The sequence below is a fragment of the Pseudophryne corroboree genome, unplaced genomic scaffold, assembly GCF_028390025.1.
Source record: "Pseudophryne corroboree isolate aPseCor3 unplaced genomic scaffold, aPseCor3.hap2 scaffold_1317, whole genome shotgun sequence".
Taxonomy (NCBI): domain Eukaryota; kingdom Metazoa; phylum Chordata; class Amphibia; order Anura; family Myobatrachidae; genus Pseudophryne; species Pseudophryne corroboree.
This window is the reverse complement of record NW_026967943.1, coordinates 1-138,411: the sequence shown is the minus strand read 5'-3', so window position 1 is coordinate 138,411 and position 138,411 is coordinate 1. Positions and strand designations below refer to the sequence as shown.

Sequence of the window (138,411 nt, the reverse complement as noted above, 5' to 3'; positions counted from 1 at the left end):
GGAAATCACAGGGGTCAGCATACCCAAAATGCAATGAATGAACCTCACCCTCGGAGAACAATCTTCATGTCCATGGTATCTCCTATGCAAAATAAGTATGATTTGGGATAGGGCTGGGGAGGGCCGCTGCTCAGGCACATCTCTGTCAAGTAAAGGAGATTCAACTGAGGCAGCACAAGGGAACTCCCATCTGGGGACAACAACTGCAGGGAGAACACATATTTTCAGATGAACATGGGAGGGCAGAAGGCTGCCTAATACTGAAGCACCCCCAAACAACAAACCAAATGCAACAACTAGTACAAGCATTCCTGGGGGAAGTTCTGCAGAAGACGGATTTGCATACGGTGATGTCATCCAAGCAGTGGGCCAAAGTTGGCTGGAACCCTTATCTGCATATGAAAAAAGAAAAGGGGTATGCAGGGCATGGCGGCCTTTTGCGGCGCTTGGATGACCCTTAGTTCGCATTAAACACCCCCACCCTCCTTCGGTGTGGGGCTCATGTTTGCTATGCCCCAGCCCCTGAAGCATTCAAGCTGATTTCTTGCAGCAGCTGGGCACTGTAACAGCTCCAGAGCTGCTCTGTACGGCAAGTAAAAGGGTGTGGGCCCTGCAGCACTACCTGTAGTTTGCATTGTGCATTGGAAGGCACTTAAGAAAAGAGAAGTGGAAACAGACAGCAAACTAGGCTGGAGAGAGACCTGAGACAAAGAGATCTGAATTATACGAGAGCCGACCAGGGGAAACACAAATTATGCAGTCAAGTTTCCCACATTTGGGGAAATCGCAGGGGCAGCACATCCAGAGTGCAATGGGTGAGCCTTGCCCTGGGAGAAGCACCTTCATGATTATAGTATCTCACCTGGCAGGTAAGTAGAAGTTGGGCTAGAGCTGGGGAGAGTCGCTGCACGGGCACCCCCCTGTCAAGTGAAGGAGATCCAACTGAGGCAGCACAAGGGAACTCTCGAAAGAAGAACAAGGCTAGAGGAAGATCTGAAACAAAGAAATCTGACTTTTACCAGAGCTGACCAGAGGAAAGCACAAACACAGTCCCCCACTACCACAAATAATGCAGTTGAGTTTCCCACATTTGGGGAAATCACAGGGGTCAGCATACCCAGAATGCAATGAATGAACCTCACCCTGGGAGAACAATCTTCAAGACCATGGTCTCTCCTATGCAAAATAAGTATGATTTGGGATAGGGCTTGGGAGGGCCGCTGCTCAGGCACATCTCTTTCAAGTAAAGGAGATTCAACTGAGGCAGCACAAGGGAACTCTCATCTGGGGACAACAACTGCAGGGAGAACACATATTTTCAGATGAACATGGGAGGGCCTAATACTGAAGCACCCCCAAACAACAAACCAAATGCAACAACTAGTGCAAGCATTCCTGGGGGAAGGCCTGCAGCAGATGGATTTGCATATGGTGATGCCATCCAAGCAGTGGGTCAAAGTTGGCTTCAACCCTCGTCTGCATATGAAAAGAGAAAAGGGGCGTGCAGGGCATGGCGGCCTTTTGCGGCGCTTGGATGACCCCTAGTTCGCATTACACACCTCCACCCTCCTTCGGTGTGGGGCTCATGTTGGCTATGCCCCAGCCCCTGAAGCATTCAAGCTGATTTCTTGCAGCAGCTGGGCACTGTAACTGCTCCAGAGCTGCTCTGTAAGGCAAGTAAAAGGGTGTGGGCCCTGCAGCACTACCTGTAGTTTGCATTGTGCATTGGAAGGCACGAAGTAAGCAGACGGGAGAAGTCAGGATAGTGCGCAAGGGCATAGAAGGGAGCGGCTCAAGAAAAGAGAAGTGGAAACAGACAGCAAACTAGGCTGGAGAGAGACCTGAGACAAAGAGATCTGAATTATACGAGAGATGACCAAGGGAAACACAAATTATGCAGTCAAGTTTCCCACATTTGGGGAAATCGCAGGGGCAGCACAACCAGAGTGCAATGGGTGAGCCTTGCCCTGGGAGAAGCACCTCCATGATCATAGTATCTCACCTGGCAGGTAAGTAGGAGTTGGGCTAGAGCTGGGGAGGGTCGCTGCTCGGGCACCCCCCTCTCAAGTGAAAGAGATCCAACTGAGGCAGCACAAGGGAACTCTCGAAAGAAGAACAAGGCTAGAGGAAGATCTGATATAAAGAAATCTGATTTTTACCAGAGCTGACCAGAGGAAAGCACAAACACAGTCCCCCACTACCACAAATAATGCAGTCGAGTTTCCCACATTTGGGGAAATCACAGGGGTCAGCATACCCAGAATGCAATGAATGAACCTCACCCTGGGAGAACAATCTTCATGACCATGGTATCGCCTATGCAAAATAAGTATGATTTGGGATAGGGCTGGGGAGGGCCGCTGCTCAGGCACATCTCTGTCAAGTAAAGGAGATTCAACTGAGGCAGCACAAGGGAACTCTCATCTGGGGACAACAACTGCAGGGAGATCACATATTTTCAGATGAACATGGGAGGGCAGAAGGCTGCCTAATACTGAAGCACCCCCAAACAACAAACCAAATGCAACAACTAGTGCAAGCATTCCTGGGGGAAGGCCTGCAGCAGATGGATTTGCATATGGTGATGTCATCCAAACAGTGGGTCAAAGTTGGCTTCAACCCTCGTCTGCATATGAAAAGAGACAAGGGGCGTGCAGGGCATGGCGGCCTTTTGCGGCGCTTGGATGACCCCTAGTTCGCATTACACACCTCCACCCTCCTTCGGTGTGGGGCTCATGTTGGCTATGCCCCAGCCCCTGAAGCATTCAAGCTGATTTCTTGCAGCAGCTGGGCACTGTAACTGCTCCAGAGACGCTCTGTAAGGCAAGTAAAAGGGTGTGGGCCCTGCAGCACTACCTGTAGTTTGCATTGTGCGTTGGAAGGCACGAAGTAAGCAGACGGGAGAAGTCAGGATAGTGCGCAAGGGCATAGAAGGGAGCGGCTCAAGAAAAGAGAAGTGGAAACAGACAGCAAACTAGGCTGGAGAGAGACCTGAGACAAAGAGATCTGAATTATACGAGAGCCGACCAGGGGAAACACAAATTATGCAGTCAAGTTTCCCACATTTGGGGAAAACGCAGAAGCAGCACACCCAGAGTGCAATGGGTGAGCCTTGCCCTGGGAGAAGCACCTTCATGATCATAGTATCTCACCTGGCAGGTAAGTAGGAGTTGGGCTAGAGCTGGGGAGGGTCGCTGCTCGAGCATCCCCCTGTCAAGTAAAGGAGATTCAACTGAGGCAGCACAAGGGAACTCTCATCTGGGGACAACAACTGCAGGGAGAACACATATTTTCAGATAAAAATCTTGGTCATGCTCTGGTTTCTCTTCAGAACGAACAAATCTTTCGCCTTTTACTAAAGATTTCCGTGGAGAGGAGCAAAACCGAGTTTTATCTCAATTTTTGCATGCCCCATCTTTTTGGGGTTTCTTTTATCGGTTTAAAGATAGAATGAGTGTGCTTTAATGTAAGCTCATTTGCATAGAAATGACAGTAAATGTTTGTTTCTTTTCAAACAGAACTTTCTTGACCATGCTACTTGCTTGAAAGATCTGGGAGCACATGGAATACAGTACAAACCATGCTTATAGCAAGGAGAAGACAGGTGAGAAATCTGCTTTCTTTCAAATTGGGCGCTCACTTTGATCTGAATGAGGACTGCTGGCACGGCACTCAGGCGACAGGTGGAATCTTGGTCATGCTCTGGTTTCTCTTCAGAACGAACAAATCTTTCGCCTTTTACTAAAGATTTCCGTGGAGAGGAGCAAAACTGAGTTTTATCTCAATTTTTGCATGCCCCATATTATTGGGGTTTCTTTTATCGGATTAAAGACAGAACGAGTGTGCTTTCTTGTTAGCTTTAATGTAAGTTTATTTGCATAACAATGACAATAAATGCCTGTTTCTTTTCAAGCAGAACTTTCTTGACCATACTAATTGCTTGAAAGATCTGGGAGCACATGGAAAAGAGTACAAACCATGCTTATAGCAAGGGGAAGCCTGGTGAGAAATCTGCTTTCTTTCTTTCAAATTGGGTGCTCACTTTGAGCTGAATGAGGACTGCTGGCATGGCACTCAGGCGACAGGTGGAATCTTGGTCATGCTCTGGTTTCTCTTCAGAACGAACAAATCTTTCGCCTTTTACTAAAGATTTCCGTGGAGAGGAGCAAAACTGAGTTTTATCTCAATTTTTGCATGCCCCGTCTTATTGGGGTTTCTTTTATCAGTTTAAAGATAGAACGAGTGTGCTTTAATGTAAGCTCATTTGCATAGAAATGACAGTAAATGTTTGTTTCTTTTCAAACAGAACTTTCTTGACTATACTAATTGCTTGAAAGATCTGGGAGCACATGGAAAAGAGTACAAACCATGTTTATAGCAAGGGGAAGCCTGGTGAGAAATCTGCTTTCTTTCTTTCAAAGTTGGTGCTCACTTTGAGCTGAATGAGGACTGCTGGCATGGCACTCAGGCGACAGGTAGAATCTTGGTCATGCTGTGGTTTCTCTTCAGAACGAACAAATCTTTCGCCTTTTACTAAAGATTTCCGTGGAGAGGAGCAAAACTGAGTTTTATCTCAATTTTTGCATGCCCCATCTTATTGGGGTTTTATTTTATCGGTTTAAAGATAGAACGAGTGTGCTTTAATGTAAGCTCATTTGCATAGAAATGACAGTAAATGTTTGTTTCTTTTCAAACAGAACTTTCTTGACCACACTAATTGTTTGAAAGATCTGGGAGCACATGGAAAAGAGTACAAACCATGTTTATAGCAAGGGGAAGCTGTCACAACTGAGGGCCTGAGCTGACGGGAGGCAGCCTCAGTTGTAGGGGCTGAGATGTACCGGAACCTGGGAGGTTGTATCAGACCCCTGGACATGTAAGTAACATAAATAATAAATGCCCGAAGGCGTGACCACGACAACTTGGATAAAAGTCAATGATGTTTATTATGACAACTCCGCAACACAGCAGCAGTAAAAGAAAACGTAAAAGTCAGCAAAGAATAAATACAGTTCCTGGGTACTACAGGATGGCAGGAGCCACAGGGCACTGGTAGTGTGAGATAGTTCTTATGATCTTCTAGATGGAAAGTCCTTACCAGGCCCGACTGTAGCAATGGAGATAACCCAGGATTGTGCCAGCTGGTGTTCCAGGAAAAGCTGGGTTGCTGAAGATAAAACAGCTGCTGTGGATACTGGCTGGAACCTGACTGTTGTTAGCACGTAGTGGATACTGGCTGGAACCAGTTAAATAATAAATGAACTTGGGAGCGATGAAATATGAACTGAAATGTAGAACTTGAGAGCGGAGAAATAATAATACCGGTGGAGAGTGGTAAAGTGTAGAAAGGACTAGAGATGAGCGGGTTCGGTTTCTCTGAATCCGAACCCGCACGAACTTCATGTTTTTTTCACGGGTCCGAGCAGACTCGGATCCTCCCGCCTTGCTCGGTTAACCCGAGCGCGCCCGAACGTCATCATGACGCTGTCGGATTCTCGCGAGACTCGGATTCTATATAAGGAGCCGCGCGTCGCCGCCATTTTCACACGTGCATTGAGATTGATAGGGAGAGGACGTGGCTGGCGTCCTCTCCATTTAGATTAGGGTTGAGAGAGAGAGAGAGAGATTGACCCGAGGCTGTGATACTGTAGAAGAGAGTGCAGAGTTTAGTGACTGACGACCACAGTGACCACCAGACAGTGCAGTTGTTTGTTTTATTTAATATATCCGTTCTCTGCCTGAAAAAAACGATACACACAGTGACTCAGTCACATACCATATCTGTGTGCACTGCTCAGCCCAGTGTGCTGCATCAATGTATATATATATATCTGACTGTGCTCAGCTCACACAGCTTATAATTGTGGGGGAGACTGGGGAGCACTGCAGTGCCAGTTATAGGTTATAGCAGGAGCCAGGAGTACATAATATTATATTAAAATTAAACAGTGCACACTTTTGCTGCAGGAGTGCCACTGCCAGTGTGACTAGTGACCAGTGACCTGACCACCAGTATATATAATATTAGTAGTATACTATCTCTTTATCAACCAGTCTATATTAGCAGCAGACACAGTACAGTGCGGTAGTTCACGGCTGTGGCTACCTCTGTGTCGGCACTCGGCAGCCCGTCCATAATTGTATATACCACCTAACCGTGGTTTTTTTTTTCTTTCTTTATAGTCATACTAGTTACGAGTATACTATCTCTTTATCAACCAGTCTATATTAGCAGCAGACACAGTACAGTGCGGCAGTTCACGGCTGTGGCTACCTCTGTGTCGGCACTCGGCAGCCCGTCCATAATTGTATATACCACCTAACCGTGGTTTTTTTTCCTTTCTTTATACATACATACTAGTTACGAGTATACTATCTCTTTATCAACCAGTCTATATTAGCAGCAGACACAGTACAGTGCGGTAGTTCACGGCTGTGGCTACCTCTGTGTCGGCACTCGGCAGCCCGTCCATAATTGTATATACCACCTAACCGTGGTTTTTTTTTCTTTCTTTATACATACATACTAGTTACGAGTATACTATCTCTTTATCAACCAGTCTATATATTAGCAGCAGACACAGTACAGTGCGGTAGTTCACGGCTGTGGCTACCTCTGTGTCGGCACTCGGCAGCCCGTCCATAATTGTATATACCACCTAACCGTGGTTTTTTTTTCTTTCTTTATACATACATACTAGTTACGAGTATACTATCTCTTTATCAACCAGTCTATATATTAGCAGCAGACACAGTACAGTGCGGTAGTTCACGGCTGTGGCTACCTCTGTGTCGGCACTCGGCAGCCCGTCCATAATTGTATATACCACCTAACCGTGGTTTTTTTTTCTTTCTTTATACATACATACTAGTTACGAGTATACTATCTCTTTATCAACCAGTCTATATTAGCAGCAGACACAGTACAGTGCGGTAGTTCACGGCTGTGGCTACCTCTGTGTCGGCACTCGGCAGCCCGTCCATAATTGTATATACCACCTAACCGTGGTTTTTTTTTCTTTCTTTATACATACATACTAGTTACGAGTATACTATCTCTTTATCAACCAGTCTATATATTAGCAGCAGACACAGTACAGTGCGGTAGTTCACGGCTGTGGCTACCTCTGTGTCGGCACTCGGCAGCCCGTCCATAATTGTATATACCACCTAACCGTGGTTTTTTTTTCTTTCTTTATACATACATACTAGTTATGAGTATACTATCTCTTTATCAACCAGTCTATATATTAGCAGCAGACACAGTACAGTGCGGTAGTTCACGGCTGTGGCTACCTCTGTGTCGGCACTCGGCAGCCCGTCCATAATTGTATATACCACCTAACCGTGGTTTTTTTTTCTTTCTTTATACATACATACTAGTTACGAGTATACTATCTCTTTATCAACCAGTCTATATATTAGCAGCAGACACAGTACAGTGCGGTAGTTCACGGCTGTGGCTACCTCTGTGTCGGCACTCGGCAGCCCGTCCATAATTGTATATACCACCTAACCGTGGTTTTTTTTTCTTTCTTTATAGTCATACTAGTTACGAGTATACTATCTCTTTATCAACCAGTCTATATTAGCAGCAGACACAGTACAGTGCGGTAGTTCACGGCTGTGGCTACCTCTGTGTCGGCACTCGGCAGCCCGTCCATAATTGTATATACCACCTAACCGTGGTTTTTTTTTCTTTCTTTATACATACATACTAGTTACGAGTATACTATCTCTTTATCAACCAGTCTATATATTAGCAGCAGACACAGTACAGTGCGGTAGTTCACGGCTGTGGCTACCTCTGTGTCGGCACTCGGCAGCCCGTCCATAATTGTATATACCACCTAACCGTGGTTTTTTTTTCTTTCTTTATACATACATACTAGTTACGAGTATACTATCTCTTTATCAACCAGTCTATATATTAGCAGCAGACACAGTACAGTGCGGTAGTTCACGGCTGTGGCTACCTCTGTGTCGGCACTCGGCAGCCCGTCCATAATTGTATATACCACCTAACTGTGGTTTTTTTTTCTTTCTTTATACATACATACTAGTTACGAGTATACTATCTCTTTATCAACCAGTCTATATATTAGCAGCAGACACAGTACAGTGCGGTAGTTCACGGCTGTGGCTACCTCTGTGTCGGCACTCGGCAGCCCGTCCATAATTGTATACTAGTATCCAATCCATCCATCTCCATTGTTTACCTGAGGTGCCTTTTAGTTGTGCCTATTAAAATATGGAGAACAAAAATGTTGAGGTTCCAAAATTAGGGAAAGATCAAGATCCACTTCCACCTCGTGCTGAAGCTGCTGCCACTAGTCATGGCCGAGACGATGAAATGCCAGCAACGTCGTCTGCCAAGGCCGATGCCCAATGTCATAGTACAGAGCATGTCAAATCCAAAACACCAAATATCAGTAAAAAAAGGACTCCAAAACCTAAAATAAAATTGTCGGAGGAGAAGCGTAAACTTGCCAATATGCCATTTACCACACGGAGTGGCAAGGAACGGCTGAGGCCCTGGCCTATGTTCATGGCTAGTGGTTCAGCTTCACATGAGGATGGAAGCACTCAGCCTCTCGCTAGAAAAATGAAAAGACTAAAGCTGGCAAAAGCAGTAGCACCGCAAAGAACTGTGCGTTCTTCGAAATCCCAAATCCACAAGGAGAGTCCGACTCCAATTGTGTCGGTTGCGATGCCTGACCTTCCCAACACTGGACGTGAAGAGCATGCGCCTTCCACCATTTGCACGCCCCCTGCAAGTGATGGAAGGAGCACCCGCAGTCCAGTTCCTGATAGTCAGATTGAAGATGTCAGTGTTGAAGTACACCAGGATGAGGAGGATATGGGTGTTGCTGGCGCTGGGGAGGAAATTGACCAGGAGGATTCTGATGGTGAGGTGGTTTGTTTAAGTCAGGCACCCGGGGAGACACCTGTTGTCCGTGGTAGGAATATGGCCGTTGACATGCCTGGTGAAAATACCAAAAAAATCAGCTCTTCGGTGTGGAAGTATTTCACCAGAAATGCGGACAACAGGTGTCAAGCCGTGTGTTCCCTTTGTCAAGCTGTAATAAGTAGGGGTAAGGACGTTAACCACCTCGGAACATCCTCCCTTATACGTCACCTGCAGCGCATTCATAATAAGTCAGTGACAAGTTCAAAAACTTTGGGTGACAGCGGAAGCAGTCCACTGACCAGTAAATCCCTTCCTCTTGTAACCAAGCTCACGCAAACCACCCCACCAACTCCCTCAGTGTCAATTTCCTCCTTCCCCAGGAATGCCAATAGTCCTGCAGGCAATGTCACTGGCAATTCTGACGAGTCCTCTCCTGCCTGGGATTCCTCCGATGCATCCTTGCGTGTAACGCCTACTGCTGCTGGCGCTGCTGTTGTTGCTGCTGGGAGTCGATGGTCATCCCAGAAGGGAAGTCGTAAGCACACTTTTACTACTTCCACCAAGCAATTGACTGTCCAACAGTCCTTTGCGAGGAAGATGAAATATCACAGCAGTCATCCTGTTGCAAAGCGGATAACTGAGGCCTTGACAACTATGTTGGTGTTAGACGTGCGTCCGGTATCCGCCGTTAGTTCACAGGGAACTAGACAATTTCTTGAGGTAGTGTGCCCCCGTTACCAAATACCATCTAGGTTCCACTTCTCTAGGCAGGCGATACCGAGAATGTACACGGACGTCAGAAAAAGACTCACCAGTGTCCTAAAAAATGCAGTTGTACCCAATGTCCACTTAACCACGGACATGTGGACAAGTGGAGCAGGGCAGGGTCAGGACTATATGACTGTGACAGCCCACTGGGTAGATGTATGGACTCCCGCCGCAAGAACAGCAGCGGCGGCACCAGTAGCAGCATCTCGCAAACGCCAACTCTTTCCTAGGCAGGCTACGCTTTGTATCACCGGTTTCCAGAATACGCACACAGCTGAAAACCTCTTACGGCAACTGAGGAAGATCATCGCGGAATGGCTTACCCCAATTGGACTCTCCTGTGGATTTGTGGCATCGGACAACGCCAGCAATATTGTGTGTGCATTAAATCTGGGCCAATTCCAGCACGTCCCATGTTTTGCACATACCTTGAATTTGGTGGTGCAGAATTTTTTAAAAAACGACAGGGGCGTGCAAGAGATGCTGTCGGTGGCCAGAAGAATTGCGGGACACTTTCGGCGTACAGGCACCACGTACAGAAAACTGGAGCACCACCAAAAACTACTGAACCTGCCCTGCCATCATCTGAAGCAAGAAGTGGTAACGAGGTGGAATTCAACCCTGTATATGCTTCAGAGGTTGGAGGAGCAGCAAAAGGCCATTCAAGCCTATACAATTGAGCACGATATAGGAGGTGGGATGCACCTGTCTCAAGCGCAGTGGAGAATGATTTCAACGTTGTGCAAGGTTCTGATGCCCTTTGAACTTGCCACACGTGAAGTCAGTTCAGACACTGCCAGCCTGAGTCAGGTCATTCCCCTCATCAGGCTTTTGCAGAAGAAGCTGGAGACATTGAAGGAGGAGCTAACACGGAGCGATTCCGCTAGGCATGTGGGACTTGTGGATGTAGCCCTTAATTCGCTTAGCAAGGATTCACGGGTGGTCAATCTGTTGAAATCAGAGCACTACATTTTGGCCACCGTGCTCGATCCTAGATTTAAAGCCTACCTTGGATCTCTCTTTCCGGCAGACACAAGTCTGCTGGGGTTCAAACACCTGCTGGTGAGTAAATTGTCAAGTCAAGCGGAACGCGACCTGTCAACAATATCTCCTCCTTCACATTCTCCCGCAACTGGGGGTGCGAGGAAAAGGCTCAGAATTCCGAGCCCACCCGCTGGCGGTGATGCAGGGCAGTCTGGAGCGACTGCTGATGCTGACATCTGGTCCGGACTGAAGGACCTGACAACGATTACGGACATGTCGTCTACTGTCACTGCATATGATTCTCTCCCCATTGAAAGAATGGTGGAGGATTATATGAGTGACCGCATCCAAGTAGGCACGTCACACAGTCCGTACTTATACTGGCAGGAAAAAGAGGCAATTTGGAGGCCCTTGCACAAACTGGCTTTATTCTACCTAAGTTGCCCTCCCACAAGTGTGTACTCCGAAAGAGTGTTTAGTGCCGCCGCTCACCTTGTCAGCAATCGGCGTACGAGGTTACATCCAGAAAATGTGGAGAAGATGATGTTCATTAAAATGAATTATAATCAATTCCTCCGTGGAGACATTGACCAGCAGCAATTGCCTCCACAAAGTACACAGGGAGCTGAGATGGTGGATTCCAGTGGGGACGAATTGATAATCTGTGAGGAGGGGGATGTACACGGTGATATATCGGAGGATGATGATGAGGTGGACATCTTGCCTCTGTAGAGCCAGTTTGTGCAAGGAGAGATTAATTGCTTCTTTTTTGGTGGGGGTCCAAACCAACCCGTCATATCAGTCACAGTCGTGTGGCAGACCCTGTCACTGAAATGATGGGTTGGTTAAAGTGTGCATGTCCTGTTTATACAACATAAGGGTGGGTGGGAGGGCCCAAGGACAATTCCATCTTGCACCTCTTTTTTCTTTTCTTTTTCTTTGCGTCATGTGCTGTTTGGGGAGGGTTTTTTGGAAGGGACATCCTGCGTGACACTGCAGTGCCACTCCTAGATGGGCCCGGTGTTTGTGTCGGCCACTAGGGTCGCTTATCTTACTCACACAGCTACCTCATTGCGCCTCTTTTTTTCTTTGCGTCATGTGCTGTTTGGGGAGGGTTTTTTGGAAGGGACATCCTGCGTGACACTGCAGTGACACTCCTAGATGGGCCCGGTGTTTGTGTCGGCCACTAGGGTCGCTTATCTTACTCACACAGCTACCTCATTGCGCCTCTTTTTTTCTTTGCGTCATGTGCTGTTTGGGGAGGGTTTTTTGGAAGGGACATCCTGCGTGACACTGCAGTGCCACTCCTAGATGGGCCCGGTGTTTGTGTCGGCCACTAGGGTCGCTAATCTTACTCACACAGCTACCTCATTGCGCCTCTTTTTTTCTTTGCGTCATGTGCTGTTTGGGGAGGGTTTTTTGGAAGGGCCATCCTGCGTGACACTGCAGTGCCACTCCTAGATGGGCCCGGTGTTTGTGTCGGCCACTAGGGTCGCTTATCTTACTCACACAGCGACCTCGGTGCAAATTTTAGGACTAAAAATAATATTGTGAGGTGTGAGGTATTCAGAATAGACTGAAAATGAGTGGAAATTATGGTTTTTGAGGTTAATAATACTTTGGGATCAAAATGACCGCCAAATTCTATGATTTAAGCTGTTTTTTAGGTTTTTTGGAAAAAAACACCCGAATCCAAAACACACCCGAATCCGACAAAAAAAATTCGGTGAGGTTTTGCCAAAACGCGGTCGAACCCAAAACACGGCCGCGGAACCGAACCCAAAACCAAAACACAAAACCCGAAAAATTTCCGGCGCTCATCTCTAGAAAGGACACCGGCCCTTTAAGGGAAGCTGTACTCTGCTGGAAGCTGAGCTGGAAGCAGGTAATGTTGTAGCTGGAAACAGATGAATCCACAATGGATTGGAGAGTCAGGCTACACCGCAGGTGGAATGCTGGTGCGGGTCTCTATGGTGGAAGTCTTGAGACAGGAGCTGGAACCTGGAAGACAATCACAGGAGAGAGACAAACAGGAACTAGGTTTGACAACCAAAGCACTGACGCCTTCCTTACTCAGGCACAGTGTATTTATACCTGCAGCAAGGAAGGGATTGGCTAGGCAATTGTGCAGATTATCAATACTGAGAACAGATTGGTGGAAATGATCAGCTGACAGAATCCAAGATGGCTGCGCCCATGCAGACACTTGGAGGGAAGTTTTGGTTTGTAATCCATGTGGTAATGAAAACAGTAATGGCGGCGCCGGCCACCGGAGACAGGAGGCGCCAGGCTGACAGATGCACATCCAACCACGCGGACACGGCGGAGGCCGCGGGAGACGCCATGCCAGGTGTAATATGGCGTTTACTGTGACAGCGTCCCAGAGTGACAGGAGAGAATACAGGAATGTACACATCAGGATAACAGATGGGATCCGGTCCTGGAGCGCTGAGCCAGCCTTAGGAGGCATCTGATGGGTAAGAAATGGCGTCCAGATACCCGGATCGTGACAGCACCCCCCCCTTTAGGAGTGGCCCCAGGACACTTCTTTGGCTTTTGAGGAAACTTGGAATGGAATCTCCGGACCAAGGCAGGAGCATGGACATCAGAAGCATTGGTCCATGAACGTTCCTCAGGACCATAACCCTTCCAGTCAATAAGATATTGTAGTTGACCGTAACGGTGACGTGAGTCCAGGATCTTGGCCACTTCATACTCAACGCCTCATTGAGTTTGGACTTTCGGAGTTGGAGGAAGTGAGGAATGAAACCGATTCAAGATCAGCGGTTTCAACAGGGAAACATGGAATGTCCTGGGTATTTTTAAGAAGGGAGGCAACTGGAGTCTGTAAGCAACAGGATTGATGACTTGTTCAATCTTGAAAGGACCGATATAGCGAGGTGCAAACTTCATACTGGGAACTCTTAACCTCAAATTCTTCGTGGATAACCATACCCGATCACCCACCTTGAGAGCAGGAACTGCTCGACGCTTCTTATCCGCAAACTTCTTGTACCTGAACGATGCCTTGAGCAGAGCTGATCGTACGCTCTTCCAGATATTGGCAAACTGATGCAAGGTGATATCCACTGCGGGAACAGAAGTTGCTGGAAGCGGTTGGAACTCAGGGACTTTAGGGTGGAATCCAAAGTTAGTGAAGAATGGTGTTGAAGCAGATGAAGAATGATACTGGTTGTTATGACAGAACTCGGCCCAGGGAAGTAATTGAACCCAGTCATCTTGAGAGGAGGACACATAGATGCGGAGGAAGGCCTCCAAGTCCTGATTCACCCTCTCGGTTTGACCATTGGTCTGAGGATGGTAAGCCGTGGAAAACTTTAGCTTGACTTGGAGGACTTGACATAAACTTCGCCAGAATTTGGCTGTGAATTGAACTCCTCGATCTGAGATAATTTCTTCAGGAAGACCGTGGAGTCGGAAGATCTCTTGTATGAATACTTGAGCCAACTTGGAAGCTGACGGAAGACCGGTGAGAGGAATGAAGTGTGCCATCTTGGTGAACCGGTCAACTACCACCCAGATGGTATTGAACTTGTTGCACATGGGTAAGTCTGTAATGAAATCCATCGACAAGTGGGTCCATGGTCGACGGGGAACGGATAGTGGAACCAGTTGCCCCGCAGGCGACTGGCGGGATACTTTATGTTGGGCACACTTTGGGCAAGATGCAATAAACTCCAAGACGTCCTTTTTCAGAGTTGGCCACCAATAGGACCTAGAGATAAACTCCAGGGTTTTTTGGATACCTGTATGTCCGGCAAAACGGGAAGCATGGGCCCAATGCATGAGCTTCTTCCTTAGCATCGGCTTCACAAAACTTTTCCCTGATGGGGGCGTAGAGTCCATCCCTACCGTGGAGAATGCCAACGGACTTATAATAGGATGCTTGTCTGAAGACTCTGACTCATTTTCTTGCTCCCATGAGCGGGAAAGGGCATCGGCCTTGCGATTCTGAGAGCCCGGACAGAACTGGAGTTTAAAGTCGAACCTGGAAAAGAAAAGTGCCCATCTGGCCTGACGAGGGTTGAGACATTGTGCGCCTTTCAAATATAGAACGTTCTTGTGGTCTGTAAGGATGGTGATTGAATGAGAAGCTCCCTCCAACAGATATCTCCACTCCTCTAGAGCGAGCTTGATGGCTAGCAACTCCTGGTCGCCAATGGCATAGTTGCGCTCCGCTGGGGAGAACTTCCGTGAAAAGAAACTGCAAGGATGTAAATGGCCATCTTTAGCCCTCTGAGATAACACCGCTCCTACTCCAACGGAGGAGGCATCCACCTCTAGGATGAAAGGAGAGTCGATGTCAGGCTGTTTCAGGACAGGCGCAGAGATGAACCTCTGTTTTAAAAGATGAAAAGCTTGCATGGCTTCTTCAGACCACTTGGACGGGTTAGCACCCTTCTTGGTGAAAGCAGTAATAGGCGCCACAATGGTGGGAAAGTCTCGTATAAACTTTCGGTAATAATTGGCGAACCCTAAGAACCTCTGGACCCCTTTGAGGGTTAAGGGTACTGGCCAATTCTGAATTGCTTGTAGTTTCTCAGGATCCATCTCTAGTCCGAAACCGGACACAATGTACCCTAGAAACGGAATGGACTTGACTTCAAAGACGCATTTCTCTAATTTGCAATAGAGATGATTGACACGGAGACGGGACAGAACCTCCTTTACCCAAAAACGATGTTCCTCTAAATTGTTGGCAAAAATGAGGATATCATCTAGATAGACCACGACATGACGGTATAGAATGTCTCTGAAGATCTCATTGACGAAATGCTGGAAGACAGCTGGAGCATTGCTCAATCCGAAGGGCATGACGAGGTACTCATAATGTCCGTCACGGGTGTTAAATGCGGTCTTCCACTCGTCACCCTCACGGATCCGGATGAGATTGTATGCACCTCGCAAGTCCAGCTTTGTAAAGATGGTAGCTCCGCTAACTCTGTCAAAGAGCTCAGTAATCAGGGGTAAAGGATAACGGTTCTTGATGGTAATGTCGTTCAAACCTCTGTAGTCGATGCACGGCCGCAGACCACCATCTTTCTTTTTTACAAAAAAGAAGCCTGCGCCGGCTGGAGAAGAAGAAGGTCGAATGAACCCCTTTGCTAGGTTCTCTTTAATATATTCCTCCATAGAATGCGTCTCAGGCAGAGACAACGGATAAGTTCGGCCTCGAGGTGGAACCTTCCCTGGAACGAGATCAATCGGACAGTCCCATTCTCTATGAGGAGGAAGGATATCAGCAGAAGCTTTACTGAACACATCCGTGAAATCTTGATATGGAGGAGGTGGAACATCAGACGACCTGGGGGAGGAAGAACAGACAGGCAATACTTTAAACAAACATGTCTCAGCACAGGAGGAACCCCATGCCAGGATTTGCGTAGTCGTCCAATCAATTGTAGGATTGTGAAGACGGAGCCATGGAAGGCCCAGGACCACAGGATGTGTGGCTCTTGGAATCACTAAAAAAGAAATAAGTTCGGAATGAAGAACTCCCACTCTCAGACGAACTGGTAGAGTCCTTAAAGAAATAACTGCATCAAAAATTTTGCTGCCATCCACGGCAGTTAAAGAAATGGACGAAGGAAGTCTCTCGGTGGGTAGGGACCACCGTTTAACATAGGCTTCGGTAATAAAGTTCCCAGCTGCTCCGGAATCAAGGAGGGCAATGACGTTCCGATAACGTTGAGCAACTTGAAGCGAGACTGGGAGATTACAATCTTGAGAAGATGGAGAGGAGATCATTACTCCTAGCCGGCCCTCTCCTTGGCGAGCTAGGATTTGAAGTTTCCCAGACGTTTGGGACAGGCATTAATGGTGTGAGACGGAGCTGCACAATAGAGACAGAGAAACTCGGAGAGACGTCTTCGGCGCTCAGCAGGGGTTAAACGGGAACGGCCAAGTTGCATGGGCTCATCTTTAGATGGTGACAGTTGACGAGGAGGAGGAGCAGAAGATTTTGGAGCAGATGATCTTCCACGCTCAGTTGCTCTCTCTCTGAAACGTAAATCAACTTTCGTGCAGAGTGAGATTAGCTCATCTAACTTAGAAGGTAAGTCTCTGGTAGCTAACTCATCTTTAATACGCTCAGATAAGCCATGCCAGAATGCAGCATACAGGGCCTCGTCGTTCCATGCCAGTTCGGATGCCAGGATCTGGAACTGTATCAGATATTGTCCTACAGTACGTGACCCCTGGCGTAAACGGAGAATCTCGGATGAAGCTGAGGTTACCCGGCCTGGCTCGTCGAAGATGCGCCTGAATGTTGACACGAAGGCAGTGTAGGAAGATAGAAGGGTGACGGACCTCTCCCATAACGGTGATGCCCAATCAAGGGCTGAGCCACTGAGAAGAGAAATAATGTAGGCAATTTTTGTACGGTCACTGGGAAAATTGCCAGGTTGTAGCTCAAACTGAATCTCACACTAGTTGAGAAATCCCCTGCAGAATCTTGGAGATCCGTCAAATTTTGCTGGCGTTGGAAGATGAAGACGTGGAGCAGAAATGGGTAAGGTGGGTGGGGTTATAGCTGGAGTCACTGTGGTTGACGCACCAGACGCGCCTGATCCACGGAGAGTTGTCTGAATCCCATCCAGCCGAGTAGAGAGATCCTGGAGACAGCGGATGATGTGGCCCTGTGCAGCCTCCTGATGTTCTAGTCGGGCTGCCAGTTCTTGCATCGGCCTGGCCGCTTGATCCTGGTCTCCGGCTGGATTCATTTGGTCAGTGCTTACTGTCACAACTGAGGGCCTGAGCTGACGGGAGGCAGCCTCAGTTGTAGGGGCTGAGATGTACCGGAACCTGGGAGGTTGTATCAGACCCCTGGACATGTAAGTAACATAAATAATAAATGCCCGAAGGCGTGACCACGACAACTTGGATAAAAGTCAATGATGTTTATTATGACAACTCTGCAACACAGCAGCAGTAAAAGAAAACGTAAAAGTCAGCAAAGAATAAATACAGTTCCTGGGTACTACAGGATGGCAGGAGCCACAGGGCACTGGTAGTGTGAGATAGCTCTTATGATCTTCTAGATGGAAAGTCCTTACCAGGCCCGACTGTAGCAATGGAGATAACCCAGGATTGTGCCAGCTGGTGTTCCAGGAAAAGCTGGGTTGCTGAAGATAAAACAGCTGCTGTGGATACTGGCTGGAACCAGACTGTTGTTAGCACGGAGTGGATACTGGCTGGAACCAGTTAAATAATAAATGAACTTGGGAGCGATGAAATATGAACTGAAATGTAGAACTTGAGAGCGGAGAAATAATAATACCGGTGGAGAGTGGTAAAGTGTAGAAAGGACACCGGCCCTTTAAGGGAAGCTGTACTCTGCTGGAAGCTGAGCTGGAAGCAGGTAATGTTGTAGCTGGAAACAGATGAATCCACAATGGATTGGAGAGTCAGGCTACACCGCAGGTGGAATGCTGGTGCGGGTCTCTATGGTGGAAGTCTTGAGACAGGAGCTGGAACCTGGAAGACAATCACAGGAGAGAGACAAACAGGAACTAGGTTTGACAACCAAAGCACTGACGCCTTCCTTACTCAGGCACAGTGTATTTATACCTGCAGCAAGGAAGGGATTGGCTAGGCAATTATGCAGATTATCAATACTGAGAACAGATTGGTGGAAATGATCAGCTGACAGAATCCAAGATGGCTGCGCCCATGCAGACACTTGGAGGGAAGTTTTGGTTTGTAATCCATGTGGTAATGAAAACAGTAATGGCGGCGCCGGCCACCGGAGACAGGAGGCGCCAGGCTGACAGATGCACATCCAACCACGCGGACACGAGCTTTGGTATAACCCCATGGTTCTTAATGTGACCCCAGCATCCTCTAGGTCCTCTAGGTCGTATGAGAAAATAGGATTTTAATACCTACCGGTAAATCCTTTTCTCTTAGTACGTAGAGGATGCTGGGCACCCGTCCCAGTCCATACTGTGTCTGCAGTTATTACTTGTGGTTATACACATGTTGTGTTACGGTTCTGGTCAGCTTTTTGCTGCAATTGTTCATGCCGTTGGCTTGTGTTCTGTTGAATGCCACGTTCTGCGGCATGCTTAAGGTGTGAGCTGGTAAGATGCTCACCTTAGTTTAACAATAAATCCTTTCCTCGAAATGTCAGTCTCCCTGGGCACAGTTCCTATAACTGGAGTCTGGAGGAGGGGCATAGAGGGAGGAGCCAGTCCACACCCTTTGAAAGTCTTAAAGTGCCCATGTCTCTTGCGGATCCCGTCTATACCCCATGGTTCTTAATGTGACCCCAGCATCCTTTACGGACTAAGAGAAAAGGATGCCCTTGTGTACTATCCTGACTTCTCCTCCCGTCTGCTTACTTTGTGCCTTCCAACGCACAATGCGAACTACAGGTGGTGCTGCAGGGCCCACACCCTTTTACTTGCCTTACAGAGCAGCTCTGGAGCTGTTACAGTGCCCAGCTGCTGCAAGAAATCAGCATGAATGCTTCAGGGGATTGGGCATGGCCAACATGAGCCCCACACCAAAGGAGGGTGGGGGTGTTTAATGCGAACTAGGGGTCATCCAAGCACTGCAAAAGGCCGCCATGCCCTGCATGCCCCTTTTCTCTTTTTATATGCAGATGAGGGTTCCAGCCAACTTTGGCCCACTGCTTGGATGACATCACCGTATGCAAATCCGTCTGCTGCAGACCTTCCCCCAGGAATGCTTGTACTAGTTGTTGGATATGGTTTGATATTTGATGGTGCTTCAGTATTAGGCAGCCTTCCGCCCTCCCATGTTCATCTGAAAAGATGTGGTCTCCCTGCAGTTGTTGTCCCCAGACGAGAGTTCCCTTGTGCTTCCTCAGTTGAATCTCCTTAACTTGACGGGGGAGGGGCTGCCCGAGCTGCCACCCTCCCCAGCCCTATCCCAACTCATACTTATTTTACATATTAGATCTCTTGATCATGAAGATTGTTCTCACAGGGTTAGGTTCATCCATTATATTTTAAAATAGGAAGGTACAAATTACATATTTGAATTGCATCTATGTGCTGGATTCAAATGCCCCCCCCCCCCTTCCTTTCTCAATTGTGCCCGTCAGCAGCTATTCTAAGGTTGCTGCCAATGGGTGTGACACATTAATTTCTTCTGTGGGGTACACTGGACTCCACAAGGATTCACATTGGGGTGTAGAGTAGGATCTTGATCTGAGGCACCAACCGGCTCAAAGCTTTTGACTGTTCCCAAGATGCTCAGCGCATCCTCCTCTATAACCCCGCTTCCATGAACAGGGAGCTCAGTTTGTAGTTGGTGCCTTCAGTAGCAGGCCACTTAACAGGGGCCTGCCTCAGGCAGCCTATTCTTAGCTATTAATTTTGACAAGAAAAGAAGAACTTGTTTTATGAGAATCTACAAGGGCTGCAGCAGGCTAGGTCTAATAGACATCTTTACTGCAGCTTCATCACTCCCAGCGGCGCTGTATACTCCCGTGCCCTGGTTGCTGGGTCACTGCAGCGGAGGCTCCGGTTTCTTCCTAAGGTCAGTCACACACACACCGCCCTTCCGGATCACGAGGCCGCTGATTAAGGGGAGCGTGGCCGTAGGGGGTGGGCCGTGTGCGCACTGGGGTGGACACTGATTACTGGGCAGCCGCTCCACTAGCCACCAGGTACAGTTAAGGAGCACAGGTCTGGGGGTTTTTCTCCTATATTAACCCAATTTTGTACTGCCCGCAGCGCATTGTGATAGGTAATAGGGCCTGATTCAGGTTGGATTGCAATCACAATAAGCGATCCAACTGCAAAAATTGCTAAGAGCATACGCATGTGCCTGCATGCGATCGCCTCTGCCTGTCAATCGGGGCAGGGGGGGAGAGTGGGGTCAGCAACACTCCATTTCCAAGTCAGGGATGGAGCAGTGCGGGGGCAAGGCTTCAAAATGGGGTCTGCAATGGAGGAGACACAGGGGGCGTGGTCACAGCGGCTGTATGACATCACATTCAGCCGCTGTAATCACAAAAATGGTGGCGGCTTCCTGCGCGCACATACAGTCTGCACCAGCAGGAGGCTACACCATTGTTTATGATCACGCTGAACTGCAGTGCGACTGCAATTACAGCATGGTCAAGAAGGGAGGTGTCATACTGGGTGGCCATGCCCTGTCACTGTGCAGGAGCCAGCACCGCTTACACACTAGTCCCCGGGTGCAGCCCCCAACCCCCGGGACACCCGGAGCAACAAAATGTAGATTCAGGCCACCAGGCCACGCCCCTACCTATGAAATAATGCCTCCTTTTTACCATTGCGCTGCTTATTTGCACGCACTGCATTACAATCTCCCTCGCCACCTCTCTGGGTGTCACCAGTGATAGTGACACCTCTGAAATGCTTGTAGCAGCTGGTCCAAAGATCTATGCCTCAAGCCCTGAGTGTTTGCCCTTGTGACTTGTTGATCATCATAGCGAAGCAGATGCTTACAGAAAACTGCAGGGGCTTAGATTGAAAATAAAAAAAATTGATGGGTATAAGGTAGAGAGGAGCGGGTTCGGTTCTCCGAGAACCGAATTCCCCACGAACTCCACGTGGTTTACACTGGTCTGAGGCAGGCTCGGTTGTTCCCGCCTGACTCGGAAAACCTGAACAAGGGAAAATGTCATCATCCCGCTGTCGGATTCTCGCGAGATTCGGATATTATATATAGAGCTGCGCGTTGCCGCCATTTTTACTCGTGCATTGAAGAGAGAGCGGAGAGGACGTGGCTATGTTCTCTCAGTGGAAATCTCAATATCAGTGCTCAGTATCAGTGGTTACTTATTGCTGCTCAGTAATACTAGTAGTGTGTCTCTCCTGCTCAGTGTCAGTTCTCAGTAGTATCCTCATCAGTGCTCAGTATCACTGTTCATTGTCTTGTGCTGCATTGTGTTGCTCAGCATACTACAGTACATTACTAATAGTCCAGTGCTGCATCTTGCTGCTCAGTGTCAGTTCTAGTATCCTCATCAGTGCTCACTATCACTGCTCATTGCATTGTGGTGTTCTGTATACTACAGTAATATAGTAACATATAGTAACATAGTTTTTGAGGTTGAATAGAGGCAAATTGCCCATCGTGTTCAACCTGTTTTAAGTTGTGATGATTCTACATACTTGCTGAATAATGTTTTATGACTAGTTAGCTACTATAACTCATGTTACCCCCGGATTAACCATGTTGATATTTTAAGTATTATAACCTTGGATAGCTTTTTCATTCAGAAATGTATCCATTCCTTTTTTAAATCCAATTACAGAGTCCGCCATTACCACCTTCCCTGGCAGGGAATTCCACATCCTGATTGCCCTAACAGTGAAGAACCCTTTCCTCCATTGCATTCTGAACTTTCCTCCAGTCGCAGCGAGTGACCACGTGTTCTTTTAATAAATAATTCCTCTGATAACTCTTTGTTATGTATCTTTACATATTTGAAGATATTAATAATATCTCCTCTTAGGCACCTCTTTTCTAGTGTATACATATTCAGCCTAGTAAGTCTTTCCTTATAGTCCAGTACTTTTAGGCCTTTAATCAATTTAGTCTTCAGGATCTCTCGGACTTCCATGAGCAGCAGAGTAGTGCAATGGAAGGATGCTGGGCCCATAACCCAGAGGTCGATTAATCGAAACTATCCTCTGCTATGTGCATTTTTTTTTATAATTAAAGTAATCAAAAACTGGGATTGATATTTTGGCTCTTTTATTTTTACTTAAAGTACAATAACTTTTATCATTTTAATTTGTTTTAATAGTATATTGACAGCATTGTTTTCTTTAAAAAATCCACTTAATTTTCTTTACCCTATTACTGAAATGGTAATTGACAAAAACAAACTACATTGTCACCAGAAGAGCAATGCAAAATGTACAAGTGATATATTAAAATCATCTTCCATCTTGAATTTCAATGATGCATTGGGACAACAATTTTGTGAGAAACATCTTCACCCATAAAGAAAGATTTTCTTAATTCCTTATCTGTGTGCTGATTAGATATTACCTTGTTTTCACATTAAACAGACTTCCACATGAGAAAGCAGCAAGGATGCAGTAACGTTTATGTGTCCTGGTGTAAACCTGTATTTTTTCAGTAGACATTGAAATGAGGATGCATCTTGCTGCCTTTCCAATGTAGCAAGTTTAATTCAGTAATAGGTGAAAAAACATTCCTACAAAGGTGTTAATCAGAGACTTGGCTTTGTGGACACTTTTCAGAGAGCAAATTTGTTAGCATAAAAATAAAGTCAGAAAATGAAGAGCTGTTTAATCACTCAATTGGACTTTTCTGCCAGCATAGTTTTTTTTTCTCTGCAACCCACTGCTAAATTGTGCTTCCTAGCTGTTTTTTATAAAATCACTTAATCAAATCTAACTCTGATTACATCAGAGAAGGCCAGGTACCCTACACCATAAGAGGGGGTTTGAAATTTTGACTTGTCTACTTAAAGATCACCAAAATCTGATCACAAGGTCAATTACATCCCTGGGTGGGATTGAACCACCAACCTTTTGGTTAATAGCCAAACATGCTAACCGATTGCACCACAGAGACACCTCGTAAAAGTCCATTCTGACAAAGGCTAATAAGCATTCATCTAGAACGTTTCCTAGAAAAACTTTAAAAAGTCAATAATCTGGAGAGTTTTTGTAAGAAACACATTGCTACTTTCCCATGATGAGTGAGTGCTTCAGGATCTCTTGCACTTACATGAGCAGCAGAGTACTGCAACGGAAGCATGCTGGGCCCATAACCCAGATGTAGGCAGATTGAAACTATCTTCTGCTATATGCATTGTTTTTTGTTAATTAAAGTAATCCAAAACTGGGATTGATATTTTGGCTCTTTTATTTTTACTTAAAGTACAATAACTTTTACCATTTTAATTTGTTTTAATAGTAAATTGACAGTATTGTTTTCTTTCAAAAATCCACTTAATTTTCTTTACCCTATTATTAAAATGGTAATTGACAAAAACAAACTACATTGTCACCAGAAGAGCAGTACAAAATGTACAAGTGATATATTAAAATCATCATTCCAGCTTGAATTTCAATGATGCTTTGGTGCAACAATTTTGTGAGAAACATCTTCACCCATAAAGAAAGATTTTCTTAATTCCTTACCTGTGTGCTGATTAGATATCACCTTGTTTTCACATTAAACAGACTTCCCCATGAGGAAGCAGCAAGGATGCAGTGACGTTTATGTTTCCTGGTGTCAACCTGTATTATTTCAGTAGACATTGAAATGAGGATGCATCTTGCTGCCTTTCCAATGAAGCAAGTTTAATTCAGTAATAGGTGAAAAACCATTCCTACAAAGGTGTTAATCAGAGACTTTACTTTGTGGACACTTTTCAGAGAGCAAATTTGTTAGCATAAACATAAAATCAGAAAATGAAGAGCTGTTTAATCACTCAATTGGACTTTTCTGCCAGCATAGTTTTTTTTCTCTGCAACCCACTGCTAAATTGTGCTTCCTAGCTGTTTTTTTATAAAATCACTTAATCAAATCTAACTCTGATTACATCAGAGAAGGCCAGGTACCCTACACCATAAGAGGGAGTTTGACATTTTGACTTGTCTACTTAAAGGTTACCAAAATCTAATCACAAGGTCAATTACATCCATGGGTGGGATTGAACCACCAACCTTTTGGTTAATAGCCAAACATGCTAACCGATTGCACCACAGAGACACCTCGTAAAAGTATATACTGACAAAGGCTAATAAGCATTCATCTAGAACGTTTCCTAGAAAAACTTTAAAAAGTCAATAATCTGGAGAGTTTTTGTAAGAAACACATTGGTACTTTCCCATGATGAGTGAGTGCTTCAGGATCTCTTGCACTTACATGAGCAGCAGAGTACTGCAACGGAAGCATGCTGGGCCCATAACCCAGAGGTAGGCAGATTGAAACTATCCTCTGCTATATGCATTGTTTTTTGTTAATTAAAGTAATCCAAAACTGGGATTGATATTTTGTCTCTTTTATTTTTACTTAAAGTACAATAACTTTTACCATTTTAATTTGTTTTAATAGTATATTGACAGTATTGTTTTCTTTCAAAAATCCACTTAATTTTCTTTACCCTATTATTAAAATGGTAATTGACAAAAACAAACTACATTGTCACCAGAAGAGCAGTACAAAATGTACAAGTGATATATTAAAATCATCTTTCCAGCTTGAATTTCAATGATGCTTCGGTGCAACAATTTTGTGAGAAACATCTTCATCCATAAAGAAAGATTTTCTTAATTCCTTACCTGTGTGCTGATTAGATATCACCTTGTTTTCACATTAAACAGACTTCCCCATGAGGAAGCAGCAAGGATGCAGTGACGTTTATGTTTCCTGGTGTCAACCTGTATTATTTCAGTAGACATTGAAATGAGGATGCATCTTGCTGCCTTTCCAATGAAGCAAGTTTAATTCAGTAATAGGTGAAAAACCATCCCTACAAAGGTGTTAATCAGAGACTTGGCTTTGTGGACACTTTTCAGAGAGCAAATTTGTTAGCATAAACATAAAATCAGAAAATGAAGAGCTGTTTCGTCACTAAATTGGACTTTTCTGCCAGCATAATTTTTTTTCTCTGCAACCCACTGCTAAATTGTGCTTCCTAGCTGTTTTTTTATAAAATCACTTAATCAAATCTAACTCTGATTACATCAGAGAAGGCCAGGTACCCTACACCATAAGAGGGGGTTTGAAATTTTGACTTGTCTATTTAAAGATCACCAAAATCTGATTACAAGGTCAATTACATACCTGGGTGGGATTGAACCACCAACCTTTTGGTTAATAGCCAAACATGCTAACCGATTGCGCCACATAGACACCTTGCAAAAGTAGATACTGACAAAGGCTAATAAGCATTTATCTAGAACGTTTCCTAGAAAAACTTTAAAAAGTCAATAATCTGGAGAATTTTTGTAAGAAACACATTGGTACTTTCCCATGATGAGTGAGTGCTTCAGGATCTCTTTCACTTACATGGGCTATTAACCAAAAGGTTGGTGGTTCAATCCCACCCAGGGATGTAATTGACCTTGTGATCGGATTTTGGTGATCTTTAAGTAGACAAGTCAAAATTTCAAACCCCCTCTTATGGTGTAGGGTACCTGGCCTTCTCTGACGTAATCAGAGTTAGATTTAATTAAGTGATTTTATAAAAAACAGCTAGGAAGCACAATTTAGCAGTGGGTTGCAGAGAAAAAAATAACATTTTAAACCTACCGGTAAATTTTTTTTCTCGTAGTCCGTAGAGGATGATGGGGACTCCGTAAGGACCATGGGGGATAGACGGGCTCCGCAGCAGACATGGGCACTTTAAGAAAGACTTTAGATCTGGGTGTGCACTGGCTCCTCCCTCTATGCCCCTCCTCCATACCTCAGTTAGAGAAACTGTGCCCAGAGGAGACGGACAGTACGAGGAAAGGATTTTTGTTAATCCAAGGTCAAGATTCATACCAGCCACACCAATCACACCGTATAACTTGTGATATACTACCCAGTTAACAGTATGAAAACAACATAGCATCAGTCCAAGACCGATGAAAACTAACATATAACCCTTATGTAAGCAATAACTATATACAAGTCTTGCAGAAGTAGTCCGCACTTGGGACGGGCACCCAGCATCCTCTACGGACTACGAGAAAAAGATTTACCGGTAGGTTTAAAATCTTATTTTCTCTTACGTCCTAAAAGATGCTGGGGACTCCGTAAGGACCATGGGGATTATACCAAAGCTCCCAAACGGGCTCCTGCGGATGACTCTGCAGCACCGATTGAGCAAACAGGAGGTCCTCCTCAGCCAGGGTATCAAACTTATAGAACTTTGCAAAGGTGTTTGAACCCGACCAAGTAGCAGCTCGGCACAGCTGTAGTGCCGAGACCCCTCTGGCAGCTGCCCAAGAAGAGCCCACCTTCCTAGTGGAATGGGCCTTGACTGAATTAGGCAATGGCAATCCCGCCATAGAATGCGCCTGCTGAATCGTGTTACAGATCCAGAGAGCAATAGTCTGATTTGAAGCAGGGGTGCCAATCTTGTTGGCTGCATACAGGACAAACAGTGCTTCTGTTTTTCTGACTCTAGCCGTTCTGGCCACGTAAATTTTCAAAGCCCTGACCACATCAAGGGACTCGGAATCCTCCAAGTCACGCGTAGCCACAGGCACCACAATAGGTTGGTTCATATGAAAGAATGAGTCCACTTTTAGCAGGAATTGAGGACGGGTCTGCAATTCCGCTCTATCCATATGGAAAACCAGATAGGGGATTTTATGTGATAAAGCTGCTAATTCCGACACTCGCCTAGCGGAAGCCAAGGCTAATAACATGACTACCTTCCAAGTGAGATATTTAAACTCCACCATTTTAAGTGGTTCAAACCATAACCTTAACACCACGTTAAGGTCCCAAGGGACCACCGGAGGTACAAAAGGAGGCTGAATATGCAGTACTCCCTTCACAAAAGTTTGTACTTACTTCAGGAAGAGAGGCCAATTCCTTTTGAAAGAAAATGGATAAGGCCAAAATCTGAACCTTAATAGAGCCTAATTTTAGGCCCAAATTCACTCCAGTTTGTAGGAAGTGAAGGAAGTGGCCCAGGTGGAATTCTTACGTATGAGCATTCCTGGCCTCACACAAAGAAACATATTTTCGCCATATACAGTGATAATGTTTAGATGTCACGTCCTTCCTAGCCTTTATTAGCGTAGGAATGACCTCATCTGGAATACCCTTTTCCGCTAGGATCCGGCGTTCAACCGCCATGCCGTCAAACGCAGCCGCGGTAAGTCTTGGAACAGACAGGGCCCCTGTTGCAACAGGTCCTGTCTTAGAGGAAGTGGCCACGGATCTTCTGTGAGCATTTCCTGCAGATCTGGATACCAGGTCCTTCGCGGCCAATCTGGAACAATGAGAATTGTTCTTACTCCTCTTTTTCTTACTATTATCAACACCTTGGGTATGAGAGGTAGAGGAGGAAATACATAGACCGACCGGAACACCCACGGTGTCACTAGGGCGTCTACAGCTACTGCCCGAGGGTCTCTTGACCTGGTGCAATACCTCTGTAGCTTTTTGTTGAGGCGGGACGCCATCATGTCTATCTGGAACAGTCCCCACCGACTTGCAATCTGTGCGAAGACTTCCTGATGGAGTCCCCACTCTCCTGGATGTAGGTCGTGTCTGCTGAGGAAGTCTGCATCCCAGTTGTCCACTCCCGGAATGAACACTGCTGACAGTGCGCTTTGATAAAGCTAAATATTTATCTTATTTAAAACCCTTTGTGAGGTCTAAGAACACTGTACGCTATTTGCGTATGGAGTACCGTAAGGGTACGCTCGTTGCGTAACAATCGCTTAGCCGTGGTCGAGACGCTCAAGCGTCACGTTCGCTCACGGCCAAGAGATCACAGGCAGGCACGCTATTGGCTGCTGACTAACGTAATGGTTCGCTATAGCGTAACGGACGCTGTATCGGGAGCGGGCTGCTCGAGCGATACAGACGCTCACGAGAATACGCTGTTGGTATCGGGCACACTTATAGGTGAGCGACTACCGTAATGCTACGCTATCAGCGTAGCAGACGCTCGAGACCACGAGGAGATCACGAGCGGCGCCGACGCTCACAATGTTAAACCTTTATGTCTAAACCACAAACAATGTAATTTGCTGTAAAACCTTAGTGTAGAGATAGGGTGTAAATGCAACACTGTATAACCTTATTAACTCAAAAGCTGTTCGAGCGTCACCGACGCTCTGAGAATACTTAACACTATAAGAAATACACAAATACCGTGCTTAGGGTCCAACGCCTAATATATATATTATGAATGTTATACTTGCAAAAGAATTAATACAATACAAGTCATACACTACAATATAACATAGACTAACTAACCAGGTAACTACACAGTAAATACAATACAAGTACGTTTAAGAGAAAATGAGAGAAAGAGAAGAGAGAGAGAGAAAGATATGGCCCATAATAACAAGAAAAGACAATATGATTACGGAGAAAACTTACGCACAAAGGAAACGATCGCATGCGCCTCTGGACATCCAGCTCCCGATTTTCAGCAATGATAACCGATGAAGAGTGAGTGCTGGATGTGATCGGCCTGTCTATTTATGCCCCACACACAATACAATTCAATGGTCCCTACAATCTCATTGTTCATTGGACACAGGAATTCGTCTTCGCATTATAACAAAAGGTCATAGGTTGATTCATACAGGTGGGCTGTGACTATTTCCAACAGCTCAGGTGGGAGGGAAACTGGGTTTCCCGCCGCATGGATAAGTAAGTGCAAATACAGTAAATGTTCATAAACTTCTTATGTCCATAACTATTCGCACGAGCGATTGATCCGCTTCAAACCAACACCGGAATATTGCTAATTAAATACTCTTCCGATGGATACTAAACACCACTGTATTACTCCTGTCTGACCCTTCGTATCAAACAATGAGGGATCTCTCTGTCCAGGAACATACTACATTAACTAAACTTTCAGAATCTATCAAAGGGACCATAATCTACAAAATGCATTATATGGTGAAAATATGTAACGAAAGAGTCGCCCGCTAGACGCACACAATCTCTACCGTAAATGTGCATACCGTGCGCCTGCGGGTGCCCGCAACAGCGAGTATGCGCACGCACGGGAGAGCGCACGCATGCGCAGCAGGGACACATATGAGGTGCAAATATGGCAGTGTGCATCGTGATATTTTTCTGACTTTGACAGTCCACCCTTTGGCAGTCAACAATAACTGCCACTTCCTAAAACATTTCAAAAAGAGAAAAATATATGTCAGGGGTTAATACATTTACATGGTTGGGTAGGGGAGGAGAGGAGAAGGTAGGAAAAGGGTATGACCTAGTGAGATAGCAGAAGCATGTGTGTATGAATCCATGTTTGGGGGGTCATGTATCATCGTGCCGTACGTGTTTTAAATCAAGCTTCGAGGTATTGCGAAGTATACATTTGAATTCCTTCTTATCCCGTGGTACGGGTCTGTGGATGGGCTGTCAAACTTTACCGAGCTTTTTTCGGATTTTGGTTGTAACAAAAATGGGGAGCACATTTTAGTTGATGATACATGAATGGGGGAATATGTGATTGCTGATATCTGTGCCTGTATTCCCTATACTATGTGTGTAATTACCTGAAGGTTGTAGAGATGAAGAAAATACATAATTACGGTAAATGCAGTGGTATTCTATGTCAGGTTAATGAACATTCGTCGATTGAGGTCTTGTTTGGTGTCTGTTGAATGCAGTCTTCTTTGTGCTTTTGCCCATAAGGTGCGAGCAAAAAGCTTTGTCAATGTCCATAGATTTACAAAAGTGTTGGGCTAGCGTAATTTTAAAATTTCTAGGGAAACTGGGGATCTATGGCATAGTTCATCAAAAATCTGTGTATAAGGTTGTCAAAACTTCTTCTTTAATCCATCTGTTGTCTGTATATCGGCTCATCAAATTCCTCGTCCAAGTGGGTCTTTTTACCTCAGAGGAAAACGGAAAAACAGATGAAAGAAACGGACCGTAGAAATCGCATTACAATTTCCTCACTCCTTAAACTCATCACCCTGGTACTTCGTTTGCACTTCGTTAAAGCCTGACCGCATCTAAATATCAAGCCAATCGTTATGATAACACCTAAGATACATAGGAGAAACTTCCCTACATCCATTATAACTCCTTGAGCCCATTCTCCTAAACCGGAGAACCAATTTCGCGGGTTCAACCATGACACCCAACTAGTCAGCTCATTACTCACAGCAGCAAGGGTGAGATTGTGTCTCCTGCGAAATTCCCACTTCAATTGGAGAATATCGTCCATCTTTTGGTCTATGACCTCGACCGGGTCCTCGGTACTATTCGTTATATATGTGCAGCATTTCACGCCGTACTGTGTTGCCAGTGTGACACAATATCCACCTGTTACTGCTGTGAGATAATTGAGAATCATTCTATGCTGAACTAGTTCTGTTTTATAAGCTTGAAGTTCTCTTCCAGTATACCTAAATGTGTCATCATACATTTCTGTGATATTGTCTAACAAATTTGCGAGCGCAGATATGTATTTATAATTCAACACTCCTCTGGCGGTGCGAGTGAGGTCTAACGCAAGTAGAAACTGAATCCCGGTTGATTCATGGATCATGTCAGAGGCCGGGTGCTCTGTTCTTTCTATCAGGTGCCGTTTAACTACGTGCTCGTAATGGGTGTGAGTATAAGGAGTTTGGGCAACACGGTGTATGTCTTTCATTTTGGCATGTGATACAGTCATTACCTCAAGCAATACTTTTCCAATATAACACAATCCTTCAGAGTTTGGGGCAAGCCACTTATACGCCTTCCTCCCGCATATGAAATATGCATCATCGGGGAGAACATATGGGACGGAGTAGGACATAACCATATTACACATTTTCCATGTGAAATCTCCTAACCCTAATTCTCCCATCTGTCTAGTACACGTATCAGCTTGTACGATATGTGCACAGTATCCTGGTGATACCTCTCCAACTCTCGTAATCCTACTTCCTAGGGTATACCTATACCGGAAAGATTTTCCTCTACTGGCTATGTGGCGTATAAGCTCTGTATCTGTCGGCATTCTATCTGCTCTATATGAAAAGGTCATGGTTTGGTTACTCCATGACACTTCCCAATTTCCCGGCTTTCGGGGATTGGAAATGTTAAAACATATGAGGGATCTATCCACATGATATTGGTGGAGCTTCAAACTAGGAGGACTGGAGATATTAAACCTCCTGTCCACCGGTCTCCCACCACTTAGCTCAAGTACCTCCCCTATCGTTAAAGGAAATGGTACTAGTCCTGATTTGCTATGACCTTGAGGTACTTGAGAGCATACCCAACAATCTGTTTGATTTAACACGCTACCCACTAAGGAGTGATAGTCACTCAAGGGATGCCGGTCCATGTGGATATTAAAACTGGATTGGCATTTCTTAATGCACCCATCCTCGACTACGTTGTCACAGAGCCTACAGATACAGTTTTCTTCAGCTAACAATCCTTCACAATTCCTTCTATTGTCAATGCTATCGGATCGTTTTCTGATACTCGCCTTTGCTTGTTGATTATGTTGTTCTCGGAAAACTACGCCTCCATCTCTGTCATCAGAACCCATTCCAGAATCTCTCTCGACCTCCATGGTACTCTCGCCGGAACAGACTGCTCTGGTCAACATCATGGTCAACAGGAAAATCCGGATCACAGTCTCTTGGGGCAAGTCCATCTTATAGGAGGAAACGAAGAAGAATGAGAAGGGGGGGAAAATAATTTGAGGGAGAGGGGATGGGAAGTTGGAGAAAAACAATAAAAGGGAACAGGGAATCGACAACTGCTTTTGATCTTGTGATTTTCAATGCTCAGGTGCCGCCTCAGTCCTCCTGGAACAGACACTCCAGTGATACAACGTCCTCTACCGTCTGTTCCTTATCACGGGACCTCTCTGGATCAGCAACCTTCTTACAATGGGACGAATGAACCCAAGTCTCTCTCTCGGCAACTTTCAATGCTGTAGTGCTAGTCAATAAGACTTGGTATGGTCCTTCCCATCTGTCAATAAGGCAACCTGAGCGTAGAAAATTTCGTATCATTACATACTCCCCAGGTTCAATGTCATGACAATTACTATCTGGTAAATCAGGAATCACCAACTTCAAATTATTATTTTGATTCCTTAGCTGTTTACTCATATTAACCAGGTACTTTACAGTCACTTCATTGTTACACTTCAAATCATCCTGAGGGTTAATCATAACATGCGGTTGTCGACCAAACAAGATTTCAAAAGGGGACAGATTAAGAGGGGACCTGGGAGTGGTTCTGATGCTGTACAGTACAATGGGTAAAGCTTCTGGCCATGTCAATCCTGTTTCTGCCATAACTTTGCTCAAATTATTTTTAATAGTGCTATTCACTCTTTCCACCTTCGCACTCGCCTGTGGACGGTATGGAGTGTGCAGCTTGCTATCAATTCCCATCAACTTACACATTCCTTGAAAGACATCACCTGTAAAATGGGTACCCCTATCACTTTCGATAATTCTAGGGATACCATATCTACATACAAATTCCTGCACAATTTTCTTAGCAGTAAACATAGCGGTATTTGTGGCCGCCGGGAATGCTTCAACCCAATTTGAGAACACATCTATACAAACAAGTACATATTTCAAATTTCGACAAGGGGGTAATTGAATGAAGTCAATCTGTATTGCCTGGAAAGGACCGCCTGCAGGTGGGATATGAGATGGTTCTGTTGGTATTGCCTTTCCGATATTCTTTCTCAAACAGGTAAGGCATGACATTGCTCTCTTACTTGCATGAGATGAAAATCCTGGGGCGCACCAATATGCTCTTACCAACTTGCACTTTCCTTCCTTGCCCAGATGAGTCAGCCCGTGAGCTGCCTCAGCTAAACATGGAAGATATGCTCTGGCGGCCACCGGTTTACCTTGTCCATCCGTCCAGAGTCCTGAGGACTCCTGGCCATATCCCTTCGCCTTCCAGACTGCCTTTTCCTGTGTGGAACACAAATTTTGCATTTCACACAACTTCTGTGTGTTGATGGTATTAAATACCATCAGTTGTGTGGTGTCTGTCTGTCTGGGGGTACCAGCTGCTAACTTAGCTGCTTCGTCTGCTCGGCTGTTACCAAGTGATACTGGGTCCTGGCTATATGTGTGTGCTTTACACTTGATAACAGCCACTCTGTCGGGTTCCTGTATCGCTGTTAGAAGCCTTTTGATGTGAGCTGCATGCGCTACCGGTGTACCAGCTGCCGTCATGAAATTTCTGAGGCGCCATAGGGCTCCGAAATCATGGACTACCCCGAATGCGTATCTAGAGTCGGTGTAGATATTGGCTGATTTGCCCTTAGCCAATTCACATGCTCTGGTTAGGGCGACCAGTTCAGCAACCTGGGCTGAGTGAGGTGGGCCTAGCGGTTCCGCTTCTATGGTGCCTTGGTCATCTACGACTGCGTATCCAGTACACAAGTCTCCCGAGTCTGACTGTCTGTGACAACTACCGTCCGTGTAGAAAGTTAGATCTACATTTTCCAGCGGGTTGTCACTGATGTCAGGCCTTGCGGTAAAATTTTGGGTCAAATATTCCATACAATCATGTGTGTCCTTCTGTGTGTTAAATTCTCCTTCCCCACCACTCTCATCCTCCACCCTTTGTGCCTGTCCAGGCACACCTGGGAGATATGTTGCAGGATTTAATGCACTGCATCTCCTTATGGTGATGTTTACGGGGGCCATTAGTGCCAATTCCCATCTTGTAAACCGCGCTGATGAGACGTGCCTGGTTTGGGCAGAATTTAGCAAGGCTGACACTGCATGTGGTGTATGAATTGTGAGGTTGTGACCTAGCACTACATCTTCGCTTTTCGTTACTAGCAATGCTATCGCAGCGACGCTTCGCAAGCATGTGGGGAGGGATCGCGCTACCGTGTCTAGCTGAGCGCTGTAGTATGCTACTGGCCTGCTGGCATCACCGTGCTTTTGGGTTAAGACGCCTGCCGCGCAACCAGCACTCTCTGTTCCGTACAGCTCAAAGGGTTTCCCATAGTCTGGCATACCTAATGCTGGTGCCTGCGTTAGGCACTGTTTAAGTCTCTCAAATGCCATCTCGGACTCGTCTGTATGCGAAATCCGATCAGGTTTGTTTGAGGAGACCATCTCCTGCAGAGGTAACGCTAGAATGGAAAACCCTGGGATCCAGTTACGGCAATACCCACACATTCCTAAAAATGTTCTGATCTGTTGCTGGGTTTTTGGCAGAGTCATGTCTCTAATTGCTGGAATTCTATCAGTGGTCAGGTGTCTCAGTCCTTGTGTTAGACAGTGTCCCAAATATTTTACCTTAGTTTGGCATAATTGCAACTTGTCTTTGGAAACCTTGTGTCCTGTGTCTGAAAGATGAAACAGGAGCTGTTTCGTATCCTTCAGGGATGCTTCCAATGAATCAGAACACAGTAGTAGATCATCCACGTACTGTATTAATACTGATCAACTCTCTGGTTGGAAAGACTGTAAACAATCATGCAAAGCCTGGGAAAATATACTTGGACTGTCTATGAAACCTTGTGGTAATCGAGTCCATGTGTATTGGACTCCTCTGTATGTGAATGCAAACAAATATTGGCTGTCAGGGTGCAGAGGTACCGAAAAGAAAGCGGAGCAGAGGTCAATAACAGTGAAAAATTTTGCAGTGGGAGGGATTTGCATAAGGATGACAGCTGGATTTGGCACTACGGGGAACTGACTCTCAACTATTTTGTTGATCCCCCTTAGATCCTGCACTAGCCGGTAACCCCTCCCCCCACTCTTTTTCACAGGGAAGATGGGACTATTGGCAGTGCTGGACGTTCTTACCAGAATACCCTGTTGTAGCAAGCGCTCTATTACGGGATACACTCCTAACTCCACCTCTGGCTTCAGAGGGTACTGTGGGATTTTTGGAGCTATCCTACCATCTTTTACTTGTACAACTACTGGAGCTACGTTTGCCATTAATCCAGTGTCCTGTCCATCTTTAGTCCAAAGTGACTCTGGTATCTGGGATGTCATTTCTTCTACTTGGGATGGAGTCCTATTTGTCATAATGGTATGTGACATTAATTTTGATGGGGAGTCTAACATGTCTCGCACTTCCTGAGCGTGATTCTCAGGTATGTCCAAGAATACACCTTCAGGAGTACAATAAATGACGCACCCCATTTTACACAATAAGTCTCTTCCCAGGAGATTAGTCGGTGCCGATGCAGCCAGCAAAAAGGAATGCTTGGTATGTAAAGGCCCTACTGTAATCTCGGCTGGTTTGCTAACAGGGTAGTGCTGGACTACTCCCGTTACCCCTATGGCTGGAATTGTCTTACCAGTGGTTCTCATGCCCACTGTCGAATTTATCACTGATTTGGCCGCCCCTGTGTCTACAAGAAAGTTTAATGATTTACCAGCTACATTGATTGCAATTTCAGGTTCACTCCCAAGGCTTGCAATCAATTTTACTGGCTGCAGATTACAGGTATGGCCACACCCCTATTGGGTATGGTGACCTCCCTGAATCCCGCTGGCAGCAACTACTTGTGAAGGGGTTAAATGGGAACTGCCAGGAGTTTGCCAGTCTCTGTTCAGGGGGTATCTTTTTGTTTCTCCTGCATGTGGCTCATAACTCCGTCTCTGCGGACCTTGCTCCCAATGTCGTGTGTCGTGTCGTTGTCTAGGGGGTTGGTAAGATCTTTGCGAATTTTTCGCTCTACAGTCTCGTGCTATGTGTCCCTGTTTATGACAAAAATAACATGTTACCACATTTGACTTACCCACAGGGTTTGGTGATATAAACACAGGCTGTTTTGTGGTCAGGGCCTGTATACTTACTGACATTAACTTATCACCTTGCGACTCCCTGTGTCTGGTGATATTCCGGTCGTGATCAATAGCAGCCTCTCTCAAAGTAGCCACTGACAGACCTCGCCAACATGGTTGCGTGGTCTGTACCCTTGTCTTTAATGCTTCTTTTAAACCATCCATTAGCACAGATACTGCTACTTCTTGATGGTTTGCATTGGTCCTAATGTCCTCTATGCCAGTGTACTTTGCCATTTCTAATAATGCCCGGTGAAAATAATCAGCAGCTGTTTCTGTCTCTTTTTGTTTAATGGAAAAAATTCTATTCCATTTGGCTACAGCTGGGAAATACTCCTTTAACTGTAAATTTATTCTTTTTACGTTATCTTTGTTGTACACATCTGTAAGAGGTACATCCAGATCCAATCCACAGTCAGCTAAAAATTGAGCTGAGTCGACATTGGAGGGTAAACATGCCCTCAGCAATATCTGCCAGTCTTTGTTATTGGGCTCTAAAGTGTTTCCTAGGTCTCTGATGTATTTTTGGCTAGCAACTAAGTCTTTTCTGGGGTCAGGGAATTCAGACACTATGGTCCTTAATTCCATTCTGGAAAATGGGCTATACATGGCAATGTTCCTGATAGGAGTGACTCCTGATGTGTCAGTTTTCCCATTTGGAACAGCTATTACCCTAACAGGATTAAGTCTACTAACATCATTCTGTGTAGATTCTACAGCCTGTGGTGAAATGGTTTCAGCATAGTGTAAGGTGCCGTACTTACCCGTTGATACGACCTCACCTGTCCCTCCGCTAGGGGGCTTTGTTACTAATCTTATGGGTTGGGCCGTGCCTACTGTCGTTTCTGATATAGTGGCTGCTAGAGAGAGCGCCGATATTGTTGCCGATTCGTCCTCTTGATCACACTCCTGGAGAAAGTTCAAAACAGGGTACAACTTGCACGGGTTAATACTTGCATTGGTTAACTTATTAACATTATCCTTAACATTTATACAGTTGCTAAGTGCCTGTTTGTTACCCCCTGATGCGTCATTCTCCGCAACCAATTTCTCTCCTGATATGTATGGTGGCGGCGGGGCCGTGGCTATCAGTTTCCTGATAGGGCCAGATCCCGCCGCCAGAGCCAATCCTCTCTGTATTTCACCCTCCTGTTGCCATAGCTGCAAATAATCATAATGTTGGATTCGTCTCTTTGTTGATTTAATGAGACATATCCTCCTCCTTAAATTCATTAACACTTCTAGGCTGAAGCTACCTACTCTTGGGAATTTCTCCCCGTCATGTACTGTCATTCTCTCCCATTCATCACATAAAATTTCTGTATGTAAACCATATTTTTCACACATTACATACCTTGCCGACCCGACTGGTCGGTTTACTGAATCAACCCGAACCGAGGTTGATCGCCCCCTTCCTGAACAACTGGCCCCCATAATTTGCAGGTGTTGCTTGCTCTACCTCTGACCTTTATCTCAGGGTCTTCAGCGAACCCTTACAAAAAACCAAAATATTAAAAGATAGGTTGACGGTGAAGTTTACCGAGCACCTCACTCACTCGCCCACGCCGACCAATACGCCCACACACTGATATAGCGCTGGCGTACTCGACCCAGGGCCCCTATGAACCTCTATTTACTGGAACATGCGAGAGATATCCGAAGAACACTTACTCTTTCCAGTAACTATTGGTTGTTGGACAATTCCTGAGTGACCAGCGAACTTCCCTTCAGAAAATAAAAAATTACACAAATCACGTCAGAATGTACAAATAGTTTTATGACCGGGTTTGTACACAAATGGTACTGGTCAGACTAACTTAATGCACACAATTACGTGCGGTACAATCGTTCAGCACATAAGCAACTAATCTTATGTACGGAGCGACAAGTGGAATCGACATTCAGCAGCTGCGAATTCCTTCAGCCTGAGCTTTTTATGGCCTATATGGGTGTCGCACCAACCCTTCTTGGTGTTGTGCCTTGTCTCTATAGCGGACTTCCTTGTCTGCTGTACTTGGACCTCCTGGTCTGTTATGCGACCTCCTGGTCTGTTACAGTATGACCTCCTGGTCTGCTACACTCTAATGCTCAAATTTTATGTTTAACCAGAGATGCCTCCCTAGCCACCACGTATGTCACTTACACGTATGTACTTCACGAGAACTCGATGATTTCTGTGGTTCAATCCCCAAAATTGTAAAAACAAACACTCACTCACCACATACACACTTTTGTTTCTATTTCTATTTCTGCGCAGAAATTTTTCTTTAGACCAGATGTGTTGTAAATTTGGAGAAGGATCTGTTAATTTAAATTTCGGATTTAAAATAGATTTGCGCTATTTATCGCCTGTTGCGCTATTTATCGCTTGTTGCGCTATTTATCGCCTGTTGCGCTATTTATCGCTTATTGCGCTATTTATCGCTTATTGTGCTATTTAAAAATCAACACTATCGTGTGATTTGAGTTACGTGGGCGTACCCAGACGCTCCGTTGCGTAATTTACGCTACGTGCGTCGGCCTTTGCGTACGCGAGTCTCAGCCTTTTGTTAGAGACACGTGTATACAAAACCAATGTCCACCGTAACACAACTAACACGTTTTATCAATGTAGATGATCCTCGATCGTCTACCGTGCAACACACCAATCTCTCCTTTTACCTTTAGGTAGAGCTGCGTGTGTGCTTTACACTTTATCCCTTAACGCATTACTTTTACACTTTAACTATGAAATAGCGACAAATCTCTCTTAGCACGTTTTATCAATTATAAAATGGCAAACAGGAGAGTGATATATGAAAATACACGAATGAAAAAGAAATGCAGATATGCGTGTGTGCGTACGCAAGATAGAAATAAACAGTTTTAAAAGACACTAGTGTGTTGTTCTTACCTCCGGTTCCCGGATTCCTTCAGCACCCTTTACTAAGCGAAACAGACGCTTAACCCGTCAGCACTGCGAAGAATATGATCTCCCACCCTTTGCTGATGGATAATGTCTGCTGAAATTACCTAGCAGAGATATGTGAAGGACAGGACGAGCCGCCAATTGATAAAGCTAAATATTTATCTTATTTAAAACCCTTTGTGAGGTCTAAGAACACTGTACGCTATTTGCGTATGGAGTACCGTAAGGGTACGCTCGTTGCGTAACAATCGCTTAGCCGTGGTCGAGACGCTCAAGCGTCACGTTCGCTCACGGCCAAGAGATCACAGGCAGGCACGCTATTGGCTGCTGACTAACGTAATGGTTCGCTATAGCGTAACGGACGCTGTATCGGGAGCGGGCTGCTCGAGCGATACAGACGCTCACGAGAATACGCTGTTGGTATCGGGCACACTTATAGGTGAGCGACTACCGTAATGCTACGCTATCAGCGTAGCGGACGCTCGAGACCACGAGGAGATCACGAGCGGCGCCGACGCTCACAATGTTAAACCTTTATGTCTAAACCACAAACAATGTAATTTGCTGTAAAACCTTAGTGTAGAGATAGGGTGTAAATGCAACACTGTATAACCTTATTAACTCAAAAGCTGTTCGAGCGTCACCGACGCTCTGAGAATACTTAACACTATAAGAAATACACAAATACCGTGCTTAGGGTCCAACGCCTAATATATATATTATGAATGTTATACTTGCAAAAGAATTAACACAATACAAGTCATACACTACAATATAACATAGACTAACTAACCAGGTAACTACACAGTAAATACAATACAAGTACGTTTAAGAGAAAATGAGAGAAAGAGAAGAGCGAGAGAGAAAGATATGGCCCATAATAACAAGAAAAGACAATATGATTACGGAGAAAACTTACGCACAAAGGAAACGATCGCATGCGCCTCTGGACATCCAGCTCCCGATTTTCAGCAATGATAACCGATGAAGAGTGAGTGCTGGATGTGATCGGCCTGTCTATTTATGCCCCACACACAATACAATTCAATGGTCCCTACAATCTCATTGTTCATTGGACACAGGAATTCGTCTTTGCATTATAACAAAAGGTCATAGGTTGATTCATACAGGTGGGCTGTGACTATTTCCAACAGCTCAGGTGGGAGGGAAACTGGGTTTCCCGCCGCATGGATAAGTAAGTGCAAATACAGTAAATGTTCATAAACTTCTTATGTCCATAACTATTCGCACGAGCGATTGATCCGCTTCAAACCAACACCGGAATATTGCTAATTAAATACTCTTCCGATGGATACTAAACACCACTGTATTACTCCTGTCTGACCCTTCGTATCAAACAATGAGGGATCTCTCTGTCCAGGAACATACTACATTAACTAAACTTTCAGAATCTATCAAAGGGACCATAATCTACAAAATGCATTATATGGTGAAAATATGTAACGAAAGAGTTGCCCGCTAGACGCACACAATCTCTACCGTAAATGCGCATACCGTGCGCCTGCGGGTGCCCGCAACAGCGAGTATGCGCACGCACGGGAGAGCGCACGCATGCGCAGCAGGGACACATATGAGGTGCAAATATGGCAGTGTGCATCGTGATATTTTTCTGACTTTGACAGCTTACATGATTCTCCGCCCAGCGAAGAATTCTGGTGGCTTCCGCCATCGCCACTCTGCTCCTTGTGCCGCCTTGGCGGTTTACATGAACTACTGCGGTGACGTTGTCTGACTGGATCAGAACTGGTTGGTCGCGAAGTAAGGTCTCCGCTTGACATAGGGCGTTGTATATGGCCCTTAGCTCCAGGATGTTGATGTGAAGACAAGTCTCCTGACTTGACCAAAGACCTTGGAAATTTCTTCCCTGTGTGGCTGCTCCCCAACCTCGGAGGCTCGCGTTCGTGGTCACCAGGATCCAGTCCTGAATGCCGAACCTGCGGCCCTCTAGAAGGTGAGCACTCTGCAGCCACCACAGGAGAGATACCCTGGCCCTGGGGGACAGGGTGATCAACTGATGAATCTGTAGATGTGACCCGGACCACTTGTCCAGTAGGTCCCATTGCAAGATCCTCGCATGGAACCTGCCAAAGGGAATGGCCTCGTATGATGCCACCATCATTCCCAGGACTCGAGTGCAGTGATGCACTGACACCTGTTTTGGTTTCAATAGGTTCCTGACCAGAGTCATGAGTTCCTGGGCCTTTTCTATCGGAAGATAACCCCTTTTCTGGTCCGTATCCAGAATAATGCCCAAGCAAAGTCAGACGAGTCGTAGGAACCAACTGCGACTTCGGGATATTGAGAATCCAGCCGTGTTGCTGTAACACCTTCAGTGAAAGTTATACGCTGTTCAGCAACTGCTCTCTTGATCTCGCTTTTATGAGGAGATCGTTCAAGTACGGGATAATTGTGACACCTTGCTTTCGCAGGAGCACCATAATTTCCGTCATTACCTTGGTGAAAATTCTCGGAGAAAATTCTGGAGAGACCAAACGGCAACGTCTGAAATTGGTAATGACAATACTGTACCGCAAATCTTAGGTACGCCTGATGAGGTGGATAAATGAGTACATGAAGGTCCAGAGATATCATAAAATCCCCCCCTTCTAGGCTGGCGATGACCGCTCTTAGCGATTCCATCTTGAACTTGAACCTTTTCAAGTATAGGTTCAGGGATTTTAAATTTAATATGGGTCTGACCAAACCGTCCGGTTTTGGGACTACAAACAGGGTCGAATAATTTCCCTTTCCTTGTTGAAGCAGGGGAACCTTGACCACCACCTGTTGAAGATACAATTTGTGAATTGCATTTAACACTATCTCCCTTTCCTGGGGAGAAGATGGTAGGGCCGATTTGAAAAACCGGCGAGGAGGCACCTCTTCGAATTTCAGCTTGTAACCCTGAGAAACAATTTCTATTGCCTAGGGATCCACCTGCGAATGAACCCAGATGTGGCTGAAAACTCGAAGACGTGCCCCCAACTGGGCGGACTCCTTTAGCGGAGCCCCAGCGTCATGCGGTGGATTTTGTAGAGGCCGGGGAGGACTTCTGTTCCTGGGAACTAGCTGTGTTGTGCAGCTTCTTCCCTCTGCCCTTACCTCTGGCAAGAAAGGACGCACCTCGTACTTTCTTGTTTCTCTGTGATCGAAAGGACTGCATTTGATAATGTGGTGCTTTCTTAGGCTGTGAGGGAATATAAGGCAAAAAATTTGATTTACCAGCTGTAGCTGTGAAGACTAGGTCCGAGAGACCTTCCCCAAACAATTCCTCACCCCTGTAAGGTAAAACCTCCATATGCCTTTTTGAGTCGGCATCACCTGTCCATTGCCGGGTCCATAGGACTCGTCTAGCAGAAATCGACATAGCGTTTATTCTAGAACCCAGTAGACTAATGTCACTTTGAGCATCTCTCATATATAGGACAGCATCTTTTATATGCCCTATGGTCAATAACATAGCATCCTTATCTAGGGTCTCAATCTCTGCTGATAAGGTATCTGTCCATGCTGCCACCGCGCTACAACCCCGGCCGACGCAATTGCCGGTCTGAGTAAGGTACCAGAATGTGTGTAAATGGACTTTAGGGTAACCTCCTGCTTGCGGTCAGCATGGTCCCTGATGGTAGCCGTATCCTGGGATGGCAGCGCTACCTTTTTGGATAAGCGTGTCAATGCTTTATCCACCCTAGGGGAGGATTCCCACCGTATCCTGTCCATTGGCGGGAAAGGATACGCCATAAGAATCCTTTTGGGAATCTGCAGCTTTTTGTCTGGAGATTCCCAAGCTTTTTCACATAATTCGTTCAACTCATGTGAGGGGGGAAAGGTTATCTCAGGTTTCTTTCCCTTATACATGTGTACCCTCGTGTCAGGGACAGGGGACTCTGTGATGTGCAAAACATCTTTTATTGCAATAATCATATATCGAATACATTTAGCCAATTTTGGCTGTAACTTTGCATCATCGTAGTCGACACTGGAGTCAGAATCCGTGTCGGTATCTGTGTCAACTATTTGGGATAGTGGGCGCTTTTGAGACCCCGAAGGTCCCTGCGACATAGGGACAGGCATGGGTTGACTCCCTGACTGTTCCCTAGCTTCAGCTTTGTCTAATCTCTTGTGTAATAAGTTTACATTAGCACATAAAACATTTCACATATCCATTCAGTCAGGTGTCGGCGTTGTCGATGGAGACACCACATTAATTTGCTCCTGCTCCTCTCTAGGAGAGCCTTCTACCTCAGACATGTCGACACACGTGTACCGACACACCATACACTCAGGGAATCCTCTTATCTGAGGACAGTTCCCCAACAAGGCCCTTTGGAGAGACAGAGAGAGAGAGTATGCCAGCACACACCCCAGCGCTATATGACCCAGGAAAAAAACACAATAATTTTATGTTTACCCAGTAGCGCTGTATTTCCATATATATATGCGCCTAATTATGTGCCCCCCTCTTCTTTAAGACCCTCTTTCTACCGTGGTATAAGCAGGGGAGAGTCCGTGGAGCTTCCCCTCAGCGGTGCTGTGGAGAAAATGGTGCTGGTGAGTGCTGAGGGAGAAGCCCCACCCCTTCAGCGACGGGCTTCTGTCCCGCTCAAATATAGTAAAAAAATGGCGGGGGCTCTTATATATATATATATACAGTGCCTAGCTGCATATATATTTATTTTGCCAAAGAGAGGTCTATATTGCTGCCCAGGGCGTCTCCCCTGAGCCCTTCACCCTTACACTGACTGCCGTGTGTGAGGTGTATGGGAGCAATGGAGCACAGCTTTACTGCTGTGCGTTACCTCAGTGAAGATCATGAAGTCTTCCGCCGGCTCTGAAGTCTTCTTTTCTTCTCATACTCACCCGGCTTCTATCTTCCGGTTCTGCGAGGGGGACGGCGGCGCGGCTCTGGGACGGACGGCGAGGGTGAGACCTGCGTACCGATCCCTCTGGAGCTAATGCTGTACAGTAGCCTAAGAAGCAGAGCCTATCAACTCACAGAAGTAGGTGTGCATCTCTCCCCTCCGCCCCTCGATGCAGGGAGTCTGTTGCCAGCAGGCTCCCTGAAAATAAAAAAATCTAACAAATATACTTTCTGTCAGGAAACTCAGGAGAGCTCCCTGAAAAGCACCCAGTCTCCTCTGGGCACAGTAGTAAACTGAGGTCTGGAGGAGGGGCATAGAGGGAGGAGCCAGTGCACACCCAGATCTAAAGTCTTTCTTTAAGTGCCCATGTCTCCTGCGGAGCCCGTCTATCCCCCATGGTCCTTACGGAGTCCCCAGCATCCTCTAGGACGTAAGAGAAAAATTATGCTGGCAGAAAAATCCAATTGAGTGATTAAACAGCTCCAGAGCTGCTCTGTAAGGCAAGTAAAAGGGTGTGGGCCCTGCAGCACTACCTGTAGTTTGCATTGTGCATTGGAAGCCTAGTTTGCTGTCTGTTTCCACTTCTTTTTTCTTGAGCCCCTCCCGTCTATACCCTTGTGCACTATCCTGACTTCTCCTCCCGTCTGCTTACTTTGTGCCTTCCAATGCACAATGCAAACTACAGGTAGTGCTGCAGGGCCCACACCCTTTTACTTGCCTTATAGAGCAGCTCTTGAGCTGTTACAGTGCCCAGCTGCTGCAAGAAATCAGCGTGAATGCTTCAGGGGCTGGGGCATGGCCAACATGAGCCCCACACCGAAGGAGGGTGGAGGTGTTTAATGCGAACTAGGGGTCTCGCACAATGCGAACTACAGGTAGTGCTGCAGGGCCCACACCCTTTTACTTGCCTTACAGAGCAGCTCTGGAGCTGTTACAGTGCCCAGCTGCTGCAAGAAATCAGCTTGAATGCTTCAGGGGCTGGGGCATATCCAACATGAGCCCCACACCGACGGAGGGTGGAGGTGTTTAATGCGAACTAGGGGTCATCCAAGTGCCGCAAAAGGCCGCCATGCCCTGCACGCCCCTTTTCTCTTTTCATATGCAGACGAGGGTTGAAGCCAACTTTGACCCACTGCTTGGATGACATCGCCATATGCAAATCCATCTGCTGCAGGCCTTCCCCCAGGAATGCTTGCACTAGTTGTTGCATTTGGTTTGTTGTTTGGGGGTGCTTCAGTATTAGGCAGCCTTCTGCCCTCCCATGTTCATCTGAAAATATGTGTTCTCTCTGCAGTTGTTGTCCCCAGATGAGAGTTCCCTTGTGCTGCCTCAGTTGAATCTCCTTTACTTGACAGAGATGTGCCTGAGCAGCGGCCCTCCCCAGCCCTATCCCAAATCATACTTATTTTGCATAGGAGATACCATGGTCATGAAGACTGTTCTCCCAGGGTGCGGTTCATTCATTGCATTCTGGGTATGCTGACCCCTGTGATTTCCCCAAATGTGGGAAACTCGACTGCATTATTTAATGCGAACTAGGGGTCATCCAAGCACCGCAAAAGGCCGCCATGCCCTGCATACCCCTTTTCTCTTTTCATAAGCAGACGAGGTTTGAAGCCAACTTTGACCCACTGCTTGGATGACATCACTTGCTGCCTTTCCAATGAAGCAAGTTTAATTTAATAATAGGTGAAAAACCATCCCTACAAAGGTGTTAATCAGATACTTGGCTTTGTGGACACTTTTCAGAGCACAAATTTGTTAGCATAAAAATAAAGCCAGAAAATGAAGAGCTGTTTAATCACTCAATTGGATTTTTCTGCCAGCATATTTCTTTTTCTCTGCAACCCACTGCTAAATTGTGCTTCGTGGCTGTTTTTTTTATAAAATCACTTAATCAAATCTAACTCTGATTACATCAGAGAAGGCCAGGTACCCTACACCATAAGAGGTGGTTTGAAATTTTTACTTGTCTACTTAAAGATCACCAAAATCTGATAACGAGGTCAATTACGTCCCTAGGTGGGATTGAACCACCAACCTTTTGGTTAACAACTGAACACGCTAACTGTTTGCGCCTCAGAGACACTTTGCGAAAGTACATACTGACAAAGGTTAATAAGCATTCATCTAGAACGTTTCCTAGAAAAACTTTAAAAAGTCAATAATCTGGAGAGTTTTTGTAAGATGTTCCTTCCATCAACCAATGAAGAAACACATTGGTACTTTCCCATGATGAGTGAGTGCTTCAGGATCTCTTGCACTTACATGTGCAGCAAAGGACTACAATGGAAGCATGCTGGGCCTATAACCCAGAGGTATGCAGATTGTAACTGTCCTCTGCTATATGCATTTTTTTTGTTAATTAAAGTAATCCAAAACTGGGATTGATATTTTGGCTCTTTTATTTTTACTTAAAGTACAATAACTTTTACCGTTTTAATTTGTTTTAATAGTATATTGACAGTATTGTTTTCTTTCAAAAATCCACTTAATTTTCTTTACCCTATTATTAAAATGGTAATTGACAAAAACAAACTACATTGTCACCAGAAGAGCAATACAAAATGTACAAGTGATATATTAAAATCATCTTTTCAGCTTGAATTTCAATGATGCATTGAGGTAACGATTTTGTGAGAAACATCTTCACCCTTAAATAAAGATTTTCTTAATTCCCTACCTGTGTGCTAATTAGATATCACCTTGTTTTCACATTAAACAGACTTCCACATGAGAAAGCAGCAAGGATGCAGTGGCTTTAATGTTTCCTGGTGTCAACCTGTATTATTTCAGTAGACATTGAAATGAGGATGCATCTTGCTGCCTTTCCAATGAAGCAAGTTTAATTTAGTAATAGGTTAAAAACCATCCCTACAAAGGTGTTAATCAGAGACTTGGCTTTGTGGACACTTTTCAGAGAACAAATTTGTTAGCATAAAAATAAAGCCAGAAAATGAAGAGCTGTTTAATCACTCAATTGGATTTTTCTGCCAGCATTTTTCTTTTTCTCTGCAACCCACTGCTAAATTGTGCTTCCTAGCTGTTTTTTTTATAAAATCACTTAATCAAATCTAACTCTGATTACATCAGAGAAGGCCAGGTACCCTACACCATAAGAGGGGGTTTGAAATTTTGACTTGTCTACTTAAAGATCACCAAAATCTGATAACAAGGTCAATTTTGTCCCTGGGTGGGATTGAACCACCAACCTTTTGGTTAATAGCCTTATACACTAACTGATTGCGCCACAGCGACACTTTTCAAAAGTACATACTGACAAAGGCTAATAAGCATTCATCTAGAACGTTTCCTAGAAACATTTTAAAAAGTCAATAATGTGGAGAGTTTTTGTAAGATGTTTCTTCCATCAACCAATGAAGAAACACATTGGTACTTTCCTATGATGAGTGAGTGCTTCAGGATCTCTTGCACTTACATGTGCAGCAGAGTACTGTAATGGAAGCATGCTGGGTCCATAACCCAGAGGTAGGCAGATTGAAACTATCCTCTGCTATATGCATTGTTTTTATTAATTAAAGTAATCCAAAACTGGGATTGATATTTTTGCTCTTTTATTTTTACTTAAAGTACAATAACTTTTACCATTTTAATTTGTTTTAATAGTATATTGACAGTATTGTTTTCTTTCAAAAATCCAATTAATTTTCTTTACCCGATTATTAAAATGGTAATTGACAAAAACAAACTACATTGTCACCAGAAGAGCAATACAAAATGTACAAGTGATATATTAAAATCATCTTTCCAGCTTGAATTTCAATGATGCCTTGGTGCAACAATTTTGTGAGAAACATCTTCACCCATAAAGAAAGATTTTCTTAATTCCTTACCTGTGTGCTGATTAGATATCACCTTGTTTTCACATTAAACAGACTTCCCCATGAGGAAGCAGCAAGGATGCAGTGACGTTTATGTTTCCTGGTGTCAACCTGTATTATTTCAGTAGACATTGAAATGAGGATGCATCTTGCTGCCTTTCCAATGAAGCAAGTTTAATTCAGTAATAGGTGAAAAACCATTCCTACAAAGGTGTTAATCAGAGACTTGGCTTTGTGGACACTTTTCAGAGAGCAAATTTGTTAGAATAAACATAAAATCAGAAAATGAAGAGCTGTTTAATCACTCAATTGGACTTTTCTGCCAGCATAATTTTTTTTCTCTGCAACCCACTGCTAAATTGTGCTTCCTAGCTGTTTTTTATAAAATCACTTAATCAAATCTAATTCTGATTACATCAGAGAAGGCCGGGTACCCTACACCTTAAGAGGGGGTTTGAAATTTTGACTTGTCTACTTAAAGATCACCAAAATCTGATAACAAGGTCTATTACGTCCCTCTGTGGGATTGAATCACCAACCTTTAGGTTAATAGCCATACACACTAACTGATTGCGCCACAGCGACACTTTGCAAAAGTACATACTGACAAAGGCTAATAAGCATTCATCTAGAACGTTTCCTAGAAAAACTTTAAAAAGTCAATAATCTGGAGAATTTTTGTAAGAAACACATTGGTACATTCCCATGATGAGTGAGTGCTTCAGGATCTCTTGGACTTACATGGGCTATTAACCAAAAGGTTCCCACCCAGTGATGTAATTGACCTTGTGATCAGATTTTGGTGATCTTTAAGTAGACAAGTCAAAATTTCAAACCCCCTCTTATGGTGTAGGGTACCTGGCCTTCTCTGACGTAATCAGAGTTAGATTTAATTAAGGTGCGCAAGGGCATAGAAGGGAGCGGTTTAAGAAAAGAGAAGTGGAAACAGACAGCAAACTAGGCTGGAGAGAGACCTGAGACAAAGAGATCTGAATTATACTAGAGCCGACCAGGGGAAACACAAATTATGCAGTCAAGTTTCCCACATTTGGGGAAATCGCAGGAGCAGCACACCCAGAGTGCAATGGGTGAGCCTTTCCCTGGGAGAAGCACCTTCATGATCATAGTATCTCACCTGGCAGGTAAGTAGGAGTTGGGCTAGAGCTGGGGAAGGTCGCTGCTCGGGTACCCCCCTGTTAAGTGAAGGAAATCCAACTGAGGCAGCACAAGGGAACTCTCGAAAGAAGAACAAGGCTAGAGGAAGATCTGAGTCAAAGAAATCTGACTTTTACCAGAGCTGACCAGAGGAAAGCACAAACACAGTCCCCCACTACCACCAGGAAACATTAACGCCACTGCATCCTTGCTGCTTTCTCATGTGGAAGTCTATTTAATGTGAAAACAAGGTGATATCTAATTAGCACACAGAAAAGAAAATTAAGTGAATTTTTGAAAGAAAACAATACTGTCAATATACTATTAAAACAAATTAAAATGGTAAAAGTTATTGTACTTTAAGTAAAAATAAAAGAGCAAAAATATCAATCCCAGTTTTGGATTACTTTAATTAACAAAAAAAATGCATATAGCAGAGGATAGTTTCAATCTTTCTACCTCTGGGTTATGGGCCCAGCATGCTTCCATTGCAGTACTCTGCTGCACATGTAAGTGCAAGAGATCCTGAAGCACTCACTCATCATCGGAAAGTACCAATGTGTTTCTTCATTGGTTGATGGCAGAAACATCTTACAAAAACACTCCAGATTATTGACTTTTTAAAGTTTTTCTAGGAAACGTTCTAGATGATTGTTTATTAGCCTTTGTCAGTATGTAATTTTGCAAAGTGTCGCTGTGGCGCAATCAGTTAGTGTGTATGGCTATTAACCAAAAGGTTGGTGGTTCAATCCCACCTAGGGATGTAATTGACTTTGTTATCAGATTTTGGTGATCTTTAAGTAGACAAGTCAAAATTTCAAACCCCCTGTTATGGTGTTAGGTATTTAGACTTCTCTGATGTAATCAGAGTTAGATTTGATTCAGTGATTTTATAAAAACAGCTAGGAAGCACAATTTAGCAGTGGGTTGCAGAGAAAAAGAAATATGCTGGCAAAAAAATCCAATTGAGTGATTAAACAGCTCTTGGATGGTTTTTCACCTATTACTAAATTAAACTTGCTTCATTGGAAAGGCAGCAAGATGCATCCTCATTTCAATATCTACTGAAATAATACAGGTTGACACCAGGAAACATTAACGCCACTGCATCCTTGCTGCTTTCTCATGTGGAAGTCTGTTTAATGTGAAAACAAGGTGATATCTAATTAGCACACAGGTAAGGAATTAAGAAAATCTTTATTAAAGGGTGAAGATGTTTCTCACAAAATCGTTGCCCCAATGCATCATTGAAATTCAAGCTGGAAAGATGATTTTAATATATCACTTGTACATTTTGTATTGCTCTTCTGGTGACAATGTAGTTTGTTTTTGTTAATTACCATTTTAATAATCGGGTAAAGAAAATTAATTGGATTTTTGAAAGAAAACAATACTGTCAATATACTATTAAAACAAATTAAAATGGTAAAAGTTATTGTACTTTAAGTAAAAATAAAAGAGCAAAAATATCAATCCCAGTTTTGGATTACTTTAATTAACAAAAAAAAATGCATATAGCAGAGGATAGTTTCAATCTGCCTACCTCTGGGTTATGGACCCAGCATGCTTCCATTACAGTACTCTGCTGCACATGTAAGTGCAAGAGGTCCTGAAGCACTCACTTATCATGGGAAAGTTCCAATGTGTTTCTTCATTGGTTGATGGAAGAAACATCTTACAAAAACTCTCCACATTATTGACTTTTTAAAATGTTTCTAGGAAACGTTCTAGATGAATGCTTATTAGCCTTTGTCAGTATGTACTTTCGCAAAGTGTCGCTGTGGCGCAATCAGTCTGTGTGTATGGTTATTAACCAAAAGGTTGGTGGTTCAATCCCACCCAGGGACGTAATTGACCTTGTTATCAGATTTTGGTGATCTTTAAGTAGACAAGTCAAAATTTCAAACCCCCTGTTATGGTGTAGGGTACCTGGCCTTCTCTGATGTAATCAGAGTTAGATTTGATTCAGTGATTTTATAAAAACAGCTAGGAAGCACAATTTAGCAGTGAGTTGCAGAGAAAAAGAAATATGCTGGCAAAAAAATCCAATTGAGTGATTAAACAGCTCTTCATTTTCTGGCTTTATTTTTATGCTAACAAATTTGTTCTCTGAAAAGTGTCCACAAAGCCAAGTCTCTGATTAACACCTTTGTAGGGATGGTTTTTCACCTATTACTAAATTAAACTTGCTTCATTGGAAAGGCAGCAAGATGCATCCTCATTTCAATATCTACTGAAATAATACAGGTTTACACCAGGAAACATTAATGCCACTGCATCCTTGCTGCTTTCTCATGTGGAAGTCTGTTTAATGTGAAAACAAGGTGATATCTAATTAGCACACAGGTAAGGAATTAAGAAAATCTTTATTTAAGGGTGAAGATGTTTCTCACAAAATCGTTGCCCCAATGCATCATTGAAATTCAAGCTGGAAAGATGATTTTAATATATCACTTGTACATTTTGTATTGCTCTTCTGGTGACAATGTAGTTTGTTTTTGTCAATTACCATTATAATAATAGGGTAAAGAAAATTAATTGGATTTTTGAAAGAAAACAATACTGTCTATATACTATTAAAACAAATTAAAATGGTAAAAGTTATTGTACTTTAAGTAAAAATAAAAGAGCAAAAATATCAATCCCAGTTTTGGATTACTTTAATTAACAATAAAAAATGCATATAGCAGAGGATAGTTTCAATCTGCCTACCTCTGGGTTATGGGCCCAGCATGTTTCCAATGCAGTACTCTGCTGCACATGTAAGTGCAAGAGATCCTGAAGCACTCACTCATCATGGGAAAGTACCAATGTGTTTCTTCGTTGGTTGATGGAAGAAACATCTTACAAAAACTCTCCAGATTATTGACTTTTTAAAGTTTTTCTAGGAAACGTTCTAGATGAATGCTTATTAGCCTTTGTCAGTATGGAAGTTTGCAAAGTGTCTCTGTGGCGCAATCGGTTAGTGTGTTTGGTTGTTAATCAAAGGGTTGGTGGTTCAATCCCACCCAGGGATGTAATTGACCTTGTTATCAGATTTTGGTGATCTTTAAGTAGACTAGTCAAAATTTCAAACCCCCTCTTATGGTGTAGGGTACCTGGCCTTCTCTGATGTAATCAGAGTTAGATTTGATTAAGTGATTTTATAAAAAAACAGCTAGGAAGCACAATTTAGCAGTGGGTTGCAGAGAAAAAGAAAAATGCTGGCAGAAAAATCCAATTGAGTGATTAAACAGCTCTTCATTTTCTGGCTTTATTTTTATGATAACAAATTTGTTCTCTGAAAAGTGTCCACAAAGCCAAGTATCTGATTAACATCTTTGTAGGGATGGTTTTTCACCTATTACTAAATTAAACTTGCTTCATTGGAAAGGCAGCAAGATGCATCCTCATTTCAATATCTACGGAAATAATACAGGTTGACACCAGGAAACATTAACGCCACTGCATCTTTGCTGTTTTCTCATGTGAAAGTCTGTTTAATATGAAAACAAGGTGATATCTAATTAGCACACAGGTAAGGAATTAAGAAAATATTTATTTAAGGGTGAAGATGTTTCTCACAAAATCGTTGCCCCAATGCATCATTGAAATTCAAGCTGGAAAGATGATTTTAATATATCACTTGTACATTTTGTATTGCTCTTCTGGTGACAATGTAGTTTGTTTTTGTCAATTACCATTTTAATAATCGGGTAAAGAAAATTAAGTGGATTTTTGAAAGAAAACAATACTGTCAATATACTATTAAAACAAATTAAAATGGTAAAAGTTATTGTACTTTAAGTAAAAATAAAAGAGCAAAAATATCAATCCCAGTTTTGGATTACTTTAATTAACAAAAAAAAAATGCATATAGCAGAGGATAGTTTCAATCTGCCTACCTCTGGGTTATGGACCCAGCATGCTTCCATTACAGTACTCTGCTGCACATGTAAGTGCAAAAGATCCTGAAGCACTCACTCATCATGGGAAAGTACCAATGTGTTTCTTCATTGGTTGATGGAAGAAACATCTTACAAAAACTCTCCACATTATTGACTTTTTAAAATGTTTCTAGGAATCGTTCTAGATGAATGCTTATTAGCCTTTGTCAGTATGTACTTTTGCAAAGTGTTGCTGTGGCGCAATCAGTTAGTGTGTAAGGCTATTAACCAAAAGGTTGGTGGTTCAATCCCACCCAGGGACTTAATTGACCTTGTTATCAGATTTTGGTGATCTTTAAGTAGACAAGTCAAAATTTCAAACCCCCTGTTATGGTGTAGGGTACCTGGCCTTCTCTGATGTAGTTAGATTTGATTCAGTGATTTTATAAAAACAGCTAGGAAGCACAATTTAGCAGTGGGTTGCAGAGAAAAATAAAAATGCTGGCAGAAAAATCCAATTGAGTGATTAAACAGCTCTTCATTTTCTGGCTTTATTTTTATGCTAACTAATTTGTTCTCTGAAAAGTGTCCACAAAGCCAAGTATCTGATTAACATATTTGTAGGGATGGTTTTTCATCTATTACTAAATTAAACTTGCTTCATTGGAAAGGCAGCAAGATGCATCCTCATTTCAATATCTACTGAAATAATACAGGTTGACACCAGGAAACATTAACGCCACTGCATCCTTGCTGCTTTCTCATGTGGAAGTCTGTTTAATGTGAAAACAAGGTGATATCTAATTAGCACACAGGTAAGGAATTAAGAAAATCTTTATTTAAGGGTGAAGATGTTTCTCACAAAATCGTTGCCCCAATGCATCATTGAAATTCAAGCTGGAAAGATGATTTTAATGTATCACTTGTACATTTTGTATTGCTCTTCTGGTGACAATGTAGTTTGTTTTTGTCAATTACCATTTTATTAATAGGGTAAAGAAAATTAAGTGGATTTTTGAAAGAAAACAATACTGTCAATATACTATTAAAACAAATTAAAATGGTAAAAGTTATTGTACTTTAAGTAAAAATAAAAGCTAAAATATCAATCCCAGTTTTGGATTACTTTAATGAACAAAAAAAAAATGCATATAGCAAAGGATAGTTTCAATCTGCCTACCTCTGGGTTATGGGCCCAGCATGCTTCCATTGCAATACTCTGCTGCACATTTAAGTGCAAGAGATCCTGAAGCACTCACTCATCATGCGAAAGTACCAATGTGTTTCTTCATTGGTTGCTGGAAGAAACATCTTACAAAAACTCTCCAGATTATTGACTTTTTAAAGTTTTTCTAGGAAACGTTCTAGATGAATGCTTATTAGTCTTTGTCAGTATGGACTTTTTGCAAAGTGTCTCTGTGGCGCAATCTGTTAGTGTGTTCAGCTATTAATCAAAAGGTTGGTGGTTCAATCCCACCCAGGGACGTAATTGACCTTGTGATCAGATTTTGGTGATATTTAAGTAGACAAGTCAAAATTGCAAACCCTCTCTTATGGTGTAGGGTACCTGGCCTTCTCTGATGTAATCAGAGTTAGATTTGATTAAGTGATTTTATAAAAAAACAGCTAGGAAGCACAATTTAGCAGTGGGTTGCAGAGAAAAAGAAAAATGCTGGCAGAAAAATCCAATTGAGTGATTAAACAGCTCTTCATTTTCTGGCTTTATTTTTATGATAACAAATTTGTTCTCTGAAAAGTGTCCACAAAGCCAAGTATCTGATTAACATTTTTGTAGGGATGATTTTTCACCTATTACTAAATTAAACTTGCTTCATTGGAAAGGCAGCAAGATGCATCCTCATTTCAATATCTACGGAAATAATACAGGTTGACACCAGGAAACATTAACGCCACTGCATCTTTGCTGTTTTCTCATGTGGAAGTCTGTTTAATGTGAAAACAAGGTGATATCTAATTAGCACACAGGTATGGAATTAAGAAAATCTTTATTTAAGGGTGAAGATGTTTCTCACAAAATCGTTGCCCCAATGCATCATTGAAATTCAAGCTGGAAAGATGATTTTAATGTATCACTTGTACATTTTGTATTGCTCTTCTGGTGACAATGTAGTTTGTTTTTGTCAATTACCATTTTAATAATAGGGTAAAGAAAATTAAGTGGATTTTTGAAAGAAAACAATACTGTCAATATACTATTAAAACAAATTAAAATGGTAAAAGTTATTGTACTTTAAGTAAAAATAAAAGCTAAAATATCAATCCCAGTTTTGGATTACTTTAATGAACAAAAAAAAAATGCATATAGCAAAGGTTAGTTTCAATCTGCCTACCTCTGGGTTATGGGCCCAGCATGCTTCCATTGCAGTACTCTGCTGCACATTTAAGTGCAAGAGATCCTGAAGCACTCACTCATCATGCGAAAGTACCAATGTGTTTCTTCATTGGTTGCTGGAAGAAACATCTTACAAAAACTCTCCAGATTATTGACTTTTTAAAGTTTTTCTAGGAAACGTTCTAGATGAATGCTTATTAGTCTTTGTCAGTATGCACTTTTTGCAAAGTGTCTCTGTGGCGCAATCTGTTAGTGTGTTCAGCTATTAATCAAAAGGTTGGTGGTTCAATCCCACCCAGGGACGTAATTGACCTTGTGATCAGATTTTGGTGATATATACAAGTAGACAAGTCAAAATTGCAAACCCTCTCTTATGGTGTAGGGTACCTGGCCTTCTCTGATGTAATCAGAGTTAGATTTGATTAAGTGATTTTATAAAAAAACAGCTAGGAAGCACAATTTAGCAGTGGGTTGCAGAGAAAAAGAAAAATGCTGGCAGAAAAATCCAATTGAGTGATTAAACAGCTCTTCATTTTCTGGCTTTATTTTTATGATAACAAATTTGTTCTCTGAAAAGTGTCCACAAAGCCAAGTATCTGATTAACATTTTTGTAGGGATGGTTTTTCACCTATTACTAAATTAAACTTGCTTCATTGGAAAGGCAGCAAGATGCATCCTCATTTCAATATCTACGGAAATAATACAGGTTGACACCAGGAAACATTAACGCCACTGCATCTTTGCTGTTTTCTCATGTGGAAGTCTGTTTAATGTGAAAACAAGGTGATATCTAATTAGCACACAGGTAAGGAATTAAGAAAATCTTTATTTAAGGGTGAAGACGTTTCTCACAAAATCGTTGCCCCAATGCATCATTGAAATTCAAGCTGGAAAGATGATTTTAATATATCACTTGTACATTTTGTATTGCTCTTCTGGTGACAATGTAGTTTGTTTTTGTCAATTACCATTTTAATAATCGGGTAAAGAAAATTAATTGGATTTTTGAAAGAAAACAATACTGTCAATATACTATTAAAACAAATTAAAATGGTAAAAGTTATTGTACTTTAAGTAAAAATAAAAGCTAAAATATCAATCCCAGTTTTGGATTACTTTAATGAACAAAAAAAAAATGCATATAGCAAAGGATAGTTTCAATCTGCCTACCTCTGGGTTATGGGCCCAGCATGCTTCCAGTGCAGTACTCTGCTGCACATGTAAGTGCAAGAGATCCTGAAGCACTCACTCATCATGCGAAAGTACCAATGTGTTTCTTCATTGGTTGCTGGAAGAAACATCTTACAAAAACTCTCCAGATTATTGACTTTTTAAAGTTTTTCTAGGAAACGTTCTAGATGAATGCTTATTAGTCTTTGTCAGTATGTACTTTTTGCAAAGTGTCTCTGTGGCGCAATCGGTTAGTGTGTTCAGCTATTAATCAAAAGGTTGGTGGTTCAATCCCACCCAGGGACGTAATTGACCTTGTGATCAGATTTTGGTAATATTTAAGTAGACAAGTCAAAATTGCAAAACCCCTCTTATGGTGTAGGGTACCTGGCCTTCTCTGATGTAATCAGAGTTAGATTTGATTAAGTGATTTTATAAAAAAAAACAGCTAGGAAGCACAATTTAGCAGTGGGTTGCAGAGAAAAAGAAAAATGCTGGCAGAAAAATCCAATTGAGTGATTAAACAGCTCTTCATTTTCTGGCTTTATTTTTATGATAACAAATTTGTTCTCTGAAAAGTGTCCACAAAGCCAAGTATCTGAATAACATCTTTGTAGGGATGGTTTTTCACCTATTACTAAATTAAACTTGCTTCATTGGAAAGGCAGCAAGATGCATCCTCATTTCAATATCTACGGAAATAATACAGGTTGACACCAGGAAACATTAACGCCACTGCATCTTTGCTGTTTTCTCATGTGGAAGTCTGTTTAATGTGAAAACAAAGTGATATCTAATTAGCACACAGGTAAGGAATTAAGAAAATCTTTATTTAAGGGTAAGGATGTTTCTCACAAAATCGTTGCCCCAATGCATCATTGAAATTCAAGCTGGAAAGATGATTTTAATATATCACTTGTACATTTTGTATTGCTCTTCTGGTGACAATGTAGTTTGTTTTTGTCAATTACCATTTTAATAATCGGGTAAAGAAAATTAATTGGATTTTTGAAAGAAAACAATACTGTCAATATACTATTAAAACAAATTAAAATGGTAAAAGTTATTGTACTTTAAGTAAAAATAAAAGAGCAAAAATATCAATCCCAGTTTTGGATTACTTTAATTAACAAAAAAAAAATGCATATAGCAGAGGATAGTTTCAATCTGCCTACCTCTGGGTTGTGGACCCAGCATGCTTTCATAACAGTACTCTGCTGCACATGTAAGTGCAAGAGATCCTGAAGCACTCACTCATCATGGGAAAGTACCAATGTGTTTCTTCATTGGTTGATGGAAGAAACATCTTACAAAAACTCTCCAGATTATTGACTATTTAAAGTTTTTATAGGAAACGTTCTAGATGAATGCTTATTAGCCTTTGTCAGTATGTACTTTTGCAAAGTGTCGCTGTGGCGCAATCAGTTAGTGTGTACAGCTATTAACCAAAAGGTTGGTGATTCAATCCCACCCAGGGACATAATTGACCTTGTTATCAGATTTTGTTGATCTTTAAGTAGACAAGTCAAAATTTCGAAAACCCCTGTTATGGTGTAGGGTACCTGGCCTTCTCTGATGTAATCAGAGTTAGATTTGATTCAGTGATTTTATAAAAACAGCTAGGAAGCACAATTTAGCAGTGGGTTGCAGAGAAAAAGAAATATGCTGGCAAAAAAATCCAATTGAGTGATTAAACAGCTCTTCATTTTCTGGCTTTATTTTTATGCTAACAAATTTGTTCTCTGAAAAGTGTCCACAAAGCCAAGTCTCTGATTAACACCTTTGTAGGGATGGTTTTTCACCTATTACTAAATTAAACTTGCTTCATTGGAAAGGCAGCAAGATGCATCCTCATTTCAATATCTACTGAAATAATACCGGTTGACACCAGGAAACATTAACGCCACTGCATCCTTGCTGCTTTCTCATGTGGAAGTATGTTTAATGTGAAAACAAGGTGATATCTAATTAGCACACAGGTAAGGAATTAAGAAAATATTTATTTAAGGGTGAAGATGTTTCTCACAAAATCGTTGCCCCAATGCATCATTGAAATTCAAGCTGGAAAGATGATTTTAATATATCACTTGTACATTTTGTATTGCTCTTCTGGTGACAATGTAGTTTGTTTTTGTCAATTACCATTTTAATAATCGGGTAAAGAAAATTAATTGGATTTTTGAAAGAAAACAATACTGTCAATATACTATTAAAACAAATTAAAATGGTAAAAGTTATTGTACTTTAAGTAAAAATAAAAGAGCAAAAATATCAATCCCAGTTTTGGATTACTTTAATTAACAAAAAAAAAATGCATATAGCAGAGGATAGTTTCAATCTGCCTACCTCTGGGTTATGGACACAGCATGCTTCCATTAGAGTACTCTGCTGCACATGTAAGTGCAAGAGATACTGAAGCACTCACTCATCATGGGAAAGTACCAATGTGTTTCTTCATTGGTTGATGGAAGAAACATCTTACAAAAACTCTCCACATTATTGACTTTTTAAAATGTTTTTAGGAATCGTTCTAGATGAATGCTTATTAGCCTTTGTCAGTATGTACTTTCACAAAGTGTCGCTGTGGCGCAATCAGTTAGTGTGTAAGGCTATTAACCAAAAGGTTGGTGGTTCAATCCCACCCAGGGACTTAATTGACCTTGTTATCAGATTTTGGTGATCTTTAAGTAGACAAGTCAAAATTTCAAACCCCCTGTTATGGTGTAGGGTACCTGGCCTTCTCTGATGTAATCAGAGTTAGATTTGATTAAGTGATTTTATAAAAAAACAGCTAGGAAGCACAATTTAGCAGTGGGTTGCAGAGAAAAAGAAAAATGCTGGCAGAAAAATCCAATTGAGTGATTAAACAGCTCTTCATTTTCTGGCTTTATTTTTATGATAACAAATTTGTTCTCTGAAAAGTGTCCACAAAGCCAAGTATCTGATTAACATCTTTGTAGGGATGGTTTTTCACCTATTACTAAATTAAACTTGCTTCATTGGAAAGGCAGCAAGATGCATCCTCATTTCAATATCTACGGAAATAATACAGGTTGACACCAGGAAACATTAACGCCACTGCATCTTTGCTGTTTTCTCATGTGAAAGTCTGTTTAATGTGAAAACAAGGTGATATCTAATTAGCACACAGGTAAGGAATTAAGAAAATATTTATTTAAGGGTGAAGATGTTTCTCACAAAATCGTTGCCCCAATGCATCATTGAAATTCAAGCTGGAAAGATGATTTTAATATATCACTTGTACATTTTGTATTGCTCTTCTGGTGACAATGTAGTTTGTTTTTGTCAATTACCATTTTAATAATCGGGTAAAGAAAATTAAGTGGATTTTTGAAAGAAAACAATACTGTCAATATACTATTAAAACAAATTAAAATGGTAAAAGTTATTGTACTTTAAGTAAAAATAAAAGAGCAAAAATATCAATCCCAGTTTTGGATTACTTTAATTAACAAAAAAAAAATGCATATAGCAGAGGATAGTTTCAATCTGCCTACCTCTGGGTTATGGACCCAGCATGCTTCCATTACAGTACTCTGCTGCACATGTAAGTGCAAAAGATCCTGAAGCACTCACTCATCATGGGAAAGTACCAATGTGTTTCTTCATTGGTTGATGGAAGAAACATCTTACAAAAACTCTCCACATTATTGACTTTTTAAAATGTTTCTTGGAATCATTCTAGATGAATGCTTATTAGCCTTTGTCAGTATGTACTTTTGCAAAGTGTCTCTGTGGCGCAATCAGTTAGTGTGTAAGGCTATTAACCAAAAGGTTGGTGGTTCAATCCCACCCAGGGACTTAATTGACCTTGTTATCAGATTTTGGTGATCTTTAAGTAGACAAGTCAAAATTTCAAACCCCCTGTTATGGTGTAGGGTACCTGGCCTTCTCTGATGTAGTTAGATTTGATTCAGTGATTTTATAAAAACAGCTAGGAAGCACAATTTAGCAGTGGGTTGCAGAGAAAAAGAAATATGCTGGCAGAAAAATCCAATTGAGTGATTAAACAGCTCTTCATTTTCTGGCTTTATTTTTATGCTAACTAATTTGTTCTCTGAAAAGTGTCCACAAAGCCAAGTATCTGATTAACATATTTGTAGGGATGGTTTTTCATCTATTACTAAATTAAACTTGCTTCATTGGAAAGGCAGCAAGATGCATCCTCATTTCAATATCTACTGAAATAATACCGGTTGACACCAGGAAACATTAACGCCACTGCATCCTTGCTGCTTTCTCATGTGGAAGTCTGTTTAATGTGAAAACAAGGTGATATCTAATTAGCACACAGGTAAGGAATTAAGAAAATCTTTATTTAAGGGTGAAGATGTTTCTCACAAAATCGTTGCCCCAATGCATCATTGAAATTCAAGCTGGAAAGATGATTTTAATGTATCACTTGTACATTTTGTATTGCTCTTCTGGTGACAATGTAGTTTGTTTTTGTCAATTACCATTTTAATAATAGGGTAAAGAAAATTAAGTGGATTTTTGAAAGAAAACAATGCTGTCAATATACTATTAAAACAAATTAAAATGGTAAAAGTTATTGTACTTTAAGTAAAAATAAAAGCTAAAATATCAATCCCAGTTTTGGATTACTTTAATGAACAAAAAAAAATGCATATAGCAAAGGATAGTTTCAATCTGCCTACCTCTGGGTTATGGGCCCAGCATGCTTCCATTGCAGTACTCTGCTGCACATTTAAGTGCAAGAGATCCTGAAGCACTCACTCATCATGCGAAAGTACCAATGTGTTTCTTCATTGGTTGCTGGAAGAAACATCTTACAAAAACTCTCCAGATTATTGACTTTTTAAAGTTTTTCTAGGAAACGTTCTAGATGAATGCTTATTAGTCTTTGTCAGTATGGACTTTTTGCAAAGTGTCTCTGTGGCGCAATCTGTTAGTGTGTTCAGCTATTAATCAAAAGGTTGGTGGTTCAATCCCACCCAGGGACGTAATTGACCTTGTGATCAGACTTTGGTGATATTTAAGTAGACAAGTCAAAATTGCAAACCCTCTCTTATGGTGTAGGGTACCTGGCTTTCTCTGATGTAATCAGAGTTAGATTTGATTAAGTGATTTTATAAAAAAACAGCTAGGAAGCACAATTTAGCAGTGGGTTGCAGAGAAAAAGAAAAATGCTGGCAGAAAAATCCAATTGAGTGATTAAACAGCTCTTCATTTTCTGGCTTTATTTTTATGATAACAAATTTGTTCTCTGAAAAGTGTCCACAAAGCCAAGTATCTGATTAACATTTTTGTAGGGATGGTTTTTCACCTATTACTAAATTAAACTTGCTTCATTGGAAAGGCAGCAAGATGCATCCTCATTTCAATATCTACGGAAATAATACAGGTTGACACCAGGAAACATTAACGCCACTGCATCTTTGCTGTTTTCTCATGTGGAAGTCTGTTTAATGTGAAAACAAGGTGATATCTAATTAGCACACAGGTAAGGAATTAAGAAAATCTTTATTTAAGGGTGAAGATGTTTCTCACAAAATCGTTGCCCCAATGCATCATTGAAATTCAAGCTGGAAAGATGATTTTAATATATCACTTGTACATTTTGTATTGCTCTTCTGGTGACAATGTAGTTTGTTTTTGTCAATTACCATTTTAATAATCGGGTAAAGAAAATTAATTGGATTTTTGAAAGAAAACAATACTGTCAATATACTATTAAAACAAATTAAAATGGTAAAAGTTATTGTACTTTAAGTAAAAATAAAAGCTAAAATATCAATCCCAGTTTTGGATTACTTTAATGAACAAAAAAAAAATGCATATAGCAAAGGATAGTTTCAATCTGCCTACCTCTGGGTTATGGGCCCAGCATGCTTCCAGTGCAGTACTCTGCTGCACATGTAAGTGCAAGAGATCCTGAAGCACTCACTCATCATGCGAAAGTACCAATGTGTTTCTTCATTGGTTGCTGGAAGAAACATCTTACAAAAACTCTCCAGATTATTGACTTTTTAAAGTTTTTCTAGGAAACGTTCTAGATGAATGCTTATTAGTCTTTGTCAGTATATAATTTTTGCAAAGTGTCTCTGTGGTGCAATCGGTTAGTGTGTTCAGCTATTAATCAAAAGGTTGGTGGTTCAATCCCACCCAGGGACATAATTGACCTTGTGATCAGATTTTGGTAATATTTAAGTAGACAAGTCAAAATTGCAAAACCCCTCTTATGGTGTAGGGTACCTGGCCTTCTCTGATGTAATCAGAGTTAGATTTGATTAAGTGATTTTATAAAAAAAAAACAGCTAGGAAGCACAATTTAGCAGTGGGTTGCAGAGAAAAAGAAAAATGCTGGCAGAAAAATCCAATTGAGTGATTAAACAGCTCTTCATTTTCTGGCTTTATTTTTATGATAACAAATTTGTTCTCTGAAAAGTGTCCACAAAGCCAAGTATCTGATTAACATCTTTGTAGGGATGGTTTTTCACCTATTACTAAATTAAACTTGCTTCATTGGAAAGGCAGCAAGATGCATCCTCATTTCAATATCTACGGAAATAATACAGGTTGACACCAGGAAACATTAACGCCACTGCATCTTTGCTGTTTTCTCATGTGGAAGTCTGTTTAATGTGAAAACAAAGTGATATCTAATTAGCACACAGGTAAGGAATTAAGAAAATCTTTATTTAAGGGTAAGGATGTTTCTCACAAAATCGTTGCCCCAATGCATCATTGAAATTCAAGCTGGAAAGATGATTTTAATATATCACTTGTACATTTTGTATTGCTCTTCTGGTGACAATGTAGTTTGTTTTTGTCAATTACCATTTTAATAATCGGGTAAAGAAAATTAATTGGATTTTTGAAAGAAAACAATACTGTCAATATACTATTAAAACAAATTAAAATGGTAAAAGTTATTGTACTTTAAGTAAAAATAAAAGAGCAAAAATATCAATCCCAGTTTTGGATTACTTTAATTAACAAAAAAAAATGCATATAGCAGAGGATAGTTTCAATCTGCCTACCTCTGGGTTATGGACCCAGCATGCTTTCATAACAGTACTCTGCTGCACATGTAAGTGCAAGAGATCCTGAAGCACTCACTCATCATGGGAAAGTACCAATGTGTTTCTTCATTGGTTGATGGAAGAAACATCTTACAAAAACTCTCCAGATTATTGACTATTTAAAGTTTTTATAGGAAACGTTCTAGATGAATGCTTATTAGCCTCTGTCAGTATGTACTTCTGCAAAGTGTTGCTGTGGCGCAATCAGTTAGTGTGTACAGCTATTAACCAAAAGGTTGGTGGTTCAATCCCACCCAGGGACATAATTGACCTTGTTATCAGATTTTGTTGATCTTTAAGTAGACAAGTCAAAATTTCGAAAACCCCTGTTATGGTGTAGGGTACCTGGCCTTCTCTGATGTAATCAGAGTTAGATTTGATTCAGTGATTTTATAAAAACAGCTAGGAAGCACAATTTAGCAGCGGGTTGCAGAGAAAAAGAAATATGCTGGCAAAAAAATCCAATTGAGTGATTAAACAGCTCTTCATTTTCTGGCTTTATTTTTATGCTAACAAATTTGTTCTCTGAAAAGTGTCCACAAAGCCAAGTCTCTGATTAACACCTTTGTAGGGATGGTTTTTCACCTATTACTAAATTAAACTTGCTTCATTGGAAAGGCAGCAAGATGCATCCTCATTTCAATATCTACTGAAATAATACAGGTTTACACCAGGAAACATTAATGCCACTGCATCCTTGCTGCTTTCTCATGTGGAAGTCTGTTTAATGTGAAAACAAGGTGATATCTAATTAGCACACAGGTAAGGAATTAAGAAAATCTTTATTTAAGGGTGAAGATGTTTCTCACAAAATCGTTGCCCCAATGCATCATTGAAATTCAAGCTGGAAAGATGATTTTAATATATCACTTGTACATTTTGTATTGCTCTTCTGGTGACAATGTAGTTTGTTTTTGTCAATTACCATTTTAATAATAGGGTAAAGAAAATTAAGTGGATTTTTGAAAGAAAACAATACTGTCAATATACTATTAAAACAAATTAAAATGGTAAAAGTTATTGTACTTTAAGTAAAAATAAAAGCTAAAATATCAATCCCAGTTTTGGATTACTTTAATGAACAAAAAAAAAATGCATATAGCAATGGATAGTTTCAATCTGCCTACCTCTGGGTTATGGGCCCAGCATGCTTCCATTGCAGTACTCTGCTGCACATGTAAGTGCAAGAGATCCTGAAGCACTCACTCATCATGTGAAAGTACCAATGTGTTTCTTCATTGGTTGCTGGAAGAAACATCTTACAAAAACTCTCCAGATTATTGACTTTTTAAAGTTTTTCTAGGAAACGTTCTAGATGAATGCTTATTAGTCTTTGTCAGTATATACTTTTTGCAAAGTGTCTCTGTGGCGCAATCGGTTAGTGTGTTCAGCTATTAATCAAAAGGTTGGTGGTTCAATCCCACCCAGGGACGTAATTGACCTTGTGGTCAGATTTTGGTGATATTTAAGTAGACAAGTCAAAATTGCAAACCCCCTCTTATGGTGTAGGGTACCTGGCCTTCTCTGATGTAATCAGTTAGATTTGATTAAGTGATTTTATAAAAAAACAGCTAGGAAGCACAATTTAGCAGTGGGTTGCAGAGAAAAAGAAAAATGCTGGCAGAAAAATCCAATTGAGTGATTAAACAGCTCTTAATTTTCTGGCTTTATTTTTATGATAACAAATTTGTTCTCTGAAAAGTGTCCACAAAACCAAGTATCTGATTAACATCTTTGTAGGGATGGTTTTTCACCTATTACTAAATTAAACTTACTTCATTGGAAAGGCAGCAAGATGCATCCTCATTTCAATATCTACGGAAATAATACAGGTTGACACCATGAAACATTAACGCCACTGCATCTTTGCTGTTTTCTCATGTGGAAGTCTGTTTAATGTGAAAACAAGGTGATATCTAATTAGCACACAGGTAAGGAATTAAGAAAATCTTTATTTAAGGGTGAAGATGTTTCTCACAAAATCGTTGCCCCAATGCATCATTGAAATCCAAGCTGGAAAGATGATTTTAATATATCACGTGTACATTTTGTATTGCTCTTCTGGTGACAATGTAGTTTGTTTTTGTCAATTACCATTTTAATAATCGGGTAAAGAAAATTAATTGGATTTTTGAAAGAAAACAATACTGTCAATATACTATTAAAACAAATTAAAATGGTAAAAGTTATTGTACTTTAAGTAAAAATAAAAGAGCAAAAATATCAATCCCAGTTTTGGATTACTTTAATTAACAAAAAAAAATGCATATAGCAGAGGATAGTTTCAATCTGCCTACCTCTGGGTTATGGACCCAGCATGCTTTCATAACAGTACTCTGCTGCACATGTAAGTGCAAGAGATCCTGAAGCACTCACTCATCATGGGAAAGTACCAATGTGTTTCTTCATTGGTTGATGGAAGAAACATCTTACAAAAACTCTCCAGATTATTGACTATTTAAAGTTTTTATAGGAAACGTTCTAGATGAATGCTTATTAGCCTCTGTCAGTATGTACTTCTGCAAAGTGTCGCTGTGGCGCAATCAGTTAGTGTGTACAGCTATTAACCAAAAGGTTGGTGGTTCAATCCCACCCAGGGACATAATTGACCTTGTTATCAGATTTTGTTGATCTTTAAGTAGACAAGTCAAAATTTCGAAAACCCCTGTTATGGTGTAGGGTACCTGGCCTTCTCTGATGTAATCAGAGTTAGATTTGATTCAGTGATTTTATAAAAACAGCTAGGAAGCACAATTTAGCAGCGGGTTGCAGAGAAAAAGAAATATGCTGGCAAAAAAATCCAATTGAGTGATTAAACAGCTCTTCATTTTCTGGCTTTATTTTTATGCTAACAAATTTGTTCTCTGAAAAGTGTCCACAAAGCCAAGTCTCTGATTAACACCTTTGTAGGGATGGTTTTTCACCTATTACTAAATTAAACTTGCTTCATTGGAAAGGCAGCAAGATGCATCCTCATTTCAATATCTACTGAAATAATACAGGTTTACACCAGGAAACATTAATGCCACTGCATCCTTGCTGCTTTCTCATGTGGAAGTCTGTTTAATGTGAAAACAAGGTGATATCTAATTAGCACACAGGTAAGGAATTAAGAAAATCTTTATTTAAGGGTGAAGATGTTTCTCACAAAATCGTTGCCCCAATGCATCATTGAAATTCAAGCTGGAAAGATGATTTTAATATATCACTTGTACATTTTGTATTGCTCTTCTGGTGACAATGTAGTTTGTTTTTGTCAATTACCATTTTAATAATAGGGTAAAGAAAATTAAGTGGATTTTTGAAAGAAAACAATACTGTCAATATACTATTAAAACAAATTAAAATGGTAAAAGTTATTGTACTTTAAGTAAAAATAAAAGCTAAAATATCAATCCCAGTTTTGGATTACTTTAATGAACAAAAAAAAAATGCATATAGCAATGGATAGTTTCAATCTGCCTACCTCTGGGTTATGGGCCCAGCATGCTTCCATTGCAGTACTCTGCTGCACATGTAAGTGCAAGAGATCCTGAAGCACTCACTCATCATGTGAAAGTACCAATGTGTTTCTTCATTGGTTGCTGGAAGAAACATCTTACAAAAACTCTCCAGATTATTGACTTTTTAAAGTTTTTCTAGGAAACGTTCTAGATGAATGCTTATTAGTCTTTGTCAGTATATACTTTTTGCAAAGTGTCTCTGTGGCGCAATCGGTTAGTGTGTTCAGCTATTAATCAAAAGTTGGTGGTTCAATCCCACCCAGGGACGTAATTGACCTTGTGGTCAGATTTTGGTGATATTTAAGTAGACAAGTCAAAATTGCAAACCCCCTCTTATGGTGTAGGGTACCTGGCCTTCTCTGATGTAATCAGAGTTAGATTTGATTAAGTGATTTTATAAAAAAACAGCTAGGAAGCACAATTTAGCAGTGGGTTGCAGAGAAAAAGAAAAATGCTGGCAGAAAAATCCAATTGAGTGATTAAACAGCTCTTAATTTTCTGGCTTTATTTTTATGATAACAAATTTGTTCTCTGAAAAGTGTCCACAAAACCAAGTATCTGATTAACATCTTTGTAGGGATGGTTTTTCACCTATTACTAAATTAAACTTGCTTCATTGGAAAGGCAGCAAGATGCATCCTCATTTCAATATCTACGGAAATAATACAGGTTGACACCATGAAACATTAACGCCACTGCATCTTTGCTGTTTTCTCATGTGGAAGTCTGTTTAATGTGAAAACAAGGTGATATCTAATTAGCACACAGGTAAGGAATTAAGAAAATCTTTATTTAAGGGTGAAGATGTTTCTCACAAAATCGTTGCCCCAATGCATCATTGAAATCCAAGCTGGAAAGATGATTTTAATATATCACTTGTACATTTTGTATTGCTCTTCTGGTGACAATGTAGTTTGTTTTTGTCAATTACCATTTTAATAATCGGGTAAAGAAAATTAAGTGGATTTTTGAAAGAAAACAATACTGTCAATATACTATTAAAACAAATTAAAATGGTAAAAGTTATTGTACTTTAAGTAAAAATAAAAGAGCAAAAATATCAATCCCAGTTTTGGTTTACTTTAATTAACAAAAAAAAATGCATATAGCAGAGGATAGTTTCAATCTGCCTACCTCTGGGTTATGGACCAAGCATGCTTCCATTACAGTACTCTGCTGCACATGTAATTGCAAGAGATCCTGAAGCACTCACTCATCATGGGAAAGTACCAATGTGTTTCTTCATTGGTTGATGGAAGAAACATCTTACAAAAACTCTCCAGATTATTGACTATTTAAAGTTTTTCTAGGAAACATTCTAGATGAATGCTTATTAGCCTTTGTCAGTATGTACTTTTGCAAAGTGTCGCTGTGGCGCAATCAGTTAGTGTGTACGGCTATTAACCAAAAGGTTGGTGGTTCAATCCCACCCAGGGACGTAATTGACCTTGTTATCAGATTTTGGTGATCTTTAAGTAGACAAGTCAAAATTTCAAAAACCCCTGTTATGGTGTAGGGTACCTGGCCTTCTCTGATGTAATCAGAGTTAGATTTGATTCAGTGATTTTATAAAAACAGCTAGGAAGCACAATTTAGCAGTGGTTTGCAGAGAAAAAGAAATATGCTGGCAAAAAAATCCAATTGAGTGATTAAACAGCTCTTCATTTTCTGGCTTTATTTTTATGATAACAAATTTGTTCTCTGAAAAGTGTCCACAAAGCCAAGTATCTGATTAACATCTTTGTAGGGATGGTTTTTCACCTATTACTAAATTAAACTTGCTTCATTGGAAAGGCAGCAAGATGCATCCTCATTTCAATATCTACTGAAATAATACAGGTTGACACCAGGAAACATTAACGCCACTGCATCCTTGCTGCTTTCTCATGTGGAAGTCTGTTTAATGTGAAAACAAGGTGATATCTAATTAGCACACAGGTAAGGAATTAAGAAAATCTTTATTTAAGGGTGAAGATGTTTCTCACAAAATCGTTGCCCCCAATGCATCATTGAAATTCAAGCTGGAAAGATGATTTTAATATATCACTTGTACATTTTGTATTGCTCTTCTGGTGACAATGTAGTTTGTTTTTGTCAATTACCATTTTAATAATAGGGTAAAGAAAATTAAGTGGATTTTTGAAAGAAAACAATACTGTCAATATACTATTAAAACAAATTAAAATGGTAAAAGTTATTGTACTTTAAGTAAAAATAAAAGAGCAAAAATATCAATCCCAGTTTTGGATTACTTTAATTAACAAAAAAAAATGCATATAGCAGAGGATAGTTTCAATCTGCCTACCTCTGGGTTATGGGCCCAGCATGCTTCCATTGCAGTACTCTGCTGCACATGTAAGTGCAAGAGATCCTGAAGCACTCACTCATCATGGGAAAGTACCAATGCGTTTCTTCATTGGTTGATGGAAGAAACATCTTACAAAAACTCTCCAGATTATTGACTTTTTAAAGTTTTCTAGGAAACGTTCTAGATGAATGCTTATTAGCCTTTGTCAGTATGTACTTTTGCAAAGTGTCGCTGTGGCGCAATCAGTTAGTGTGTACGGCTATTAACCAAAAGGTTGGTGGTTCAATCCCACCCAGGGACGTAATTGACCTTGTTATCAGATTTTGGTGATCTTTAAGTAGACAAGTCAAAATTTCAAAAACCCCTGTTATGGTGTAGGGTACCTGGCCTTCTCTGATGTAATCAGAGTTAGATTTGATTCAGTGATTTTATAAAAACAGCTAGGAAGCACAATTTAGCAGTGGTTTGCAGAGAAAAAGAAATATGCTGGCAAAAAAATCCAATTGAGTGATTAAACAGCTCTTCATTTTCTGGCTTTATTTTTATGATAACAAATTTGTTCTCTGAAAAGTGTCCACAAAGCCAAGTATCTGATTAACATCTTTGTAGGGATGGTTTTTCACCTATTACTAAATTAAACTTGCTTCATTGGAAAGGCAGCAAGATGCATCCTCATTTCAATATCTACTGAAATAATACAGGTTGACACCAGGAAACATTAATGCCACTGCATCCTTGCTGCTTTCTCATGTGGAAGTCTGTTTAATGTGAAAACATGGTGATATCTAATTAGCACACAGGTAAGGAATTAAGAAAATCTTTATTTAAGGGTGAAGATGTTTCTCACAAAATCGTTGCCCCAATGCATCATTGAAATTCAAGCTGGAAAGATGATTTTAATATATCACTTGTACATTTTGTATTGCTCTTCTGGTGACAATGTAGTTTGTTTTTGTCAATTACCATTTTAATAATAGGGTAAAGAAAATTAAGTGGATTTTTGAAAGAAAACAATACTGTCAATATACTATTAAAACAAATTAAAATGGTAAAAGTTATTGTACTTTAAGTAAAAATAAAAGAGCAAAAATATCAATCCCAGTTTTGGATTACTTTAATTAACAAAAAAAAATGCATATAGCAGAGGATAGTTTCAATCTGCCTACCTCTGGGTTATGGGCCCAGCATGCTTCCATTGCAGTACTCTGCTGCACATGTAAGTGCAAGAGATCCTGAAGCACTCACTCATCATGGGAAAGTACCAATGCGTTTCTTCATTGGTTGATGGAAGAAACATCTTACAAAAACTCTCCAGATTATTGACTTTTTAAAGTTTTCTAGGAAACGTTCTAGATGAATGCTTATTAGCCTTTGTCAGTATGTACTTTTGGAAAGTGTCGCTGTGGCGCAATCAGTTAGTGTGTACGGCTATTAACCAAAAGGTTGGTGGTTCAATCCCACCCAGGGACGTAATTGACCTTGTTATCAGATTTTGGTGATCTTTAAGTAGACAAGTCAAAATTTCAAAAACCCCTGTTATGGTGTAGGGTACCTGGCCTTCTCTGATGTAATCAGAGTTAGATTTGATTCAGTGATTTTATAAAAACAGCTAGGAAGCACAATTTAGCAGTGGTTTGCAGAGAAAAAGAAATATGCTGGCAAAAAAATCCAATTGAGTGATTAAACAGCTCTTCATTTTCTGGCTTTATTTTTATGATAACAAATTTGTTCTCTGAAAAGTGTCCACAAAGCCAAGTATCTGATTAACATCTTTGTAGGGATGGTTTTTCACCTATTACTAAATTAAACTTGCTTCATTGGAAAGGCAGCAAGATGCATCCTCATTTCAATATCTACTGAAATAATACAGGTTGACACCAGGAAACATTAACGCCACTGCATCCCTGCCGATGATAACCTCAAGTTGGGTCATTCGGTGCTGCAGAGTCGTACGCACTCTTCCACCCGTTCAAGAGCTTTGGTATAACCCCATGGTTCTTAATGTGACCCCAGCATCCTCTAGGTCGTATGAGAAAATAGGATTTTAATACCTACCGGTAAATCCTTTTCTCTTAGTCTGTAGAGGATGCTGGGCACCCGTCCCAGTCCATACTGTGTCTGCAGTTATTACTTGTGGTTATACACATGTTGTGTTATGGTTCTGGTCAGCTTTTTGCTGCAATTGTTCATGCCGTTGGCTTGTGTTCTGTTGAATGCCACGTTCTGCGGCATGCTTAAGGTGTGAGCTGGTAAGATGCTCACCTTAGTTTAACAATAAATCCTTTCCTCGAAATGTCCGTCTCCCTGGGCACAGTTCCTATAACTGGAGTCTGGAGGAGGGGCATAGAGGGAGGAGCCAGTTCACACCCTTTGATAGTCTTAAAGTGCCCATGTCTCTTGCGGATCCCGTCTATACCCCATGGTTCTTAATGTGACCCCAGCATCCTCTACGGACTAAGAGAAAAGGATGCCCTTGCGCACTATCCTGACTTCTCCTCCCGTCTGCTTACTTTGTGCCTTCCAACACACAATGCGAACTACAGGTGGTGCTGCAGGGCCCACACCCTTTTACTTGCCTTACAGAACAGCTCTGGAGCTGTTACAGTGCCCAGCTGCTGCAAGAAATCAGCTTGAATGCTTCAGGGGATGGGGCATGGCCAACATGAGCCCCACACCAAAGGAGGGTGGGGGTGTTTAATGAGAACTAGGGGTCATCCAAGCACCGCAAAAGGCCGCCATGCCCTGCACGCCCCTTTTCTCTTTTCATATGCAGATGAGGGTTCCAGCCAACTTTGGCCCACTGCTTGGATAACATCACTGTATGCAAATCCGTCTGCTGCAGACCTTCCCCCAGGAATGCTTGTACTAGATGTTGCATATGGTTTGATATTTGATGGTGCTTCAGTATTAGGCAGCCTTCCGCCCTCCCATGTTCATCTGACAAGATGTGGTCTCCCTGCAGTTGTTGTCCCCAGACGAGAGTTCCCTTGTGCTTCCTCAGTTGAATCTCCTTAACTTGACGGGGGAAGGGCTGCCAGAGCAGACACCCTCCCCAGCCCTATCCCAACTCATACTTATTTTGCATATGAGATTTCTTGATCATGAAGATTGTTCTCACAGGGTGAGGTTCATCCATTATATTTTAAAATAGGAAGGTACAAATTACATATTTGAATTGCATTTATGTGCTGGATTCAAATGTCCCCCCCCCCCTTCCATTCTCAATTGTGCCCGTCAGCAGCTATTCTAAGGTTGCTGCCAATGGGTGTGACACATTAATTTCTTCTGTGGGGTACACTGGACTCCACAAGGATTCACATTGGGGTGTAGAGTAGGATCTTGATCTGAGGCACCAACCGGCTCAAAGCTTTTGACTGTTCCCAAGATGCTCAGTGCATTCTCCTCTATAACCCCGCTTCCATGAACAGGGAGCTCAGTGTGTAGTTGGTGCCTTCAGTAGCAGGCCACTTAACAGGGGCCTGCCTCAGGCAGCCTATTCTTAGCTATAAATTTTGACAAGAAAAGAAGAACTTGTTTTATGAGAATCTACAAGGGCTGCAGCAGGCTAGGTCTAATAGACATCTTTACTGCAGCTTCATCACTCCCAGCGGCGCTGTATACTCCCGTGCCCTGGTTGCTGGGTCACTGCAGCGGAGGCTCCGGTTTCATCCTAAGGTCAGTCACACACACACCACCCTTCCGGATCACGAGGCCGCTGTTGAAGGGGAGCGTGGCCGTAGGGGGTGGACCGTGTGCGCACTGGCGTGGACACTGATTACTGGGCAGCCGCTCCACTAGTCACCAGGTACAGTTAAGGAGCACAGGTCTGGGGGTTTTTCTCCTATATTAACCCAATTTTGTACTGCCCGCAGCGCATTGTGATAGGTAATAGGGCCTGATTCAGGTTGGATTGCAATCACAATAAGCGATCCAACTGCAAAAATTGCTAAGAGCATACGCATGTGCCTGCATTTTCTGCGGCACCCTGCAGAGAATGCGATCGCCTCTGCCTGTCAATCGGGGCGGGGGGGGGGGATAGGTGGGTCAGCAACACTCCATTTCCAAGTCAGGGATGGAGCGGTGCGGGGGCAATGCTTCAAAATGGGGTCTGCAACGGAGGAGACACAGGGGGCGTGGTCACAGCGGCTGTATGACATCACATTCAGCCGCTGTGATCACAAAAATGGTGGCGGCTTCCTGCGCGCACATACAGTCTGCACCAGCAGGAGGCTACACCATTTTTTATGATCACGCTGAACTGCAGTGCGACTGCAATTACAGCATGGTCAAGAAGGGAGGCGTCATGCTGGGTGGCCATGCTTTTTCACTGTGCAGGAGCCAGCACCGCTCACACACTAGTCCCCGGGTGCAGCCCCCAACCCCCGGGACACCCGGAGCAACAAAATGTAGATTCAGGCCACCAGGCCACGTCCCTACCTATGAAACCATGCCTCCTTTTTACCATTGCGCTGCTTATCTGCGCGTACTGCATTACAATCTCCCTCGACACCTCTCTGGGTGTCACCAGTAATAGTGACACCTCTGCCATGCTTGTAGCAGCTGGTCCTAAGATCTACGCCTCAAGCCCTGAGTGTTTGCCCTTGTGACTTGTTGATCATCATAGCGAAGCAGATGCTTACAGAAAACTGCAGGGGCTTAGATTGAAAATAAAAAAATTGATGGGTATAAGGTAGAGAGGAGCGGGTTCGGTTCTCCGAGAACCGAATTCCCCACGAACTCCACGTGGTTTACACTGGTCCGAGGCAGGCTCGGTTGTTCCCGCCTGACTCGGAAAACCTGAACAAGGGAAAATGTCATCATCCCGCTGTCGGATTCTCGCGAGATTCGGATTCCATATAAAGAGCTGCGCGTTGCCGCCATTTTTACTCGTGCATTGAAGAGAGAGCGGAATGGACGTGGCTATGTTCTCTCAGTGGAAATCTCAATAGCAGTGCTCAGTATCAGTGGTTACTTATTGCTGCTCAGTAATACTAGTAGTGTGTCTCTCCTGCTCAGTGTCAGTTCTCAGTAGTATCCTCATCAGTGCTCAGTATCACTGCTCATTGTCTTGTGCTGCATTGTGGTGCTCAGCATACTACAGTACATTACTAATAGTCCAGTGCTGCATCTTGCTGCTCAGTGTCAGTTCTAGTATCCTCATCAGTGCTCACAATCACTGTTCATTGCATTTTGGTTTTCTGTATACTACAGTAACATAGTAATATAGTAACATATAGTAACATAGTTTTTGAGGTTGAATAGAGGCAAATTGCCCATCGTGTTCAACCTGTTTTAAGTTGTGATGATTCTACATACTTGCTGAATAATGTTTTATGACTAGTTAGCTACTATAACTCATGTTACCCCCGGATTAACCATGTTGATATTTTAAGTATTATAACCTTGGATAGCTTTTTCATTCAGAAATGTATCCATTCCTTTTTTAAATCCAATTACAGAGTCCGCCATTACCACCTTCCCTGGCAGGGAATTCCACATCCTGATTGCCCTAACAGTGAAGATCATAGTATCTCACCTGGCAGGTAAGTAGGAGTTGGGCTAGAGCTGTGGAGGATTGCTGCTCGGGCACCCCCTCTCAAGTGAAGGAGATCCAACTGAGGCAGCACAAGGGAACTCTCGAAAGAAGAACAAGGCTAGAGGAAGATCTGAGACAAAGAAATCTGACTTTTACCAGAGCTGACCAGAGGAAAGCACAAACACAGTCCCCCACTACCACAAATAATGCAGTCGAGTTTCCCACATTTGGGGAAATCACAGGGGTCAGCATACCCAGAATGCAATGAATGAACCTCACCCTGGGAGAACAATCTTCATGACCATGGTATCTCCTATGCAAAATAAGTATGATTTGGGATAGGGCTGGGGAGGGCCGCTGCTCAGGCACATCTCTGTCAAGTAAAGGAGATTCAACTGAGGCAGCACAAGGGAACTCTCATCTGGGGACAACAACTGCAGGGAGAACACATATTTTCAGATGAAAATCTTGGTCATGCTCTGGTTTCTCTTCAGAACGAACAAATCTTTCGCCTTTTACTAAAGATTTCCGTGGAGAGGAGCAAAACTGAGTTTTACCTCAATTTTTGCATGCCCCATCTTTTTGGGGTTTCTTTTATCGGTTTAAAGATAGAATGAGTGTGCTTTAATGAAAGCTCATTTGCATAGAAATTACAGTAAATGTTTGTTTCTTTTCAAACAGAACTTTCTTGACCATGCTACTTGCTTGAAAGATCTGGGAGCACATGGAATACAGTACAAACCATGCTTATAGCAAGGAGAAGCCAGGTGAGAAATCTGCTTTCTTTCAAATTGGGCGCTCACTTTGATCTGAATGAGGACTGCTGGCATGGCACTCAGGCGACAGGTGGAATCTTGGTCATGCTCTGGTTTCTCTTCAGAATGAACAAATCTTTCGCCTTTTATTAAAGATTATCCGTGGAGAGGAGCAAAACTGAGTTTTATCTCAATTTTTGCATGCCCCATATTATTGGGGTTTCTTTTATCAGTTTAAAGACAGAACGAGTGAGCTTTCTTGTTGGCTTTAATGTAAGTTTATTTGTATAACAATGACAGTAAATGTCTGTTTCTTTTCAAGCAGAACTTTCTTGACCATACTAATTGCTTGAAAGATCTGGGAGCACATGGAAAAGAGTACAAACCATGCTTATAGCAAGGGGAAGCCTGGTGAGAAATCTGCTTTCTTTCTTTCATATTGGGTGCTCACTTTGAGCTGAATGAGGACTGCTGGCATGGCACTCAGGCGACAGGTGGAATCTTGGTCATGCTCTGGTTTCTCGTCAGAACGAACAAATCTTTCGCCTTTTACTAAAGATTTCCGTGGAGCGGAGCAAAACTGAGTTTTATCTAAATTTTTGCATGCCCCATATTATTGGGGTTTCTTTTATCAGTTTAAAGACAGAACGAGTGTGCTTTCTTGTTAGCTTTAATGTAAGTTGCCATAGATGCAGTGAAACACGCGTGTAGGGCACGGCGTGTCCGCGTGTATTTGACTCATGTGAAATGTTATAAAACAAAAATATATGATTATGATGTTAGCTGTTAGTCTCCACTAATAGGGAATAGAAGCTGAGCTATAAGAAAGGAATACACTAGATATGATGTCACTTAGCAATTACAATGTCTAAAGTGCATACAGATAGCTACTAATAACTCTTGATAAGAATGTATATCAGTGTGGGTATATTTATATGATGGGATATTGGGACTAGTGAATATATATCACTCCTGCTGTCCAGATTGGCAATAACCAGACAATTATGATAAGAGTAGAGATGTCACATGGGCTGCTATAGATATTAATTTAATGCTGTATGTGTCATTTGTTACAAATGGATACATTTTCTATGAGTCAGCCTAGCAGCTGCATGTTCTAACAGAACACTATCCTCACACAGAATCTGCTAACCTTGAGATAACTAAATGACAGTGTGTAACAGTCTCTTTACTATAAGACTGTTACAAAGTAATACAGAATCTGCTAACCTTGAGATAACTAAATGACAGTGTGTAACAGTCTCTTTACTATAAGACTGTTACAAAGTAATACCGGTATATATATTTGAAGTCAGTCTAGCAGCTGTGTGTTCCAGCAGTTTATAAGACAAAGAAAATCTCCTATTGTGGAATCTAGACACATGGGACTGCTGGCCTGTGTCATACTATTTATATGTAATACCAGTAACATGTATATAACTGTTACATAATTGTTACAAATGGATAAATCTTTGAGTCAGCCTAGCAGCTGCATGTCCTAACAGGACACCATAAATCCTTTACAGTGTAACAAATTGATTGGTAACACTTAAAGGCTGGAGAGCAGTTATATGCCTTACTAGCATACTCAATATACCACATTATTACACCAGTTACCACGATTATTGACAGCGCATTTGATATATTATATTACCCTCACACTGAGTCTGTTTACCTTTAGATAACTAAGTGACCGAATATGTAACGGTTTCTCTATCATAAGACTGTTACAAAGTGAGATAGATATATTTGGAAGTCAGTCAAACAGCTGTGTGTTTCAGCGGTTTATAAGAAAATTCCTCATTGTGGAATCTGGACCACTAAGGGTTATTATATATATAGCACATGGAATTGCCACATCTCCCTATATGATAATTTCATTACACTGTAACATAATAAGAATTAACTCTTTAACAGTGTAAATAGAGAGTAATGAATCTCTGACACATGGAATATATTATTTCTTAGATGAATTGGATAAACCATTATGACAGACACTTTGCTTCCTAATAAGAATTGAGGTGGCTATACCTCTAAGGAAAGCATTATTGCCTACGCCTAGATCAGATTAAATAAGATCTGGCTGAATATATGAAGGAAGGTTGCTATTTATATGAGAATTGGAATTGCTATATTCCTTAAGGCAACCCCACCGATTGATATATGTTGTCAATTAAGTATATCTGAACGGCTATATCTGGACCAGATTTAATAAGATCTGGCTGATTATATGAAGGAGGGCTGCTATTTATATTAGAATTGCCATATTCCTTAAGGCAACCGCACCTGTTGGTATATCTCGCCAATTAACTATATCTAAACAGCTAAATTAAAGCTATTCATCATTTTTTTAGTTTGGATATTAATAAATATGATCTTTCCATGATGCATAGAGATTTCCCTATCAAGTGATTCCTTATCCGATATAGAAAGCTATGGTATTGAATTTAGGAATATAGTCTTAGGGGACACAGAGAAATAAGTGATCCCCATCTACCTAAGCACCCCACAAATTGGAGGTTAGCTTACCGGTTATACTCAATCACCCCCACAAATTCGCCAATGGGGATGGCTTCCCGGGAGGTAACCCCTATTGAGTGAAGGGAGTATATAGGATACGACCCAGTGGTACCTGACGACATAGATACTAACAGCTATTTAATAACATTACGCTAGAAAGTGATTATTAGCAACATATATATCTATATAAACAACCCCGCCAGGGTTGTGCCTTCAAAAATAATCACACACGGACACGCTTTTTAAACCTTTTTTTCACATCTCTTTATTCTTCTTATGCACATGTATGTTAGTTCTGTGATTTTAACCTTTATGTTTCACTGCAGTTTGGGATAATAATATTAATATTTATCCAATTTTAATACATACTTAATAAAGGTTATATTTTATGATTCATTCATTCTGTCCAGTGCGTCAACAGTGCAGATTTCTTCTTGTTTTTTCTCCCAAATTCTATAACAATGACAGTAAATGTTGTTACTTTTCAAACAGAACTTTCTTGACCATGCTACTTGCTTGAAAGATCTGGGAGCACATGGAAAACAGTACAAACCATGCAGTATCACAAGAGCCTTTATTTGATCTTTCATGAAGATAGAGCAGAATTGAGGACACGTCAACAATTTCTGCCGAAGGTGGTTCATCTTTCCACATGGTGCCTTTGGCCACTGACACCTTCGTTGAGTCAAAGTCTCTGGCTGTGGTCAGAACTTTGAAAATTTATGTCACCAGAACGGTTCAGATTAGGAAAACAGAGGCTCTGTTTGTCCTGTATGCTCCCAACAGGATTGGGTGTCCTGCTTCCATGTAGACCATTATGCGCTGGATCTGTGGTAAGATTCAGCATGCTCATTCCACGGCAGGATTGCCGTTACTGAATTAGGTGAAGACCCATTCTACTAGAAAGGTGGGTTCATCCTGGGCAGCTGGTCGGGGAGTCTCGGCATTGCAACTTTGCCGAGCAGCTATTTAGTAAACACTTTTGCTAAGTTTTACAAGTTTGATACCTTGGCTGATGATAACCTCAAGTTGGGTCATTCGGTGCTGCAGAGTCGTACGCACTCTCCCACCCGTTCAAGAGCTTTGGTATAACCCCATGGTTCTTAATGTGACCCCAGCATCCTCTAGGTCGTATGAGAAAATAGGATTTTAATACCTACCGGTAAATCCTTTTCTCTTAGTCCGTAGAGGATGCTGGGCACCCGTCCCAGTCCATACTGTGTCTGCAGTTATTACTTGTGGTTATACACATGTTGTGTTATGGTTCTGGTCAGCTTTTTGCTGCAATTGTTCATGCCGTTGGCTTGTGTTCTGTTGAATGCCACGTTCTGCGGCATGCTTAAGGTGTGAGCTGGTAAGATGCTCACCTTAGTTTAACAATAAATCCTTTCCTCGAAATGTCCGTCTCCCTGGGCACAGTTCCTATAACTGGAGTCTGGAGGAGGGGCATAGAGGGAGGAGCCAGTTCACACCCTTTGAAAGTCTTAAAGTGCCCATGTCTCTTGCGGATCCCGTCTATACCCCATGGTTCTTAATGTGACCCCAGCATCCTCTACGGACTAAGAGAAAAGGATGCCCTTGCGCACTATCCTGACTTCTCCTCCCGTCTGCTTACTTTGTGCCTTCCAACGCACAATGCGAACTACAGGTGGTGCTGCAGGGCCCACACCCTTTTACTTGCCTTACAGAACAGCTCTGGAGCTGTTACAGTGCCCAGCTGCTGCAAGAAATCAGCTTGAATGCTTCAGGGGATGGGGCATGGCCAACATGAGCCCCACACCAAAGGAGGGTGGGGGTGTTTAATGCGAACTAGGGGTCATCCAAGCACCGCAAAAGGCCGCCATGCCCTGCATGCCCCTTTTCTCTTTTCATATGCAGATGAGAGTTCCAGTCAACTTTGGTCCACTGCTTGGATGACATCACCGTATGCAAATCCGTCTTCTGCAGACCTTCCCCCTGGAATGCTTGTACTAGTTGTTGCATATGGTTTGATATTTGATGGTGCTTCAATATTAGGCAGCCTTCCACCCTCCCATGTTCATCTGAACAGATGTGGTCTCCCTGCAGTTGTTGTCCCCAGACGAGAGTTCCCTTGTGCGTCCTCAGTTGAATCTCCTTAACTTGACGGGGGAGGGGCTGCCCGAGCAGCCACCCTCCCCAGCCCTATCCCAACTCATACTTATTTTGCATATGAGATCTCTTGATCATGAAGATTGTTCTCACAGGGTGAGGTTCATCCATTATATTTTAAAATAGGAAGGTACAAATTACATATTTGAATTGCATCTATGTGCTGGATTCAAATGTCCCCCCCCCCCTTCCTTTCTCAATTGTGCCCGTCAGCAGCTATTCTAAGGTTGCTGCCAATGGGTGTGACACATTAATTTCTTCTGTGGGGTACACTGGACTCCACAAGGATTCACATTGGGGTGTAGAGTAGGATCTTGATCTGAGGCACCAACCGGCTCAAAGCTTTTGACTGTTCCCAAGATGCTCAGTGCATTCTCCTCTATAACCCCGCTTCCATGAACAGGGAGCTCAGTTTGTAGTTGGTGCCTTCAGTAGCAGGCCTCTTAACAGGGGCCTGCCTCAGGCAGCCTATTCTTAGCTATTAATTTTGACAAGAAAAGAAGAACTTGTTTTATGAGAATCTACAAGGGCTGCAGCAGGCTAGGTCTAATAGACATCTTTACTGCAGCTTCATCACTCCCAGCGGCGCTGTATACTCCCGTGCCCTGGTTGCTGGGTCACTGCAGCGGAGGCTCCAGTTTCTTCCTAAGGTCAGTCACACACACACCGCCCTTCCGGATCACGAGGCCGCTGATGAAGGGGAGCGTGGCCGTAGGGGGTGGACCGTGTGCGCACTGGCGTGGACACTGATTACTGGGCAGCCGCTCCACTAGCCACCAGGTACAGTTAAGGAGCACAGGTCTGGGAGTTTTACTCCTATATTAACCCAATTTTGTACTGCCCGCAGCGCATTGTGATAGGTAATAGGGCCTGATTCAGGTTGGATTGCAATCACAATAAGCGATCCAACTGCAAAAATTGCTAAGAGCATACGCATGTGCCTGCATTTTCTGCGGCACCCCGCAGAGAATGCGATCGCCTCTGCCTGTCAATCGGGGCGGGGGGGGGGGGAGAGGGGGGTCAGCAACACTCCATTTCCAAGTCAGGGATGGAGCGGTGCGGGGGCAAGGCTTCAAAATGGGGTCTGCAACGGAGGAGACACAGGGGGCGTGGTCACAGCGGCTGTATGACATCACATTCAGCCGCTGTGATCACAAAAGTGGTGGCGGCTTCCTGCGCGCACATACAGTCTGCACCAGCAGGAGGCTACACCAATTTATATGATCACGCTGAACTGCAGTGCGACTGCAATTACAGCATGGTCAAGAATGGAGGCGTCATGCTCGGTGGCCATGCCCTGTCACTGTGCAGGAGCCAGCACCGCACACACACTAGTCCCCGGGTGCAGCCCCCAACCCCCGGGACACCCGGAGCAACAAAATGTAGATTCAGGCCACCAGGCCACGCCCCTACCTATGAAACCATGCCTCCTTTTTACCATTGCACTGCTTATCTGCGCGCACTGCATTACAATCTCCCTCGCCACCTCTCTGGGTGTCACCAGTGATAGTGACACCTCTGCCATGCTTGTAGCAGCTGGTCCTAAGATCTACGCCTCAAGCCCTGAGTGTTTGCCCTTGTGACTTGTTGATCATCATAGCGAAGCAGATGCTTACAGAAAACTGCAGGGGCTTAGATTGAAAATAAAAAAATTGATGGGTATAAGGTAGAGAGGAGCGGGTTCGGTTCTCCGAGAACCGAATTCCCGACGAACTCCACGTGGTTTACACTGGTCCGAGGCAGGCTCGGTTGTTCCCGCCTGACTCGGAAAACCTGAACAAGGGAAAATGTCATCATCCCGCTGTCGGATTCTCGCGAGATTCGGATTCCATATAAAGAGCTGCGCGTTGCCGCCATTTTTACTCGTGCATTGAAGAGAGAGCGGAGAGGACGTGGCTATGTTCTCTCAGTGGAAATCTCAATATCAGTGCTCAGTATCAGTGGTTACTTATTGCTGCTCTGTAATACTAGTAGTGTGTCTCTCCTGCTCAGTGTCAGTTCTCAGTAGTATCCTCATCAGTGCTCAGTATCACTGCTCATTGTCTTGTGCTGCATTGTGGTGCTCAGCATACTACAGTACATTACTAATAGTCCAGTGCTGCATCTTGCTGCTCAGTGTCAGTTCTAGTATCCTCATCAGTGCTCACTATCACTGCTCATTACATTGTGGTGTTCTGTATACTACAGTAACATAGTAATATAGTAACATATAGTAACATAGTTTTTGAGGTTGAATAGAGGCAAATTGCCCATCGTGTTCAACCTGTTTTAAGTTGTGATGATTCTACATACTTGCTGAATAATGTTTTATGACTAGTTAGCTACTATAACTCATGTTACCCCCGGATTAACCATGTTGATATTTTAAGTATTATAACCTTGGATAGCTTTTTCATTCAGAAATGTATCCATTCCTTTTTTAAATCCAATTACAGAGTCCGCCATTACCACCTTCCCTGGCAGGGAATTCCACATCCTGATTGCCCTAACAGTGAAGATCATAGTTCACCTGGCAGGTAAGTAGGAGTTGGGCTAGAGCTGTGGAGGATTGCTGCTCGGGCACCCCCTGTCAAGTGAAGGAGATCCAACTGAGGCAGCACAAGGGAACTCTCGAAAGAAGAACAAGGCTAGAGGAAGATCTGAGACAAAGAAATCTGACTTTTACCAGAGCTGACCAGAGGAAAGCACAAACACAGTCCCCCACTACCACAAATAATGCAGTCGAGTTTCCCACATTTGGGGAAATCACAGGGGTCAGCATACCCAGAGTGCAATGAATGAACCTCACCCTGGGAGAACAATCTTCATGACCATGGTATCTCCTATGCAAAATAAGTATGATTTGGGATAGGGCTGGGGAGGGCCGCTGCTCAGGCACATCTCTGTCAAGTAAAGGAGATTCAACTGAGGCAACACAAGGGAACTCTCATCTGGGGACAACAACTGCAGGGAGAACACATATTTTCAGATGAACATGGGAGGGCAGAAGGCTGCCTAATACTGAAGCACCCCCAAACAACAAACCAAATGCAACTACTAGTGCAAACATTCCTGGGGGTAGGCCTGCAGCAGATGGATTTGCATATGGTGATGTCATCCAAGCAGTGGGTCAAAGTTGGCTTCAACCCTCGTCTGCATATGAAAATAAAAATGGGGTGTGCAGGGCATGGCGGCCTTTTGCGGCGCTTGGATGACCCCTAGTTCGCATTAAACACCTCCACCTTCCTTCGGTGTGGGGCTCATGTTGGCTATGCCCCAGCCCCTGAAGCATTCAAGCTGATTTCTTGCAGCAGCTGGGCACTGTAACAGCTCCAGAGCTGCTCTGTAAAGCAAGTAAAAGGGTGTGGGCCCTGCAGCACTACCTGTAGTTTGCATTGTGTGTTGGAAGGCACAAAGTAAGCAGACGGGAGAAGTCAGGATAGTGCACAAGGGCATAGAAGGGAGCGGCTCAAGAAAAGAGAAGTGGAAACAGACAGCAAACTAGGCTGGAGAGAGACCTGAGACAAAGAGATCTGAATTATACGAGAGCCGACCAGAGGAAACACAAATTATGTAATCAAGTGTCCCACATTTGGGGAAATCGTAGGAGCAGCACACCCAGAGTGCATTGGGTGAGCCTTGCCCTGGGAGAAGCACCTTCCTGATCATAGTATCTCACCTGGCAGGTAAGTAGGAGTTGGGCTAGAGCTGGGGAGGGTCGCTGTTCGGGCACCCCCCTGTCAAGTGAAGGAGATCCAACTGAGGCAGCACAAGGAAACTCTCGAAAAAAGAACAAGGCTAGAGGAAGATCTGAGACAAAGAAATCTGACTTTTACCAGAGCTGACCAGAGGAAAGCACAAACACAGTCCCCCACTACCACAAATAATGCAGTCGAGTTTCCCACATTTGGGGAAATCACAGGGGTCAGCATACCCAGAATGCAATGAATGAACCTCACCCTGGGAGAACAATCTTCATGACAATGGTATCTCCTATGCAAAATAAGTATGATTTGGGATAGGGCTGGGGAGGGCCGCTGCTCAGGCACATCTCTGTCAAGTAAAGGAGATTCAACTGAGGCAGCACAAGGGAACTCTCATCTGGGGACAACAACTGCAGGGAGAACAGATATTTTCAGATGAACATGGGAGAGCAGAAGGCTGCCTAATACTGAAGCACCCCCAAACAACAAACCAAATGCAACAACTAGTACAAGCATTCCTGGGAAAAGGTCTGCAGAAGACGGATTTGCATACGGTGATGTCATCCAAGCAGTGGGCCAAAGTTGGCTGGAACCCTCATCTGCATATGAAAAGAGAAAAGGGGTATGCAGGGCATGGCGGCCTTTTGCGGCGCTTGGATGACCCTTAGTTCGCATTAAACACCTCCACCCTCCGTCGGTGTGGGGCTCATGTTGGCTATGCCCCAGCCCCTGAAGCATTCAAGCTGATTTCTTGCAGCAGCTGGGCACTGTAACAGCTCCAGAGCTGCTCTGAAAGGCAAGTAAAAGGGTGTGGGCCCTGCAGCACTACCTGTAGTTTGCATTGTGCGTTGGAAGGCACAAAGTAAGCAGACAGGAGAAGTCAGGAGAGTGCACAAGGGCATAGAAGGCAGCGGCTCAAGAAAAGAGAAGTGGAAACAGACAGCAAACTAGGCTGGAGAGAGACCTGAGACAAAGAGATCTGAATTATACGAGAGCCGACCAGGGGAAACACAAATTATGCAGTCAAGTTTCCCACATTTGGGGAAATCGCAGGAGCAGCACACCCAGAGTGCAATGGGTGAGCCTTGCCCTGGGAGAAGCACCTTCATGATCATAGTATCTCACCTGGCAGGTATGTAGGAGTTGGGCTAGAGCTGGGGAGGGTCGCTGCTTGGGTACCCCCCTGTCAAGTGAAGGAGATCAAACTGAGGCAGCACAATGGAACTCTCGAAAGAAGAACAAGGCTAGAGGAAGATCTGAGACAAAGAAATCTGACTTTTACCAGAGCTGACCAGAGGAAAACACAAACACAGTCCCCCACTACCACAAATAATGCAGTTGAGTTTCCCACATTTGGGGAAATCACAGGGGTCAGCATACCCAGAATGCAATGAATGAACCTCACCCTGGGAGAACAATCTTTATGACCATGGTATCTCCTATGCAAAATAAGTATGATTTGGGAATTGGCTGGGGAGGGCCGCTGCTCAGGCACATCTCTGTCAAGTAAAGGAGATTCAACTGAGGCAGCACAAAGGAACTCTCATCTGGGGACAACAACTGCCGGGAGAACACATATTTTCAGATGAACATGGGAGGGCAGAAGGCTGCCTAATACTGAAGCACCCCCAAACAACAAACCAAATGCAACAACTAGTACAAGCATTCCTGGGGGAAGGTCTGCAGAAGACGGATTTGCATACAGTGATGTCATCCAAGCAGTGGGCCAAAGTTGGCTGGAACCCTCATCTGCATATGAAAAGAGAAAAGGGGTATGCAGGGCATGGCGGCCTTTTGCGGCGCTTGGATGACCCTTAGTTCGCATTAAACACCCCCACCCTCCTTCGGTGTGGGGCTCATGTTGGCCATGCCCCAGCCCCTGAAGCATTCAAGCTGATTTCTTTCAGCAGCTTGGCACTGTAACAGCTCCAGAGCTGCTCTGTAAGGCAAGTAAAAGGGTGTGGGCCCTGCAGCACTACCTGTAGTTTGCATTGTGCATCGGAAGGCACAAAGTAAGCAGACAGGAGGAGAAGTCAGGATAGTGCACAAGGGTGTAGAAGGGATGGGCTCAAGAAAAAAGAAGTGGAAACAGACAGCAAACTAGGCTGGAGAGAGACCTGAGACAAAGAGATCTGAATTATATGAGAGCCGACTAGGGAAAACACAAATTATGCAGTCAAGTTTCCCACATTTGGGGAAATCGCAGGGGCAGCACACCCAGAGTGCAATGGGTGAGCCTTGCCCTGGGAGAAGCAACTTCATGATCATAGTATCTCACCTGGCAGGTAAGTAGGAGTTGGGCTAGAGCTGGGGAGGGTCGCTGCTCGGGCACCCCCCTGTCAAGTGAAGGAGATCCAACTGAGGCAGCACAAGGGAACTCTTGAAAGAAGAACAAGGCTAGAGGAAGATCTGAGACAAAGAAATCTGACTTTTACCAGAGCTGACCAGAGGAAAGCACAAACACAGTCCCCCACTACCACAAATAATGCAGTTGAGTTTCCCACATTTGGGGAAATCACAGAGGTCAGCTACCCAGAATGCAATGAATGAACCTAACCCTGGGAGAACAATCTTCATGACCATGGTATCTCCTATGCAAAATAAGTATGATTTGGGATAGGGCTGGGGAGGGCCGCTGCTCAGGCACATCTCTGTCAAGTAAAGGAGATTCAACTGAGTCAGCACAAGGGAACTCTCATCTGGGGACAACAACTGCAGGGAGAACACATATTTTCAGATGAACATGGGAGGGCAGAAGGCTGCCTAATACTGAAGCACCCCCAAACAACAAACCAAATGCAACAACTAGTGCAAGCATTCCTGGGGGAAGGCCTGCCGCAGATGGATTTGCATATGGTGATGTCATCCAAGCAGTGGGTCAAAGTTGGCTTCAACCCTCGTCTGCATATGAAAAGAGAAAAGGGGCATGCAGGGCATGGCGGCCTTTTGCGGCGCTTGGCTGACCCCTAGTTTGCATTAAACACCTCCACCCTCCGTCGGTGTGGGGCTCTTGTTGGCTATGCCCCAGCACCTGAAGCATTCAAGCTGATTTCTTGCTGCAGCTGGGCACTGTAACAGCTCCAGAGCTGCTCTGTAAGGCAAGTAAAAGGGTGTGGGCCCTGCAGCACTACCTGTAGTTTGCATTGTGCGTTGGAAGGCACAAAGTAAGCAGACAGGAGAAGTCAGGAGAGTGCACAAGGGCATAGAAGGCAGCGGCTCAAGAAAAGAGAAGTGGAAACAGACAGCAAACTAGGCTGGAGAGAGACCTGAGACAAAGAGATCTGAATTATACGAGAGCCGACCAGGGGAAACACAAATTATGCAGTCAAGTTTCCCACAGGAGTATATAGGATACGACCCAGTGGTACCTGACGACATAGATACTAACAGCTATTTAATAACATTACGCTAGAAAGTGATTATTAGCAACATATATATCTATATAAACAACCCCGCCAGGGTTGTGCCTTCAAAAATAATCACACACGGACACGCTTTTTAAACCTTTTTTTCACATCTCTTTATTCTTCTTATGCACATGTATGTTAGTTCTGTGATTTTAACCTTTATGTTTCACTGCAGTTTGGGATAATAATATTAATATTTATCCAATTTTAATACATACTTAATAAAGGTTATATTTTATGATTCATTCATTCTGTCCAGTGCGTCAACAGTGCAGATTTCTTCTTGTTTTTTCTCCCAAATTCTATAACAATGACAGTAAATGTTGTTTCTTTTCAAACAGAACTTTCTTGACCATGCTTCTTTTTTGAAAGATCTGGGAGCACATGGAAAACAGTACAAACCATGCAGTATCACAAGAGCCTTTATTTGATCTTTCATGAAGATAGAGCAGAATTGAGGACACGTCAACAATTTCTGCCGAAGGTGGTTCATCTTTCCACATGGTGCCTTTGGCCACTGACACCTTCGTTGAGTCAAAGTCTCTGGCTGTGGTCAGAACTTTGAAAATTTATGTCACCAGAACGGTTCAGATTAGGAAAACAGAGGCTCTGTTTGTCCTGTATGCTCCCAACAGGATTGGGTGTCCTGCGTCCATGTAGACCATTATGCGCTGGATCTGTGGTAAGATTCAGCATGCTCATTCCACGGCAGGATTGCCGTTACTGAATTAGGTGAAGACCCATTCTACTAGAAAGGTGGGTTCATCCTGGGCAGCTGGTCGGGGAGTCTCGGCATTGCAACTTTGCCGAGCAGCTATTTAGTAAACACTTTTGCTAAGTTTTAAAAGTTTTAGAGTAAAGGAGATTCAACTGAGGCAGCACAAGGGAACTCCCATCTGGGGACAACAACTGCAGTGAGAACACATATTTTCAGATGAACATGGGAGGGCAGAAGGCTGCCTAATACTGAAGCACCCCCAAACAACAAACCAAATGCAACAACTAGTACAAGCATTCCTGGGGGAAGGTCTGCAGAAGACGGATTTGCATACAGTGATGTCATCCAAGCAGTGGGCCAAAGTTGGCTGGAACCCTCATCTGCATATGAAAAGAGAAAAGGGGTATGCAGGGCATGGCGGCCTTTTGCGGCGCTTGGATGACCCTTAGTTCGCATTAAACACCCCCACCCTCCTTTGGTGTGGGGCTCATGTTGGCCATGCCCCAGCCCCTGAAGCATTCAAGCTGATTTCTTGCAGCAGCTTGGCACTGTAACAGCTCCAGAGCTGCTCTGTAAGGCAACTAAAAGGGTGTGGGCCCTGCAGCACTACCTGTAGTTTGCATTGTGCATTGGAAGGCACAAAGTAAGCAGACAGGAGGAGAAGTCAGGATAGTCCACAAGGGTATAGAAGGGAGGGGCTCAAGAAAAAAGAAGTGGAAACAGACAGCAAACTAGGCTGGAGAGAGACCTGAGACAAAGAGATCTGAATTATATGAGAGCCGACCAGGGGAAACACAAATTATGCAGTCAAGTTTCCCACATTTGGGGAAATCGCAGGGGCAGCACACCCAGGTGAGATACTATAATCAGGACGGTGCTTCTCCCAGGGCAAGGCTCACCCATTGCACTCTGGGTGTGCTGCTCCTACGATTTCCCCAAATGTGGGACACTTGACTGCATAATTTGTGTTTCCTCTGGTCGGCTCTCGTATAATTCAGATCTCTTTGTCTCAGGTCTCTCTCCAGCCTAGTTTGCTGTCTGTTTCCACTTCTTTTTTTCTTGAGCCCCTCCCTTCTATACCCTTGTGCACTATCCTGACTTCTCCTCCCGTCTGCTTACTTTGTGCCTTCCAATGCACAATGCAAACTACAGGTAGTGCTGCAGGGCCCACACCCTTTTACTTGCCTTACAGAGCAGCTCTGGAGCTGTTACAATGCCCAGCTGCTGCAAGAAATCAGCTTGAATGCTTCATGGGATGGGGCATGGCCAACATGAGCCCCACACCAAAGGAGGGTGGGGGTGTTTAATGCGATCTAGGGGTCATCCAAGCACCGCAAAAGGCTGCCATGCCCTGCACGCCCCTTTTCTCTTTTCATAAGCAGATGAGGGTTGAAGCCAACTTTGACCCACTGCTTGGATAACATCACCATATGCAAATCCATCTGCTGCAGGCCTTCCCCCAGGAATGCTTGCACTAGTTGTTGCATTTGGTTTGTTGTTTGGGGGTGCTTCAGTATTAGGCAGCCTTCTGCCCTCCCATGTTCATCTGAAAATATGTGTTCTCCCTGCAGTTGTTGTCCCCAGATGAGAGTTCCCTTGTGCTGCCTCAGTTGAATCTCCTTTACTTGACAGAGATGTGCCTGAGCAGCGGCCCTCCCCAGCCCTATCCCAAATCATACTTATTTTGCATAGGAGACACCATGGTCATGAAAATTGTTCACCCAGGGTGAGTTTCATTCATTGCATTCTGGGTATGCTGACCCCTGTGATTTCCCCAAATGTGGGAAACTCGCCTGCATTATTTGTGGTAGTGGGGGACTGTGTTTGTGTTTTCCGCTGGTCAGCTCTGGTAAAAGTCAGATTTCTTTGTCTCAGATCTTCCTCTAGCCTTGTTCTTCTTTCGAGAGTTCCATTGTGCTGCCTCAGTTGGATCTCCTACACTTGACAGGGGGGTGCCCGAGCAGCGACCCTCCCCAGCTCTAGCCCAACTCCTACTTACCTGCCAGGTGAGATACTATGATCTTGAAGGTGCTTCTCCCAGGGCAAGGCTCACCCATTGCACTCTGGGTGTGCTGCCCCTGCGATTTCCCCAAATGTGGGAAACTTGACTGCATAATTTGTGTTTCCCCTGGTCGGCTCTCGTATAATTCAGATCTCTTTGTCTCAGGTCTCTCTCCAGCCTAGTTTGCTGTCTGTTTCCACTTCTCTTTTCTTGAGCCGCTCCCTTCTATGCCCTTGCGCACTATCCTGACTTCTCCCGTCTGCTTACTTTGTGCCTTCCAACGCACAATGCGAACTACAGGTAGTGCTGCAGGGCCCACACCCTTTTATTTGCCTTACAGAGCAGCTCTGGAGCTGTTACAGTGCCCAGCTGCTGCAAGAAATCAGCTTGAATGCTTCAGGGGCTGGGGCATAGCCAACATGAGCCCCACACCGAAGGAGGGTGGAGGTGTTTAATGCGAACTAGGGGTCATCCAAGCGCCGCAAAAGGCCGCCATGCCCTGCATAACCCTTTTCTCTTTTCATATGCAGATGAGGGTTCCAGCCAACTTTGGCCCACTGCTTGGATGACATCACCGTATGCAAATTCGTCTCCTGCAGACCTTCCCCCAGGAATGCTTGTACTAGTTATTGCATATGGTTTGATATTTGATGGTGCTTCAGTATTAGGCAGCCTTCCGCCCTCCCATGTTCATCTGAAAAGATGTGGTCTCCCTGCAGTTGTTGTCCCCAGACGAGAGTTCCCTTGTGCTTCCTCAGTTGAATCTCCTTAACTTGACGGGGGAGGGGCTTGCCCGAGCAGCCACCCTCCCCAGCCCTAACCCAACTCATGCTTATTTTGCATATGAGATCTCTATATCATGAAGATTGTTCTCACAGGGTGAGGTTCATCCATTATATTTTAAAATAGGAAGGTTCAAATTACATATTTGAATTGCATCTATGTGCTGGATTCAAATGTTCCTCCCCCTTCCTTTCTCAATTGTGCCCGTCAGCAGCTATTCTAAGGTTGCTGCCAATGGGTGTGACACATTAATTTCTTCTGTGGGGTACACTGGACTCCACAAGGATTCACATTGGGGTGTAGAGTAGGATCTTGATCTGAGGCACCAACCGGCTCAAAGCTTTTGACTGTTCCCAAGATGCTCAGCGCATTCTCCTCTATAACCCCGCTTCCATGAACAGGGAGCTCAGTTTGTAGTTGGTGCCTTCAGTAGCAGGCCACTTAACAGGGGCCTGCCTCAGGCAGCCTATTCTTAGCTATTAATTTTGACAAGAAAATAAGAACTTTTTTTATGAGAATCTACAAGGGCTGCAGCAGGCTAGGTCTAATAGACATCTTTACTGCAGCTTCATCACTCCCAGCGGCGCTGTATACTCCCGTGCCCTGGTTGCTGGGTCACTGCAGCGGAGGCTCCGGTTTCTTCCTAAGGTCAGTCACACACACACCGCCCTTCCGGATCACGAGGCCGCTGATGAAGGGGAGCGTGGCCGTAGGGGGTGGACCGTGTGCGCACTGGCGTGGACACTGATTACTGGGCAGCCGCTCCACAAGCCACCAGGTACAGTTAAGGAGCATAGGTCTGGGGGTTTTTCTCCCATATTAAACCAATTTTGTACTGCCCGCAGCGCATTGCGATAGGTAATAGGGCCTGATTCAGGTTGGATTGCAATCACAATAAGCGATCCAACTGCAAAAATTGCTAAGAGCATACGCAAGTGCCTGCATTTTCTGCGGCACCCCGCAGAGAATGCGATCGCCTCTGCCTGTCAATCGGGGCAGGGGGGGAGAGGGGGGTCAGCAAAACTCCATTTCCAAGTCAGGGATGGAGCGGTGCGGGGGCAAGGCTTCAAAATGGGGTCTGCAACGGAGGAGACACAGGGGGCATGGTCACAGCGGCTGTATGACATCACATTCAGCCGCTGTGATCACAAAAATGGTGGCGGCTTCCTGCGCGCACATACAGTCTGCACCAGCAGAAGGCTACACCATTTTTTATGATCACGCTGAACTGCAGTGCGACTGCAATTACAGCATGGTCAAGAAGGGAGGCGTCATGCTGGGTGGCCATGTCCTGTCACTGTGCAGGAGCCAGCACCGCTCACACACTAGTCCCCGGGTGCAGCCCCCAACCCCCGGGACACCCGGAGCAACAAAATGTAGATTCAGGCCACCAGGCCACGCCCCTACCTATGAAACCATGCCTCCTTTTTACCATTGCGCTGCTTATCTGCGCGCACTGCATTACAATCTCCTTCGCCACCTCTCTGGGTGTCACCAGTGATAGTGACACCTCTGCCATGCTTGTAGCAGCTGGTCCTAAGATCTACGCCTCAAGCCCTGAGTGTTTGCCCTTGTGACTTGTTGATCATCATAGCGAAGCAGATGCTTACAGAAAACTGCAGGGGCTTAGATTGAAAATAAAAAAAATTATGGGTATAAGGTAGAGAGGAGCGGGTTCGGTTCTCCGAGAACCGAATTCCCCACGAACTCCACGTGGTTTACACTGGTCCGAGGCAGGCTCGGTTGTTCCCGCCTGACTCGGAAAACCTGAACAAGGGAAAATGTCATCATCCCGCTGTCGGATTCTCGCGAGATTCGGATTTCATATAAAGAGCTGCGCGTTGCCGCCATTTTTACTCGTGCATTGAAGAGAGAGCGGAGAGGACGTGGCTATGTTCTCTCAGTGGAAATCTCAATATCAGTGCTCATTATCAGTGGTTACTTATTGCTGCTCAGTAATACTAGTAGTGTGTCTCTCCTGCTCAGTGTCAGTTCTCAGTAGTATCCTCATCAGTGCTCAGTATCACTGCTCATTGTCTTGTGCTGCATTGTGGTGCTCAGCATACTACAGTACATTACTAATAGTCCAGTGCTGCATCTTGCTGCTCAGTGTCAGTTCTAGTATCCTCATCAGTGCTCACTATCACTGCTCATTACATTGTGGTGTTCTGTATACTACAGTAACATAGTAATATAGTAACATATAGTAATATAGTTTTTGAGGTTGAAAAGAGGCAAATTGCCCATCGTGTTCAACCTGTTTTAAGTTGTGATGATTCTACATACTTGCTGAATAATGTTTTATGACTGGGAGTTTTTTTAAGGTCAGTGCGCTTAGTCTCGCGTCCAAATATTCCTTTAAAGCAAAGGGTCGTCAAACAGGTTCTACTGTTTGGATTCAGTCAGTTGTGGATGCTCCGTCAGAAAACACCTCTCCAAACTTCTTTGGTGGCTGCTCAGTTCTTCAGAATATGACTTGGGTATGTTCAGTCATGAAATTCTGTGAAGGCAGGGGAGAAGAACAAGCGCCATATGGTGTAGTATTTTGAATAAATTGGAGTGATAGATAGGTATATACGAAGTAAGTACCGGATAGATTCTTGAGATTAGGCCTGTCTGTCTCACTAAATTCTTTGTGGCTGTTCCCCACCTAGGAGACAAAAGATCATCGCCATATGGTGTAGTAACCTCAGATATATCTTGGGGTACCCTCCCCTCTATTTCATGCGTACCAAAAGGAAAATTCAATATAGCATATAGGATATATTTATATCCAGGTAGATCAAGTCGGTCCAATATGATGTAATGGCTGAATCAGTCGACTGTTGCTGCCTTATATAGTATTATCAATAAAAAAATTTAATCCACAAAATAATAATACAAATTCAGATAAAAAATAAATAAAACAAATCAGAAAATCTTAGCTGATTGGTGTAGGCAGTAGTTAGGTCAGTCTCAACGCGTTTCGCCTCCAGGGCTTCCTCAGGAGAATACATCATATCAAAAGATACACATATTTATAGTGCTTTCAGTTTCGTTTTGGCCAGCACTTCCGGTTCTAACCTAAACCGGAAGTGACGCGGCAGTGGCCGGGACGAGCCGCGTCACTTCCGGTTTCACGGAGCAAACGGACTCTATGTCCGTCTTGCGCTACTTATACAGACTGATCTAAAATTTATATTAACACTGCACCACCAATGCAATCTAATGTTAAATATCAAGCCACATATGCATTTAGTATGTAAGTCGGAACGAGCACTTCCGGTTCCGGAAATGACGCGAACCGGAAGTGCTGGCCAAAATGAAACTGAAAGCACTATAAATATGTGTATCTTTTGATATGATGTATTCTCCTGAGGAAGCCCTGGAGGCGAAACGCGTTGAGACTGACCTAACTACTGCCTACACCAATCAGCTAAGATTTTCTGATTTGTTTTATTTATTTTTTATCTGAATTTGTATTATTATTTTGTGGATTAAAATTTTTTATTGATAATACTATATAAGGCAGCAACAGTCGACTGATTCAGCCATTACATCATATTGGACCGACTTGATCTACCTGGATATAAATATATCCTATATGCTATATTGAATTTTCCTTTTGGTACGCATGAAATAGAGGGGAGGGTACCCCAAGATATATCTGAGGTTACTACACCATATGGCGATGATCTTTTGTCTCCTAGGTGGGGAACAGCCACAAAGAATTTAGTGAGACAGACAGGCCTAATCTCAAGAATCTATCCGGTACTTACTTCGTATATACCTATCTATCACTCCAATTTATTCAAAATACTACACCATATGGCGCTTGTTCTTCTCCCCTGCCTTCACAATGTTTTATGACTAGTTAACTACTACAACTCATGTTCCCCCTGGATTAACCATGTTGATATTTTAAGTATTATAACCTTGGATAGCTTTTTCATTCAGAAATGTATCCATTCCTTTTTTAAATCCAATTACAGAGTCCACCATTACCACCTTCCCTGGCAGGGAATTCCACATCCTGATTGCCCTAACAGTGAAGATCATAGTATCTCACCTGGCAGGTAAGTAGGAGTTGGGCTAGAGCTGTGGAGGATTGCTGCTTGGGCACCCCCTGTCAAGTGAAGGAGATCCAACTGAGGCAGCACAAGGGAACTCTCGAAAGAAGAACAAGGCTAGAGGAAGATCTGAGACAAAGAAATCTGACTTTTACCAGAGCTGACCAGAGGAAAGCACAAACACAGTCCCCCACTACCACAAATAATGCAGTCGAGTTTCCCACATTTGGGGAAATCACAGGGGTCAGCATACCCAGAATGCAATGAATGAACCTCACCCTGGGAGAACAATCTTCATGACCATGGTATCTCCTATGCAAAATAAGTATGATTTGGGATAGGGCTGGGGAGGGCCGCTGCTCAGGCACATCTCTGTCAAGTAAAGGAGATTCAACTGAGGCAGCACAAGGGAACTCTCATCTGGGGACAACAACTGCAGGGAGAACACATATTTTCAGATGAACATGGGAGGGCAGAAGGCTGCCTAATACTGAAGCACCCCCAAACAACAAACCAAATGCAACAACTAGTGCAAGCATTCCTGGGGGAAGGCCTGCAGCAGATGGATTTGAATATGGTGATGTCATCCAAGCAGTGGGTCAAAGTTGGCTTCAACCCTCGTCTGCATATGAAAAGAATAAAGGGGTGTGCAGGGCATGGCGGCCTTTTGCAGCGCTTGGATGACCCCTAGTTCGCATTAAACACCTCCACCCTCCTTCGGTGTGGGGCTCATGTTGGCTATGCCCCAGCCCCTGAAGCATTCAAGCTGATTTCTTGCAGCAGCTGGGCACTGTAACAGCTCCAGAGCTGCTCTGTAAAGCAAGTAAAAGGGTGTGGGCCCTGCAGCACTACCTGTAGTTTGCATTGTGCGTTGGAAGGCACAAAGTAAGCAGACGGGAGAAGTCAGGATAGTGCACAAGGGTATAGAAGGGAGGGGCTCAAGAAAAAAGAAGTGGAAACAGACAGCAAACTAGGCTGGAGAGAGACCTGAGACAAAGAGATCTGAATTATATGAGAGCCGACCAGGGGAAACACAAATTATGCAGTCAAGTTTCCCACATTTGGGGAAATCGCAGGGGCAGCACACCCAGAGTGCAATGGGTGAGCCTTGCCCTGGGAGAAGCATCTTCATGATCATAGTATCTCACCTGGCAGGTAAGTAGGAGTTGGGCTAGAGCTGGGGAGGGTCGCTGCTCGGGCACCCCCCTGTCAAGTGAAGGAGATCCAACTGAGGCAGCACAAGGGAACTCTCGAAAGAAGAACAAGGCTAGAGGAAGATCTGAGACAAAGAAATCTGACTTTTACCAGAGCTGACCAGAGGAAAGCACAAACACAGTCCCCCACTACCACAAATAATGCAGTTGAGTTTCCCACATTTGGGGAAATCACAGGGGTCAGCATACCCAGAATGCAATGAATGAACCTAACCCTGGGAGAACAATCTTCATGACCATGGTATATCCTATGCAAAATAAGTATGATTTGGGATAGGGCTGGGGAGGGCCGCTGCTCAGGCACATCTCTGTCAAGTAAAGGAGATTCAACTGAGGCAGCACAAGGGAACTCTCATCTGGGGACAACAACTGCAGGGAGAACACATATTTTCAGATGAACATGGGAGGGCAGAAGGCTGCCTAAAACTGAAGCACCCCCAAACAACAAACCAAATGCAACTACTAGTGCAAGCATTCCTGGGGGAAGGCCTGCAGCAGATGGATTTGCATATGGTGATGTCATCCAAGCAGTGGGTCAAAGTTGGCTTCAACCCTCGTCTGCATATGAAAAGAAAAAAGGGGTGTGCAGGGCATGGCGCCCTTTTGCGGCGCTTGGATGACCCCTAGTTCGCATTAAACACCTCTACCCTCCTTCGGTGTGGGGCTCATGTTGGCTATGCCCCAGCCCCTGAAGCATTTAAGCTGATTTCTTGCAGCAGCTGGGCACTGTAACAGCTCCAGAGCTGCTCTGTAAAGCAAGTAAAAGGGTGTGGGCCCTGCAGCACTACCTGTAGTTTGCATTGTGCGTTGGAAGGCACAAAGTAAGCAGACGGGAGAAGTCAGGATAGTGCACAAGGGTATAGAAGGGAGGGGCTCAAGAAAAAAGAAGTGGAAACAGACAGCAAACTAGGCTGGAGAGAGACCTGAGACAAAGAGATCTGAATTATATGAGAGCCGACCAGGGGAAACACAAATTATGCAGTCAAGTTTCCCACATTTGGGGAAATCGCAGGGGCAGCACACCCAGAGTGCAATGGGTGAGCCTTGCCCTGGGAGAAGCATCTTCATGATCATAGTATCTCACCTGGCAGGTAAGTAGGAGTTGGGCTAGAGCTGGGGAGGGTCGCTGCTCGGGCACCCCCCTGTCAAGTGAAGGAGATCCAACTGAGGCAGCACAAGGGAACTCTCGAAAGAAGAACAAGGCTAGAGGAAGATCTGAGACAAAGAAATCTGACTTTTACCAGAGCTGACCAGAGGAAAGCACAAACACAGTCCCCCACTACCACAAATAATGCAGTTGAGTTTCCCACATTTGGGGAAATCACAGGGGTCAGCATACCCAGAATGCAATGAATGAACCTAACCCTGGGAGAACAATCTTCATGACCATGGTATCTCCTATGCAAAATAAGTATGATTTGGGATAGGGCTGGGGAGGGCCGCTGCTCAGGCACATCTCTGTCAAGTAAAGGAGATTCAACTGAGGCAGCACAAGGGAACTCTCATCTGGGGACAACAACTGCAGGGAGAACACATATTTTCAGATGAACATGGGAGGGCAGAAGGCTGCCTAATACTGAAGCACCCCCAAATAACAAACCAAATGCAACAACTAGTGCAAGCATTCCTGGGGGAAGGCCTGCAGCAGATGGATTTGAATATGGTGATGTCATCCAAGCAGTGGGTCAAAGTTGGCTTCAACCCTCGTCTGCATATGAAAAGAATAAAGGGGTGTGCAGGGCATGGCGGCCTTTTGCGGCGCTTGGATGACCCCTAGTTCGCATTAAACACCTCCACCCTCCTTCGGTGTGGGGCTCATGTTGGCTATGCCCCAGCCCCTGAAGCATTCAAGCTGATTTCTTGCAGCAGCTGGGCACTGTAACAGCTCCAGAGCTGCTCTGTAAAGCAAGTAAAAGGGTGTGGGCCCTGCAGCACTACCTGTAGTTTGCATTGTGCGTTGGAAGGCACAAAGTAAGCAGACGGGAGAAGTCAGGATAGTGCACAAGGGTATAGAAGGGAGGGGCTCAAGAAAAAAGAAGTGGAAACAGACAGCAAACTAGGCTGGAGAGAGACCTGAGACAAAGAGATCTGAATTATATGAGAGCCGACCAGGGGAAACACAAATTATGCAGTCAAGTTTCCCACATTTGGGGAAATCGCAGGGGCAGCACACCCAGAGTGCAATGGGTGAGCCTTGCCCTGGGAGAAGCATCTTCATGATCATAGTATCTCACCTGGCAGGTAAGTAGGAGTTGGGCTAGAGCTGGGGAGGGTCGCTGCTCGGGCACCCCCCTGTCAAGTGAAGGAGATCCAACTGAGGCAGCACAAGGGAACTCTCGAAAGAAGAACAAGGCTAGAGGAAGATCTGAGACAAAGAAATCTGACTTTTACCAGAGCTGACCAGAGGAAAGCACAAACACAGTCCCCCACTACCACAAATAATGCAGTTGAGTTTCCCACATTTGGGGAAATCACAGGGGTCAGCATACCCAGAATGCAATGAATGAACCTAACCCTGGGAGAACAATCTTCATGACCATGGTATCTCCTATGCAAAATAAGTATGATTTGGGATAGGGCTGGGGAGGGCCGCTGCTCAGGCACATCTCTGTCAAGTAAAGGAGATTCAACTGAGGCAGCACAAGGGAACTCTCATCTGGGGACAACAACTGCAGGGAGAACACATATTTTCAGATGAACATGGGAGGGCAGAAGGCTGCCTAATACTGAAGCACCCCCAAACAACAAACCAAATGCAACAACTAGTTCAAGCATTCCTGGGGGAAGGCCTGCCGCAGATGGATTTGCATATGGTGATGTCATCCATGCAGTGGGTCAAAGTTGGTTCAAACACCTTTGCAAAGTTCTATAAGTTTGATACCCTGGCTGAGGAGGACCTCCTGTTTGCTCAATCAGTGCTGCAGAGTCATCCGCACTCTCCTGCCCGTTTGGGAGCTTTGGTATAATCCCCATGGTCCTTACGGAGTCCCCAGCATCCTCTAGGACGTAAGAGAAAATAAGATTTTAAACCTACCGGTAAATCTTTTTCTCGTAGTCCGTAGAGGATGCTGGGTGCCCGTCCCAAGTGCGGTCTACTTCTGCAAGACTTGTATATAGTTATTGCTTACATAAGGGTTATATGTTAGTTTTCATCGGTCTTGGACTGATGCTATGTTGTTTTCATACTGTTAACTGGGTAGTATATCACAAGTTATACGGTGTGATTGGTGTGGCTGGTATGAATCTTGACCTTGGATTAACAAAAATCCTTTCCTCGTACTGTCCGTCTCCTCTGGGCACAGTTTCTCTAACTGAGGTATGGAGGAGGGGCATAGAGGGAGGAGCCAGTGCACACCCAGATCAAAAGTCTTTTTTAAAGTGCCCATGTCTGCTGCGGAGCCCGTCTATCCCCCATGGTCCTTACGGAGTCCCCATCATCCTCTACGGACTACGAGAAAAAAAAATTACCGGTAGGTTTAAAATGTTATTTTTTTCTCTGCAACCCACTGCTAAATTGTGCTTCCTAGCTGTTTTTTATAAAATCACTTAATTAAATCTAACTCTGATTACGTCAGAGAAGGCCAGGTACCCTACACCATAAGAGGGGGTATGAAATTTTGACTTGTCTTCTTAAAGATCACCAAAATCTGTTGACAAGGTCAATTACATCCCTGGGTGGGATAGAACCACCAACCTTTTGGTTAATAGCCCATGTAAGTGCAAGAAATCCTGAAGCACTCACTCATCATGGGAAAGTACCAATGTGTTTCTTACAAAAATTCTCCAGATTATTGACTTTTTAAAGTTTTTCTAGGAAACGTTCTAGATGAATGCTTATTAGCCTTTGTCAGTATTGACTTTTGCAAGGTGTCTCTGTGGCGCAATCGGTTAGCATGTTTGGCTATTAACCAAAAGGTTGGTGGTTCAATCCCACCCAGGGATGTAATTGACCTTGTAATCAGATTTTGGTGATCTTTAAGTAGACAAGTCAAAATTTCAAAAACCCCCCTTATGGTGTAGGGTACCTGGCCTTCTCTGATGTAATCAGAGTTAGATTTGATTAAGTGATTTTATAAAAAAACAGCTAGGAAGCACAATTTAGCAGTGGGTTGCAGAGAAAAAAAATTATGCTGGCAGAAAAGTACAATTGAGTGATTAAACAGCTCTTCATTTTCTGATTTTATGTTTATGCTAACAAATTTGCTCTCTGAAAAGTGTCCACAAAGCCAAGTCTCTGATTAACACCTTTGTAGGAATGGTTTTTCACCTATTACTGAATTAAACTTGCTTCATTGGAAAGGCATCAAAGATGCATCCTCATTTCAATGTCTACTGAAATAATACAGGTTGACACCAGGAAACGTCACTGCATCATTGCTGCTTCCTCATGGGGAAGTCTGTTTAATGTGAAAACAAGGTGATATCTAATCAGCACACAGGTAAGGAATTAAGAAAATCTTTCTTTATGGGTGAAGATGTTTCTCACAAATTGTTGTCCCAATGCATCATTGAAATTCAAGATGGAAGATGATTTTCATATATCACTTGTACATTTTGCATTGCTCTTCTGGTGACAATGTAGTTTGTTTTTGTCAATTACCATTTCAGTAATAGGGTAAAGAAAATTAAGTGGATTTTTTAAAGAAAACAATGCTGTCAATATACTATTAAAACAAATTAAAATGATAAAAGTTATTGTACTTTAAGTAAAAATAAAAGAGCCAAAATATCAATCCCAGTTTTTGATTACTTTAATTATAAAAAAAAAAATGCACATAGCAGAGGATAGTTTCGATCAATCGACCTCTGGGGTATGGGCCCAGCATGCTTCCATTGCACTACTCTGCTGCTCATGGAAGTGTAAGAGATCCTGAAGACTAAATTGATTAAAGGCCTAAAAGTACTTGACTATAAGGAAAGACTTACTAGGCTGAATATTTATACACTAGAAAAGAGGTGCCTAAGAGGAGATATTATTAATATCTTCAAATATGTAAAGATACATAACAAAGAGTTATCAGAGGAATTATTTATTAAAAGAACACGTGGTCACTCGCTGCGACTGGAGGAAAGTTCAGAACGCAATGGAGGAAAGGATTCTTCACTGTTAGGGCAATCAGGATGTGGAATTCCCTGCCAGGGAAGGTGGTAATGGCGGACTCTGTAATTGGATTTAAAAAAGGAATGGATACATTTCTGAATGAAAAAGCTATCCAAGGTTATAATACTTAAAATATCAACATGGTTAATCCGGGGGTAACATGAGTTATAGTAGCTAACTAGTCATAAAACATTATTCAGCAAGTATGTAGAATCATCACAACTTAAAACAGGTTGAACACGATGGGCAATTTGCCTCTATTCAACCTCAAAAACTATGTTACTATATTACTATGTTATTGTAGTATACAGAACACCACAATGCAATGAGCAGTGATAGTGAGCACTGATGAGGATACTAGAACTGACACTGAGCAGCAAGATGCAGCACTGGACTATTAGTAATGTACTGTAGTATGCTGAGCACCACAATGCAGCACAAGACAATGAGCAGTGATACTGAGCACTGATGAGGATACTACTGAGAACTGACACTGAGCAGGAGAGACACACTACTAGTATTACTGAGCAGCAATAAGTAACCACTGATACTGAGCACTGATATTGAGATTTCCACTGAGAGAACATAGCCACGTCCTCTCCGCTCTCTCTTCAATGCACGAGTAAAAATGGCAGCAACGCGCAGCTCTTTATATGGAATCCGAATCTCGCGAGAATCCGACAGCGGGATGATGACATTTTCCCTTGTTCAGGTTTTCCGAGTCAGGCGGGAACAACCGAGCCTGCCTTGGACCAGTGTAAACCACGTGGAGTTTGTGGGGAATTCGGTTCTCGGAGAACCGAACCCGCTCCTCTCTACCTTATACCCATCAATTTTTTTATTTTCAATCTAAGCCCCTGCAGTTTTCTGTAAGCATCTGCTTCGCTATGATGATCAACAAGTCACAAGGGCAAACACTCAGGGTTTGAGGCGTAGATCTTAGGACCAGCTGCTACAAGCATGGCAGAGGTGTCACTATCACTGGTGACACCCAGAGAGGTGGCGAGGGAGATTGTAATGCAGTGCGCGCAGATAAGCAGCGCAATGGTAAAAAGGAGGCATGGTTTCATAGGTAGGGGCGTGGCCTGGTGGCCTGAATCTACATTTTGTTGCTCCGGGTGTCCCGGGGGTTGGGGGCTGCACCCGGGGACTAGTGTGTGAGCGGTGCTGGCTCCTGCACAGTGACAGGGCATGGCCACCCAGCATGACGCCTCCCTTCTTGACCATGCTGTAATTGCAGTCGCACTGCAGTTCAGCGTGATCATAAAAAATGGTGTAGGCTCCTGCTGGGGCAGACTGTATGTGCGCGCAGGAAGCCGCCACCATTTTTGTGATCACAGCGGCTGAATGTGATGTCATACAGCCGCTGTGACCATGCCTCCTGTGTCTCCTCTGTTGCAGACCCCATTTTGAAGCCTTGCCCCCGCACCGCTCCATCTCTGACTTGGAAATGGAGTGTTGCTGACCCACCTCTCCCCCCCTTCCCCGCCCCGATTGACAGGCAGAGGCGATCACATTCTCTGCGGGGTGCCGCAGAAAATGCAGGCACATGCGTATGCTCTTAGCAATTTTTGCAGTTGGATCGCTTATTGTGATTGCAATCCAACCTGAATCAGGCCCTATTACCTATCACAATGCGCTGCGGGCAGTACAAAATTGGGTTAATATAGGAGAAAAACCCCCAGACCTGTGCTCCTTAACTGTACCTGGTGGCTAGTGGAGCGGCTGCCCAGTAATCAGTATCCACCGCAGTGCGCACACGGCCCACCCCCTACGGCCTCGCTCCCCTTCATCAGCGGCCTCGTGATCCGGAAGGGTGGTGTGTGTGTGACTGACCTTAGGATGAAACCGGAGCCTCCGCTGCAGTGACCCAGCAACCAGGGCACGGGAGTATACAGCGCCGCTGGGAGTGATGAAGCTGCAGTAAAGATGTCTATTAGACCTAGCCTGCTGCAGCCCTTGTAGATTCTCATAAAACAAGTTCTTCTTTTCTTGTCAAAATGAATAGCTAAGAATAGGCTGCCTGAGGCAGGCCCCTGTTAAGTGGCCTGCTACTGAAGGCACCAACTACAAACTGAGCTCCCTGTTCATGGAAGCGGGGTTATAGAGGAGAATGCACTGAGCTTCTTGGGAACAGTCAAAAGCTTTGAGCCGGTTGGTGCCTCAGATCAAGATCCTACTCTACACCCCAATGTGAATCCTTGTGGAGTCCAGTGTACCCCACAGAAGAAATTAATGTGTCACACCCATTGGCAGCAACCTTAGAATAGCTGCTGACGGGCACAATTGAGAAAGGAAGGGGGGGGGGACATTTGAATCCAGCACATAGATGCAATTCAAATATGTAATTTGTACCTTCCTATTTTAAAATATAATGGATGAACCTCACCCTGTGAGAACAATCTTCATGATCAAGAGATCTCATATGCAAAATAAGGATGAGTTGGGATAGGGCTGGGGAGGGTGGCTGCTCGGGCAGCCCCTCCCCCGTCAAGTTAAGGAGATTCAACTGAGGAAGCACAAGGGAACTCTCGTCTGGGGACAACAACTGCAGGGAGACCACATCTTTTCAGATGAACATGGGAGGGCGGAAGGCTGCCTAATACTGAAGCACCATATGCAACAACTAGTACAAGCATTCCTGGGGGAAGGTCTGCAGCAGACGGATTTGCATACGGTGATGTTATCCAAGCAGTGGGCCAAAGTTGACTGGAACCCTCATCTGCATATGAAAAGAGAAAAGGGGCATGCAGGGCATGGCGGCCTTTTGCAGTGCTTGGATGACCCCTAGTTCACATTAAACACCCCCACCCTCCTTTGGTGTGGGGCTCATGTTGGCCATGCCCCATCCCCTGAAGCATTCAAGCTGATTTCTTGCAGCAGCTGGGCACTGTAACAGCTCCAGAGCTGTTCTGTAAGGCAAGTAAAAGGGTGTGGGCCCTGCAGCACCACCTGTAGTTCGCATTGTGCGTTGGAAGGCACAAAGTAAGCAGACGGGAGGAGAAGTCAGGATAGTGCGCAAGGGCATTCTTTTCTCTTAGTCCGTAGAGGATGCTGGGGTCACATTAAGAACCATGGGGTATAGACGGGATCCGCAAGAGACATGGGCACTTTAAGACTTTCAAAGGGTGTGAACTGGCTCCTCCCTCTATGCCCCTCCTCCAGACTCCAGTTATAGGAACTGTGCCCAGGGAGACGGACATTTCGAGGAAAGGATTTATTGTTAAACTAAGGTGAGCATCTTACCAGCTCACACCTTAAGCATGCCGCAGAAAGTGGCATTCAACAGAACACAAGCCAACGGCATGAACAATTGCAGCAAAAAGCTGACCAGAACCATAACACAACATGTGTATAACCACAAGTAATAACTGCAGACACAGTATGGACTGGGACGGGTGCCCAGCATCCTCTACAGACTAAGAGAAAAGGATTTACCGGTAGGTATAAAAATCCTATTTTCTCATACGACCTAGAGGATGCTGGGGTCACATTAAGAACCATGGGGTTATACCAAAGCTCTTGAACGGGTGGGAGAGTGCGTACGACTCTGCAGCACCGAATGACCCAACTTAAGGTTATCATCAGCCAAGGTATCAAACTTGTAAAACTTAGCAAAAGTGTTTACTAAATAGCTGCTCGGCAAAGTTGCAATGCCGAGACTCCCCGACCAGCTGCCAAGGATGAACCCACCTTTCTAGTAGAATGGGTCTTCACCTACTTCAGTAACGGCAATCCTGCCGTGGAACGAGCATGCTGAATCTTACCACAGATCCAGCGCATAATGGTCTACATGGAAGCAGGACACCCAATCCTGATGGGAGCATACAGGACAAACAGAGCCTCTGTTTTCCTAATCTGAACCGTTCTGGTGACATAAATTTTCAAAGTTCTGACCACAGCCAGAGACTTTGACTCAACGAAGGTGTCAGTGGCCAAAGGCACCATGTGGAAAGATGAACCACCTTCGGCAGAAATTGTTGACGTGTCCTCAATTCTGCTCTATCTTCATGAAAGATCAAATAAAGGCTCTTGTGATACTGCATGGTTTGTACTGTTTTCCATGTGCTCCCAGATCTTTCAAGCAAGTAGCATGGTCAAGAAAGTTCTGTTTGAAAAGAAACAAACATTTACTGTCATTGTTATGCAAATAAACTTACATTAAAGCTAACAAGAAAGCACACTCGTTCTGTCTTTAAACTGATAAAAGAAACCCCAATAATATGGGGCATGCAAAAATTGAGATAAAACTCAGTTTTGCTCCTCTCCACGGAAATCTTTAATAAAAGGCGAAATATTTGTTAGTTCTGAAGAGAAACCAGAGCATGACCAAGATTCCACCTGTCGCCTGAGTGCCATGCCAGCAGTTCTCATTCAGATCAAAGTGAGCACCCAATTTGAATGAAAGAAAGCAGATTTCTCACCAGGCTTCCCCTTGCTATAAACATGGTTTGTACTCTTTTCCATGTGCTCCCAGATCTTTCAAGCAATTAGTATGGTCAAGAAAGTTCTGCTTGAAAAGAAACAGACATTTATAGTCATTGTTATGCAAATAAACTTACATTAAAGCTAACAAGAAAGCACACTCGTTCTGTCTTTAAACTGATAAAAGAAACCCCAATAATATGGGGCATGCAAAAATTGAGATAAAACTCAGTTTTGCTCCTCTCCACAGAAATCTTTAATAAAAGGCGAAAGATTTGTTCGTTCTGAAGAGAAACCAGAGCATGACCAAGATTCCACCTGTCGCCTAAATGCTGTGCCAGCAGTCCTCATTCAGATCAAAGTGAGCGCCCAACTTGAAAGAAAGCAGATTTCTCACCTGGCTTCTCCTTGCTATAAGCATGGTTTGTACTGTATTCCATGTGCTCCCAGATCTTTCAAGCAAGTAGCATGGTCAAGAAAGTTCTGTTTGAAAAGAAACAAACATTTACTGTCATTTCTATGCAAATGAGCTTACATTAAAGCTAACAAGAAAGCACACTCGTTCTGTCTTTAAACTGATAAAAGAAACCCCAATAATATGGGGCATGCAAAAATTGAGATAAAACTCGGTTTTGCTCCTCTCCACGGAAATCTTTAGTAAAAGGCGAAAGATTTGTTCGTTCTGAAGAGAAACCAGAGCATGACCAAGATTTTCATCTGAAAATATGTGTTCTCCCTGCAGTTGTTGTCCCCAGATGAGAGTTCCCTTGTGCTGCCTCAGTTGAATCTCCTTTACTTGACAGAGATGTGCCTGAGCAGCGGCCCTCCCCAGCCCTATCCCAAATCATACTTATTTTGCATAGGAGATACCATGGTCATGAAGATTGTTCTCCCAGGGTGAGGTTCATTCATTGCATTCTGGGTATGCTGACCCCTGTGATTTTCCCAAATGTGGGAAACTCGCTTTTATACCCTTGTGCACTATCCTGACTTCTCCTCCTGTCTGCTTACTTTGTGCCTTCCAATGCACAATGCAAACTACAGGTAGTGCTGCAGGGCCCACACCCTTTTACTTGCCTTACAGAGCAGCTCTGGAGCTGTTACAGTGCCAAGCTTCTGCAAGAAATCAGCTTGAATGCTTCAGGGGATGGGGCATGGCCAACATGAGCCCCACACCGAAGGAGGGTGGGGGTGTTTAATGCGAACTAAGGGTCATCCAAGCGCCGCAAAAGGCCGCCATGCCCTGCACACCCCTTTTCTCTTTTCATATGCAGATGAGGGTTCCAGCCAACTTTGGCCCACTGCTTGGATGACATCACCGTATGCAAATCCGTCTTCTGCAGAACTTCCCCCAGGAATGCTTGTACTAGTTGTTGCATTTGGTTTGTTGTTTGGGGGTGCTTCAGTATTAGGCAGCCTTCTGCCCTCCCATGTTCATCTGAAAAAATGTGTTCTCCCTGCAGTTGTTGTCCCCAGATGAGAGTTCCCTTGTGCTGCCTCAGTTGAATCTCCTTTACTTGACAGAGATGTGCATGAGCAGCGGCCCTCCCCAGCCCTATCCCAAATCATACTTATTTTGCATAGGAGATACCATGGTCATGAAGATTGTTCTCCCAGGGTGAGGTTCATTCATTGCATTTTGGGTATGCTGACCCCTGTGATTTACCCAAATGTGGGAAACTCAACTGCATTATTTGTGGTAGTGGGGGACTGTGTTTGTGCTTTCCTCTGGTCAGCTCTGGTAAAACTCAGATTTCTTTATCTCAGATTTTCCTCTAGCCTTGTTCTTCTTTCGAGAGTTCCCTTGTGCTGCCTCAGTTGGATCTCCTTCACTTTACAGGGAAGTACCCGAGCAGCGACCCTCCCCAGCTCTCGCCCAACTCCTACTTACCTGCCAGGTGAGATACTATGATCATGAAGGTGCTTCTCCCAGGGCAAGGCTCACCCATTGCACTCTGGGTGTGCTGCTCCTGCGATTTCCCCAAATGTGGGAAACTTGACTGCATAATTTGTGTTTCCCCTGGTCGGCTCTCGTATAATTCAGATCTCTTTGTCTCAGGTCTCTCTCCAGCCTAGTTTGCTGTCTGTTTCCACTTCTCTTTTCTTGAGCCGCTCCCTTCTATGCCCTTGCGCACTATCCTGACTTCTCCTCCTTTCTGCTTACTTTGTGCCTTCCAACGCACAATGCGAACTATAGGTAGTGCTGCAGGGCCCACACCCTTTTACTTGCCTTACAGAGCAGCTCTGGAGCTGTTACAGTGCCCAGCTGCTGCAAGAAATCAGCTTGAATGCTTCAGGGGCTGGGGCATAGCCAACATGAGCCCCGCACCGAAGGAGGGTGGAGGTGTTTAATGCAAACTAGGGGTCATCCAAGCGCCGCAAAAGGCCGCCATGCCCTGCATAACCCTTTTCTCTTTTTATATGCAGATGAGGGTTCCAGCCAACTTTGGCCCACTGCTTGGATGACATCACCGTATGCAAATCCGTCTTCTGCAGACCTTCACCCTGGAATGCTTTTACTAGTTGTTGCATTTGGTTTGTTGTTTGGGGATGCTTCAGTATTAGGCAGCCTTCTGCCCTCCCATGTTCATCTGAAAATATGTGTTCTCCCTGCAGTTGTTGTCCCCAGATGAGAGTTCCCTTGTGCTGCCTCAGTTGAATCTCCTTTACTTGACAGAGATGTGCCTGAGCAGCGGCCCTCCCCAGCCCTATCCCAAATCATACTTATTTTGCATAGGAGTTACCATGGTCATGAAGATTGTTCTCCCAGGGTGAGGTTCATTCATTGCATTCTGGGTATGCTGACCCCTGTGATTTCCCCAAATGTGGGAAACTCGACTGCATTATTTGTGGTAGTGGGGGACTGTGTTTGTGCTTTCCTCTGGTCAGCTCTGGTAAAAGTCAGATTTCTTTGTCTCAGATCTTCCTCTAGCCTTGTTCTTCTTTCGAGAGTTTCTTTGTGCTGCCTCAGTTGGATCTCCTTCACTTGACAGGGGGGTGCCCGAGCAGCGACCCTCCCCAGCTCTAGCCCAACTCCTACTTACCTGCCAGGTGAGATACTATGATCAGGAAGTTGCTTCTCCCAGGGCAAGGCTCACCCATTGCACTCTGGGTGTGCTGCTCCTACGATTTCCCCAAATGTGGGACACTTGACTGCATAATTTGTGTTTCCTCTGGTCGGCTCTCGTATAATTCAGATCTCTTTGTCTCAGGTCTTTCTCCAGCCTAGTTTGCTGTCTGTTTCCACTTCTTTTATCTTGAGCCCCTCCCTTCTATACCCTTGTGCACTATCCTGACTTCTCCTCCCGTCTGCTTACTTTGTGCCTTCCAATGCACAATGCAAACTACAGGTAGTGCTGCAGGGCCCACACAATCTTTTACTTGCCTTACAGAGCAGCTCTGGAGCTGTTACAGTGCCCAGCTGCTGCAAGAAATCAGCTTGAATGCTTCAGGGGATGGGGCATGGCCAACATGAGCCCCACACCAAAGGTGGGTGGGGGTGTTTAATGCGAACTAGGGGTCATCCAAGCACCGCAAAAGGCCGCCATGCCCTGCACGCCCCTTTTCTCTTTTCATATGCAGATGAGGGTTGAAGCCAACTTTGACCCACTGCTTGGATGACATCACCATATGCAAATCCATCTGCGGCAGGCCTTCCCCCAGGAATGCTTGCACTAGTTGTTGCATTTGGTTTGTTGTTTGGGGGTGCTTCAGTTTTAGGCAGCCTTCTGCCCTCCCATGTTCATCTGAAAATATGTGTTCTCCCTGCAGTTGTTGTCCCCAGATGAGAGTTCCCTTGTGCTGCCTCAGTTGAATCTCCTTTACTTGACAGAGATGTGCCTGAGCAGCGGCCCTCCCAGCCCTATCCCAAATCATACTTATTTTGCATAGGAGACACCATGGTCATGAAGATTGTTCACCCAGGGTGAGGTTCATTCATTGCATTCTGGGTATGCTGACCCCTGTGATTTCCCCAAATGTGGGAAACTCGCCTGCATTTTTTGTGGTAGTGGGGGACTGTGTTTGTGTTTTCCTCTGGTCAGCTCTGGTAAAAGTCAGATTTCTTTGTCTCATATATTCCTCTAGCCTTGTTCTTCTTTCGAGAGTTCCCTTGTGCTGCCTCAGTTGGATCTCCTTCACTTGACAGGGGGGTGCCCGAGCAGTGACCCTCCCCAGCTCTAGCCCAACTCCTACTTACCTGCCAGGTGAGATACTATGATCATGAAGGTGCTTCTCCCAGGGCAAGGCTCACCCATTGCACTCTGGGTGTGCTGCTCCTGCGATTTCCCCAAATGTGGGAAACTTGATTGCATAATTTGTGTTTCCCCTGGTCGGCTCTCGTATAATTCAGATCTCTTTGTCTCAGGTCTCTCTCCAGCCTAGTTTGCTGTCTGTTTCCACTTCTCTTTTCTGGAGCCACTGCCTTCTATGCCCTTGCGCACTATCCTGACTTCTCCCGTCTGCTTACTTTGTGCCTTCCAACACACAATGCGAACTACAGGTAGTGCTGCAGGGCCCACACCCTTTTAGTTGCCTTACAGAGCAGCTCTGGAGCTGTTACAGTGCCCAGCTGCTGCAAGAAATCAGCTTGAATGCTTCAGGGGCTGGGGCATAGCCAACATGAGCCCAACACCAAAGGAGGGTGGGGGTGTTTAATGCGAACTAGGGGTCATCCAAGCACCGCAAAAGGCCGCCATGCCCTGCATGCCCCTTTTCTCTTTTCATATGCAAATGAGGGTTCCAGCCAACTTTGGCCCACTGCTTGGATGACATCACCGTATGCAAATCCGTCTGCTGCAGACCTTCCCCCAGGAATGCTTGTACTAGTTGTTGCATATGGTTTGATATTTGATGGTGCTTCAGTATTAGGCAGCCTTCTGCCCTCCCATGTTCATCTGAAAAGATGTGGTCTCCCTGCAGTTGTTGTCCCCAGACGAGAGTTCCCTTGTGCTTCCTCAGTTGAATCTCCTTAACTTGACGGGGGAGGGGCCGAGCAGCCACCCTCCCCAGCCCTATCCCAACTCATACTTATTTTGCATATGAGATCTCTTGATCATGAAGATTGTTCTCACAGGGTGAAGTTCATCCATTATATTTTAAAATAGGAAGGTACAAATTACATATTTGAATTGCATCTATGTGCTGGATTCAAATGTCCCCCCCCCCTTCCTTTCTCAATTGTGCCCATCAGCAGCTATTCTAAGGTTGCTGCCAATGGGTGTGACACATTAATTTCTTCTGTGGGGTACACAGGACTCCACAAGGATTCACATTGGGGTGTAGAGTAGGATCTTGATCTGAGGCACCAACCGGCTCAAAGCTTTTGACTGTTCCCAAGATGCTCAGTGCATCCTCCTCTATAACTCCGCTTCCATGAACAGGGAGCTCAGTTTGTAGTTGGTGCCTTCAGTAGCAGGCCACTTAACAGGGGCCTGCCTCAGGCAGCCTATTCTTAGCTATTCATTTTGACAAGAAAAGAAGAACTTGTTTTATGAGAATCTACAAGGGCTGCAGCAGGCTAGGTCTAATAGACATCTTTACTGCAGCTTCATCACTCCCAGCGGCGCTGTATACTCCCGTGCCCTGGTTGCTGGGTCACTGCAGCGGAGGCTCCGGTTTCTTCCTAAGGTCAGTCACACACACACCGCCCTTCCGGATCACGAGGCCGCTGATGAAGGGGAGCGTGGCCGTAGGGGGTGGACCGTGTGCGCACTGGCGTGGACACTGATTACTGGGCAGCCGCTCCACTAGCCACCAGGTACAGTTAAGGAGCACAGGTCTGGGGGTTTTTCTCCTATATTAAACCAATTTTGTACTGCCCGCAGCGCATTGTGATAGGTAATAGGGCCTGATTCAGGTTGGATTGCAATCACAATAAGTGATCCAACTGCAAAAATTGCTAAGAGCATACGCATGTGCCTGCATTTTCTGCGGCACCCCGCAGAGAATGCGATCGCCTCTGCCTGTCAATCGGGGCAGGGGGGGAGAGGGGGGTCAGCAATACTCCATTTCCAAGTCAGGGATGGAGCGGTGCGGGGGCAAGGCTTCAAAATGGGGTCTGCAATGGAGGAGACACAGGGGGCGTGGTCACAGCGGCTGTATGACATCACATTCAGCCGCTGTGATCACAAAAATGGTGGCGGCTTCCTGCGCGCACATACAGTCTGCACCAGCAGGAGGCTACACCATTTTTTATGATCACGCTGAACTGCAGTGCGACTGCAATTACAGCATGGTCAAGAAGGGAGGCGTCATGCTGGGTGGCCATAAGAGATGAGCGGGTTCGGTTCCTCGGAATCCGAACCCGCCCGAACTTCACCCTTTTTTGCACGGGTCCGAGCAGACTCGGATCCTCCCGCCTTGCTCGGTTAACCCGAGCGCGCCCGAACGTCATCATCCCGCTGTCGGATTCTCACGAGACTTGGATTCTATATAAGGAGCCGCGCGTCGCCGCCATTTTCACACGTGCATTGAGATTGATAGGGAGAGGACGTGGCTGGCGTCCTCTCCGTTTAGATTAGAAGATAGAGACGAGTGACATTTGATTTACTACTAATTTGGGGAGCAGTTGAACTTGTCAGGAGTACTCAGTAGTGCAGAGTTTTGCTGATAGTGACCACCAGTTTTATTATTTATAATCCGTTCTCTGCCTGAAAAAAAACGATACACATACCATATCTGTGCTCAGCCTCAGTGTGCTGCATGATATATCATCTATGTATATCTGACTGTGCTGAGTGCTCACTGCTCACACAGCTTAATTGTGGGGGAGACTGGGGAGCAGTTATAGCAGGAGTACAGTGCACACTTTTGCTGCCAGTGTGACCACCAGTATATTGTCTGCCTGAAAAAGTTAAACACTCCTGTGGTGTTTTTTTTTTATTCTATAAACGCATTCTGCTGACAGTGTCCAGCAGGTCCGTCATACATATATTATATAAATATTTATCTGCAGTAGTGTTATATATTTTTTTTAATCTTTATCATCTCTATATTAGCAGACGCAGTACGGTAGTCCACGGCTGTGGCTATCTCTGTGTCGTCAGTGCTCGTCCATAATTGTATACCTACCTACCTGTGGTGGTTTTTTTTTTTCTATCTTCTTCATACTAGTAGTTTAGGAGTCTACTGACAGTGTCCACCAGGTCCATCATTATATTATATACCTACAGTAGTAATATATTTATTATATTATCTATACTAGCAGACGCAGTACGGTAGTCCACGGCTGTGGCTATCTCTGTGTCGTCAGTGCTCGTCCATAATTGTATACCTACCTACCTGTGGTGGGGGTTTTTTTTTATCTTCTTCATACTAGTAGTTTAGCAGTCTGCTGACAGTGTCCACCAGGTCCGTCATTATATTATATACCTACAGTAGTAATATATTTATTATATTATCTATACTAGCAGACGCAGTACGGTAGTCCACGGCTGTACCTACCTCTGTGTCGTCAGTGCTCGTCCATAATTGTATACCTACCTGTGGTGGGGTTTTTTTTTCTATCTTCTTCATACTAGTAGTTTAGGAGTCTGCTGACAGTGTCCACCAGGTCCGTCATTATATTATATACCTACAGTAGTAATATATTTAGTATATTATCTATACTAGCAGACGCAGTACGGTAGTTCACGGCTGTACCTACCTCTGTGTCGTCACTCGTCCATAATTGTATACCTAACTGTGGTGGGTTTTTTTTTCTATCTTCTTCATACTAGTAGTTTAGCAGTCTGCTGACAGTGTCCACCAGGTCCATCATTATATTATATATACCTACAGTAGTTATATATATTTTTTTTTATATCATTAATTATCATCTCTATACTAGCAGACGCAGTACGGTAGGCCACGGCTGTGGCTATCTCTGTGTCGTCAGTGCTCGTCCATAATTGTATACCTACCTACCTGTGGTGGAAGTTTTTTTCTATCTTCTTCATACTAGTAGTTTAGCAGTCTGCTGACAGTGTCCACCAGGTCCGTCATTATATTATATATACCTACAGTAGTTATATATATATTTTTTTATATCATTAATTATCATCTCTATACTAGCAGACGCAGTACGGTAGTCCACGGCTGTAGCTACCTCTGTGTCGTCAGTCACTCGTCATCCATAAGTATACTAGTATCCATCCATCTCCATTGTTTACCTGAGGTGCCTTTTAGTTGTGCCTATTAAAATATGGAGAACAAAAATGTTGAGGTTCCAAAAATAGGGAAAGATCAAGATCCACTTCCACCTCGTGCTGAAGCTGCTGCCACTAGTCATGGCCGAGACGATGAAATTCCATCAACGTCGTCTGCCAAGGCCGATGCCCAATGTCATAGTACAGAGCATGTAAAATCCAAAACACAAAAGATCAGTAAAAAAAGGACTCAAAAATCTAAATAAAAATCGTCGGAGGAGAAGCGTAAACTTGCCAATATGCCATTTACCACACGGAGTGGCAAGGAACGGCTGAGGCCCTGGCCTATGTTCATGGCTAGTGGTTCAGCTTCACATGAGGATGGAAGCACTCAGCCTCTCGCTAGAAAAATGAAAAGACTTAAGCTGGCAAAAGCACAGCAAAGAACTGTGCGTTCTTCAAAATCACAAATCCACAAGGAGAGTCCAATTGTGTCGGTTGCGATGCCTGACCTTCCCAACACTGGACGTGAAGAGCATGCACCTTCCACCATTTGCACGCCCCCTGCAAGTGCTGGAAGGAGCACCCGCAGTCCAGTTCCTGATAGTCAGATTGAAGATGTCAGTGTTGAAGTACACCAGGATGAGGAGGATATGGGTGTTGCTGGCGCTGGGGAGGAAATTGACAAGGAGGATTCTGATGGTGAGGTGGTTTGTTTAAGTCAGGCACCCGGCGAGACACCTGTTGTCCGTGGGAGGAATATGGCCATTGACATGCCTGGTGAAAATACCAAAAAAATCAGCTCTTCGGTGTGGAAGTATTTCAACAGAAATGCGGACAACAGGTGTCAAGCCGTGTGTTGCCTTTGTCAAGCTGTAATAAGTAGGGGTAAGGACGTTAACCACCTCGGAACATCCTCCCTTATACGTCACCTGCAGCGCATTCATCATAAGTCAGTGACAAGTTCAAAAACTTTGGGCGACAGCGGAAGCAGTCCACTGACCAGTAAATCCCTTCCTCTTGTAACCAAGCTCACGCAAACCACCCCACCAACTCCCTCAGTGTCAATTTCCTCCTTCCCCAGGAATGCCAATAGTCCTGCAGGCCATGTCACTGGCAATTCTGACGAGTTCTCTCCTGCCTGGGATTCCTCCGATGCATCCTTGAGTGTAACGCCTACTGCTGCTGGCGCTGCTGTTGTTGCTGCTGGGAGTCGATGGTCATCCCAGAGGGGAAGTCGTAAGACCACTTTTACTACTTCCACCAAGCAATTGACTGTCCAACAGTCCTTTGCAAGGAAGATGAAATATCACAGCAGTCATCCTGCTGCAAAGCGGATAACTGAGGCCTTGGCATCCTGGGCAGTGAGAAACGTGGTTCCGGTATCCATCATTACTTCAGAGCCAACTATAGACTTGATTGAGGTACTGTGTCCCCGGTACCAAATACCATCTAGGTTCCATTTCTCTAGGCAGGCGATACCGAAAATGTACACAGACCTCAGAAAAAGACTCACCAGTGTCCTAAAAAATGCAGTTGTACCCAATGTCCACTTAACCACGGACATGTGGACAAGTGGAGCAGGGCAGACTCAGGACTATATGACTGTGACAGCCCACTGGGTAGATGTATTGACTCCCGCCGCAAGAACAGCAGCGGCGGCACCAGTAGCAGCATCTCGCAAACGCCAACTCTTTCCTAGGCAGGCTACGCTTTGTATCACCGCTTTCCAGAATACGCACACAGCTGAAAACCTCTTACGGCAACTAAGGAAGATCATCACAGAATGGCTTACCCCAATTGGACTCTCCTGTGGATTTGTGGCATCGGACAACGCCAGCAATATTGTGCGTGCATTATATCTGGGCAAATTCCAGCACGTCCCATGTTTTGCACATACCTTGAATTTGGTGGTGCAGAATTATTTAAAAAACGACAGGGGCGTGCAAGAGATGCTGTCGGTGGCCACAAGAATTGCGGGACACTTTCGGCGTACAGGCACCACGTACAGAAGACTGGAGCAACACCAAAAACGCCTGAACCTGCCCTGCCATCATCTGAAGCAAGAAGTGGTAACGAGGTGGAATTCAACCCTCTATATGCTTCAGAGGATGGAGGAGCAGCAAAAGGCCATTCAAGCCTATACATCTGACCACGATATAGGAGGTGGAATGCACCTGTCTCAAGCGCAGTGGAGAATGATTTCAACGTTGTGCAAGGTTCTGCAACCTTTTGAACTTGCCACACGTGAAGTCAGTTCAGACACTGCCAGCCTGAGTCAGGTCATTCCCGTCATCAGGCTTTTGCAGAAGAAGCTGGAGACATTGAAGGAGGAGCTAAGACAGAGCGATTCCGCTAGGCATGTGGGACTTGTGGATGGAGCCCTTCATTCGCTTAACCAGGATTCACGGGTGGTCAATCTGTTGAAATCAGAGCACTACATTTTGGCCACCGTGCTCGATCCTAGATTTAAAACCTACGTTGTATCTCTCTTTCCGGCAGACACAAGTCTGCAGGGGTTCAAAGACCTGCTGGTGAGAAAATTATCAAGTCAAGCGGAACTTGATCGGTCAACAGCTCCTCCTTCACATTCTCCCGCAATTGGGGGTGCGAGGAAAAGGCTCAGAATTCCGAGCCCACCCGCTGGCGGTGATGCAGGGCAGTCTGGAGCGACTGCTGATGCTGACATCTGGTCCGGACTGAAGGACCTGCCAACGATTACGGACATGTCGTCTACTGTCACTGCATATGATTCTCTCACCATTGAAAGAATGGTGGAGGATTATATGAGTGACCGCATCCAAGTAGGCATGTCAGACAGTCCGTACGTATACTGGCAGGAAAAAGAGGCAATTTGGAGGCCCTTGCACAAACTGGCTTTATTCTACCTAAGTTGCCCTCCCACAAGTGTGTACTCCGAAAGAGTGTTTAGTGCCGCCGCTCACCTTGTCAGCAATCTGCGTACGAGGTTACTTCCAGAAAATGTGGAGAAGATGATGTTCATTAAAATGAATTATAATCAATTTCTCCGTGGAGACATTGACCAGCAGCAATTGCCTCCACAAAGTACACAGGAAGCTGAGATGGTGGATTCCAGTGGGGACGAATTGATAATCTGTGAGGAGGGGGATGTACACGGTGATGAATCGGAGGATGATGATGAGGTGGACATCTTGCCTCTATAGAGCCAGTTTGTGCAAGGAGAGATTAATTGCTTCTTTTTTGGTGGGGGTCCAAACCAACCCGTCATTTCAGTCACAGTCGTGTGGCAGACCCTGTCACTGAAATGATGGGTTGGTTAAAGTGTGCATGTCCTGTTTATACAACATAAGGGTGGGTGGGAGGGCCCAAGGCAATTCCACCTTGCACCTCTTTTTTCTTTTATTTTTCTTTGCGTCATGTGCTGTTTGGGGAGTGTTTTTTGGAAGGGCCATCCTGCGTGACACTGCAGTGCCACTCCTAGATGGGCCAGGTGTTTGTGTCGGCCACTTGGGTCGCTGAGCTTAGTCACACAGCTACCTCATTGCGCCTCTTTTTTTCTTTGCGTCATGTGCTGTTTGGGGAGTGTTTTTTGGAAGGGCCATCCTGCGTGACACTGCAGTGACACTCCTAGATGGGCCAGGTGTTTGTGTCGTCCACTTGGGTCGCTGAGCTTAGTCACACAGCTACCTCATTGCGCCTCTTTTTTTCTTTGCGTCATGTGCTGTTTGGGGAGTGTTTTTTGGAAGGGCCATCCTGCGTGACACTGCAGTGCCACTCCTAGATGGGCCAGGTGTTTGTGTCGGCCACTTGGGTCGCTGAGCTTAGTCACACAGCTACCTCATTGCGCCTCTTTTTTTCTTTGCGTCATGTGCTGTTTGGGGAGTGTTTTTGGAAGGGCCATCCTGCGTGACACTGCAGTGCCACTCCTAGATGGGCCAGGTGTTTGTGTCGGCCACTTGGGTCGCTGAGCTTAGTCACACAGCTACCTCATTGCACCTCTTTTTTTCTTTGCGTCATGTGCTGTTTGGGGAGTGTTTTTTGGAAGGGCCATCCTGCGTGACACTGCAGTGCCACTCCTAGATGGGCCAGGTGTTTGTGTCGGCCACTTGGGTCGCTGAGCTTAGTCACACAGCTACCTCATTGCGCCTCTTTTTTTCTTTGCGTCATGTGCTGTTTGGGGAGTGTTTTTTGGAAGGGCCATCATGCGTGACACTGCAGTGCCACTCCTAGATGGGCCAGGTGTTTGTGTCGGCCACTTGGGTCACTGAGCTTAGTCATCCAGCGACCTCGGTGCAAATTTTAGGACTAAAAATAATATTGTGAGGTGTGAGGTGTTAAGAATAGACTGAAAATGAGTGGAAATTATGGTTATTGAGGTTAATAATACTTTGGGATCAAAATGACTCCCAAATTCTATGATTTAAGCTGTTTTTTAGGGTTTTTTGAAAAAAACACCCGAATCCAAAACACACCCGAATCCGACAAAAAAAATTCGGTGAGGTTTAGCCAAAACGCGTTCGAACCCAAAACACGGCCGCGGAACCGAACCCAAAACCAAAACACAAAACCCGAAAAATTTCCGGTGCACATCTCTAGTGGCCATGCCATGTCATTGTGCAGGAGCCAGCACCGCTCACACACTAGTCTCCGGTGCAGCCCCCAACCCCCGGGACACCCGGAGCAACAAAATGTAGATTCAGGCCACCAGGCCACGCCCCTACCTATGAAACCATGCCTCCTTTTTACCATTGCGCTGCTTATCTGCGCGCACTGCATTACAATCTCCCTCGCCACCTCTCTGGGTGTCACCAGTGATAGTGACACCTCTGCCATGCTTGTAGCAGCTGGTCTTAAGATCTACGCCTCAAGCCCTGAGTGTTTGCCCTTGTGACTTGTTGATCATCATAGCAAAGCAGATGCTTACAGAAAACTGCAGGGGCTTAGATTGAAAATAAAAAAAATTGATGGGTATAAGGTAGAGAGGAGCGGGTTCGGTTCTCCGAGAACCGAATTCCCCACGAACTCCACGTGGTTTACACTGGTACGAGGCAGGCTCGGTTGTTCCCGCCTGACTCGGAAAACCTGAACAAGGGAAAATGTCATCATCCCGCTGTCGGATTCTTGCGAGATTCGGATTCCATATAAAGAGCTGCGCGTTGCCGCCATTTTTACTCGTGCATTGAAGAGAGAGCGGAGAGGACGTGGCTATGTTCTCTCAGTGGAAATCTCAATATCAGTGCTCAGTATCAGTGGATACTTATTGCTGCTCAGTAATACTAGTAGTGTGTCTCTCCTGCTCAGTGTCAGTTCTCAGTAGTATCCTCATCAGTGCTCAGTATCACTGCTCATTGTCTTGTGCTGCATTGTTGTGCTCAGCATACTACAGTACATTACTAATAGTCCAGTGCTGCATCTTGCTGCTCAGTGTCAGTTCTAGTATCCTCATCAGTGCTCACTATCACTGCTCATTGCATTGTGGTGTTCTGTATACTACAGTAACATAGTAATATAGTAACATATAGTAACATAGTTTTTGAGGTTGAATAGAGGCAAATTGCCCATCGTGTTCAACCTGTTTTAAGTTGTGATGATTCTACATACTTGCTGAATAATGTTTTATGACTAGTTAGCTACTACAACTCATGTTACCCCCGGATTAACCATGTTGATATTTTAAGTATTATAACCTTGGATAGCTTTTTCATTCAGAAATGTATCCATTCCTTTTTTAAATCCAATTACAGAGTCCGCCATTACCACCTTCCCTGGCAGGGAATTCCACATCCTGATTGCCCTAACAGTGAAGATCATAGTATCTCACCTGGCAGGTAAGTAGGAGTTGGGCCAGAGCTGTGGAGGATTGCTGCTCGGGCACCCCCTGTCAAGTGAAGGAGATCCAACTGAGGCAGCACAAGGGAACTCTCGAAAGAAGAACAAGGCTAGAGGAAGATCTGAGACAAAGAAATCTGACTTTTACCAGAGCTGACCAGAGGAAAGCACAAACACAGTCCCCCACTACCACAAATAATGCAGTCGAGTTTCCCACATTTGGGGAAATTACAGGGGTCAGCATACCCAGAATGCAATGAATGAACCTCACCCTGGGAGAACAATCTTCATGACCATGGTATCGCCTATGCAAAATAAGTATGATTTGGGATAGGGCTGGGGAGGGCCGCTGCTCAGGCACATCTCTGTCAAGTAAAGGAGATTCAACTGAGGCAGCACAAGGGAACTCTCATCTGGGGACAACAACTGCAGGGAGAACACATATTTTCAGATGAACATGGGAGGGCAGAAGGCTGCCTAATACTGAAGCACCCCCAAACAACAAACCAAATGCAACAACTAGTACAAGCATTCCTGGGGGAAGTTCTGCAGAAGACGGATTTGCATACGGTGATGTCATCCAAGCAGTGGGCCAAAGTTGTCTGGAACCCTCATCTGCATATGAAAAGAGAAAAGGGGTATGCAGGGCATGGCGGCCTTTTGCGGCGCTTGGATGACCCTTAGTTCGCATTAAACACCCCCACCCTCCTTCGGTGTGGGGCTCATGTTGACAATGCCCCAGCCCCTGAAGCATTCAAGCTGATTTCTTACAGCAGCTTGGCACTGTAACAGCTCCAGAGCTGCTCTGTAAGGCAAGTAAAAAGGGTGTGTAGTTTGCATTGTGCATTGGAAGGCACAAAGTAAGCAGACAGGAGGAGAAGTCAGGATAGTGCACAAGGGTATAAAAGGGAGGGGCTCAAGAAAAAAGAAGTGGAAACAGACAGCAAACTAGGCTGGAGAGAGACCTGAGACAAAGAGATCTGAATTATACGAGAGCCGACCAGGGGAAACACAAATTATGCAGTCAAGTTTCCCACATTTGGGGAAATCGCAGGGGCAGCACACCCAGAGTGCAATGGGTGAGCCTTGCCCTGGGAGAAGCACCTTCATGATCATAGTATCTCACCTGGCAGGTAAGTAGGAGTTGGGCTTGAGCTGGGGAGGGTCGCTGCTCGGGCACCCCCCTGTCAAGTGAAGGAGATCCAACTGAGGCAGCACAAGGAAACTCTCGAAAGAAGAACAAGGCTAGAGGAAGATCTGAAACAAAGAAATCTGACTTTTACCAGAGCTGACCAGAGGAAAACACAAACACAGTCCCCCACTACCACAAATAATGCAGTCGAGTTACCCACATTTGGGGAAATCACAGGGGTCAGCATACCCAGAATGCAATGAATGAACCTCACCCTGGGAGAATAATCTTCATGACCATGGTATCTCCTATGCAAAATAAGTATGATTTGGGATAGGGCTGGGGAGGGCCGCTGCTCAGGCACATCTCTGTCAAGTAAAGGAGATTCAACTGAGGCAGCACAAGGGAACTCTCATCTGGGGACAACAACTGCAGGGAGAACACATATTTTCAGATGAACATGGGAGGGCAGAAGGCTGCCTAATACTGAAGCACCCCCAAACAACAAACCAAATGCAACAACTAGTGCAAGCATTCCTGGGGGAAGGCCTGCCGCAGATGGATTTGCATATGGTGATGTCATCCAAGCAGTGGGTCAAAGTTGGCTACAACCTTCGTCTGCATATGAAAAGAGAAAAGGGGCGTGCAGGGCATGGCGGCCTTTTGCGGTGCTTGGATGACCCTTAGTTTGCATTAAACACCCCCACCCTCCTTCGGTGTGGGTCTCATGTTGGCCATGCCCCAGCCCCTGAAGCATTCAAGCTGATTTCTTGCAGCAGCATGGCACTGTAACAGCTCCAGAGCTGCTCTGTAAGGCAAGTAAAAGGGTGTGGGCCCTGCAGCACTACCTGTAGTTTGCATTGTGCATTGGAAGGCACAAAGTAAGCAGACAGGAGGAGAAGTCAGGATAGTGCACAAGGGTATAAAAGGGAGGGGCTCAAGAAAAAAGAAGTGGAAACAGACAGCAAACTAGGCTGTAGAGAGACCTGAGACAAAGAGATCTGAATTATACGAGAGCCGACCAGGGGAAACACAAATTCTGCAGTCAAGTTTCCCACATTTGGGGAAATCGCAGGGGCAGCACACCCAGAGTGCAATGGGTGAGCCTTGCCCTGGGAGAAGCACCTTCATGATCATAGTATCTCACCTGGCAGGTAAGTAGGAGTTGGGCTAGAGCTGGGGAGGGTCGCTGCTCGGGCACCCCCCTGTCAAGTGAAGGAGATCCAACTGAGGCAGCACAAGGGAACTCTCGAAAGAAGAACAAGGCTAGAGGAAGATCTGAGACAAAGAAATCTGACTTTTACCAGAGCTGACCAGAGGAAAACACAAACACAGTCCCCCCACTACAACAAATAATGCAGTCGAGTTACCCACATTTGGGGAAATCACAGGGGTCAGCATACCCAGAATGCAATGAATGAACCTCACCCTGGGAGAACAATCTTCATGACCATGGTATCTCCTATGCAAAATAAGTATGATTTGGGATAGGGCTGGGGAGGGCCGCTGCTCAGGCACATCTCTGTCAAGTAAAGGAGATTCCACTGAGGCAGCACAAGGGAACTCTCATCTGGGGACAACAACTGCAGGGAGAACACATATTTTCAGATGAACATGGGAGGGAAGAAGGCTGCCTAATACTGAAGCACCCCCAAACAACAAACCAAATGCAACAACTAGTGCAAGCATTCCTGGGGGAAGGCCTGCAGCAGATGGATTTGCATATGGTGATGTCATCCAAGCAGTGGGTCAAAGTTGGCTTCAACCCTCGTCTGCATATGAAAAGAGAAAAGGGGCATGCAGGGCATGGCGGCCTTTTGCGGCGCTTGGATGACCCCTAGTTCGCATTAAACACCTCCACCCTCCTTCGGTGTGGGGCTCATGTTGGCTATGCCCCAGCCCCTGAAGCATACAAGCTGATTTCTTGCAGCAGCTGGGCACTGTAACAGCTCTAGAGCTGCTCTGTACGGCAAGTAAAAGGGTGTGGGCCCTGCAGCACTACCTGTAGTTTGCATTGTGCATTGGAAGGCACAAAGTAAGCAGACGGGAGAAGTCAGGATAGTGCGCAAGGGCATAGAAGGGAGCAGCTCAAGAAAAGAGAAGTGGAAACAGACAGCAAACTAGGCTGGAGAGAGACCTGAGACAAAGAGATCTGAATTATACGAGAGCCGACCAGGGGAAACACAAATTATGCAGTCAAGTTTCCCACATTTGCGGAAATCTGTCACCAGAAGAGCAATGCAAAATGTACAAGTGATATATTAAAATCATCTTCCATCTTGAATTTCAATGATGCATTGGGACAACAATTTTGTGAGAAACATCTTCACCCATAAAGAAAGATTTTCTTAATTCCTTATCTGTGTGCTGATTAGATATTACCTTGTTTTCACATTAAACAGACTTCCACATGAGAAAGCAGCAAGGATGCAGTAACGTTTATGTTTCCTGGTGTCAACCTGTATTATTTCAGTAGACATTGAAATGAGGATGCATCTTGCTGCCTTTCCAATGTAGCAAGTTTAATTCAGTAGTAGGTGAAAAAACATTCCTACAAAGGTGTTAATCAGAGACTTGGCTTTGTGGACACTTTTCAGAGAGCAAATTTGTTAGCATAAAAATAAAGTCAGAAAATGAAGAGCTGTTTAATCACTCAATTGGACTTTTCTGCCAGCATAATTTTTTTTTCTCTGCAACCCACTGCTAAATTGTGCTTCCTAGCTGTTTTTTATAAAATCACTTAATCAAATCTAACTCTGATTACATCAGAGAAGGCCAGGTACCCTACACCATAAGAGGGGGTTTGAAATTTTGACTTGTCTACTTAAAGATCACCAAAATCTGATCACAAGGTCAATTACATCCCTGGGTGGGATTGAACCACCAACCTTTTGGTTAATAGCCAAACATGCTAACCGATTGCACCACAGAGACACCTCGTAAAAGTCCATTCTGACAAAGGCTAATAAGCATTCATCTAGAACGTTTCCTAGAAAAACTTTAAAAAGTCAATAATCTGGAGAGTTTTTGTAAGAAACACATTGCTACTTTCCCATGATGAGTGAGTGCTTCAGGATCTCTTGCACTTACATGAGCAGCAGAGTACTGCAACGGAAGCATGCTGGGCCCATAACCCAGAGGTAGGCAGATTGAAACTATCTTCTGCTATATGCATTGTTTTTTGTTAATTAAAGTAATCCAAAACTGGGATTGATATTTTGGCTCTTTTATTTTTACTTAAAGTACAATAACTTTTACCATTTTAATTTGTTTTAATAGTATATTGACAGTATTGTTTTCTTTCAAAAATCCACTTAATTTTCTTTACCCTATTATTAAAATGGTAATTGACAAAAACAAACTACATTGTCACCAGAAGAGCAGTACAAAATGTACAAGTGATATATTAAAATCATCATTCCAGCTTGAATTTCAATGATGCTTTGGTGCAACAATTTTGTGAGAAACATCTTCACCCATAAAGAAAGATTTTCTTAATTCCTTACCTGTGTGCTGATTAGATATCACCTTGTTTTCACATTAAACAGACTTCCCCATGAGGAAGCAGCAAGGATGCAGTGACGTTTATGTTTCCTGGTGTCAACCTGTATTATTTCAGTAGACATTGAAATGAGGATGCATCTTGCTGCCTTTCCAATGAAGCAAGTTTAATTCAGTAATAGGTGAAAAACCATTCCTACAAAGGTGTTAATCAGAGACTTTACTTTGTGGACACTTTTCAGAGAGCAAATTTGTTAGCATAAACATAAAATCAGAAAATGAAGAGCTGTTTAATCACTCAATTGGACTTTTCTGCCAGCATAGTTTTTTTTCTCTGCAACCCACTGCTAAATTGTGCTTCCTAGCTGTTTTTTATAAAATCACTTAATCAAATCTAACTCTGATTACATCAGAGAAGGCCAGGTACCCTACACCATAAAAGGGAGTTTGACATTTTGACTTGTCTACTTAAAGATTACCAAAATCTAATCACAAGGTCAATTACATCCATGGGTGGGATTGAACCACCAACCTTTTGGTTAATAGCCAAACATGCTAACCGATTGCACCACAGAGACACCTCGTAAAAGTATATACTGACAAAGGCTAATAAGCATTCATCTAGAACGTTTCCTAGAAAAACTTTAAAAAGTCAATAATCTGGAGAGTTTTTGTAAGAAACACATTGGTACTTTCCCATGATGAGTGAGTGCTTCAGGATCTCTTGCACTTACATGAGCAGCAGAGTACTGCAACGGAAGCATGCTGGGCCCATAACCCAGAGGTAGGCAGATTGAAACTATCCTCTGCTATATGCATTGTTTTTTGTTAATTAAAGTAATCCAAAACTGGGATTGATATTTTGGCTCTTTTATTTTTACTTAAAGTACAATAACTTTTACCATTTTAATTTGTTTTAATAGTATATTGACAGTATTGTTTTCTTTCAAAAATCCACTTAATTTTCTTTACCCTATTATTAAAATGGTAATTGACAAAAACAAACTACATTGTCACCAGAAGAGCAGTACAAAATGTACAAGTGATATATTAAAATCATCTTTCCAGCTTGAATTTCAATGATGCTTTGGTGCAACAATTTTGTGAGAAACATCTTCACCCATACCCAAGACTTACTAGGCTGAATATGTATACACTAGAAAAGAGGTGCCTAAGAGGAGATATTATTAATATCTTCAAATATGTAAAGATACATAACAAAGAGTTATCAGAGGAATTATTTATTAAAAGAACACGTGGTCACTCGCTGCGACTGGAGGAAATTCAGAATGCAATGGAGGAAAGGGTTCTTCACTGTTAGGGCAATCAGGATGGGGAATTCCCTGCCAGGGAAGGTGGTAATGGCGGACTCTGTAATTGGATTTAAAAAAGGAATGGATACATTTCTGAATGAAAAAGCTATCCAAGGTTATAATACTTAAAATATCAACATGGTTAATCCGGGGGTAACATGAGTTATAGTAGTTAACTAGTCATAAAACATTATTCAGCAAGTATGTAGAATCATCACAACTTAAAACAGGTTGAACACGATGGGCAATTTGCCTCTATTCAACCTCAAAAACTATGTTACTATATGTTACTATATTACTGTAGTATACAGAACACCACAATGCAATGAGCAGTGATAGTGAGCACTGATGAGGATACTAGAACTGACACTGAGCAGCAAGATGCAGCACTGGACTATTAGTAATGTACTGTAGTATGCTGAGCACCACAATGCAGCACAAGACAATGAGCAGTGATACTGAGCACTGATGAGGATACTACTGAGAACTGACACTGAGCAGGAGAGACACACTACTAGTATTACTGAGCAGCAATAAGTAACCACTGATACTGAGCACTGATATTGAGATTTCCACTGAGAGAACATAGCCACGTCCTCTCCGCTCTCTCTTCAATGCACGAGTAAAAATGGCGGCAACGCGCAGCTCTATATATAATATCCGAATCTCGCGAGAATCCGACAGCGGGATGATGACATTTTCCCTTGTTCAGGTTTTCCGAGTCAGGCGGGAACAACCGAGCCTGCCTCAGACCAGTGTAAACCACGTGGAGTTCGTGGGGAATTCGGTTCTCGGAGAACCGAACCCGCTCCTCTCTACCTTATACCCATCAATTTTTTTTATTTTCAATCTAAGCCCCTGCAGTTTTCTGTAAGCATCTGCTTCGCTATGATGATCAACAAGTCACAAGGGCAAACACTCAGGGCTTGAGGCATAGATCTTTGGACCAGCTGCTACAAGCATGGCAGAGGTGTCACTATCACTGGTGACACCCAGAGAGGTGGCGAGGGAGATTGTAATGCAGTGCGTGCAAATAAGCAGCGCAATGGTAAAAAGGAGGCATGATTTCATAGGTAGGGGCGTGGCCTGGTGGCCTGAATCTACATTTTGTTGCTCCGGGTGTCCCGGGGGTTGGGGGCTGCACCCAGGGACTAGTGTGTAAGCGGTGCTGGCTCCTGCACAGTGACAGGGCATGGCCACCCAGTATGACACCTCCCTTCTTGACCATGCTGTAATTGCAGTCGCACTGCAGTTCAGCGTGATCATAAACAATGGTGTAGCCTCCTGCTGGTGCAGACTGTATGTGCGCGCAGGAAGCCGCCACCATTTTTGTGATCACAGCGGCTGAATGTGATGTCATACAGCCGCTGTGACCACGCCCCCTGTGTCTCCTCCATTGCAGACCCCATTTTGAAGCCTTGCCCCCGCACTGCTCCATCCCTGACTTGGAAATGGAGTGTTGCTGACCCCACTCTCCCCCCCTGCCCCGATTGACAGGCAGAGGCGATCGCATGCAGGCACATGCGTATGCTCTTAGCAATTTTTGCAGTTGGATTGCTTATTGTGATTGCAATCCAACCTGAATCAGGCCCTATTACCTATCACATAGCGCTGCGGGCAGTACAAAATTGGGTTAATATAGGAGAAAAACCCCCAGACCTGTGCTCCTTAACTGTACCTGGTGGCTAGTGGAGCGGCTGCCCAGTAATCAGTGTCCACCCCAGTGCGCACACGGCCCACCCCCTACGGCCACGCTCCCCTTAATCAGCGGCCTCGTGATCCGGAAGGGCGGTGTGTGTGTGACTGACCTTAGGAAGAAACCGGAGCCTCCGCTGCAGTGACCCAGCAACCAGGGCACGGGAGTATACAGCGCCGCTGGGAGTGATGAAGCTGCAGTAAAGATGTCTATTAGACCTAGCCTGCTGCAGCCCTTGTAGATTCTCATAAAACAAGTTCTTCTTTTCTTGTCAAAATTAATAGCTAAGAATAGGCTGCCTGAGGCAGGCCCCTGTTAAGTGGCCTGCTACTGAAGGCACCAACTACAAACTGAGCTCCCTGTTCATGGAAGCGGGGTTATAGAGGAGGATGCGCTGAGCATCTTGGGAACAGTCAAAAGCTTTGAGCCGGTTGGTGCCTCAGATCAAGATCCTACTCTACACCCCAATGTGAATCCTTGTGGAGTCCAGTGTACCCCACAGAAGAAATTAATGTGTCACACCCATTGGCAGCAACCTTAGAATAGCTGCTGACGGGCACAATTGAGAAAGGAAGGGGGGGGGGGCATTTGAATCCAGCACATAGATGCAATTCAAATATGTAATTTGTACCTTCCTATTTTAAAATATAATGGATGAACCTCACCCTGTGAGAACAATCTTCATGATCAAGAGATCTAATATGTAAAATAAGTATGAGTTGGGATAGGGCTGGGGAGGGTGGCAGCTCGGGCAGCCCCTCCCCCGTCAAGTTAAGGAGATTCAACTGAGGAAGCACAAGGGAACTCTCGTCTGGGGACAACAACTGCAGGGAGACCACATCTTTTCAGATGAACATGGGAGGGCGGAAGGCTGCCTAATACTGAAGCACCATCAAATATCAAACCATATGCAACAACTAGTACAAGCATTCCTGGGGGAAGGTCTGCAGCAGACGGATTTGCATACGGTGATGTCATCCAAGCAGTGGGCCAAAGTTGGCTGGAACCCTCATCTGCATATAAAAAGAGAAAAGGGGCATGCAGGGCATGGCGGCCTTTTGCAGTGCTTGGATGACCCCTAGTTCGCATTAAACACCCCCACCCTCCTTTGGTGTGGGGCTCATGTTGGCCATGCCCCATCCCCTGAAGCATTCATGCTGATTTCTTGCAGCAGCTGGGCACTGTAACAGCTCCAGAGCTGCTCTGTAAGGCAAGTAAAAGGGTGTGGGCCCTGCAGCACCACCTGTAGTTCGCATTGTGCGTTGGAAGGCACAATACGGGAGGAGAAGTCAGGATAGTACACAAGGGCATCCTTTTCTCTTAGTCCGTAAAGGATGCTGGGGTCACATTAAGAACCATGGGGTATAGATGGGATCCGCAAGAGACATGGGCACTTTAAGACTTTCAAAGGGTGTGAACTGGCTCCTCCCTCTATGCCCCTCCTCCAGACTCCAGTTATAGGAACTGTGCCCAGGGAGACGGACATTTCGAGGAAATGATTTATTGTTAAACTAAGGTGAGCATCTTACCAGCTCACACCTTAAGCATGCCGCAGAACGTGGCAGAACGTGTCATTCAACAGAACACAAGCCAACGGCATGAACAATTGCAGCAAGAAGGCCAGGTACCCTACACCATAACAGGGGTTTTCGAAATTTTGACTTGTCTACTTAAAGATCACCAAAATCTGATAACAAGGTCAATTACATCCCTGGGTGGGATTGAACCACAAACCTTTTGGTTAATAGCCGTACACACTAACTGATTGCGCCAGAGCGACACTTTGCAAAAGTACATACTGACAAAGGCTAATAAGCATTCTCATGCTGCTTTCTCATGTGGAAGTCTGTTTAATGTGAAAACAAGGTGATATCTAATTAGCACACAGGTAAGGAATTAAGAAAATCTTTATTTAAGGGTGAAGATGTTTCTCACAAAATTTTTGCCCCAATGCATCATTGAAATTCAAGCTGGAAAGATGATTTTAATATATCACTTGTACATTTTGTATTGCTCTTCTGGTGACAATGTAGTTTGTTTTTGTCAATTACCATTTTAATAATAGGGTAAAGAAAATTAAGTGGATTTTTGAAAGAAAACAATACTGTCAATATACTATTAAAACAAATTAAAATGGTACAAGTTATTGTACTTTAAGTAAAAATAAAAGCTAAAATATCAATCCCAGTTTTGGATTACTTTAAATGGACTGCAGATCTCTCTTGGCCTGGACCTATGGGGGTCAAATGCAGGACATTGCATGTCAGCCATGTTGTCACATCTCGGCTGAAAGAATACAAAATTATATATATACAGTCACTTGAAAACATTATTGGTGATTATTCCTGCAGGTAATCACCACACCTTAGATCACATATAATTTGTGATCCTCCTTTCTCTATTCAAACGTGACAGCAAGGCTCACCCATTGCACTCTGGGTGTGCTGCTCCTGCGATTTCCCCAAATGTGGGAAACTTGACTGCATAATTTGTGTTTCCCCTGGTCGGCTCTCGTATAATTCAGATCTCTTTGTCTCAGGTCTCTCTCCAGCCTAGTTTGCTGTCTGTTTCCACTTCTCTTTTCTTGAGCTGCTCCCTTCTATGCCCTTGCGCACTATCCTGACTTCTCCCGTCTGCTTACTTTGTGCCTTCCAATGCACAATGCAAACTACAGGTAGTGCTGCAGGGCCCACACCCTTTTACTTGCCGTACAGAGCAGCTCTGGAGCTGTTACAGAGCCCAGCTGCTGCAAGAAATCAGCTTGAATGCTTCAGGGGCTGAGGCATAGCCAACATGAGCCCCACACCGAAGGAGGGTGGAGGTGTTTAATGCGGACTAGGGGTCATCCAAGCGCCGCAAAAGGCCGCCATGCCCTGCACGCCCCTTTTCTCTTTTCACATGCAGACGAGGGTTGAAGCCAACTTTGACCCACTGCTTGGATGACATCACCATATGCAAATCCATCTGCTGCAGGCCTTCCCCCAGGAATGCTTGCACTAGTTGTTGCATTTGGTTTGTTGTTTGGGGTTGCTTCAGTATTAGGCAGCCTTCTGCCCTCCCATGTTCATCTGAAAATATGTGTTCTCCCTGCAGTTGTTGTCCCCAGATGAGAGTTCCCTTGTGCTGCCTCAGTTGAATCTCCTTTACTTGACAGAGATGTGCCTGAGCAGCGGCCCTCCCCAGCCCTATCCCAAATCATACTTATTTTGCATAGGCGATACCATGGTCATGAAGATTGTTTTCCCAGGGTGAGGTTCATTCATTGCATTCTGGGTATGCTGACCCCTGTGATTTCCCCAAATGTGGGAAACTCGACTGCATTATTTGTGGTAGTGGGGGACTGTGTTTGTGCTTTCCTCTGGTCAGCTTTGGTAAAAGTCAGATTTCTTTGTCTCAGATCTTCCTCTAGCCTTGTTCTTCTTTCGAGAGTTCCCTTGTGCTGCCTCAGTTGGATCTCCTTCACTTGACAGGGGGGTACCCGAGCAGCGACCCTCCCCAGCTCTAGCCCAAATCCTACTTACCTGCCAGGTGAGATACTATGATCATGAAGGTGCTTCTCCCAGGGCAAGGCTCACCCATTGCACTCTGGGTGTGCTGCTCCTGCGATTTCCCCAAATGTGGGAAACTTGACTGCATAATTTGTGTTTCCCCTGGTCGGCTCTCGTATAGTTCAGATCTCTTTGTCTCAGGTCTCTCTCCAGCCTAGTTTGCTGTCTGTTTCCACTTCTCTTTTTTTGAGCTGCTCCCTTCTATGCCCTTGCGCACTATCCTGACTTCTCCCGTCTGCTTACTTTGTGCCTTCCAATGCACAATGCAAACTACAGGTAGTGCTGCAGGGCCCACACCCTTTTACTTGCCGTACAGAGCAGCTCTAGAGCTGTTTCAGTGCCCAGCTGCTGCAAGAAATCAGCTTGTATGCTTCAGGGGCTGGGGCATAGCCAACATGAGCCCCACACCGAAGGAGGGTGGAGGTGTTTAATGCGAACTAGGGGTCATCCAAGCGCCGCAAAAGGCCGCCATGCCCTGCACGCCGCTTTTCTCTTTTCATATGCAGACGAGGGTTGAAGCCAACTTTGACCCACTGCTTGGATGACATCACCATATGCAAATCCATCTGCTGCAGGCCTTCCCCCAGGAATGCTTGCACTAGTTGTTGCATTTGGTTTGTTGTTTGGGGGTGCTTCAGTATTAGGCAGCCTTCTTCCCTCCCATGTTCATCTGAAAATATGTGTTCTCCCTGCAGTTGTTGTCCCCAGATGAGAGTTCCCTTGTGCTGCCTCAGTTGAATCTCCTTTACTTGACAGAGATGTGCCTGAGCAGCGGCCCTCCCCAGCCCTATCCCAAATCATACTTATTTTGCATAGGAGATACCATGGTCATGAAGATTGTTCTCCCAGGGTGAGGTTCATTCATTGCATTCTGGGTATGCTGACCCCTGTGATTTCCCCAAATGTGGGTAACTCGACTGCATTATTTGTTGTAGTGGGGGACTGTGTTTGTGTTTTCCTCTGGTCAGCTCTGGTAAAAGTCAGATTTCTTTGTCTCAGATCTTCCTCTAGCCTTGTTCTTCTTTCGAGAGTTCCCTTGTGCTGCCTCAGTTGGATCTCCTTCACTTGACAGGGGGGTGCCCGAGCAGCGACCCTCCCCAGCTCTAGCCCAACTCCTACTTACCTGCCAGGTGAGATACTATGATCATGAAGGTGCTTCTCCCAGGGCAAGGCTCACCCATTGCACTCTGGGTGTGCTGCCCCTGCGATTTCCCCAAATGTGGGAAACTTGACTGCAGAATTTGTGTTTCCCCTGGTCGGCTCTTGTATAATTCAGATCTCTTTGTCTCAGGTCTCTCTACAGCCTAGTTTGCTGTCTGTTTCCACTTCTTTTTTCTTGAGCCCCTCCCTTTTATACCCTTGTGCACTATCCTGACTTCTCCTCCTGTCTGCTTACTTTGTGCCTTCCAATGCACAATGCAAACTACAGGTAGTGCTGCAGGGCCCACACCCTTTTACTTGCCTTACAGAGCAGCTCTGGAGCTGTTACAGTGCCAAGCTGCTGCAAGAAATCAGCTTGAATGCTTCAGGGGCTGGGGCATGGCCAACATGAGACCCACACCGAAGGAGGGTGGGGGTGTTTAATGCAAACTAAGGGTCATCCAAGCACCGCAAAAGGCCGCCATGCCCTGCACGCCCCTTTTCTCTTTTCATATGCAGACGAAGGTTGAAGCCAACTTTGACCCACTGCTTGGATGACATCACCATATGCAAATCAATCTGCGGCAGGCCTTCCCCCAGGAATGCTTGCACTAGTTGTTGCATTTGGTTTGTTGTTTGGGGGTGCTTCAGTATTAGGCAGCCTTCTGCCCTCCCATGTTCATCTGAAAATATGTGTTCTCCCTGCAGTTGTTGTCCCAGATGAGAGTTCCCTTGTGCTGCCTCAGTTGAATCTCCTTTACTTGACAGAGATGTGCCTGAGCAGCGGCCCTCCCCAGCCCTATCCCAAATCATACTTATTTTGCATAGGAGATACCATGGTCATGAAGATTATTCTCCCAGGGTGAGGTTCATTCATTGCATTCTGGGTATGCTGACCCCTGTGATTTCCCCAAATGTGGGTAACTCGACTGCATTATTTGTGGTAGTGGGGGACTGTGTTTGTGTTTTCCTCTGGTCAGCTCTGGTAAAAGTCAGATTTCTTTGTTTCAGATCTTCCTCTAGCCTTGTTCTTCTTTCGAGAGTTCCCTTGTGCTGCCTCAGTTGGATCTCCTTCACTTGACAGGGGGGTGCCCGAGCAGCGACCCTCCCCAGCTCAAGCCCAACTCCTACTTACCTGCCAGGTGAGATACTATGATCATGAAGGTGCTTCTCCCAGGGCAAGGCTCACCCATTGCACTCTGGGTGTGCTGCCCCTGCGATTTCCCCAAATGTGGGAAACTTGACTGCAGAATTTGTGTTTCCCCTGGTCGGCTCTCGTATAATTCAGATCTCTTTGTCTCAGGTCTCTCTCCAGCCTAGTTTGCTGTCTGTTTCCACTTCTTTTTTCTTGAGCCCCTCCCTTTTATACCCTTGTGCACTATCCTGACTTCTCCTCCTGTCTGCTTACTTTGTGCCTTCCAATGCACAATGCAAACTACACACCCTTTTACTTGCCTTACAGAGCAGCTCTGGAGCTGTTACAGTGCCAAGCTGCTGTAAGAAATCAGCTTGAATGCTTCAGGGGCTGGGGCATTGGCAACATGAGCCCCACACCGAAGGAGGGTGGGGGTGTTTAATGCGAACTAAGGGTCATCCAAGCGCCGCAAAAGGCCGCCATGCCCTGCATACCCCTTTTCTCTTTTCATATGCAGATGAGGGTTCCAGCCAACTTTGGCCCACTGCTTGGATGACATCACCGTATGCAAATCCGTCTTCTGCAGAACTTCCCCCAGGAATGCTTGTACTAGTTGTTGCATTTGGTTTGTTGTTTGGGGGTGCTTCAGTATTAGGCAGCCTTCTGCCCTCCCATGTTCATCTGAAAATATGTGTTCTCCCTGCAGTTGTTGTCCCCAGATGAGAGTTCCCTTGTGCTGCCTCAGTTGAATCTCCTTTACTTGACAGAGATGTGCCTGAGCAGCGGCCCTCCCCAGCCCTATCCCAAATCATACTTATTTTGCATAGGCGATACCATGGTCATGAAGATTGTTCTCCCAGGGTGAGGTTCATTCATTGCATTCTGGGTATGCTGACCCCTGTGATTTCCCCAAATGTGGGAAACTCGACTGCATTATTTGTGGTAGTGGGGGACTGTGTTTGTGCTTTCCTCTGGTCAGCTCTGGTAAAAGTCAGATTTCTTTGTCTCAGATCTTCCTCTAGCCTTGTTCTTCTTTCGAGAGTTCCCTTGTGCTGCCTCAGTTGGATCTCCTTCACTTGACAGGGGGTGCCCGAGCAGCAATCCTCCACAGCTCTGGCCCAACTCCTACTTACCTGCCAGGTGAGATACTATGATCTTCACTGTTAGGGCAATCAGGATGTGGAATTCCCTGCCAGGGAAGGTGGTAATGGCGGACTCTGTAATTGGATTTAAAAAAGGAATGGATAAATTTCTGAATGAAAAAGCTATCCAAGGTTATAATACTTAAAATATCAACATGGTTAATCCGGGGGTAACATGAGTTGTAGTAGCTAAGTAGTCATATAACATTATTCAGCAAGTATGTAGAATCATCACAACTTAAAACAGGTTGAACACGATGGGCAATTTGCCTCTATTCAACCTCAAAAACTATGTTACTATATGTTACTATATTACTATGTTACTGTAGTATACAGAACACCACAATGCAATGAGCAGGGATAGTGAGCACTGATGAGGATACTAGAACTGACACTGAGCAGCAAGATGCAGCACTGGACTATTAGTAATGTACTGTAGTATGCTGAGCACAACAATGCAGCACAAGACAATGAGCAGTGATACTGAGCACTGATGAGGATACTACTGAGAACTGACACTGAGCAGGAGAGACACACTACTAGTATTACTGAGCAGCAATAAGTATCCACTGATACTGAGCACTGATATTGAGATTTCCACTGAGAGAACATAGCCACGTCCTCTCCGCTCTCTCTTCAATGCACGAGTAAAAATGGCGGCAACGCGCAGCTCTTTATATGGAATCCGAATCTCGCGAGAATCCGACAGCGGGATGATGACATTTTCCCTTGTTCAGGTTTTCCGAGTCAGGCGGGAACAACCGAGCCTGCCTCGTACCAGTGTAAACCACGTGGAGTTCGTGGGGAATTCGGTTCTCGGAGAACCGAACCCGCTCCTCTCTACCTTATACCCATCAATTTTTTTTATTTTCAATCTAAGCCCCTGCAGTTTTCTGTAAGCATCTGCTTTGCTATGATGATCAACAAGTCACAAGGGCAAACACTCAGGGCTTGAGGCGTAGATCTTAGGACCAGCTGCTACAAGCATGGCAGAGGTGTCACTATCACTGGTGACACCCAGAGAGGTGGCGAGGGAGATTGTAATGCAGTGCGCGCAGATAAGCAGCGCAATGGTAAAAAGGAGGCATGGTTTCATAGGTAGGGGCGTTGCCTGGTGGCCTGAATCTACATTTTGTTGCTCCGGGTGTCCCGGGGGTTGGGGGCTGCACCGGGGACTAGTGTGTGAGCGGTGCTGGCTCCTGCACAGTGACATGGCATGGCCACTAGAGATGTGCACCGGAAATTTTTCGGGTTTTGTGTTTTGGTTTTGGGTTCGGTTCCGCGGCCGTGTTTTGGGTTCGAACGCGTTTTGGCTAAACCTCACCGAATTTTTTTTGTCGGATTCGGGTGTGTTTTGGATTCGGGTGTTTTTTTCAAAAAACCCTAAAAAACAGCTTAAATCATAGAATTTGGGAGTCATTTTGATCCCAAAGTATTATTAACCTCAATAACCATAATTTCAACTCATTTTCAGTCTATTCTTAACACCTCACACCTCACAATATTATTTTTAGTCCTAAAATTTGCACCGAGGTCGCTGGATGACTAAGCTCAGTGACCCAAGTGGCCGACACAAACACCTGGCCCATCTAGGAGTGGCACTGCAGTGTCACGCATGATGGCCCTTCCAAAAAACACTCCCCAAACAGCACATGACGCAAAGAAAAAAAGAGGCGCAATGAGGTAGCTGTGTGACTAAGCTCAGCGACCCAAGTGGCCGACACAAACACCTGGCCCATCTAGGAGTGGCACTGCAGTGTCACGCAGGATGGCCCTTCCAAAAAACACTCCCCAAACAGCACATGACGCAAAGAAAAAAAGAGGCGCAATGAGGTAGCTGTGTGACTAAGCTCAGCGACCCAAGTGGCCGACACAAACACCTGGCCCATCTAGGAGTGGCACTGCAGTGTCACGCAGGATGGCCCTTCCAAAAACACTCCCCAAACAGCACATGACGCAAAGAAAAAAAGAGGCGCAATGAGGTAGCTGTGTGACTAAGCTCAGCGACCCAAGTGGCCGACACAAACACCTGGCCCATCTAGGAGTGGCACTGCAGTGTCACGCAGGATGGCCCTTCCAAAAAACACTCCCCAAACAGCACATGACGCAAAGAAAAAAAGAGGCGCAATGAGGTAGCTGTGTGACTAAGCTCAGCGACCCAAGTGGACGACACAAACACCTGGCCCATCTAGGAGTGTCACTGCAGTGTCACGCAGGATTGCCCTTCCAAAAAACACTCCCCAAACAGCACATGACGCAAAGAAAAAAAGAGGCGCAATGAGGTAGCTGTGTGACTAAGCTCAGCGACCCAAGTGGCCGACACAAACACCTGGCCCATCTAGGAGTGGCACTGCAGTGTCACGCAGGATGGCCCTTCCAAAAAACACTCCCCAAACAGCACATGACGCAAAGAAAAATAAAAGAAAAAAGAGGTGCAAGGTGGAATTGCCTTGGGCCCTCCCACCCACCCTTATGTTGTATAAACAGGACATGCACACTTTAACCAACCCATCATTTCAGTGACAGGGTCTGCCACACGACTGTGACTGAAATGACGGGTTGGTTTGGACCCCCACCAAAAAAGAAGCAATTAATCTCTCCTTGCACAAACTGGCTCTATAGAGGCAAGATGTCCACCTCATCATCATCCTTCGATTCATCACCGTGTACATCCCCCTCCTCACAGATTATCAATTCGTCCCCACTGGAATCCACCATCTCAGCTCCCTGTGTACTTTGTGGAGGCAATTGCTGCTGGTCAATGTCTCCACGGAGAAATTGATTATAATTCATTTTAATGAACATCATCTTCTCCACATTTTCTGGAAGTAACCTCGTACGCCGATTGCTGACAAGGTGAGCGGCGGCACTAAACACTCTTTCGGAGTACACACTTGTGGGAGGGCAACTTAGGTAGAATAAAGCCAGTTTGTGCAAGGGCCTCCAAATTGCCTCTTTTTCCTGCCAGTATACGTACGGACTGTCTGACGTGCCTACTTGGATGCGGTCACTCATATAATCCTCCACCATTCTTTCAATGGTGAGAGAATCATATGCAGTGACAGTAGACGACATGTCCGTAATCGTTGGCAGGTCCTTCAGTCCGGACCAGATGTCAGCATCAGCAGTCGCTCCAGACTGCCCTGCATCACCGCCAGCGGGTGGGCTCGGAATTCTGAGCCTTTTCCTCGCACCCCCAATTGCGGGAGAATGTGAAGGAGGAGCTGTTGACCGATCAAGTTCCGCTTGACTTGATAATTTTCTCACCAGCAGGTCTTTGAACCCCTGCAGACTTGTGTCTGCCGGAAAGAGAGATACAACGTAGGTTTTAAATCTAGGATCGAGCACGGTGGCCAAAATGTAGTGCTCTGATTTCAACAGATTGACCACCCGTGAATCCTGGTTAAGCGAATGAAGGGCTCCATCCACAAGTCCCACATGCCTAGCGGAATCGCTCTGTCTTAGCTCCTCCTTCAATGTCTCCAGCTTCTTCTGCAAAAGCCTGATGACGGGAATGACCTGACTCAGGCTGGCAGTGTCTGAACTGACTTCACGTGTGGCAAGTTCAAAAGGTTGCAGAACCTTGCACAACGTTGAAATCATTCTCCACTGCGCTTGAGACAGGTGCATTCCACCTCCTATATCGTGGTCAGATGTATAGGCTTGAATGGCCTTTTGCTGCTCCTCCATCCTCTGAAGCATATAGAGGGTTGAATTCCACCTCGTTACCACTTCTTGCTTCAGATGATGGCAGGGCAGGTTCAGGCGTTTTTGGTGTTGCTCCAGTCTTCTGTACGTGGTGCCTGTACGCCGAAAGTGTCCCGCAATTCTTGTGGCCACCGACAGCATCTCTTGCACGCCCCTGTCGTTTTTTAAATAATTCTGCACCACCAAATTCAAGGTATGTGCAAAACATGGGACGTGCTGGAATTTGCCCAGATATAATGCACGCACAATATTGCTGGTGTTGTCCGATGCCACAAATCCACAGGAGAGTCCAATTGGGGTAAGCCATTCTGTGATGATCTTCCTCAGTTGCCGTAAGAGGTTTTCAGCTGTGTGCGTATTCTGGAAAGCGGTGATACAAAGCGTAGCCTGCCTAGGAAAGAGTTGGCGTTTGCGAGATGCTGCTACTGGTGCCGCCGCTGTTGTTCTTGCGGCGGGAGTCAATACATCTACCCAGTGGGCTGTCACAGTCATATAGTCCTGAGTCTGCCCTACTCCACTTGTCCACATGTCCGTGGTTAAGTGGACATTGGGTACAACTGCATTTTTTAGGACACTGGTGAGTCTTTTTCTGAGGTCTGTGTACATTTTCGGTATCGCCTGCCTAGAGAAATGGAACCTAGATGGTATTTGGTACCGGGGACA

General features: G+C 44.3%; 51 non-coding genes and 6 pseudogenes across 51 annotated transcripts in view; 25 read left to right on the top strand and 32 right to left on the bottom strand.

The window, feature by feature from the left end:
• The window catches only part of LOC134994509 (U1 spliceosomal RNA), a 164-nt gene extending 65 nt beyond the window's left edge, over positions 1 to 99 (bottom strand). Inside the window, exon 1 of the small nuclear RNA XR_010197513.1 lies at positions 1 to 99. This exon is cut by the window's left edge and continues 65 nt beyond it. This is a non-coding gene — a small nuclear RNA (U1 spliceosomal RNA).
• Positions 100 to 714: 615 nt separating this feature from the next.
• LOC134994476 (U1 spliceosomal RNA) lies at positions 715 to 877 on the bottom strand. Its single transcript, XR_010197483.1, has one exon. It is a non-coding gene; the product is annotated as a U1 spliceosomal RNA (small nuclear RNA).
• Positions 878 to 1,029: 152 nt separating this feature from the next.
• LOC134994500 (U1 spliceosomal RNA) lies at positions 1,030 to 1,193 on the bottom strand. Its single transcript, XR_010197504.1, has one exon. It is a non-coding gene; the product is annotated as a U1 spliceosomal RNA (small nuclear RNA).
• Positions 1,194 to 1,854: 661 nt separating this feature from the next.
• Positions 1,855 to 2,017, bottom strand: LOC134994480 (U1 spliceosomal RNA). Its single transcript, XR_010197487.1, has one exon. It is a non-coding gene; the product is annotated as a U1 spliceosomal RNA (small nuclear RNA).
• Positions 2,018 to 2,169: 152 nt separating this feature from the next.
• On the bottom strand, positions 2,170 to 2,333 carry LOC134994508 (U1 spliceosomal RNA). Its single transcript, XR_010197512.1, has one exon. It is a non-coding gene; the product is annotated as a U1 spliceosomal RNA (small nuclear RNA).
• Positions 2,334 to 3,004: 671 nt separating this feature from the next.
• LOC134994479 (U1 spliceosomal RNA) lies at positions 3,005 to 3,167 on the bottom strand. The gene has a single exon (XR_010197486.1). It is a non-coding gene; the product is annotated as a U1 spliceosomal RNA (small nuclear RNA).
• Positions 3,168 to 3,311: 144 nt separating this feature from the next.
• Positions 3,312 to 3,427, top strand: LOC134994488 (U5 spliceosomal RNA). Its single transcript, XR_010197493.1, has one exon. It is a non-coding gene; the product is annotated as a U5 spliceosomal RNA (small nuclear RNA).
• A 270-nt stretch (positions 3,428 to 3,697) lies between these two features.
• Positions 3,698 to 3,813, top strand: LOC134994487 (U5 spliceosomal RNA). Its single transcript, XR_010197492.1, has one exon. It is a non-coding gene; the product is annotated as a U5 spliceosomal RNA (small nuclear RNA).
• A 286-nt stretch (positions 3,814 to 4,099) lies between these two features.
• Positions 4,100 to 4,215, top strand: LOC134994490 (U5 spliceosomal RNA). The gene has a single exon (XR_010197495.1). It is a non-coding gene; the product is annotated as a U5 spliceosomal RNA (small nuclear RNA).
• A 274-nt stretch (positions 4,216 to 4,489) lies between these two features.
• LOC134994491 (U5 spliceosomal RNA) lies at positions 4,490 to 4,605 on the top strand. Its single transcript, XR_010197496.1, has one exon. It is a non-coding gene; the product is annotated as a U5 spliceosomal RNA (small nuclear RNA).
• Positions 4,606 to 23,162: 18,557 nt separating this feature from the next.
• On the bottom strand, positions 23,163 to 23,236 carry TRNAN-AUU (transfer RNA asparagine (anticodon AUU)). The gene has a single exon. It is a non-coding gene; the product is annotated as a tRNA-Asn (tRNA).
• Positions 23,237 to 45,306: 22,070 nt separating this feature from the next.
• LOC134994483 (U1 spliceosomal RNA) lies at positions 45,307 to 45,485 on the top strand (annotated as a pseudogene).
• Positions 45,486 to 48,737: 3,252 nt separating this feature from the next.
• Positions 48,738 to 48,900, bottom strand: LOC134994533 (U1 spliceosomal RNA). Its single transcript, XR_010197536.1, has one exon. It is a non-coding gene; the product is annotated as a U1 spliceosomal RNA (small nuclear RNA).
• A 25,975-nt stretch (positions 48,901 to 74,875) lies between these two features.
• On the bottom strand, positions 74,876 to 75,039 carry LOC134994528 (U1 spliceosomal RNA). The gene has a single exon (XR_010197531.1). It is a non-coding gene; the product is annotated as a U1 spliceosomal RNA (small nuclear RNA).
• Positions 75,040 to 75,183: 144 nt separating this feature from the next.
• Positions 75,184 to 75,299, top strand: LOC134994486 (U5 spliceosomal RNA). Its single transcript, XR_010197491.1, has one exon. It is a non-coding gene; the product is annotated as a U5 spliceosomal RNA (small nuclear RNA).
• A 270-nt stretch (positions 75,300 to 75,569) lies between these two features.
• On the top strand, positions 75,570 to 75,686 carry LOC134994497 (U5 spliceosomal RNA). The gene has a single exon (XR_010197501.1). It is a non-coding gene; the product is annotated as a U5 spliceosomal RNA (small nuclear RNA).
• A 286-nt stretch (positions 75,687 to 75,972) lies between these two features.
• LOC134994492 (U5 spliceosomal RNA) lies at positions 75,973 to 76,088 on the top strand. The gene has a single exon (XR_010197497.1). It is a non-coding gene; the product is annotated as a U5 spliceosomal RNA (small nuclear RNA).
• Positions 76,089 to 82,789: 6,701 nt separating this feature from the next.
• On the bottom strand, positions 82,790 to 82,953 carry LOC134994464 (U1 spliceosomal RNA). The gene has a single exon (XR_010197477.1). It is a non-coding gene; the product is annotated as a U1 spliceosomal RNA (small nuclear RNA).
• A 671-nt stretch (positions 82,954 to 83,624) lies between these two features.
• On the bottom strand, positions 83,625 to 83,787 carry LOC134994481 (U1 spliceosomal RNA). Its single transcript, XR_010197488.1, has one exon. It is a non-coding gene; the product is annotated as a U1 spliceosomal RNA (small nuclear RNA).
• A 152-nt stretch (positions 83,788 to 83,939) lies between these two features.
• LOC134994506 (U1 spliceosomal RNA) lies at positions 83,940 to 84,103 on the bottom strand. Its single transcript, XR_010197510.1, has one exon. It is a non-coding gene; the product is annotated as a U1 spliceosomal RNA (small nuclear RNA).
• A 671-nt stretch (positions 84,104 to 84,774) lies between these two features.
• On the bottom strand, positions 84,775 to 84,937 carry LOC134994545 (U1 spliceosomal RNA). Its single transcript, XR_010197544.1, has one exon. It is a non-coding gene; the product is annotated as a U1 spliceosomal RNA (small nuclear RNA).
• A 152-nt stretch (positions 84,938 to 85,089) lies between these two features.
• On the bottom strand, positions 85,090 to 85,253 carry LOC134994504 (U1 spliceosomal RNA). Its single transcript, XR_010197508.1, has one exon. It is a non-coding gene; the product is annotated as a U1 spliceosomal RNA (small nuclear RNA).
• A 691-nt stretch (positions 85,254 to 85,944) lies between these two features.
• LOC134994469 (U1 spliceosomal RNA) lies at positions 85,945 to 86,090 on the bottom strand (annotated as a pseudogene).
• Positions 86,091 to 86,242: 152 nt separating this feature from the next.
• LOC134994515 (U1 spliceosomal RNA) lies at positions 86,243 to 86,405 on the bottom strand. The gene has a single exon (XR_010197519.1). It is a non-coding gene; the product is annotated as a U1 spliceosomal RNA (small nuclear RNA).
• Positions 86,406 to 88,766: 2,361 nt separating this feature from the next.
• On the top strand, positions 88,767 to 88,922 carry LOC134994485 (U1 spliceosomal RNA). Its single transcript, XR_010197490.1, has one exon. It is a non-coding gene; the product is annotated as a U1 spliceosomal RNA (small nuclear RNA).
• Positions 88,923 to 89,597: 675 nt separating this feature from the next.
• Positions 89,598 to 89,761, top strand: LOC134994526 (U1 spliceosomal RNA). The gene has a single exon (XR_010197529.1). It is a non-coding gene; the product is annotated as a U1 spliceosomal RNA (small nuclear RNA).
• A 152-nt stretch (positions 89,762 to 89,913) lies between these two features.
• LOC134994538 (U1 spliceosomal RNA) lies at positions 89,914 to 90,076 on the top strand. The gene has a single exon (XR_010197537.1). It is a non-coding gene; the product is annotated as a U1 spliceosomal RNA (small nuclear RNA).
• A 4,845-nt stretch (positions 90,077 to 94,921) lies between these two features.
• LOC134994516 (U1 spliceosomal RNA) lies at positions 94,922 to 95,085 on the bottom strand. The gene has a single exon (XR_010197520.1). It is a non-coding gene; the product is annotated as a U1 spliceosomal RNA (small nuclear RNA).
• A 692-nt stretch (positions 95,086 to 95,777) lies between these two features.
• On the bottom strand, positions 95,778 to 95,919 carry LOC134994537 (U1 spliceosomal RNA; annotated as a pseudogene).
• A 152-nt stretch (positions 95,920 to 96,071) lies between these two features.
• Positions 96,072 to 96,235, bottom strand: LOC134994513 (U1 spliceosomal RNA). The gene has a single exon (XR_010197517.1). It is a non-coding gene; the product is annotated as a U1 spliceosomal RNA (small nuclear RNA).
• A 692-nt stretch (positions 96,236 to 96,927) lies between these two features.
• On the bottom strand, positions 96,928 to 97,069 carry LOC134994535 (U1 spliceosomal RNA; annotated as a pseudogene).
• A 152-nt stretch (positions 97,070 to 97,221) lies between these two features.
• LOC134994493 (U1 spliceosomal RNA) lies at positions 97,222 to 97,385 on the bottom strand. The gene has a single exon (XR_010197498.1). It is a non-coding gene; the product is annotated as a U1 spliceosomal RNA (small nuclear RNA).
• Positions 97,386 to 98,077: 692 nt separating this feature from the next.
• LOC134994534 (U1 spliceosomal RNA) lies at positions 98,078 to 98,219 on the bottom strand (annotated as a pseudogene).
• A 152-nt stretch (positions 98,220 to 98,371) lies between these two features.
• On the bottom strand, positions 98,372 to 98,535 carry LOC134994482 (U1 spliceosomal RNA). The gene has a single exon (XR_010197489.1). It is a non-coding gene; the product is annotated as a U1 spliceosomal RNA (small nuclear RNA).
• Positions 98,536 to 105,282: 6,747 nt separating this feature from the next.
• LOC134994496 (U5 spliceosomal RNA) lies at positions 105,283 to 105,398 on the bottom strand. Its single transcript, XR_010197500.1, has one exon. It is a non-coding gene; the product is annotated as a U5 spliceosomal RNA (small nuclear RNA).
• A 286-nt stretch (positions 105,399 to 105,684) lies between these two features.
• On the bottom strand, positions 105,685 to 105,800 carry LOC134994495 (U5 spliceosomal RNA). Its single transcript, XR_010197499.1, has one exon. It is a non-coding gene; the product is annotated as a U5 spliceosomal RNA (small nuclear RNA).
• Positions 105,801 to 106,082: 282 nt separating this feature from the next.
• On the bottom strand, positions 106,083 to 106,198 carry LOC134994489 (U5 spliceosomal RNA). The gene has a single exon (XR_010197494.1). It is a non-coding gene; the product is annotated as a U5 spliceosomal RNA (small nuclear RNA).
• Positions 106,199 to 106,342: 144 nt separating this feature from the next.
• LOC134994484 (U1 spliceosomal RNA) lies at positions 106,343 to 106,470 on the top strand (annotated as a pseudogene).
• Positions 106,471 to 107,063: 593 nt separating this feature from the next.
• Positions 107,064 to 107,227, top strand: LOC134994505 (U1 spliceosomal RNA). The gene has a single exon (XR_010197509.1). It is a non-coding gene; the product is annotated as a U1 spliceosomal RNA (small nuclear RNA).
• A 152-nt stretch (positions 107,228 to 107,379) lies between these two features.
• LOC134994530 (U1 spliceosomal RNA) lies at positions 107,380 to 107,542 on the top strand. The gene has a single exon (XR_010197533.1). It is a non-coding gene; the product is annotated as a U1 spliceosomal RNA (small nuclear RNA).
• A 674-nt stretch (positions 107,543 to 108,216) lies between these two features.
• LOC134994503 (U1 spliceosomal RNA) lies at positions 108,217 to 108,380 on the top strand. Its single transcript, XR_010197507.1, has one exon. It is a non-coding gene; the product is annotated as a U1 spliceosomal RNA (small nuclear RNA).
• A 152-nt stretch (positions 108,381 to 108,532) lies between these two features.
• Positions 108,533 to 108,695, top strand: LOC134994470 (U1 spliceosomal RNA). Its single transcript, XR_010197481.1, has one exon. It is a non-coding gene; the product is annotated as a U1 spliceosomal RNA (small nuclear RNA).
• Positions 108,696 to 109,370: 675 nt separating this feature from the next.
• Positions 109,371 to 109,534, top strand: LOC134994523 (U1 spliceosomal RNA). Its single transcript, XR_010197526.1, has one exon. It is a non-coding gene; the product is annotated as a U1 spliceosomal RNA (small nuclear RNA).
• Positions 109,535 to 109,686: 152 nt separating this feature from the next.
• LOC134994542 (U1 spliceosomal RNA) lies at positions 109,687 to 109,849 on the top strand. Its single transcript, XR_010197541.1, has one exon. It is a non-coding gene; the product is annotated as a U1 spliceosomal RNA (small nuclear RNA).
• A 9,742-nt stretch (positions 109,850 to 119,591) lies between these two features.
• Positions 119,592 to 119,755, bottom strand: LOC134994519 (U1 spliceosomal RNA). Its single transcript, XR_010197523.1, has one exon. It is a non-coding gene; the product is annotated as a U1 spliceosomal RNA (small nuclear RNA).
• Positions 119,756 to 120,411: 656 nt separating this feature from the next.
• Positions 120,412 to 120,574, bottom strand: LOC134994527 (U1 spliceosomal RNA). Its single transcript, XR_010197530.1, has one exon. It is a non-coding gene; the product is annotated as a U1 spliceosomal RNA (small nuclear RNA).
• A 152-nt stretch (positions 120,575 to 120,726) lies between these two features.
• LOC134994522 (U1 spliceosomal RNA) lies at positions 120,727 to 120,890 on the bottom strand. Its single transcript, XR_010197525.1, has one exon. It is a non-coding gene; the product is annotated as a U1 spliceosomal RNA (small nuclear RNA).
• Positions 120,891 to 121,564: 674 nt separating this feature from the next.
• Positions 121,565 to 121,727, bottom strand: LOC134994541 (U1 spliceosomal RNA). Its single transcript, XR_010197540.1, has one exon. It is a non-coding gene; the product is annotated as a U1 spliceosomal RNA (small nuclear RNA).
• Positions 121,728 to 121,879: 152 nt separating this feature from the next.
• Positions 121,880 to 122,044, bottom strand: LOC134994517 (U1 spliceosomal RNA). The gene has a single exon (XR_010197521.1). It is a non-coding gene; the product is annotated as a U1 spliceosomal RNA (small nuclear RNA).
• A 1,381-nt stretch (positions 122,045 to 123,425) lies between these two features.
• On the bottom strand, positions 123,426 to 123,499 carry TRNAN-AUU (transfer RNA asparagine (anticodon AUU)). Its single transcript has one exon. It is a non-coding gene; the product is annotated as a tRNA-Asn (tRNA).
• Positions 123,500 to 130,272: 6,773 nt separating this feature from the next.
• LOC134994514 (U1 spliceosomal RNA) lies at positions 130,273 to 130,436 on the top strand. Its single transcript, XR_010197518.1, has one exon. It is a non-coding gene; the product is annotated as a U1 spliceosomal RNA (small nuclear RNA).
• A 152-nt stretch (positions 130,437 to 130,588) lies between these two features.
• On the top strand, positions 130,589 to 130,751 carry LOC134994529 (U1 spliceosomal RNA). The gene has a single exon (XR_010197532.1). It is a non-coding gene; the product is annotated as a U1 spliceosomal RNA (small nuclear RNA).
• A 671-nt stretch (positions 130,752 to 131,422) lies between these two features.
• Positions 131,423 to 131,586, top strand: LOC134994518 (U1 spliceosomal RNA). The gene has a single exon (XR_010197522.1). It is a non-coding gene; the product is annotated as a U1 spliceosomal RNA (small nuclear RNA).
• A 152-nt stretch (positions 131,587 to 131,738) lies between these two features.
• On the top strand, positions 131,739 to 131,901 carry LOC134994467 (U1 spliceosomal RNA). The gene has a single exon (XR_010197480.1). It is a non-coding gene; the product is annotated as a U1 spliceosomal RNA (small nuclear RNA).
• A 673-nt stretch (positions 131,902 to 132,574) lies between these two features.
• LOC134994521 (U1 spliceosomal RNA) lies at positions 132,575 to 132,738 on the top strand. The gene has a single exon (XR_010197524.1). It is a non-coding gene; the product is annotated as a U1 spliceosomal RNA (small nuclear RNA).
• Positions 132,739 to 132,890: 152 nt separating this feature from the next.
• LOC134994539 (U1 spliceosomal RNA) lies at positions 132,891 to 133,053 on the top strand. The gene has a single exon (XR_010197538.1). It is a non-coding gene; the product is annotated as a U1 spliceosomal RNA (small nuclear RNA).
• Positions 133,054 to 133,708: 655 nt separating this feature from the next.
• Positions 133,709 to 133,872, top strand: LOC134994507 (U1 spliceosomal RNA). Its single transcript, XR_010197511.1, has one exon. It is a non-coding gene; the product is annotated as a U1 spliceosomal RNA (small nuclear RNA).
• The last annotated feature ends 4,539 nt before the right edge of the window (positions 133,873 to 138,411 follow it).